At 33.1% G+C, this 144,179-nt stretch overlaps 2 protein-coding genes and 1 long non-coding RNA gene across 6 annotated transcripts; 2 read left to right on the plus strand and 1 right to left on the minus strand.

The window, feature by feature from the left end:
- The first annotated feature begins 17,819 nt into the window (after positions 1-17,819).
- On the plus strand, positions 17,820-36,229 carry LOC139520010 (melanotransferrin-like). Its single transcript, XM_071312376.1, has 14 exons — positions 17,820-17,962; positions 23,994-24,132; positions 25,314-25,444; positions 25,676-25,798; positions 26,237-26,395; positions 27,316-27,491; positions 28,247-28,559; positions 29,198-29,444; positions 29,956-30,071; positions 30,589-30,705; positions 31,288-31,461; positions 32,203-32,397; positions 33,270-33,345; positions 34,084-36,229. Exons 1-14 carry the CDS (start codon positions 17,902-17,904, stop codon positions 34,331-34,333), a joined length of 2,277 nt encoding a protein of 758 aa, XP_071168477.1. The 5' UTR covers positions 17,820-17,901; the 3' UTR covers positions 34,334-36,229.
- A 3,261-nt stretch (positions 36,230-39,490) lies between these two features.
- Positions 39,491-108,472, minus strand: LOC139520011 (uncharacterized). Of its 4 annotated transcripts, none has more exons than XM_071312378.1 (17): positions 108,389-108,472; positions 98,280-98,403; positions 96,574-96,656; positions 84,012-84,088; positions 78,405-78,447; positions 69,941-70,066; positions 63,726-63,818; positions 57,633-57,726; positions 55,063-55,319; positions 51,496-51,661; positions 48,081-48,251; positions 47,493-47,600; positions 45,523-45,763; positions 45,013-45,203; positions 44,513-44,623; positions 43,227-43,415; positions 39,491-42,561 (listed from the first exon to the last, which is right to left on the minus strand). In XM_071312378.1, exons 7-17 carry the CDS (start codon positions 63,726-63,728, stop codon positions 42,521-42,523), a joined length of 1,572 nt encoding a protein of 523 aa, XP_071168479.1. In that variant the 5' UTR covers positions 63,729-63,818; positions 69,941-70,066; positions 78,405-78,447; positions 84,012-84,088; positions 96,574-96,656; positions 98,280-98,403; positions 108,389-108,472; the 3' UTR covers positions 39,491-42,520. The 4 variants fall into 4 exon arrangements, with proteins under 4 accessions (XP_071168479.1, XP_071168481.1, XP_071168480.1 ...); XM_071312380.1 differs by lacking the exon at positions 78,405-78,447 and adding an exon at positions 91,961-92,063 and having other exon boundaries at positions 63,320-63,818; XM_071312379.1 differs by lacking the exon at positions 78,405-78,447 and having other exon boundaries at positions 98,325-98,403.
- A 9,790-nt stretch (positions 108,473-118,262) lies between these two features.
- LOC139518477 (uncharacterized) lies at positions 118,263-120,006 on the plus strand. The gene is made up of 2 exons (XR_011663366.1): positions 118,263-118,657; positions 119,561-120,006. It is a non-coding gene; the product is annotated as an uncharacterized lncRNA (long non-coding RNA).
- Positions 120,007-144,179: the final 24,173 nt, after the last annotated feature.

Below are 144,179 nucleotides of genomic sequence, written 5' to 3' on the forward strand. Positions count from 1 at the left end.
GCGAAACAAATTAGATAAACATCTCGACAGTATCGAACAAAAGATACTACATGATTTGGATGAAGTAGAAAAGGGATTAAGCTCAGAGATTCAACATATTCATACTAAGCTTCTCGATCACACAAAAGACATAGAAGAACTAGAAAGGAATGTGTCAACCATTAAGAAATATGCATCTGACCTACAGATTTTTGTTGGAATGAAAAAGGTAGAGATGGATATAGAACATGCAGAAAAGTTGATAGTATCATTGCTGGAAGATGGAAGTCTACAACAAGTTGATATAAACTTTAAAGAGGAACACAAGTATCCGAGATATTATCCATCGCCGGATATGGAAAGATATCCCGCATTACCAGTTCCCCTACAGTTACCATAAAGACTGAGAAAAATAAACAAGCCCAATACTTGGTAGCCCCTTCCATCGCAACGAAAACTATTGATGATATCAACCTTTCTTCATATAAAAAGCTTAATATCCCTATGGTAAATAAAACAAGTCAGTTCACAGGGTGTATAGTCACACCTTCCGGTAAGATTGTTCTTGTGGACTGGAATCATGGTCATGTATTCATCCTAAACGGAAATGGGTCATTAAAATGTAAAACAAAAGCATCAACTCAGCCTGTAGATGTCACTTGTATTGATGACAATACGATTGCAATTACCCATAACTATGGTCAGTTACTAATAGACATAATAGATATATCTTCTAATCAAGTAGAGAAATCAATCGAAACATTAAATGCGTATTGTGGAATAACAAATGAACAAGGAAGGTTCATATATTGTGGCAGAGGGAGAGGTATTCAGTCTGTATTTTTTTCTGGAGATGAGGATTCCACTGTGGTGAAACAACCAACGTTGTATAATTGGAACTATGTTACAGCCTCTGGAGGTAAACTTTATCATTCTAATCCTAAAACTGACACGGTCACGTGTTACACAATCACAGGAGAGAAAGTTTGGGAATACAACGAAAAATCATTTCTGAAGAATATACGTGGTGTTACTACAGACAAGGATGCCAATGTTTATGTTGCATCCTATGGAAATAACAGTGTCGTCGTTATATCATCAGATGGAAAACACGCTAGATGTCTTATAGGGAAAGATGATGGTTTAAATGAGCCGTTTGGTATTTACCTCGACAAAACCAGAAACAATCTGCTAATATCCTGTTATAATGGAGACGTTCATATGTATAAGGTGTCATGAGAAAACTTACACTCTTTCAAGTTCTTAACATTAATTGTGTGCTTTCTTGTCTTCATACCTGTTGTTAATTTCTTGTGGAGGTCATACAAATATACCAAAAGCTTATATTGATAATACAAATTTGAGAAATTAATTTTAACGTAGATACAAGTATCTTGTTTTAGGGAGGGAAAAAATCCTGCTTTCTAAAGAATCACTCTGATTCAAACCAAAAAATCTCTGAAACTGACTTTATCAAGATGCTTGATTTCTTGATTGATTACATATTTTTTTTTACGTTTGTAGGACGTGTTTTCAACAGACTGCCGGCATTATAATGGAAACCAATTGTGCACCTCTTATTGTCGACTTGTTTCTTTATCATTATGAGGCTGACTTCATACAGGAACTTCTTAGGAAGAACGATAAGAAGTTTGCAATATCCTTTAACTCTACTTTCCGCTATATAGATGATGTTCTCTAACTAGATAATTCAAAATTTGTTGAATAAGATAAACTCATCTATCTCATTGAATTAGAGATAAAGGATACAACAAATACAGTTAAGTCTACCTCATATCTTGACATACCACTAGAAATTGACAATGAGGGTCGGTTGAAAACAAAACTTGACGATAAAAGAGATGATCTTAGCTTCCCAATTTTGAACTTTCCATTTCTATGTAGCAACATTCCAGCAGCGCCTACATTCGCAGTATATATATCTCCCAATTGATGCGATATTCCCAGGCTTGTGTTTCCTATCATAATTTCATCGATAGAGGGTTGCTGCTCACAAGGAAGCTTTTAAACCAAGAGTTCCAAATGGTGAAGTTGAAAAAACCCTTCGTAAATGTATCGGACGCCTTCACGAGTTAGTTAACCGTTATATAATTACTGATTTACAGATGATATCGGATATGTTCCTTACGTACAACCCACTTCCCTTTTCACCCCGAATGTGACCTATCGAATTAGACTATTTAACGGGTTTGTAATAGCATGAGCAACACGACGGATGCCACATGATTAGTATGATCTGCTTGTTACCCTTCCGAAGCACCTGAGATTACCCCCAGTTTTTGGAGGGGTTCGTGTTGCTTAGTCTTTAGTTTTCTATGTTGTGTCTTTTGTATTATTATGTGTCTATTTGTCTTTTTAGTTTTTAGCCATGGCGTTGTCAGTTATTTTTTTATCTATGAGTTTGACTGTCCCTCTGGTATCTTCCGGCCCTCTTTTATTTTAGAATTTAAAATCGTTTTATTCATGTTTTACTTTATAACCAGTAAGATAAACAAATTTTTTTTTCTGAAGACACATGTATAACTGCACGACAAGCAACGTGTTTGGCCAGTGAACACGCATTTCTTACATTACATATGACAAGTATGCCCCCGCCGTAGCAGAGGGGGGCATCAAGTTTCACCCTTGTCCGTCTGTACGTCCCAAAATTGGTTTCCGTTCTCTATCTTGACATCAATATTAAAATCTCCCATAATAATAGTTTCCTTATCTTCAGTCTCAACTTTTAACAACATGGTTTCAAACGTAGTAACCCAGTCAGTATGGCTGTTATGTGGTCTATATGCATAACCTAGTAAAATGGGCTTTCGATGAACATACATAATAAGATATATCCACATTGACTCAATTTCTTGCATTTTCAAATCCTCTCCTCTAAGCGTATTTATTTGTTTTGAAGTATAAATTAAAAGCCCAGAACCCCGTCCCGCACATTTACCAATTCTGTTTTTTTCTATGTAAATTGTACCTTAGAATATTGATTTCTTTATTGTTGACACTATTTGACAAAAATGTTTCACTCAAACATAAAATTTGCGCGTTTGATTTGGATTCCGAAATTTAGTATTGTATTTCAGCAAATTTTGGTAAAATATGGTTTATTTTAAAAGTGACAAATGTTAAGATATTTATGTGGGAATATAAAAGGACTTATCTGGGTATTATATATATAATTTACAAAAAAATAACACTATAAACCATTTTAAGTTTCAATGTGTGGTAAAATTTTGGAACATATTTTAACAAAAAACACTCGAAAAAACTCATACAAATTAAAGAACCTTTGTTTACACGCTCACATATACCACACGCACCACATTTTCACTTGGTAAACAAAATCTCAACAGGTTCCTACGTTCAAAGAGGGTGGTAAAGGGGGTGCTTGCACCAAAAAAACGTGAAAGAAGACATAATTTCACGTTAAACGTGAAATAATTTCTATAATGAACGTTGCACGAAAAATAAAAACTTTAATTTGAATCTTTTGTGACTGAGTCACTGCCTTCTTGTATATATTAACTCTTTGTGGTATTCCCGATATAGTATACACATTTATGATATAATTTACGGCTTTTAAAAAAGTATTTCTTGACGATCGCTGCCTAGTGTTTGAATTTTATTTGAAAAATACCGAGCACGCAAAATAAGACTTTGAAAATCACGATACACGTAAAATTAAATAAGCAGAACACGATGAACGAGGCACCCGTCTTGCACAACTGAACGTCAAACAAAAAAGTAAAAGACACGTTGAATGTGAAATAAAAAACGGCGATCACGTTGCACGAAAATAACCCTTTACCATCCTCTTCAAATACTCAGAACTCTTACAAAAAACAACCAATGACAATTTCTTGAGAATATCCTCATCTACATATTAGCCTGCCCCCATTGATAACTATACCGTTACCATGATCTGGTTTTGTGAATTTATGTAGATCGATGTAGTGGTTTCGGCCAAGCAGTTCGACGATGACAAACTGTTGGAATATAGAAATAAGATGATGTGCTATGATTGCCAATCAGATAACTCTGTATAAGAGAACAAATGACACAGAACTTTGCTGTAATAGGATATTAAGTTCAAAATTTTTCAAAGGGGCATAACTTGTATCATAACTTAGCTTTTTGTCCATATGCATATCTACATATCATCATCTACAAATGTTCATGAAATTCTGGTGTGTGGTATTAAACTATAAAAGATCAACAACAAAACAATAAAAACGAGAAAAGAAATGCAAAATTGATCTACAGTGACGATTAAACACTTTAGAGAAGTACTGTGAAAAGTGGAATACGACTATAAACATGGACAAATCAAATATTGTTGTATTCAAAAATGGAGGTAAACTGTCTAAAAACGAGTAGTGGTAAATAAAAAAAGAACCTTTAAAAGTTGTCAGTTCTAATAAGTATTTAGGAATATATTTTTATAGATTGAAATGGACTTACTGTTTCAAAATATATTAAGAACGCAGTGTGAAAAAGCTCATGAACATAATAAAACATTGTATATATGTGCAAACTTGTAACTAAAGATATAAATCTGGGATTTAAATTATATGACTATGGTTATTCCAATTCTTTAGTACTGTGAAGAATTAATTAAAGATTAAAATAATTCAAGAAATAATGTGTGGAATAAAACCGGCCGCATATATGGTAAATGTTTTGCCCATTGTTGAAGGTTGTACGGTTACCTTTAGATGCTACCAACGTTGTTTGTACAATTGAGTTGTCTCATAGGCGATCATTCCGCAACTCCTTAAAACTAAATAATTCAAGAAATCTTAAGTTGAATAAAATCGGCCGCAGGGAAAAAACAGTAAACGAGGTCTGGCAAGACGATGCAAACCCCCGGCATCTTTAATATTGGCAAGTAACAGAAGTAACAAAAGTTCCTCTAAGGAAAATTAAAGTGAACGAGGAGCACGACCCCACACTGACGCTAGGCCATAACTTGAATAACGCTTCCTCGGTACTCGGAGGACAAAATTCAAAACTGGTAACAGTGATGAACCGGCCGCTCTGGTAAACAAGAGAAAGCTGTGTGTACCACAGGAGAATATTAACATATGGTCTAACGTAGAGTTATAGGGTTATGACCCCCCTGTCATCTTGCCAGATCCCGCCCCTGCACTAATACTGCGATAACTGTTTTCTTAAAGATGATACTAACAAACAATGAAAATTATCATAATGCATTAAAAAGAAATCCTTTTTTGGAAACGCACACATCTATATGTGTATACAGTTGAATTCCGCTAGAAATTAAAGTTTTCTCCTTTCTTAGTAGGCCTAAACGTCCACCTTCAAGACATCAGCAGATTATAAGATGCGTAAAACTACTAGCACTGTCTGTTTGAAATCAGTATCAAGTATTTATATAAAATGTTCCATTCTCAATTTAAAAGCATTCGGAAAAACGTAAAATTGCAATAACAGTTCACGATATATAACTGGACACAACCACTGCAATGTTATGTTATTCTAGACGAGTCGAAAAGTTCATCCTCTACAATAATTGCCATACTCCATTTAGTCCGAGTCTCCAGCTGGATCTATTTCCGGTCTTCCTCAACTCACTAGGCAATGCCATATACCTGAAAATCATTAAAAAACAACAGCAGAAAAAATAATCCAAAATAGGAGATTGTCGGTTAGGTGGGTGGGATTGAACAAGCTTCCCCATCTTCGCTAGCCAAGGGTTACGATCCACTCCCGGAGAGAGCGGGAGTGAATCGTAACCCTTGGCTAGCGAAGATGAAGCTTCCCGTTCAAACGTTAGAAAATTTGGAAGTGACGTCACAATACGCTAAAGTCACGTGACATACACGGTCAACTTAGTTCAGAATGCAAAGATAAAAAAAAAGGGGGGGGACTCGAAAATAAATACGGAATTATAACTTTATCAGTAAACCAATAACATTATTATGTGGTACAAATAAAGTGAAAGACATTGACACTGTTACAAAACAAATTTTGTAAATGGTTACTATGATTCTACTATGAATGGACCAAAAGAATTATAATCATATAGCCCCGGGCAAGAGGTGAATGTGGCCGTCATGAACTATATGTAAATTATGTGTGTAAACCTATAAAATATTTTCTTTGATGATAGAAGACTACCAAAATAATGCTACTGTATGATGTTAAAAATGAACGAACATTGACGTATAAATTTGGACTCTAAATTTTAAAAAGGGAAAGTCTAGGTTTGCATGGGAGATACAAAATTCAAACTGATTATGTATTTATTCAAACTGAGACTTAAAGATGTAAACTTGAAAACTTGGTCAGCTTACATTGGGAATTCATCAAAATGGGCAGTTTTACTCAAAAGTTAAGGATTATATTTGTATAAATGAAAAAATACAGAAACTGTCATATAACCTTAGATATGTTTTTGTACAATAAACTTGATTTGATTTGACTTGATTTGAAAAGAAAAATATGATAGTTCTCGTATGGACACATGAAAAATGTCCTGACATCTTAGATGATCTATCGTTCAGGTGACCTCAGTGTAATAAACTTGAAGAAGTTCTCAACATTGGTTTTAACCATCTATAAAAATGTCCACTCGTAAATTGAGTTCACATGATAGAAATCGATTGTGAAGACGAAAATATTTTTGAAACTGTTAGTCTATCTGTTAGAATTTGTGACAAGTCATTGTCGGAGAGGAGAACAGGGAAGAGATATGTGCCATTAAAGACAAACAATCAACGTCAACGTTTATTATGTCCAAATGTCTGGAATTCGAGGAAACTTTTGAATTCTGATCAAGTCAATTACACGATTGTATTTTATTCCATTCTGTGGTATATGTGTGTACTGCTTTTTTTCTTCTTGAGCATAAGTCAGAATCCTCCAAGTATAGTATGAATTTCTGTAAGTAGACCTACGTACTGAAAATAAAAACATTTCATTTAATTTAGATGGTAATATTTAACATACACTATAACAATATATCATTTTACCAGACCACGGTTTGCGGAAGTAGTCAAGAAGACAATATTATGTTTTTCAAGGGTTGACAGGATACACGTGATCGTTGTTAGTTTCAACTTCAATATTATTATGCAAGCAGATGTAATAAACAATGATTTCATACATTATTTTTTTTGGTTTACACTTTATATAGGGCTTTATTTATGATCTTATTCCAGAGTGCACAATTCTTATTCTACATATTTCACCTGTATCAAAATTAGGAAATCTGTTTGGTCGTCCCATTTTGTTGTAGGGATGTTTAGATTAAGTGTCGAGTTAATATGTATATTATTTTGTGTTGTCTGCGAGAAACAAATCATTTTTCTGATCTAGTAACTAAATTCAAAACCAATATAGATAATGTTAACATATATATTTTATTGAACTGTGTAATTTAATCGGAATGCGAATGACAACATGCACCTACAATTCTTTTGTGTGTTTCCCGTTTCGGTAACACATGACATTTGCGCGGGAACTTCTTACATAAACATCGTTTTTGGATTATTGAAACATGTGAAATGTACTGTAACAGTTATTGATTTTTGGAGGTAATGTGATATTATTTATTATTCAATAGTACATAATTTTACGTCAGGTTTGTACACATTAAGTCTCTGTTCAGTGGCGGATCTAGGGGAGGGGGGATTCCGGAGGTTGAACCTCCCTTTTTTGCATTAGAACCGAAAAACACCAGTGGCAGATCTAGCCATTTTGAAAGGGGGGTCCAACCATGTCCCCATTCAAATGCATTGATCACCCCACAAAAGGGGCGATTCCAACCGGGAACCCTCCTGCTGGATCTGCCGCTGCACACTACTCGGACCTATAATTTTTTAATGAGTGATGCGAAAAAACTCAATTTACATTAGGTCCCCCTTTTTGAAAAATTACTAAATCCGCCTCTGCTTATCCTGGGTGAGGTCCCCCTTTTAAAAAATGGTTGGATCTGTCTCAGTTACTCTAATCTAAACTGAAACACATCAGGGGCGGATCCATCCATTTTGTGAAAAGGGGGGGTCCAACCATGTGCCCATTCAAATGCATTGATCACCCCAAAAAAGGGGCGGTTCCAACTGAAAACCACCCCTATATCAGCCACTGCACATTACTTGGACGTATGATAGTTCGTTACATGTAATTACTTAAGTATGCGAAAACAACTCAATTTACTAATAAACTTCCTTATTAAAGAAACTTTATATAAAAGTAAACATGTTCATTGGGGGTCTCATTGGGGGGTTCCGATCCCGGATTCGCTTACTGTTTTGTCAGATTCCCGTATCCCGCTTACACTATGCATGTAAGCAATTTTCACTTTTTTTGTCATTTCCCGGGTCCCGCAAGACCTCATTTCCCGTTTTCACGACACAATAATTTGACTTTCACGTGTCACGCTTACCAAAAATCGGCAATCCCGCTTCACGCTTAGACCCCAATGAGACCCACTTCATTATATTTTGCTGTGTGAAATTGCTTATGCGGGAAAGACCCATTACAACCCGACCATAGAGGAGACAACAGCTGAAGGCCACCAATGGGTCTTCAATGCAGCGAGAAGCTCCCACACCTGGAGGCGTCACAACAAACCTGTTCTAGAAATAATTTGTGAATGAAATTGGTAAATACAGTTATTCTTGATCTTCATACAATTTAAGGGCATTTCCAAATAGTCCTAAATATAATGCTTTATGCATCTGAAAAGGGTTAAAATAACACTGAAAAATCATCGTTTTTCCTCTAGCATAGTTTGTACAAATGTACGTGCAGTATAGGTGTATTTTAAAGGCACAACAGTGAAGCCGCCGTATAATACTTCAAGCAAACCGATTTACTTTTTGAAGTTTAATTACTATACTATACATAAAAATATTAATTTTCACGAACCATTTAGGCACGGAAATTCCAAAATATGGCATCAGTAAGGAGAGTTGTACAAATAATGTGAATACACACAACCCCCATCCAATTCATCTTTAACTAATAAGTATTCATCATTTTCTATTTTATATGTACTAACAATATTCCATTTTTCTATAATTTGGATTAAAATGTGCAAAAATCTGAGTTAGAATAGGTCATGTAGGTAAAATGCCCCAAATAAACATTCCCTGATTGGTAGAAGCACTGTGGCGTCGATGTAAAGCATAGCAAGCCTCGATTTAAAGCACACGCTTCACAGGAATAATTAAGGAGAGTTTTACAAATAATGTGAATACACAGACCCTCAATCCAATTTATGTATTGCTAAAAATAATCAAGTGTTCATCATTTTCTGGTTTGATTCTGCTGACAACATTCTATTTTTTCTATAATTCCATTTGAAATATGTGAAACCCCGCAATGAAAATAGATGGCCTCAATGATGTAAAAGCAACCCAAAAAATTTCCGTTAATATGTTAACATCTTGAACCTCGACCCTGGGTTCAAAGGTTTAATAAACCGATTCACAAATAGAGATATCCTTTCGCTCAAGTGAAGTATACAGGCAACTTCGAATTCGTTAACAGAAATATATACTCACTTTATCAGTAATATATTGTCATGCTTCTGCATATCCACGTTTTTTTGTATGCTGAACTTCAGTCAAATTCAATTCTATACAAACTTTATTACGTAAAGCAATAGGAGTAAGAATATCTTTTGCGCCAATTTAACCGTGACCAGCATCATTGTCAGTATCAAAATTGTTTATCGTAATCATTGTGAAATTTCACTGACATAGGGTTTATTAATATGAGTAATTTTGGTAAGGCCGTAGTTTTTTTATTTTTATTTTTACGAACCCTCCTACCCTAATTTTTGCCAAATAGGAAAAAAAATAAAATTAAAAATGTTGATTTTTATTTTTTTTTCTCCTCCGACCCAGTGTTTTTCATGCAAAAAAAAATAATTTTTAGTTCATAACTGCATGAAAGAATCTAAATTTATGCTCTTGGTGATTTAGTAAGTTGTTGCACATTGATTTTCAATTCAAACCTTGTCAAGAAAAAAAAAATAGTTGTTACACTAGTAGAAAATCTCCTGGTGAAATAAAAAAAATAATTTTGATATTGACGGTTGGTATTAAAAAAAAATCAGCAGCAGCAGCAGTTTTTTTTTTCTTTTTTTTTTCGTCCTCCTACCCATTGGTTTTGTCAAAAAATTTCGTAAAACTAAAAATATAATAACTATGACCTAAGTATGGCTTATTTATGTTAAAGTTCTCCAGATGTGCTTCTCTAGACATCTTTGATGGTCAGTTTAATCCCATTTATCTCAATATTATCCCTGATGACAGAAACATCAACCCGACCTATATGTGTCAAAAGTGAAAATCTAATCTATTTGATGAACTAATTTCTTCTAAAACTGTACATGCATTATTTCTGTATTATTTTATAACCAATCACATTTGCGTTGCATGATAATGGGTACTGTTCGAGCGAACTGTCTAGTGTACTGCAAGATCGATGCAAATTGTGACGTCAGTGAGTGATCACGTGACATTATTATTTGTAAACAAACCAGCTCCTCATGTAACACGTGTCTCAGTCTGAACTATACATTCAAAGTGCAATCAATCTTTCAATCGCTATTTTATGATATTTTTGTGTCTGTTTTTTGGTTTGCATATCAGTAGTCGAAGTAAACTCAAGGTTATTATATAAAATTATTTGTCTCTTTTCGTCTGTAGTACATGCGTTTGAGGTCCGGTTTAATTTGTCACATGAAATCTCTAGTCTAAAAAAAGCTAGTGATAGAACCTTAACCAGATAAGCAACTGTCATGACTGTCTAGGGCCAAGTAAGGAAGGTGAAAAAAAAACCAGTATTGGTACTATTACGCAGAACCATAAACAGATGCATAGACAGACCCAGGGGGTGGCAGTGGCGGATCCAGAACTTTTCATAAGGTGGGGCCCGCTCCAGTCATGCTTCAGTGATTCCCTATATAATCAACAAAATTTTTCCAACGAAAAGGGGGGGAGGGGTCTGCCCCCTAGATCCTCCTATTGGTGGAAAAAATTTAGTTGATTATATAGGAAATCATCAAAGCTTGACAGGAGTGGGCAGCCCTTTGGAAAGTCAGAGGCCACCCCTTTATGAAAAGTGCTGAATTGCCACTGAGATTTGCAGGTTTTCTTTGTAAAGATACCTTAAAATATCAACAACTCTGACTGAGTACACAATTTGATTCATTTTAGCTCATTAGCTGGGCTCACTCGCTAAAAATATTCATTGCTGATTACATTGTATCTATACATGTGTGTGAGGAGTAGTTAGCTTAAATATAGCTAAATTTGGAAAATTTGAAAATGACTTAGGGAATGAAGATGTAGTAAAGACCGAATATCAGTTTTGGTCTTATATATGTAGTACTTTAAAATTTTAGTCTTACATGTATATATGTGTACAAATATATCACCGTTTCAGTGGCAATGGTAAATAGACACTGAAAAGTCTTGGATATAAACATTTTATAGTTTTGAATGTTTCTTCATCAGTTGACTTAAATTAGGTGGAGCCAGGAGGTGTGTTCTTATTTCCAACAGAGGAGCGCTCAACCTATATCAATTTGTGCATGAAGCAAATTGATAGTTGCTAGATACTGAATGATTATACCACAAGAAAGTTTTAACCTGTGCATACTTAAAATACGAAAAAAAAAACTTGTCTTTTTCAGGACTTCTGATCCAACCATGTAGTATGGCATTTTATTGAGATATGGTTTTGGTCAATGGATGTTCATGAAGAACCTGCAGTACAAAGTATATCACTGGATTTAGCTCTTTGTCTAAGTGTATTATTAAAGTACTTTGCTTTGAGCTCAGTTCATTGTTATGCAATTCATTCTTTGTGAAATAAAGATTTGACAGACAACTCTCATGTACAAGGATTTGTCAAAGTAGTATCACCTCTTTCTTCAATGTAAGTAATAGGGAGATAAAAAGCATACATAGGCGGATCCAGAGGGAGGCCCTGGAGGGCCCGGGCCCCCCTTTCGTGGGAAAAATTTGGTTGATTATATAGGGAATCACTGAAGCATGACTGGAGCGGCCCCCCCCTTAGGTCAGTCAGCGGGCCGCCCTTAGGAAAAGTTCTGGATCCGCCACTGGCATATATCGATTTGAACCAAACATTATATGTCCTTTGACCAAATTTTATAAAAAGAACAAATTTACCCGACAATGCTACTCCCGCTACTAGCAATATGATGCTAGGTTGTTTTAATACATCTGTACTGCCTACTGATGACTTGGTCCTGAGTGTAAATGGTCATTCGATTATGTTTAAAAAAAATTGTAAGGCCTATCTGGCCTAATTGATTTCTAAAACTATGTTTCATTGTACATGTTCAACATTTTTCATTCAATTGTTTATTTCTAATAAATTTGTGTGAATTAACATTGCAACAGTAAATGTTAATTACTACACTTTCATACCACAACAAATACTGTATTTGTGGTACATGTATCACTTATATTTGTATCTATATATATAACAAACAAAAATGAAAAGAGAAAATTTTGCAATACCTTTTGAATACTTTAACTTTTTAGATATTTAGACATATATTAAGACTAATTAAGTAGATGTTGATAATATCCACTTGACATGCTTGAAATTCTATTAGATTACTTTTGGAGCAGTTTTGAGTCTTTGAAGCATGCTCAAAAAAGTTCTTTTGGTGAAATCGTTTTTATATTTGTAAATTTTTTTTTGCTTCGACCAGCTTTGGAGGAAATATTATCAAAGAATTGATAAAAATCAGCACAGAAGTTTACTTCCTATCTCATCTAGCCCCTAGCATCTTGTCAGGCATTGTCATTACTAAAAACCAATAAATGTATTGTAATCTGAGGAACAATTTGACCTTTTAATAATTTTTTTTACTAATGATACTGACGATCCTCCACAAAGTAATATAAATAGAACCATACAAATAGTAAGCAAATACATATAAAAAAAGATGTGGTATGATTGCCAACGAGATAATTCTCCACAAGAGACCAAAATGACACAGAAATTAACAACTACAGGTCACCGTAAGGCCATCAACAATGAGCAAAGCCAATTCCGCATAATCATCTATAAAAGGCCCTGAAATGACAATGTAAAACAATTTAAACGGGAAGACACAGCCTTATTTATGTACAAAAAATAAATGAAAACGAATATATGTAACACATAAACAAACGACAACCACTGAATTACAGGCTCCTTATATCATGTTCTCAAATCTAGATATCATCTCCCATTTAGTAAAAAAAAACACATGAAAATATGAACCTAGAAAAATGTATTATGTGTTGCTCTCCTAGCTACAAAATGTATCCAAAATCAAAGATGTGGAACATATTCTATCATAATCATTTGGTAACTAATGCAATTAATGTCTCTTCCATGCCCGTCTTGAACATAAAAACTAAATAATAAATAAACAACACTCCTAATGCTCAGATTGTTTGTCATCGTGCAACACAACTAATAACACCATATAGGAAAAACATAGAACTCATTTTGTCATGAGACACTGTCAAACATCCAAACATACTATCCACACTCATATGTGTCCACACTTGTATTTAAGATAAAAGATATAATTAATCCGACATTATTTTTCGTTAAAAAAAGGTTAAGCCTTACATTCTTTTATTCCAAAACACAGAGTAAACCAATTTTCAGCCAGGCATGGGGTAATCGTAATCAGCTGTAATCGATTATATTTTGCAATGTAATCAGTAATCATGCCATTTCTTATTACAAGTAATCGTAATGTAATCAATTACATTGCAAAAAACAGGTGTAATCGTGATTACTTTTAGATTACTTTAAGATTACATGCATATGATTACTTGCTGATTACAAATCTTGTATATATATGAAAATAGTTTTGATAGACAAAGTATTCACAATGATGTGACCTTGTTTAATGTGATAAATTGTATCGTCTATATAACAAATTTGTATAACCAAGTGTTTTATTTTGTTAACAGTTTACTAAAGGAAATTGCCTCTCCATTATTTCGTTGTGAGATTGAGTTCTTATGATAAAAGAATAATGCCTTGAAAGCATTCTTTTTCCTTGATTGAAATTTTCTGATATTAACTCCAATTTCATATAAGTTTACCCTATTTTTACATAACTATATTGAAATTCAAATGCAGAAAACATTTAGTTCCAATTTGACTTTGATGGTCGACATAAATATATGAGCCTACTTAATTCAAAATGGAAGTTTAAACCAGATTTCATTTATTGAAAATTGAAACAAAAATGTTTTCCATAAATTCGTGTATAATATGTGCTATCTAATTTTCTATTACCTTCTTTAATAACTTCTTTATAAACTTTGAGTCTTACAGCGCATCAGTATAAACAAGTACATATACAGTTTATACATATGGCATAATATTACAAACTATATGCATAGTGAACAATAGGTGACGTCAGAAGTTTCATCAATACAAAATATTTTTTAATACAATAAACTGTTTCTTAATTTAAAGAGAAATTTATGTATATACTTTCCTAAGTTACAAAGCTGTTTTGTGTTTTCACCTGACAATAATTCTATTAATTATTAATTAGATCAAGTTTAAAAAAATGTCAAACAAATAATGACAATCAACCACTTTTAACTTTATTGATACTGGTATTAAGACAATAAAATTTTAATACCCAAGCTCACCTATTGTTTGTTAAAAAAAATGGAAGTAGTGATTAACACCTGTAAAAACATTAATGAATGTGTCAATTATGTCCCAACAGACAATAAAACCATACTTAATTATTTTTTCCTTATTTGTTAACTAGGCAGTTGGTTAAAATTTGTAAAAAAAAAAGTTATATCGTTTACATAGAGAAAGGACAATTGTTTATAGCTATTTTATCAAATTACACATGTTTCACTGTACTTGTCTATAAATTCTTTTAAATAATATGAATAAATTAAGGCTTTTAAAAAAATCACCAAAACTAGCTTTTTTGTGAGGATAAAATGTTATAAAAAAAACCTTTGATATTGCGATATACAATGTAATCATAAGTAATCTAAAGTAATCATGATTACTTTAAAGAAAAGTAATCTAATGTAATCGATTGCATATGAAATAGGGTGTAATTGTAATGTAATCGATTACATTTTATTAGCAAAGTAATTGTAATTTAATCGATTACATTTTAAAGTAATCAACCCCATCCCTGTTTTCAGACACATAATCTATCAATGCAATGTCGAAGGAAATGCATACATGGAATCTAAATGTGCTTAGATATACAGACACTTTACAAAAAATCTTATTATGTCATTGAAAACGACATTTTGAGACTAAATTCATTTTTATATGTCCAGGATTTTTCTAGTGCGTTTGTGATTTTTCGAGTTATTTAACTAATTACATACAGCATAACATGTTATGTGTTAGCGTCTTCAGGTTTCAAAACAATAAAAATTCGTAAGGGTTCCGCCTACTTTTGCTGTTAATCGCAGGCGCAACAAAAATGAGGAAATAAGTTCATAAAAATCTTCCTCTTGATACTGTCTTTTGATTGTAAGAAGCTTCTGTCCAAGTTTGGTAAAAATCCAGGATAGTTTATGAATATAATAATTGTTTTTACAGACTGTATGTTATGTTAACTAAAAGAAAAACCATTTATAAGTAAAATACAGAAAAAAAACAGGATTTGTTTTTGTAAAACTTACTTCAGGATACTATTTTAGGGTCATAAACCAGCTTCTGTCCAAGTTTGGTAAGAATACAGGACAGTTTAAGAAAGGTATTAAAATTCCAAAAAAATTAACCACAGAGTGAATATTTATGGACGACGCCGACGACGACGACGGAATGTAGGATCACTACACTATGTCTCGCTTTTTCGACAAAATTCGAAAGCTCGACAAAAAAGGGTTCAAAGTAAGTGATTTTTATCGAACGAAACCATTTGCATTCATCAGTTTGATAATCGTGTACAACACTTACATTTTATAAACAAGTATTGTCATTTGTATATATCAGTGTTGTTTTTCACATCTTATAAATTACATGTACAGTATATATTCGTGATGTCAACAATATGATATTTATATATATATATATAAGTGTAGACAATTTAGATTGATACACACATAAATATAGTGTATTAAGCTGATGAAATATTCATTTAATTGTTAATTATTTATGAAATTAAATTCAAATTGACAATGGGTATAAAACGGGTCGGATTAAATGTGTGTGTGTGATTTTTTATTAATGGAAATATCATTTGTGGGGGGCGGGGTAGTGCTCCGTTTTAGTACAATATTATTAGTTACATAGTGTGCTAGTGACCTAATACGGTATATATGTGGATTTTACTGACCCCATATTTACCGTATTACATCATTAACACACTATGTAACGAATTTATCTTACCGACTATCTTAACCTGTAAAATTTAGACTTGTAATCTATCAAAATGAGCAAGCCAGTGAGTCGAATACTGTTTGCATTAAGAAACTACTTCCATTGATCCTACAAGAACACTAGCCAACGATAACAACTTGTATACATTGTGAAAAAGAAGTGAAATTACTTGGTGTAAAAATTGACTATCAACTTAAGTTTGATGCCCATATTACTAACATTTGTAAAAAGGCATCAAGACAATTACATGTACTTAAACGTATTGGTAAACATTTAACAAAATTAGGTAGACTTACTATATATCATTCATTTATTATGTCAAATTTTAATTATTGTCCTGCAATATGGCACTTCTGTGGTGATCGTAATACCAGAAAAATAGAGAAAATACAGGAGCTAAGACTTATATATGAAGACTATTGTAACAACTGTTAATTAAATCAAAATTACCAAGTTTAGAAATCAGAAGAATTAGAATGATAGCAATAGAGGTATATAAAATTATTAATAAACAATGTCCATTATATCTACATGAACTTATTGAAATTAGAAATGACATTTCTAATTTCAATAAGTTCATGTAGATATAATGGACATTGATTATGTAATTACTCTTTTAGAAATAACAACATAGCAGATGTTCCCAGGGTAAGGACAAATATACACATGGGCTACACTCACTCAGACTATGCAGGAGCTAAACTCTGGAACGAACTGCCAAATAAGATGAGGGAAGAAATGCCATTGGGTCAGTTTAAAAGTTTGGTTGGTAATTGGGAGGTCAGTTAGTGTCGGTGTTCCTCCTGCAGATCTCAATGAGCTGTAGATCAGTTTATTCATTTAACTTGTCACACTCTGGCTTTTAAATTATTTGGCATAATTTTTTATTTGTGTTCTTAATGCTTGAACTACTTTTAGTGCTTTATAATAGCTATTGCATGAATGTTAGTATATCTGCATTATATGTTTGCTTATATGCTTTAATTGTGCTTATTAATAATTGCTGTGCTTCAGTGATAACATTATTTATTTTGCATGATGTGCTTTATGTTTTATGTGTTTTATGTATTGTGCTTGTCTTATATGTATGTCGGATAAAAGCTCTACAGAGCTTATGTTGTATTGTTATATGTATAACCGACTTCAAATAAATGTTTTATTTATTTATGCTATATGCTGTAGTTTTGTTGGTTCTAATGGGTCTTACAGTACTTCAGTACTTTGATTAAAATAGACTGATACTTTTCCACAGATTGTGAGATTTAAACCAGTAAAATCCATATTAATACGCTAAACATAAAATTCTATTTGTTCTAATGAGTATCACTGTTAAATCGTCTTCAGTTAATTCGAAATTGTCCATGATGATATTTTAGAACTATAAATGAGAGAAAAAAAAGTTTCTATCAATTTTTTGCACTATATTCTTGCGCGCATTACAGGTAAAAACCGATTAACCGATTACGGAAGTTGACAAACACTGCAAATGGCACCTAAATACAAGTGACAATGTTAAGAAATCTGTTGTTATTTGTTTTGATTCAGACTGTTCTTGGACAGTCCACTGTGTGTAAGTAAAATGTCGTCGTATATACTTTCAGGTTATTCGGTTAAAACATCAGCGAAACACATTGATTGCAAAGTTACCTGAAATGTATACACCTGTACCTGGGTTGTGATTCATAACTTTCAAAAATATTTTCCAGTTCAAAATATGTTATCATAATTTACTAAAAAATACTTTTTATTAACAGTCAAAGTTTCTTGTGGCTAATTTAAGGGAATTACTACACCTGGAATATTAAAGTGTAATTTAGATGTACCAGAGACATATAATACATAGAGATTAATACATGGCCTTTTCCATATCAGCCTGGGTATCATCCCGAGACCCCCATATCAGCCCGAGACGGAGTCGAGGTGCTGATATGGGTCGAGGGATGATACCCAGGCTGATATGGAAAAGGCCATGTATTGATCGCTTTATCATATACTTTCGACAATAGTTTTAAGTAAGGCAAATAAACAAATGCAATAACTAAAACAGTCAAAAACTTTATAAAGAAGTTAAATTATAAATCAAATATACTATAATTGTCCAACAACAGCATCACTACCTTCGTATATATTTTTGGTAACATTTCCTATAGAGCATTTTGAAACATTGAACAGTTGGAAGAGTTTTATAATCATTATTACTCCATGTTTGTTGTACTATAAAATGATTCATAATTGTCAATGGCATGTGTAACCAAGTACTTAACTATTCCCACAAAAGTTCCCGTAATTTTGACGTCGTCATAAAAAATATCTGACGTCACAATGGAAAACGTTAAACAACCGATACCGCAAACACCGGAAGTAACTTGCACGAGAGGCACTATTATGGGTTTTGTGCACGAGATGCCCCTGATATGGGTTATCAGCCCGGGTGGGAAATTATGGCTTGTGTACTTCCGCTCATTACACATATGCAAAAGCTATCATATCAATGCTAAGTATATGATAAAATGTATTATGTGTCTCTGGATGTACCAAAACATTAGAACTAAAGCAGGTTATGCTGAAAAGAAGAAGTACCTTTGAAATCTGATAACAAATATTTATAGATGCTAATGTAGATATTGAAGTTAAATCTAACTCACACTATAATGTTGTATTGAATGAAAAAATGCATTCTGTGGGTCTAATTGGGGTCTAAGCACGGTATCAGGTCTGTTCGCGCCCAATACACTTTCGCACCCTACATGTTTGCACCCAATTTAAAATCAAGTTCCAGTTGAATAATTAGAAAATCATGATTGTTTTAAATTACCTTGATGTAAATACTGCATGTATTTAGCTTCGTATGAGTTAAACATTGAAAATTTAAAATGAAAAACACAAAAGATAATTGTTTTTGGAAAATGACGCAGTCATTGTTCCATAACTGCCGACCTGAACTTCATTACATTTCTCTGCCTACCGCGCTTGGTTTCGTATTTCCTATTTTCCATACAAACTGGAATCTGCTTGTGTTATCATTATGCATCATTGTGTAGTATTAATTCAGCCAGGACCCAGTTTACACTGGTTTTTGCTTGTATTCCACTACACTCGAACAAAGTGTTGTAGTTTGACGGGAACCAGTTTTAAAATTTGTAAACTACAAAACGTAATCGGTTATTGTTCATTCCGTTTTGGTGTTTCATACCGACTTATATGGTTTGAATAAGCTTAAGACCCTTCAAACATTAATGTGATAGGTATATTAAAGATTGTTTTACAAAAGGATTGAACTGTTTTACTTTCAAAGTCGTACTATAGGGATATCTGTCATATACGGATTTCCACTCTCACCGGTTAATTTCTTCTTTTACACGTGCTTTGGAAACTTCCTGTTTAATCGCAAGTTTTAAAATTGTTTTTGAGTGAATTAAACTTATTTTAACAATCATGAAGCGTTCCAGAATCATTTTAAAGCAGTTTCTTCTTCTCTTTGATGATGGAAAATAGGTTTTCTCAAGAAAATACCGCAAACGATCGCAGAGGAATTGAAACGTACAAGTCAAGTCGGCACCTGGTTAAATTGGCATCTAGTCAAATCGGCACCTATTCGACGTCAATTCGGCATCCAATAATATTTGTTATAATATTTTCTATTCAATAAATTAATTACTGTTACCAAGTACATAGTGAATATGTTGTTGTGTATTTTGGTAAACCACGAAACGAAAGTGAATATGTAGTGTATAAAGGTAAACAACGAAGCCCTTACAAAAGCTGTTGTTTTAACAATTAGACAATTTGTGTAATTGTAAAAACAAGTCAATTATTAAAATAAAATGGAAAACTATGAGTCCCTTTCAATAAATCAAACTTTCATGCCAAATAATTAGCAAATTTAAGGTGTTTGTCTTTCAGTAAAGTTTAAACAGCATTAAACCAACAATCCTGTAAAATGCTCAACTGGTTGAAATAATGCAGAAAAATACACAATATCTCATGTAGACGTCTGGCAAGGCTATTTTATTATTTTTCTGGGACGCCTTCATACGACGTTCGTAGGAAGGCGTCCCAGAAAAAAAATTAACATAGCCTTGCGGTTATAGGAAGGTGTTCCAGAATAAAATTAAAAAGCCTTGCCAGACGTAATAATTATTTGGACTATTCATATATATATATCATTAAAAATACACCAAAAAAGTCATTAGTTGAGAAAAATAAATATATACAAAATGTACATGAACACCCAAAAATGTGAAAGTTAGTATTTAACTCTTTTTGCTTATATACTGAAAAAAATTCTGGCAACCCCTTTCTTATTTTTACCCTATTGCGTAAAATACTGTTAAAAATATATATTTAACATGGGTGACGAATTGACTATATCAGGTTTCGATTTTAACCAGGTGCTGATTTGTCCAGGTGCCAATTTAACTAGGTGCCAGTTTGACTAGAATTCTTTGACAAATGTTTGAAACTATCTGAGTTTCATTAGACCTTTGATAGCAGTAACAAAAAGATTATTTACTTAATATTTTGTGGGAGAAGGGGGTTCAGACTGTGTGGTATCAGGTCTGTTTGTGCCCAATACATTTTCGCACCCTACACGTTCGCACATTCACACTCTACTCATTCGCGCCCAATTTTAATTCAAATTCAAGTTGAATAATTGGAAAATCATGGTTGTTGTTTTAAATTGCTTTGGTGTAAATACTGAATGTATTTATAGCTTGGTATGAGTAAAACATTGAAGATTTAAAAGGAAAAAACACAAAAGATAATTGTTTTTAACAGCTTGGTCCCATTGATCTGAAACAACGAAACAATAAAACATAGCAATCCACTAATATAACCAAAACATGATAAAATTTATTCAACACGCAGAAACAAACATAGTCAGAATCTCACTTCATTTTGAAACAAGTCAATGAAACAAGTTATAGCAATACACTAACCAAAACATGATTAAGAGTTATTCAACACAAAATAAAACGTTGACAAAATACCACTTTATTTAGAAAGGATTATTATTATTTTTAGCAATACCTTATCCAAAACATGATTAAGATTTATTCAACACAAAAAAAAATTGCTGTCTCACTTTATTTTGAGACAATGACAACAATTATACTTATAAGAAAACACTTGCTTACAGAGTTATTAAACACAAAACCAATTAAGATTGGGTGCGAACAATGTAGGGTGTGAAAGTGACAGGGGTGAAAATGAGTGGGCGCAAACGTGAATGGAAGCGAACGGACCCAGATTCAGACTATGTATGATTGAGAAATATACAAGCCATTCTACGGTATTTATTTGTACAATTCAGCTAGTCTTGACCTATTCATTTGTCTTAAAAAACCAGCCAGTTGTCACCTTCACTTCACACACACACACATATACGAATATCAATTATATGCTCACGATACTGTACATGTTGCATTGTTAAACTAATTACGGTATGTGAAAATCAAGACTTGCATAAAAACTATCCCAATATTAGAGACAGTGGCGTCATTTTTCTTCAGAGCTTTCAGCTCTTTGATTTAACAGATTGGCCCCTTTTATCTGAAATTATTAAATAAAAAATTATAGCAATACACTAACCAAATTTGATTAATATTTAAGATTTATTCCACCCAAAAATCCCGGTCGTCAGAATCTCACTTTATTTAGAAACAATGATTAAAAATATTTTAACAATACACTATCCAAAACATGATTAAGATTTATTCATCACAAAAAACATGTTGTCTCACTTTATTTTGAGACAATGACAACAAATATACTAATAGGAATACACTTGCCAAAACTTGGTTATAAAGTTATCAAACACAAAACCAATAAAAATTGGGCGCGAACGTGTAGGGTGCAAAAGTTAAAGGGCGCGAACAGACCCGGATTCTTTTTAAATGTGACACATGAAAGTCAACAATTTAGCGTGAAAACAGGAAACGAAGTTGGGCAGAACATGGGAAATCACATTCGCTATTATGGCAACAATAAGCGGGATCAGAACCCCCTTTTAAATTTCAAAATTTTCTGTATTTTTCACAACAGAAGGTATTTATCTCCCTATTTTTTAAATTCGCTAGTTATATCAAACAAACAAACTGAAAAAAAAAGAATACACTGTCAGTGTTTATGAAAATCTTCCTCAAACAACTGTTTCAAATTGATATTTACTAATAGTGCTGCGATAATTAACGGGTATATTTATGGCAAAAGGTAATGAAATTCTGGTAAAAGTCTCAAAGATTTGACTTTGCATAATTGGTTATAATATAACTATCAAATTTATTACATGTTTTGTACATTGTATTTGTATCTACAATGTACATGTATGCAACACACACCAATGTGCCACATGTACATGTAACTGTAGAATAAATATTTTCACATGTGAAATCTTTTAATGATGTCTGAAAACTTTGATTGAAATGTAGGAAATTAATGACATTTGTATTTTCAAAACAATTTTGTTTTCTTTCTTTGCTTACCAGTTGCAGCTACAGGTATGTGTCCAGACAAACATCCCTATTTGACTTCACAATGTTTTCAACCTCTTAATCTTAAAATGTTTTAACTTATTGTATTTCTTGACATTGCACTGTTTATAAATTATAATAAATGATTTTTCAACAGTTGCATGTGCTTTTGTGGTACAATGTAATTCGATCATTGTCTCAGATTTATATAGTGTAATGTATACATGTATGTTCCAGACCATATGAGTATCTGGACCATACGTATACTTGTATGTATGCGGAATGTATGAGTATACACGTTTGCTACAGTACAGTAGCTGACAATACATGTTATCGGATCATATGGGTTAAATTTAAACAAACTTTAACAATTATCACAATCTTTATTTTTGTTGTTGTGTAATTTTCACATTTATTTTTACTTGATCATGCATGTTCTGTGAGAGTTAATTCCCTTTTCTTCTCCACTCCTGTTGTAATTATTTCACATCACTCAAATCACATTGTAACATTTTATGCATATTTTAATTTTATATAAGTTTTTAAAAGTAAAAGATTAACAAAAGTTCATGTACAGGCAACACCTAATGACCTATATTATTGAACCTTTAAACTTTTAAAACAGGATATTTTGTATTGTTTACCAATTTTGAGTTCTGGGACTTTATAACTACTAGTCATTCTGCTTGACCAATTATATTTACAAAACTAAATTTTATGGATTTTGATGTCAAATTTATCTATTAGAACTGTAAAAAAAAGACATATTTGAAAGTGGTGCATATAAACAAATATTCATATTTGGAAAAATAGAAAGATGTGCTACAAATGTACATTAAGAATTTCTGGTATAGTATATTTTCTACAACAATATGCTTATATTTTTTTCAATTTGGTATTCAGGTTATGTCATGATTTTAAAGTCTTTAATATGTGCCTTCTTTTTATCTTTTTACAAAATCAAAGTAAAGAATCTAGTTATTTTCTACTAGTTGGATCCAGGATATACATGTAAGGTCATCAACACTGAATTCTTGGAAGAACATGCATGCACACTTAAACAACCACTCATGAGGTTTCAGACTTAAGATAAGCCAAATTAATTGTAAATCTTTATATTTTTTGCAGTTTTAAGGTGGTGCGTGTCGACTGATGCGGAGAAGGCAAAATGTGAAAATTTCCAGAACATTCTCAAGAGTACAACCATAAAAAATGCAGACATTAACAAAGTCATTCCTGGTTTTTCATGTGTGGTTGGGTTTGACACGTAAGTTTTACAGAGTTAGAACAGTTCAATCTTTGTAGTGTAGACTCTTGACTTCACTAAATCATTTATTGTCAAATTTTAAAAGTCAATTTATGTTGACGGAGTCTTTCAGTATGCTACATGTATATGTTTAGAGGCCAGCTGAAGCCTGCCTTTGGGTGCAGGATTTTCTCGCTGTCTTGAACACCCATTGGTGGCCTTCTGCTGTTTTCTGCTATATGGTTGGTTGTTGTCTCTTTGACACATTCCCTATCTCTCTTAGCAATTTCATGTAGTGATTCAGTTAGATAAAAATCACAATTGCTGGTGAATTTTCACTGAATGTTAGTACCTTTTGTGTACTGTATATGATCATATGTTTGAAGTTAAGTAATATGCATGTAACAATTGTTCCTTCGGGCCAGGTGAGCTTTTCTCATCACTTGGCGTCCTTCGTCGTTAACTTTTACAAAAATCTTCTCCTCTGAAACTGCTGGGCCAAATTTAACCAAACATGACCAAAATCATTATTAGGGTATCTTGTTTAAAAATTGTGTCCGGTGACTCGGCCAACCAACCAAGATGGCCGCCATGGCTAAAAATAGAACATAGGGGTAAAATGCAGTTTTTGGCTTATAACTTAAAAACCAAAGCATTTAGAGCAAATCTGACATGGGGTAAAATTGTTAATCAGGTCAAGATCTATCTGCCCTGAAAGTTTGAGATGAATCAGACAACCCGTTGATAGGTTGCTGCCCCTGAATTGGTAATTTTAAGGAAATTTTGCTGTTTTTGGTTATTATCTTGAATATTATTATAGATAGAGATAAACTGTAAACATCAATAATGTTAAGCAAAGTAAGATTTACAAATAAGTCAACATGACGGAAATGGTCAATTTACCCTAAGGAGTTATTGTCCTTTATAGTCAATTTTTAACAATTTTCATAAAATTTGTAAATTTTAACTAACATTTTCCACAAATTATATTGCAAAGCTTCATCATTGTCATTTAGGCATTTAAGGCTGTAGAATGTTAATAACAAAAAATGTACCCATATTGGCCATAATGCAACAACTTATTTTGTATCACTCATTCTGAATAAAGATTTTAAAATTGAATAGAAATGTTAATTTATGTGTATCACAGAATGTTTATCAACCATCAATCAATGTATTCATTATTTTATCTATCTTAACAGATTTGAATGCATGAAGATGATCCAGGATGGGAATGCTGACATGATGGCGTTAGATACAGGGCAAGGTTATTTTGCTGGGCGATATCATAATATGCAGCCTATAGTAGCAGAAAAATATGCAGCAACTGCAGGTATTTATCAAGTTTCTGCATAGTTAATATGTCCCTTATTAATTAACTGCCTATACAACACAAATCTTCATAAGCATTGCAAAAAACAGGTCCATTAAAATCTGAACTATATATAAAACCTTTACCCGCACTCTTTTTAATCATTCTCCCATATGCATTTACAAGAGAAAATAATAACAAGGGATTTTGGTATTCATTCATGATTTATAATACTTTAAATCTTTTATTCAGGTGATGATGGTATGAACTATTATTCAGTAGCAGTTGTTCGTAGAAATAGTATTTATGGAAGTGGTGCAGGTACTGGCACACAATTAGGGAATGGATTGTTAGGCAGTAACGCTTGTTTTCCAGGTAAGCTCTGATAAGATTTGGGTACATTTCAAAATAGCCCATTTCAGCATCTTAACCCTGTATACCCTATATATAAGGAGTATACTTCTAAAACCACAAAATCTATTTATCAAAACCAAAACAAAATATGTTTTTGGTTTTGTACATGTTTGGAAATCTTATAAACTCACTGGCAGTAAAAATATGAGATTTCATGATTTTGAGCAATCAGATTGATTTCTTTTGATAAAAGTATGGTTTGTAGTCAGAAAATGTACCTTTTTCTAATGAAAATCAAATATGTAGAAAAAATTGTTTTATTACCGATAATTTCAAGAAACTATATAACATTTTTAAAAATTACACCAAACACAACAATTTATTGACATGATTATTGCAGTAAAAGGGGGCAGGGCTTTATTTTAATATAAAATATAATTGTGCTATTCTCTGTTATAGGTATTGGAACAGCAGCAGGATGGCTATACCCTATCAGTGTAATGTTACAGAATGGTGATATCAAAGTAACAGAATGTAATGCTGTGGTCAAGGCTGTAACAGATTTCTTCCATAACATGTGTTTACCTGGTGCCCTTACATCTTTCTATAATCCATTTGGTAGGTATTGCTTACTTTCAGCTGTTGTCTGGTTGTCCAACTAATTTGAATTCAACCAGTACAAAAATAAAACCCCAGATTCCATGTGCACCACTATGTTGGTAATTTATGAGATCGATAAGATAAAAGCATTCATCCTTCAAAACCCAAATTTATGGTTGAAGTCGCGTATGAATGCTTTGCTAAAACTTTTTTAGCTTTGTCATATTTATATTTATTGGCATTATCATTTTAGAATCTAGTCAGTCTGCTTTAACTCAACTCTACATTGCATTGAAATTTTATTTGTGAGCGCTGTTAATACATTTGTTCCAAAATGATGTTCTTCCACCTATTGGGTTATCTTCATTGTTTGAAGAAGAAAAATCTTGAGTCATATTTTGAAATAAATATTTGAGTTACATTCACTTATGGCAAACTATCAACATCATACCAATAAAGAGATGTGACAATTGCCAATGAAACAACTATTCATTTTTTAAATGACAAAGGACCAATATTGGAACAATTGATCATATTATGAATAGTAAATAGGGAATAAAATATTAGGATTTATATAAACTCAATGAATTCTGTGATCTTTCCAGTTTGGATTCCTTTTATGAAAAATATTGCAGGTCACTGTGACCCAAACATTCAAAGTACATCACAAAATTTTCTTCATTTTCTATATTTCCTCTAAAAAATGTAAGTTTGTAAGAAATTGAAAGTTCTCACGAAGTTATATTTTATTTCCTTGCAGCAAATAATAAATTTTACTTCAGAGTCCAATGCATATAATTTATAAACTCATAAAAAAAATATATAATAAAAAAAACAGCCAGTTAGACAGAACTGTGTCTTGTGATTTTCTTTGTATTATGTGTAGTCTTGAGTTACTGATTTACCAATTGCAATCTTTTGAAATTTTGATGTTTCAGGTAACAATCCAACAGAGATTTGTCAGCTATGTAAAGGAACATCTGGTACTAAATGTTCTACAAAAGATCCCAGTGCTGGATATGATGGTGCTTTCCGATGTCTACAGAATGGTGATGGAGATGTAGCTTTCCTTCGTCATGATACGCTGATACATTTGACAAATAATGCTTCCTCTGTTAGTAAATTAAAAAAAATGAATTCAAATTTAGTTTATTAATTGGATTTTTTCACTTTTAAATGGCATGTTATTTGTTAGTACTGGAAATTACTACCGATAAACTTGTGCAAGTGCCTACTAAGATACTGATGGGATTGTAAATTTGATAAGAAAAGATTTGTTACGGTCATATTATCGTATTTATTCTTACTGCAATATATCTTTTTTCATCTCAAGTTTATTACCATATAATTTTGAATCATTATATTGAAAGGACAAGTATTTTACAGTACAGAAAAATTCATGTGAAGTTTTCATTTCAATACTTTATTTATTTTAATCAGCATGAATGTAAAATGTAAAACTGTTTCTTCTAAAAACACATGTCAACAATACCTGTCACAAAGAAATATAGGTTATTTATTAGATGTCTGTTAGTTTCCTTTCCGAAAAGAAAGAAAATTGACAGTACAGTATAATGTAAACAGCAGAATTTGTCAACAGTCATGATACAAAGCATTATATTGGTTGCTGTCTCGCGATAGATTTTTGTAAAATACGCAAATTTTGTTTATTGATACAGAAAAAAGGCTTCGATTCTTCCTGACTAATTTGTATAATTTGCAGTTTAATTATTATATAGCAACACTGGCAAAGAGTTACTTGAGGAAGCTTATGAGACAATCAACAGGTGCCCTATTTAAAAGTAAATATGTAATGATTTTGTTATTGGAATATTCAAATTTTAATTTTAATCTGTTCTCGTATTGCAGGAATTTGTCTTATTATGTCCTAATGGTGGGACAAGAGACATTCAAGACTACAAGAACTGTAATTATGGAAGCATTCCAGCAAACACTATCATGACATCAGCATTACAAGACGTAAAAACTAGAGCTGCTTATAAACAGTTTCTCCTGCAAGCATCAGAATGGTTTGGAGTAGGAAAACCATACGTTAGCTTATTCAACATGTTTAGTTCTGATGCATGGCTTGGATATGGAGGACAAAGAAACTTACTGTTTACAGATACAACACAGGAACTAGTAGATGTAGGAGATAGAGATACATATTACAAATGGGTTGGTGAGTAAATAGTTATCAAAAGTACCAGGATTATAATTTAGTACGCCAGACACACGTTTCGTCTACACAAGACTCATCACTGACGCTCATATCAAAATATTTATAAAACCAAACAAGTACAAATTTGAAGAGCATTGAGGATCCAAAATTCCAAAAAGTTGTAATTTGAATTTAGGTTTGGAGTGCAGGTCATACATATAGATTATAGAATATATAACTAGAAAAAAATGTAGGAACCACATGAGCAATAAAAATATCATTTGTTCACAAAAAAAACAGACAAATCCATGTATAAACAATAAAAGTAAAAAAGTGAAAGCATTCATTGAATAATTCTCAAATTAAAGCTGTTTTGTTTGACCTGCCAGAATCTGAGCTATTGGTCAAAGGGTACTAATGGTGTATATGAGATCACTCACAGTCTATGTTTTGTGTAATTCCTGTTTCCTGAAAAAAAAAAATGCCATTTGTGTGTGTAATGTAAGGGAATCCTAAATATATGAAGGAAGTAAAAAGATAGTTGCAAAAATCATAAAAACTGTTTAACCAGCATTAATAACAACTTTTAAAATGTCATCTTTGTGTATGTATGATTTTAACGTATATTGCAATTTATTTGATTCTGTTTATTACTCTAGATGCCAAGTTTTATGACAATGTTGAAAAGTTGAACCAATGCCCATTGAACTATGCTAAATGGTGTGTGATCTCTGGTGGAGAGAAATCTAAATGTGAGAACATGATGATGGCATTTGGAGCTAAGGACTTGAAGCCAAAGCTGGATTGTGTATTGGGTAAAAGTGCTGACCATTGTATGCAGCTGATTGCTGATGGAGATGCAGATATGATGACATTAGATTCTGGAGATGTTTATTTAGCCGGAGAGTATGTATATTCAAGATGATTTTTGGTTTAAAATCATACACATTTACATGCTTGAATTTGGCAATTTATACTTTGGTTTTTGAGTTTGATGTTACTGACATGCAAGATTTTTGACATTTTTTCCTTTGGCTTTATTAAGTATTATCATAGTTTCGTATTATTTTAGAACTGTAAATTGGATTGTAAAATATTTTTTACGTTCTCTAGCTTAAGTTTATCTCAACCAAATGTTATGAAACTTATTACTTATTTCCATGATAACCAAAAAACCGAGATCAAGTATGGTAGCGTCACTTATACCGTGCTTCAGTTATGTCCCTTTATGTTAAATGTAATTTGAAGTATAGTTGTTTTCATAAAGTATCTCTGTTTTGTGGCATTTTGAATAACAATAAACAACCTAAAAAAAATTCGACCACAATATTACACACAAAAAAAACAACAACGTGGGTTTATATCAGGTATGAAGCAGATATTTTAAAAGACATATTTGACTTGTTTGTACTTTTAGAAAATATGGTTTAAAACCAATAGCAGCAGAGGATTATGGAAATATGGAAGCCTCCTTTTATGTCGTGGCTGCAGCCTGGAAGAGAAATCCTACCATGACATTGTTTAACCTTAAAGGTATGTACTCATGTGTATACTAAAATAATGAATAATTGTAGAAAAAATATTGCTTGACAACATTATAATGAGGTGTATTTTGTAGGTTGATGAAACTGATATAGTGCTATCATTATTTTGATTAGTTGATGAAATTATGAAAATAAGATTATTTTGAGAATTTTGATATTTGAACTTGGAATATTTTAAAGTTTGCTTCAACAGTATAGAGATTTCAAGAAGAACAAATTGTTAAGCTAAAGAAACAGTGAAACATGTTAACAATGTAAAACCTCCTTTCAGTGATTTAAAAGAATTTTGTTTGAGATGTAGATTATTTTAATTTTCTATTTTATAGACAAGAGAGTGTGTATGGCAGGAATGGGAAGAGGTGATGGGTGGATTGTTCCTGTCAGTATATTTATAATGTAATGTTTTCTATTTGTAGACAAGAGAGCGTGTATGGCAGGAATGGGAAGAGGTGATGGGTGGATTGTTCCTGTCAGTATATTTATAATGTAATGTTTTCTATTTGTAGACAAGAGAGCGTGTATGGCAGGAATGGGAAGAGGTGATGGGTGGATTGTTCCTGTCAGTATATTTATAGAAACAGAACAGTTTGTTCCACAGTACTGTAGTATATTTGAAAATATTGGTATGTATCCTAGTAGTACAAAATACTTGATATTCTATCTTAAAAGATTTGTGATTTAGATTAATAAAATAAATGATCTTTCCTAATTATTTTAAGAAGTCAGTTGATGCACTTTTCAGATGAACATGTAAAATTCCATGTTGAATTGAATTTGCATTAAAATATTATGGTACATTTAGTGAGTATGTCACATTCAACAGAAATGATGAAGATTTTACTAAACTTGTTAATTATTAGACTGGCTGAGCATTTACAATACAACTATCAAAATTGGATAAATTCCATTAGCAATTTAATAGATAAAGTTGTATGTTATATTTTATGTCTCTATTTGGGTGATAAGAAACTCAAGAGTATAATAAAAAATATGTAAAACTGAATAGAACTCATTTGAATTCATGTAGAATTGGGAGAAAGTGTTTTCTTTGTTTTCTTAAATCTGTTATTTCATAATGCAATGATGCTGAATATACAGATTTTGATGACAGATAAAAAAGCATTTCATCAAACAAATATCTAAAAAAATACTTAATTGTAAGTTTATGATTGCAAAAATTTGAAATACTTTGATTTCTCTTCCAGGTCAGCTGTTTATTAGAACTTGCATACCAGGAGCACTGGATTCTGAGTACAATCCTAACCAGTATCCTATAAGTTTATGTGAAGGATGTGCTGCTGGTGGCTACAAGAAATGTCAGAGGAATCAGATAGAACAGTATTATGGTGCCACAGGAGCTTTCCGCTGTCTGGTTGAAAGTATGTATCAAGTTTTATGTTACAAAATTAGTTAAGAATTTTAGTAAACCTGAGGTTTTTAGGCCTGTTTGTACTTTAGATACATAGACAGCTGTTAAGATTCAGGATTGGATTTGTGGTATATCAAGAATTTTTGGGCAGAAGGGTTCTGTTTTAGAATAGAGACAAGAATGCTGTAATATAGCAAGTAAATATAAGAATAAGATGAGATATGATCGCAAATGAGACAACTGTCCACTAGAGACAAGATGAAGTAGAAGTTAATGGATTGTTTCATGTCCATACTAAAAGAACAATTTGATTTGATGGTTCAAAGTTCTGCTCACAATGTCGGGATTTCAGGAAAACTTTATCAGATTAAAATAAGTGGCATACACATGTTACTTTGAAAAAAAAAAAGTTTATTTTCCTCAAATTCATTAATCTTAAAGAGATGAAACATTTAAAGTCAGTTGCAGAGGACAAGTCTTACATGGTTATGAAAATGCAGAAATTACATAGTACAGTGTAACTCGCTTAATCTGACACCTGAGTATTTCAACATCCTGTTTTAATCGGCACATTTTCATGGGCCCAAAATATGCCTATCCTTTCAGAAAAAACCTAAGTATTCCAACACCCTGCTTAATCGAACATTTTTTTCTGGTCCCCCAATGTCAGATTAGGCAATTTACACTGTATAGTAAGAATTTAATATCACTTTGTAATTACAATTGTAAATAATGTTATTATTATTATTAGATGGAGGAGATGTAGCGTTTGTGAGACATTTGACAGTAAGGGACAATACTGATGCACGTAACCATGCCATCTGGGCCAGAAACAGAAGATCTGATGATTACGAACTGATGTGTAAAGATGGAACACGTAAACCTATTGATGAATGGAGAACTTGTCACCTTGGTAAACTGCCATCTAATGCTGTCGTTACAGGAAGTATGTTATTTTATTGCTATTTTGTGACTTTTTCCTTTGATCTTATTTTGTGATATTTTTCATATCATGCTACTCGCTTGAGATGGAAAATTGTCGCTAGAAACTAAGCAGGCACCTGGCATTGCTAACGAAATTGACATGAAATTGACACGTCGTCATATGTAAAATAGCGATAAACAGATTATCATAGGTCATCTCAACTCGTTTGCCTTTCTCGCTTTCGCCGTCTTTAAGTGAGAAAATCAATCTCGTTGAGATGATCAACGATAATCTATAAATATCTAATGTTATTTGTTAAATTGATATTGATTGGATGATATATAGATTTCACTAGTCAAAACAAGAAAAAATCTCATTTCACCACTTTCACCAGATTAGTTGTGAATTTCAAATAGACCATCTTTAAGCAATGAGTAAGGGGCATTATTAAATAAATCTTATTTTTTATCACTTATTACAGAGGTTTATGTTAACTTTTTGAGTGGAAATTTTTATGATATACAACACCTAAAAATACAGAAAAAAAAACCCAGTATGGATGGTTTTGTCTTCTTTCAAAATTAAAATGTATTCTTTTCTATAATTTTTTTACCCAGCCATATTTCAAGTTTTTAATGGTTTAAATATTGTGCATATGAAAAACAAAATTTATGCAAAAAATTAACAAGAAAGGTTGAATTAGAAAAAAATACTCAAATGCATACTCCTCATATGGAATTTGAAGATTATTGCTCTATATAAATTGAAGAAATAGATTTCCTAAATGAGTTAGTTGAAAATAATGTTGCCCAAAAATTTGCCATAGTTTCAAAAGTTGAAAGTTAAAATGTTTCTTTATATGACATTTCTATAATTTTACTCTTTAAATTCAGAACACAAGTCAGAGGAGGATGTAAACATTTATTGGCAGCTGTTGAATTATGGACAGCAGTTTTTCTCCTCAGATACGTAAGTGTTTATTGCATTTTACTGGGAAGTTAATATGAAATATTATTTGATTTGATAAAAAGCTATCATAGCATTATGATAATAGTAGACTTTCAATATTATCATTGCATCCCTAAGAAAAGTATATTGTCTACACAATAAGGGAGAAAAAAATAAAAGGGGATAGATTACTTTATTTTAGTCAAATTTTTTTGCCAAAAAAATTTCTGTACATTGGTCTCCAGTTATACATTTTATAAGAAATCAGACAGTTGCAAATTTTTAAAGGGGAGATAATAAAGAAATTACTGACTTTTGATGAAATAAATATGTGGTTTTATTCTTATGCTTTGGAAATTTTTCTAACGTCAATAATACCACATATTTTCTGAGACCGTAATTGTTTTGTTCCACATTTTGAGAGGCTTCAGAGCGAGAGAGATGTAATTGTAATGACAACTATTTACCAAAACCAATTGTACATCAAACAATTTTAACATTATTATGCACATAAAAGCAAGCCACGTTTTGTGCAGTGAATATACCTTTTCCAAATATTAACATGCTTATTTATTCAAAATCTGATTCATATAGAAAAACCCACTAAAGTTCTATCAATATGGATAACTAAGAAAAAGACTTCTAGTGGTCAAATTATTTTGAATAATTTTGCTCATCATATGTCAAACATATCTGCTGAATTAGCTTTACCTAATATGTGAATATAATTATTAATTTTTTGTTTTTATTAATTCTCAGTGAGGGAGATTTCCACATGTTTGACTCTGGTACCTGGTACAACGATCTCATGTTTACAGATGATACTGTTCGACTTATTAGGGTACCTGATAGTCGTAACACTTTCTCATCCTACCTCGGCCGTGACTTCATAGTACAAGCAGAAAGGTTACAGAAATTTACATGTGTCGCAGTAGGAAGTGCACCAAAGACAAGTCTAATTCCTGTGTATCTGATTACGGTTATTAGCATAATAAGAATCTTTGTATGATTGACATGTCCGGTCACTGAAATCAACGTCATTTGTAAAATATCATAAAAACAGGATGTATATATTGTAATCTTCCGCAATCTGTTTGGGAAATAACTATGCATATTTAGAAGCTGTTTTAAACCTGTATTTATATACAATATCTTTTCTATGTTTGTGCATTGAGTATAGATGAATAAATGATTAGTTGCACAGTTAATGCACAATTGTTTTGTTATTATGATGAATCTACATTTCTTTTAGATGACCAGAATTGAAAAATATAAAACCCATGAATGTCTTGTATTATCTTGGAAAGAACAAATTTTAATATCAATCATTTATCATCTTTAAGATGCAAAATTTTAAAAAGCAAAATTTTTTATTGTTGATTAATTTTTTTAAAGAATCTTTGTTGTAATATTAAGCAATTTTTATAAAAAGAAATGTATATAGTTTCTACTGTAAAATTTGTAGATAATTTGTATGTACTTGTATAAACTATGTGTTGTCCCCTTTATGTAAATGTCTGAAAAAATTCTGTTCTCATTTATTCATATTTTCCATAATTCTTCCAAAATATAGTAAAAGATTTGCCTATCAGAAAACTCACACAACTCTGTAATATACAGTTAAAAGTCATTTGTATGATAAAATTCCTATTTTTTTTGTGAAGCCTAGTTTCATCTTTCATGAAATATTTAACATGTAAACACCACAGACATTAATGTTACAATAAATGTTTTCTCAGTTTCAATGTTCTATGTTAAATGGTTATTTGTACACACGTTTTAATAATGATATTTTGTCCCTGAAGCTTTTTATAATCTATAAACAATTATAAGAATATGTAAAAACCAATTATGTAAGTAAGAGTGTGGATAAATTAAATAAATAAGACAGAATTAAAGTAAGACAACTCCAAGCACACAAGGAACTAATTTGTAAATAAGACTGTATATATATATAACTGTATTATCTTCATCAATAATATATCAAGATGTGCCATGTATGTATCTATGTATATCAGAACAGTGAATGGTTGTGAGTGATATGGTCAAATTTTATTACATTGTTACTGTATAGAAGTTCTATTCTTCATAATGGGTTGTGTTAAACTGATATCATAAATGTAGCCTTTGTTTTTAGCTTACACATTGAAGTTTTTGATGTTTTTTATGGAGAAGAGAGATTTGAAAAAAGTGCCTGCATTGTTAAAGAAGCTATCATTAAAATATAATGAAATCCAGTTGAAAATAGAACACACTTATCTACTAGCTAACACATTCCCCCATTTATTTCTTTTTGAATATATAAATACTAATTTCTGATAATGGTAATGTAAATCCTGACAAGTGTATATCATTCCCAAATATTTACTAACTTTTTACTGGATTCTATCTACAATATTATAAAATTTAAATATTATTTAACATATTTAAAAAAATCAAAAAATTGCCATCTCAAAATGGACTCATAAAAAGGTTGTTTTCCATTATAAGAGTTGAATAAAACTATGTGTCATATTTTTAATCATAAAGAATTTTTCTTTGAATTATATTACATTTTATTTTGTCGTGAGGAAAATTAAGACCACAAAATTAACTTGGATATAAGTAGTCAACATTTTATAATGAATCAGTAGGAAATTTTTTTTTAAGCATTTATTTTAGCACTCATTTTATATTTCTCAAATTCCAATAGTGATTTTAAATGGTTGTGTGATTAGAATATATCAAGTTTCCATTCCATTTATATTCATAATTGTATGTACATTTCTGAGCATATCAAATTTACTTGGACATATTTTATATAATATTTTTGTATTGAAACTTTACAATTTTTCATATCATCATAGTGTTTAGAAGAAATGATTACATTAATTTCATTCCATAATTAAATAAAGAATAAACAAGGTACTTGTGTTATAATATCACCACTTACTCTGTGTCAGATAACCATCTGGAATTTTTGGCCCAATTGCTTCTGTGACCTTGACATATGACCTTAGTGACTGTTAAAGAAGTCTTCTTCATCCCATAGTTCATTACAAACAAAATTTTTATAGCACTTGATCATTTGATTAAAAAAGGAATTTGCTAGAAATATAATATTTGCTCATCTATAAGTCTATCAATAGCTGCTTTGAGCTTGACCTTTCACCTAGTGACCTCAAATCAATTAGGTTCTTCTTCACTACTTTGGGCCTTATCAAAGTAAGTTAGTTTAAGATATTGTATCTGACACATACTATTTATACCCCAGCTTTAAAAAAAAAAGGAGCTTGACATTACCTGGGGAAAGCCGAAACAAAGACTAAAGATAGAGCTGGATGACAAAAACTTGTGGTGACCTTATGCTCTGCCAGGAGCAAACAGGATAGATAGATAGATTTAAAAATGTTGGGGGTATACTGTTTTACCTCTGTTGTCCATCTTTCAGTCCGTCCCATGAATATTTTTTGTCACATTTTTCTCAGGAACTACATTACAAGGATTTGTGAAATTTTATTTCAGGGTTTACATAAGTCAGCTATACCTTGTAATGGGTTTTCAGATTCATCACTCAACAACTTTCTGTTGGCAAAACACTTACATCATTGTACACATGACATCCAAGTTGAAAATTTTCGTCATATATTTATCATGAACAACATTACAAGGATGAAATTTGTTTTCAGAGTTAACATAAGTCTGCTATACAGTGTGATGAGTTTTCAGATTCATCACTCAACGACTTTCTGTTTACCGTCAAGTTTTTGGCCGGGGGTATCATCATTTAGCAGTAGTTCACAGTTTCACTTGTTTGTCCTGAAACACTAAATTGATAAATCTTTTAAACAAAATTGATGTTATATGCCCAATTTGAGACAGGTATTTCTATCCAGAAGCTGCAATGTAAACTTTGTAATAAGCTTTATAGTTTCGAAGGTAAAAGACCTGGATTCTTCATACATTGTATTCAGCAACTAAATGATGCAAAGTTTCTGTCCGTCATATATCCATTGTCCTTGGCCTCAATTTTATGATTCAGTATTTTGTCAGGTGAAATATGTTGCAAAGTTTCTGTCTGTCATATATCCATTATTAACCTCATTTTCATGGTTCAGTCAGTGGCTGCTTGTCATATTTGGTATATTTGTTCCTTGCAACATTTACATGTTCATCAGACAGGTTTCACATGTCCTCAACCTCACTTCATGGATCAGTGACCAAATTTAAAATTACATAATTAAGAGTATTTCTTAGTCACTATAAGCAGTAGGTCACCAAATGTGGTGAATGGAATGATTGTAATGGGTACTTGTCAGTCTTACAGGTATATTATCTGACTTGGACTTCATTTTAATGGTTCAGAGGTCAATATGATGTTTTTCTATAATGGTGTTTTTCAATTACCATAAACAGTAGGCCAACAATATTTGGTGTAATGAATAATTACAAGATATACAGGTATGACCTCATATTTTTCTATTTCAACACAAAATCAATGGATAGTAATTTAGTAAAGCAGGCCTGACATTTCAGTGTGCGCATTGTTGAAATAGATTTGTGTGTATGAAATATAGTCAATATGGTTTGGATATTTAGATACAGGAAGATGTGGTGTGAGTGCCAATGAGACAACTCTCCATCCAAAAAACAATTTTAAAAAAGTAAACCATTATAGGTCAATGTACGGCCTTCAACACGGTTGCATTAATTGCTTTTCATATCAATGCAAATAGTTCTGCAGCCATATAAAGCTGTACAAATGATGATCCATGCAGTGATTAGTTAGTACACATGATCAGAACTGGACAAACATAGTTAATTAGGTCTATATTCTAGCTCATGGTTTATATGACCTACTGTCATTACTTGACCTCTGTATTTGCAATTTGCAACAACAAGCAGTATTTTCAATGACTTGATATTATTTAAATCGAACTGATCAGTTGCAATACTAACACATTAGACTTGCATTTCCAAGGTGAAGAACAAGATGTCTGTAGAAAAAACTGCTTTATTATAGTATTACAATGAACTTTCACTTTCACTTTCAGTTAATATTAATAACGTTACTTACCATTGTAAGTAACATTGCGACATTTAAATCTTTACAACCCGATTTTGTACTTCAGCAGGTTTTTATGTATTGTTTTTATCCTGATGACGGTGCCCTAGGCACTGAAACATGTCGATCAATAAATTTCTGCAGCAGTCCCTAAAGTGTTGTTGTTATAAGACTCTCTACATATATGATAATTGTCAGTAATACAAGTTGTTTTTCATTTCTTTGAGCATTTGATTTTGCCATTTGTTAAGGCACTTTCCCTTTTAAATTTACCATGGTGTTCAGTATTTTTGATATTTTACATTTTGGAATACATGAATGGAACAGTAGGAATATGTGAAAGAATGTTGGTACAAATTTATGGTTTCGACAGTTCCATTAAATATCCAGCCTCAAAATGTCAGTAATTCATTAATTTGATATTAAATTGTTTAAAAACTGTTTAAATATTCATGACTTCATCAAAGGAAGCTAGTTGTATCTTTTGTTACACTGCTATATGGCCAATTTATTTTTTGCTTTTTTACTTATCAAGGATGGTTTCACAGAATTTTCATCTATTTGTTAGGTTTTATTTGCTTATACCTTTATAATATAGACCAAGCCATTAATGGTTCATTGTTCAAGTTTTGATCCTGTTGGTTTTCTCTTATGAATTGGTTGATATTTTGTCATCATGGTATTATGTTTCCTCTTTGTTGAAGGCATACTTTGACCTGTGTTGTTCACATCCTTGTCTTTTTGTTTTTGATGGATATTTTTTTCATTGGCAATCTTAACACTTTTCCTTACGTTTTGAGGATGAAGAACAGCAATAAAAGTTTTGTGGCTTTACTTTTTTAAATACATATTGTGATTTTGAGTCTTAAATCCATTCTTTTCCATCAGTTAGAAGCTAAAGATAAAATTTGTGTATTATGAGGAGATTTTGCAATAGACTTGCAACCATAAGATATCAGATTTCATTTCTTGGATGATAAGAACTTTTTTTTGTCATCTCAACTATTTTTTCTGTCCTGATCTATTAATAATTAACAAGAGAAGCTTTTGATTTCTAAATAATCCATATTCTTATGTCACAAAGACAGCAATGACCAAGGATAAAAGAAAAGAAAAATAATATCAAAGTAACATTGTGTTTTATTGTAACCACTGGCTTTTTTCTCATAAAAATATATAACAATTGTCAACATATATAAACACATGTAGAAATCTATACAACAAATGCATTATTAATTGGGACTAACATTTTATTTTACAACAAATAATTTGACAATGATCTTAATGAATTAACAGTTATTTTAGAAGATAACTGTTATTGATATGTTTTATAGTAACAAATATAACAGTGTAGTTATTTGTACATATTATTGCTTATGTTTAGAGAAGCAATGAAGGAAGCAAACACCTTTTATATATATTTTCATCATCAGTTAGTCCTGAAACCAGAGTTACAAAACTATTTTGATATTGGTATTACAAACGAAAGTGAACCAACACCTGGTGAGTCTGTAGTACGGTAGAGTCCATAAAGTGGATACCCGAGGTTTTTTTTTTATATTGGTATTATGGGAACAGAGGGATTGTAATAACTCTCATCATAGAAATTCAAATAAAAATCATACTTTCTCGTGATTATGTGGAAAAGTTCCGTAAAAGTATTATAAAGTAAAATTCTAAGGTATTTTCTATTGTAACATCAGTTCTGAATAGATTTCACATACAAAAAAACAAAATTTAGATGCAGATAATAAATTTCATTTAAATATTATTCACTAAAGAATAGCACTCACAAATTTCAATTTGAATTTACTATGGATGAATGTCTTGAACTTCAATATGAGAAAGCATGAAATAGGTTACTGTGATATTGCTTCAACATACTGGAAATCCATTTTAGAGTGCCAATTTCTCGTTAACATGTATGTTAAAATGTAGAAGATTCTGGTAATTATATTTTCTTCTATGATTTTTCCACTGGTACTTTACTACAAACAGAAATCCATTTAATAGGAAAAAAAATGCATGTTTAAAATCAAATTTGAACAATATTTTAATAAAAAAAACATTATTTGAAATACAAGTAAGATGGTATAACAAGGTTTTAAAATTTTGAATCAATGAAAACATTTTTACTTTAAAATGATACATTGTGTACCATAAGACAATATCATGAAAACTTTCTTCATTTTAATAAAAAGTCCCTGAAAGGAAATTCCATTTCTACATCAGTGCTAATTACAGTAAATATCTAGTCCAATCATTTTCAATTTACAATAATATTGCACTAGTCAGTTAAAAATCAAGAAATCTAGCCTTTTTATGAACTTTCAGCTTGAAGGAAGATCATTGTATCCTGAAACAGGAAGATTTTATATCAAGACGCTGTTAAAAGCTCTTTATATTGCTTAAAATATAGACAAAACATAAAAAAGTATGGCTAAACTGAAAAATCTTTTTGCAGATTTTACATGTTTCTGAAAGTCTATTAATTCTATCGTGTAACATAACAACCTTAAAACTATTGAGGTAGTTCCGCTTGAGCATTACAATCCTACGGTCTAATAAAAATGTGCTTGTAACTTGAATCCATTAATCAAGTATATTATGCAATCTTTGAAAAAAGTAAAGAATTTTTTTTGCTTATTCAAGCAAAAAAAAACAAAACTTCTAACAATTATCAGTGTTTTACCATAAACACAATATTTTTCTAGGCCATTCAACATTTCAATGTATCCAAAAATTCCATTTGAAAAAAAATATTTATAACTAATTATCAATCTGATTTCTACTATTTGTTTAGTTAGAATTTTTTTGCTTTAATAACTTATAGACTTTTAGATTTGTCACTTTCTTTTCAGTTTTGATAACATTTTTGGGAAAACAATTTGGCACAAACAATATTTCAGTAAAACTAAATGAACACTCAAAATATTTTACAAATGCAGATTCCAGAATTACATACATTTGTACATGTGGTGTTTAAATAAGTGTATTTACAAATTTACAAATTTACTTACATAACAAATAAAATACAAAAAATGTTTATATACAAATGAATGATATTAACAATGTAATGAAAAAATAATATAAACAACATCTATAACAAATTCTATAATGACACAACAAATTTTATTTCCTGGACTTTCAAGTGCAGTGTTACCTAGTAGACATAATAAAAAACTGATAAATACTTTTTAATTTCTTCACTTATTATAAGGAGATGAATTAGACAGTTACAGGGGATTAAAAAAACCCTGTATTGCAGTTTTCAGTAAAGAGGTACCGGTAATTACTATGCTTATTATTGGTAAAGTTTTACATTTACTACCCTTGTTCAAATTTCACAGTTTCTACAATGATACTATTTATTTGTATATTTTATTTATTAAGTTTTTGCGAAATATACAAGCTCTTTCTCTCTACTCTTGGAAAATAATTATGCTTATCATGCCTTATTAATATTGGTTACTTGGATGTATTCCGAACCATTCCTTAAACAGAATAAGTACTTCTAAATACGATTAAAAAAGACAGTCACATTGGATTTCACAACCAGCTGCTGTCGTATCATTTACCAACAAAACTAACAATATGGAAAGCTGTACAACAATTTTCAGGACATCATAATATCATTTCAATCAAAAGTGGTATAAGAAAATATTAGAATTATGTATCCAAAGTGATACAAATATTTGTCGTTACCAATGTTATAGGTTTTGTGGTTAAAAGCAAAAAAAATACCAAAAGTCATATTAATGATTGAAATCGCCATAAAGCATGTTATACTTGAAGTAACATATTTTACTTGTAGTACTTCATTATAAATCACTACATTGTAGTATGGTTTATGGCAAGTATTTAAATATTGACAATATATGGTGCTTCTCTTCTTTTTTTTGGTATAATGATTTTTTTGTAATCTCACTAAAAAATAATGTTCTAGTTTTGAATCCAAATCTGGTCTATATTAGCTTCTGTACAGCTGTATCTGTAGTTTTGTTCAGTCATTTTCTGTAGAACTGTATGGCACCCTTGGGTCATGGCACCAACACAAGTTTATTATGCATTAATTCATTCAATGTTTTTACAATCACAGAATATCATCACAACTTGGCAGTGTTTGGAATTTGTGTTTCAGTTTGGAAGTTGTCATCGCTCTGTTCTATTTAATTTTGATAAAACCGTTGATTCTAAAAAAGAAATAAATTTAAATAAAATTAACAACCAAACAAACAAAAAACCCACAGAATAGTATAGTTGTATATTAATTAAAACAATGTTATTCAATTGACAGATAAGTAATCTCTTTCTATACAATAATGTCTATTTTGTATATCTTGAGTTGCACAGTATCGGTGTTATTAAAGTTAACCATACATCTTCTTTCATTTACATTTCAGAAAAAAATGCTGTATATAGTAGTTACACTTTATTTAAGTGAGCAGATAATTTTTCTTTCTTTCTGTTTTCTTTCAATTATTCAAAAACTGTTGCATTATCTGCAAGATCTAAGAAAACTTTAGTTCAAGTCTTCATTAATCATTTGAATACTATGAAACTAAACGCATCATGAAATCACAGAAGCTGCATTATCTTGCCAAATTATGTACAGTACTAGGAGCAGAACAGTAATTTTGTGAAAATAAGGTAATTAAAAACAAAACACTAATTTAATCAGGGAACTTTCTTTAAAAAAATTGCAAACAAACATTCAGCTATTATCTCCAAGCATTATTATATATGGATGTAAAAGATTAGAAAACTATTGGATTTTGGACCTATACAAAATGATGCACAGCGGCAGAGCAATAAAGAGAAAAATAGTGTTTTTCCGATGAAGTTATTTTCAACTTACTTCGTTGGCAATGTTTTCCATCAAACCCTGAAGAACATCGACACTTGTGCTTCACACATCGGCCTCCATTAAGACATGTCTGTTTACAAACTTTTCTATGACAGTTTTTACCAGTAAAACCATCCTTACACTGACAAATTCCTGGCTTTATGCATTCTCCAAAATCTCCACATCCATATCTACATATAGCTGAATAAAAAAAGAGATATTTTTAATGATTTAGTGTCCTTAGTGTCATGTTGCTGTGTATCGGTCCGAGTACACAGTTATTTCATAGTGCATTTCCCTTAGACAATAAATGGAAATAAAAAAAATCCCACCTGCCCTTTCTCCATAATATTTTTACAGTGTGTTGTACTACTTTTGGGACAAATTATATCAAAATTATAGAAAACTTCATCAGCTCTAACTCAAAATATGGACAATTTTATGTGAAAGGGGTCTTGAAATCTTTTGACAGCTTCCAAAATGCTAATTTTTTACCTTTTTCAACTGGACCAAATCACTACTTTACATTATAATTCATGAATCAAATTTTTTTACAGTGTATTTTATCCCCTTCTTGCTACTTGAGGCATAAAACATAAATAAATAAATTTGGAAGGGGTATAAAAAAATAAGTAACACACTGTCCACACTAGGGACTATATTTTCGTGGACAACGAAAATCAAGGGGTGATAACTGTGTACTGTGTACCTACTGTTTATAACTTATCTAAATATTTATATGTGTTTTTTTTAAATTATAATAGAAGGAGTGAGTATGACATTATCAAGCTTACTTTCCTCAAGTGGGAAACTGTGTAAGAGGGAAAATACCTGAAATCACAGGATAAACTGATAATCAGATTTTCTGCTTATAAGTATGAGCTGCTCAACACAATGTGATTTTTTGTTTTTGATTAGAAATAAAATTAATTATCGTTATTTTAGGAATTTTCCCTGTGATCTTGCTGACTGATAATTTCCTTTCTCAGCAGAGTAAAGTGATATGAAAATTATTGCTAGATACAAAAGGAACATGTGCCATTGTCAAGGAAATTAACAACGTCTTTATAAGTAAAATAGCAATAAAAAGATTATCATCGGTCATCTCAACTCTATTGCTTTTCTCACTTTCGCCGTAAAAGCTCAAGCGAGAAAATCCATCTCGTTGAGATGACCAATGATGATCTATAAATCACAAGCCTGTTGTATCAATATAAAATTTCTTTTTCAAACTCTTGGATAAAAAAATGATATAAATAAATCTTAGTTTTAATAAATCAAAGCTAGTATTTACTTACGTATTTGACAAACAGCTCCTTTGTAGCCACTGGGACATTGACAATAGTTATGTGCCATACATTTACCACCATTCAAACATTTAGAAGAACATACAGCTGATGGCTTCTTCTCTGGAAAAATAAAACAATTGGAAATTAATTAACTTAGAATAAATATTCACAATTTATAATTCTTCATGACTAAAAAATCAAGATGACAAACGTTGCCATTAAGTTATCAATCAAAGTAAATTTCAGGTTTTATTTGCAATTTTTATTTCATACTGTATATAATTTAAGGTTATTATTAAGTAAAATGAAAACAACGAAGCATATTTAAAAAAAAATCTCCCTTAAATTTCTTCAGTACATATACACCAAAACTCAAATTTAAATTTACATAAAATAGAATGTATGTTGTTCTGTAACTGGGAGTGACTATTATTTATCACAATTTAACTAACAAGAAATTATAACTGACAATGCAAAAAGCATGATTATTCTAATCAGAATTTACTTACTAGATTTTCTAGTTTTCCTTTTACAGCACAGAACTCCAGAAGTAACACCTTCTTTATAGAAACAACCCGATGAAGATTCTGACTTTTTAAAAACATCAACTCTTCCTGTAGCTAAACATGATTGTCTTTTCCGTTGGTATCTTAATTTACCACAATTCCTACCAAAACCTGCCATATTTCTTTCTCTACATCTGAAAAATAAAAAAATAAATAAATAATTGAGTGAAACTTACAAAAAACAAGGATACAAATTTATGGAATTCTTAAGTTCTTTTTATAAATTTTATCTTAACCTTCTGTACTGTAATGGTTTCAAATTCTTAAATTTTCATGTAGAGAAAAAAGAAAATAAGAAGGAGATAAAAAGAGGATAAACCCTTCTTGAGTCAAAAACTGACTTAATAGTATTAAAAGCAAAGGAACCTGATATACAAATCACTCTTCTATTAAAAACAAAAATTAAAAAAATACTTTTACGTATACACTGAATATTGAACAGAAGCAACTTACTTTTTACATTGTCCTTTCCTCATTGCAGCATTATAAGCATAACATCCCTGTAAATCTAACATATCTAGCCATGTTAACCCATGTAAAACCTCTCTGTCTGTAGGATTACATACTTTCCAACCTTTCTTACAGAGTGATTTCCCCTTCCTAACATGTCCTTCCCACTTCCCAGAACAAGCATGTACGTCTCTGTGTAAATCTAGCCCTTCTGTTGTCCCATCTTTACAACCTGAACTGTATTCTATAAAACAATAAAAGAACACTCAAATTCTACACAAGCTTGCTCATTACCATAGAAACAGGAGGAGGGTACCCGTACAGAAATTGCTAACAAAAGCACATAAGTTTCACATGTGAAGCACATGAGATGCAAGTAAGAATTATATGCAAATCAGGTTGCTCGTATGTGCAGTTTGGTAGTTCATATGTGCCCACAAAAATCTAACATAATGCTCACATGTGCAATTCAAACCTCAGGTGAGCTTTTATCATCCATGTTAGTTTTATGTTAGTTTTGTACCTTGAAAAGTTTTTCCATTCTTCTAACCATTTAAAACTAACCTACATCATTGCTCATATGAGCTTTTTCAAAATGACATGCTCAGTCATGTACTTCCTGTAAATTCAAATTCATGAAAAGCATGCAATAATTGGAGGGAGATGGATATGAAAAATATTAAGTCCTACATTGTTCTATTTGAAGAAAATAACATTGTTGAAATCTGATAAAACCAGTGTGGCTGTGGTTAATTATTTGTAAGTTATATCATTTCTATTTCATTATGTTCATTTTTGTGTCAGATTTTGAAATATATTACAATTTTAAGTCCTTTATGGGAATATTATATATGCAGGTTGCTTCAAAATTAGTACTACATGTATGAAGACCAAATGATATGAAAATCATAATTAACTGACAATAATTAAATAATAACTCTTTTAACATGATGTATCAGTTATTTTATTTTCAACTGAATTATATATTTAAGATTTTCATTTAAATTTGAAAACTATTCCTATTTTGAAGCAGCCATTTTGTTTTGGTCAACTATAATATTCATGTGTGCAACTGCTCATATGAGCAATCTAATAAAATGCGCATGTGAAACAAAAGCTCATATGAGCAGTTGCACGTAAGGTTTTTAACATGCAAATTAGGTTAGTTTCATATGTGCAATTTTTTTGCTCACAAAATGCTCACCTAATTTGCATGTTAAAAAACTCGTGTGCAATCATGTTAGTTTCTAACGTGAGCATCATATGTGCAACTTATGTGCAACATGTTAGCACTTTTTGGTAAGGGTATAGAATGAAATTCAAAACAGTGTAGCTGTGGCCATTGATTGACACATTAAAATCATCCATTGACTGGGACAATTTAGGTGAACGTTTGTAACGATCAATGCTCACTATGTACTTTTTAAAGACACTTAAACTATGGGGTGACCAAAGGTTCTCAACACCTAAATAAAGTAATTCGAAAAATTAATCAGAAATAACACGATATTTTGATTTATATCAATTATATAAATCAAAACACAAAGGTTATTCCTGATTAATTTTTCGAATTATTTTATAATTAAAGGCGTTAAGAAACCTTTGGTGACCCCACAGTTTAAATGTCTATCGTAGGTACGTTGTGAACAGTGGTCGTTACAGACAAACGTTCACGTAAATTGTCCCAGTCAATGGATGATTTTAATGTGTCAATCAATGGCCACAGCTACACTGTTTTGAATTTCATTCTATATCTATATCTTCTTAATAGCAGTCATTTTTTATTAAAACTCTCATATTAAACATCTATAGAATTTTAAAATATGCTTGTTGTATTCAAATTAACAAATGTCTACAATATAATAATGTATGCCTATTTTTGTCATTGCTTTATTTTGGTAAAATCTGAAGAATGTTTGTAAATAAACAGTTGTCTCCCCTACAACAGTAAACCAGCAGAAATAATGCCTTACCTCTAACTATGACTTGGGAGCTAGCCATATCCATTCCTTCTGTATTGATGACTTCACAACTATATAATCCTGTATCCGATTTCTTGGCTAGTGTAACTAATAAGTCACCTACAAGTGTATTATAAAATAAATGATAAAATATATCTGTAAAAATAAATTAAAAAAAAAAAAACATGTTAAGATCCTATTTTTTTCTTAAATAGAAAAGCTTTCCAAATTTTCAGAATTATGCACATAAATGCAATTTAAATTCGTTTTTTCTCTCTATAATTTCAAGTATTGATGTACATTTATTGAATACAGGTCCTTTGATTTTAGTTGAAAATGATCGAGTCCTTTGAATAAAGTTGAAAAATTATTGAACATTTTATGTAGAACTGGAAAACTTTTCTTGTTTTAGAGATTTTTTTGTTTACATTCAAAACTAAAATATAGAAGATTTCACTGCACAGTTGTATTTTTTGATAGTCATTGCTAATAATCTTAAGAGAACATACATTTCCCACTTATTGTGACTAATAAATGTTTATGGTCTTCGGACCACTTGGATCTCCCCCTTTTTTCCTGCTGCAGGTCAGTTTTACTTACCTGAAGGTAATGTTTGTATTCTGTTGTTTGTGACCGGAATCTGAGTACCGTCCTTATACCATTGTACTCTAGGAGCAGGCGAGCCAGTAGCTTGACAGGTTAACAGGAAAATTAAACCAGTATTTACTTCTATTTTTGATTTTGGTTTTACAACTATCTTGGGTTTTCTGCCTAAAAGTACAAAGAAAAATAGTTAGAGAAGCTGTTTTAAAACAATATTTTAGCTATGTCAGAGATCTTGTTGAAGATTTTATAATCAAACTCTGTTTTACTAATTTGTTGATTTAGATATTTATTTCAATAAGTACAAAATAAATATAGAAATTAAAACACAATTTTTTTACAAACAAATTATGCTAGTCATGAGTATAACTCAATATTTTGCAACTAAAACTTGAGATTAGAAATATCAAATCTGTAAAAATCCTTGATTCTGATAAAGATCTCTATAAATAATTTTCTAGTTCAAATCATTATAGATTTAATTAATAGTTTGTATTGAAAATTGTGTTGATGATAATTGGGTAAATTGGCCAAGATTAATGGGCCGACCTAGACCTGGTCAGTTTGATTTATTACTATAGGTAAAACAAGTCAACACATTCTTCAATAGACTTAGAGAGTGGGAAAATGTGTGATTGATATATTTTATGCAAGATAGACAAAATGTGTTCATAGACGAAGAAAGACTTGCAATACATTTTATTCAACCCAACATAAAGATGATGTGATTTTGACATTTATAATTAAAATTACTGTAACCTTGAATTACAACATGTAACCTTGGTTCATAGGATAATCACAAACTAATGCTTTAATAATGAGTATGACAGTACTTTGATATAAGAAGACAGCATAAAAGATATGTTTTTACATAATTTCAGCCCAGTCTTTCCATGTGACTGTGATTTTCCAAATTGACCCAGACATATCTCTAAATGGCAATTTCATGATAATGATTGGTGATCTAGATTGAGAATGATAATAAAAGGAAATGAAAAGTACTGAGGAGGAACTGCGTCTTCCTCTAACAAGTACAAACAAGCTGGGACGTGCTATATTGTTATTACATTAGTATAAAAATGTAGTAGTTGATTACCAATGACGCACTGATCCACCAGAGACAAACAAACAGGGTGTAAACAACTTAGTGTCTATTATTCTTTCTTCTTTAAAAGTTCAACAACATGCCTCAATATTCAAATCTTCTAATGAAACTTGACAAAGTTTTGGTGCAGAACATACACAATGGTATTATTCATAATACAGCTGAATTTTACAGGCCCTTTGGAGCCTCCTGTTCAAATTAATATGGCACCTAAGAATACTAAACCATGAATTATGTAAAAAAATCATTTTGAAAGACTTGAAAATAATAAGGTTTAAAGCAGATATTAATATGAAATATTGCAAACAATACAATTTCATAACTTTAATTGATTGCATGCTCTCTATAAAAATTCAGTTTTTATTTATGGTATACGGATACATATATACTGCCAACTGTTTATGAGTATTTCATTATAATTTATCTACAAGTATATCTTATACAGATATTATTAGGCTGATAGCTTTAGATAGAGAATTAAAACTGTTTGACAACTGCTGATTTTGACTTAACAATAACTGCTATTTATGACTGAACATCCTATTTGTCAATTGCAACAAACAAATCATTAATGCCAAACAAAAAGGTTTGCCAACAATAACAAAAGTTGTCATCTAACAATCAATTACTCTAATAGAAATCACTAAGGTAATATACAATAATTGCCAAGGTACAAGCTACTGTCATATGTTTAAGACAAAAAAAAAAGAAAAAAAGTTAATAACCTGTCTGCAAAAACAGCAGACAGAAAAGTATTTAGCTCCAATCTTTTTTACAGAGTGGTATGCAAAAAAACACTTGAAATGATATTAATTGATGAGGATACTACAGTATAGTTAATCTAAAGTTAGTAAACTCAAATTAATTACATGTGATTTATATAAACATATTACAAGCAATAACATGTTATTATGGCAGAAAACTACATCATTCATTGGCACCCTACTGCTAGGTATTAATAGGAAATATGTCATCAGTTGCAGTTATTCAGGTAGTTCAGATAATTTGATAACCAGAAAAAAAACCATGTTTGCCTTTCTTAAGGAAACAGGCAGACATGGATAATATATGTCCCTTTAAAACAAAATCAGCTTCAATCAAAGTTTTATAATACTTATGAAACGGGCAGACATGGATAATATATGTCCCTTTAAAACAAAATCAGCTTCAATCAAAGTTTTATAAATAGATCAGTACTTCTTCCAAGATTTTACGTATAAACAAGTCAAGGTTTTGCATAGGAGTAAGATAAACTAGAGAAAATTTCATGTAGTAAGTTTTCATAGGAAACCATGTCCCAATGCACGATCATCTATTCAATGTTAAGTCATCCACACAATTTGGGTCAAAACCCTAATTTGGTAATTTTTTTCTAAAAAGTAAGAATAATAATGAGTATGGGTATTAAGTTTCAAATGTTAAACAACCACAACTAAAAATTTAACATTATACAGGACAAACAGACTGACAGACCAGAAATCAAAATATGCCCTGTTATTGTAGGTGGGGCATAAAAATCTTTTTTTCATAATGACTGTCAGACTGTTTATAATAGAACCAAATACTAGTAATAATTACATGAGATACTTGTATTTTTTCTAGATGAAACTTTATCATAAATAATAAAATGTAAGATATTCCTCTGCATAACTTAAACCTATCAAAATCTTTTTTTCAATATTTACAGTTTCTCTCAAAACTTATAATACAAGTAATTTATTAACATGGAAGTTCAAAGAAGTAAATCTGTCATTCCATTAGTGGGTGTATTATGTGTATTTATAAAACTATGTAAATATGAACATAGCTAACATTTTAATTTATTAGTAGTTTATGGTCAACTTTACTTCACATGATCCTGAACAAAAGATTTATTTGATTGCACTAAAAAAAATAACTGGACAAATTCTTGAATCAGTTCCGGCCAATTTAAAGGAACAATTTACACAGTATTATCATGTTTGTCATGCAATTATTATGTTTACATAGATAAAACATCAGATGTTGACAGGAAGGAATGAAAATTGTCCTCATAAGAATGTATGGGCTATTTTAAGATTAATCTTTCAGAAGACACCACTTCTTATGCACAAAATTATAACCTTCCGTTAATGAATTGAGTTATGATGAAAAAAAAATTATTGATAAAATCTCTGTTGAAGCTGATAAATGTATTTTAGTTATACATGTATACACAGAAGACAACAACACTACAAGAGTAAATATATCTCCATCTGGACAGTACATGTAGTAGACTGTGGTCATTGATGACACTTCAGATGCTTTTGAAAAGTCTTTACTACTTACTTGGGAGTTTACAGCATACAACACCATGTATGTTAGGTTTATAATGACAAGCTTGCTGGAAATGTGAGTCTACACAACAACTAGAATCTATTCGTCCTCCACGAATGCAGGATGTTTGACCAAAGTTCTGATGTGGACATCCTCTACCAATACCAGCCATGTCATCCTACAAGTACAAGTCAAATTTTTTATAAGCCTGCATTTTAGTTTATGCATTTGATGAAAAGAAATATGCTAGAAACAGACCTTTTCCAAAATTGGGAATAAACCAATTATAGAACTCCTGAATCCTGATTAGATAAATGATGAAAGTATATATGGCTAGATATGTCAGTCAGAAGGTCAGTGGATGGATAAGCTCAAGTTATGGTCTCGAATGATTTGATATAAAACCATGAACTTCTTTTTCATTTATGTCTTATTCTAATGTTCTACCATTTCTAAATGCAAAATACACCTAAAGTGTCCTTTATTAGATATTGCTTTCTTTAAAATTTGGTAAGGTCAAATATTTTTATTTTGTTTTTCTATTAATTTTTTTCATTATCGTCCATCATCTAATTTCATAGATATGTTGTTCAAGACATAACATAATACTAATTTGAAATGACTATTACAGAGTGAATAACACCTAGATTTGTTGTATATATTTTATGTGTGTTGATCTAGCAGTCATTATCACTTATTCAAAAATGTTAACTTCACTGATAGAAAGGTATAATCATGATCATAATCACTCAAAAAGATAATTTCATTTCATTTTTTATCTATCTTTTCACAAAAATGTACTATATTCCTAAATTACAAGAAAACACATCTGCTTGGTCAAAACATCACAGGATTTTTCTGAATAAACTTTCAGAAAAAAATGCACTTAACATATCCCTCCTGGTGTGATATCTTTGTCCTCATTATATAGAGGTGAATGTTCATAGGTTGTATTTATTCTTTTGAAAATATCGTAGGTCAATTATAACATTGTTTTATTATAAAAATGCAGGTAATGTGCAACAACATTGTTTTGTTAATGAGTTACTGATACTTCCTGTCGTTAGTGGCTGTTTAATTAATGAAAGCATGAAGATTTGTAAGACTGGGTTCTATCAAAATGGTTATACAGCAATGCAAAGAATCTTGTAAATAAAGGTTTACCTTGTGGGTGTTAAACAAGGTAATGATTAAAAGTGCATCAGGTTTAATTTTTTCCTAGTTTTTCCACATAGCTTAACAATGTGTTCAGATGTTTTAGGCAAGCAATGACTAAACAGATATGTATATTGAGAACTTCTGAAGATTGAGATTTTACACATTAAAAATCTTCCGATTTTCTTCTGAAAAATACCTTTTATTTCCCATTAAACATATGCACTTGACATAATTTTTTATTTAACTTAAAAAACCAGAGAATTGGACTTTTATTAACTGATACAGTTCTTTACTTAATACAGTACACACTAAAAGTAAATTATGAAGTAGTCTATTATACAGATTGACTTTGCAGTAAAAATGTCTCTGCATGTCTTACATAACTGTGAAATGAACAGTAACATTCATCTGACAAACAGCAACTCAGAGTAATAAAATATCTATTTTCAAATCCATTGTGCAAAAATTACTTGGTGGATGATTTTGTAATGGTAAATCCTTTCATTCTTTTCATGTGGTTCCCCATTTTTATTTTAAGACTTATACGGGTGTAAAATCATCCTTTAAGTTTCACCCAAGCACTAAGTTCGCTTTTCGATAACGATCATGAATTTCTTTTCCTCTGCATTTATCATTGTTGAGCGTGGCGAAACTTTTTAAATGTCTTTTATAGTTAACAATGTTATGTGAATTATGATTCCTACAAAGTTCAACAATTAATATTTATTGAAAATTTAAATCAACTATTAAACATTTTCCTTTTAAATTTATTCATTTGAGCATACTTTATGTATGTTACATTACCGTAACATTAAATAATCAAACAGGTTCTTTATCGTTATAAAGAATATTTTTAACTTTTTCATTCCACAAAGCAGGTTGAGCATTTTATTATAGTCACAACTGTAAAATTATCAATCATTTCATAATATTAGGATTATGATCCTCAGTGTTATTTAAAGAAAATAAATTATTCAATTAATAAATCGAAAGATGCCACACAGATGGTTTTAATTTTCAAAACATATAAAGTTATAATGAACTGAATCTATTTACAAAACATAATAAAGAACTTTCATTAAAGTAAAATCAATTCCTATAAAAATTTCATTGCATAATTATTGTACTACAACATTATAAATATGCCTTTGGTTGTTTAGTAAAGAAATCTTCCTTTTTATATAATATTTCATCTATTACATCATTTACCACACTTGCAAGGTAGGGTGAAACTTCATTATCATATAATTATTTCACAAATCAATATTCTCAACTCAAATTAAAAATACATTCCCTGGATTGGAGAAGCATTAATTTTGGTTATAAAAGTCAAATGCCTAAGTATAAAAGAGATTTTTTATTTTTTTTAGATTTTAGCCATTCTGTGCAGCGATTGTGATTGCCAATTAAAAATAAAACAAACTTTTGATTGAAAGAATTAAATTCACCAATTTACAAATATTACAAAAATTCCTTCTCCGATCTTGTGAATTAACAAACATGATAAGAAAGTCATGTGAAAAGTTGGAATGAATTCTACAAATATTTGCAAATTCATTGCAAGGTGTGAAGATGACCTTACATCTTTATGATGGCTATCTTCTGTTTAAAACATGTTGATGTCTTTGTTGAAAAGTTTATCATAGTTAATCAGCAGTTAATCTTGAATGGATACCTGAACCTCATCCTTCATAGACTTTAACTAGCGAACCCATGACACCCCAGATAGAACAGTAGCTAATTAGTACTTAGTCCACATAATTTAAATAAACTATATATTGTTACTTTGTACTTTGGTATGTATGTAGAAGTACATATAGTTGTTTACTTGAAAAAAATGCAAATTCATAAGCAACTTTGCAAAACATTTTCTGTGCTAATTTGAAAAGTTCTATGGGAATTATTTACCTGTTCGATTTTCACACTGTTAGTAATTAGCTTTTGATAACTTGTGAATTTGAGAGACAAAAAAAACCAAAATTATAATTATAAAATTTCAAAGTTAATGAGGTGAAACTATTAATTCATTGCTTTACTATTTCTTTCATTAATAAAATATATGCTGATTCAAATATTTTTAACATGGAATAAATAATTTCCCATATTTCGATTATCTCTGTTTATTGTAGCACAGTTTGATTCTCAAACTATTTAATTTCTGTTTCTATGTTCTAAATCTTAGGGTAAAATCATTCTCTGGTAAGAGGAGATTTCTACCAAGCATTTATATGACCTTTTACTTATACATGTATATAATACAAGTAGTTGATGAAAATCAATTTAATAGGAAAGCTATACACATTTTTCGAACTTTTGAAGTGAGACAAAAAATTCAGGTCAAGTTTGGAATGAAGTATTCTGTGAATATAAGATTTTTTGAGAAAAAAAACTTTATAATGCAATAGATTTAGGTATACCAACCTGACCATAATCTTCAGCACATTTCTGACATTTGCCACCATCTTGTGCAGCATTCATACTGTAACATCCCTCGACAGATATTGCTTCCTCCCACGATATGGTTCCAAGCAAATCTGTGTCTTCATATGAACACACTTTCCATCCAGCAGCACATAAATGACTACTGTTGTTTATATGTCCTTTCCATTGTCCTTGACACGTCACAATGTTGTCATGTCCATATAGTCCTATTCTTGATCCATCAGCACATCCAGAGTCTGAAAGTCAACATAAGAATGAAAATATCTACCTAGGCAGAAAAAACATACAAAGGTTTTCGAATATCTAGTCAAATCCAACATAGTATTTTATGAAGTGTATTGCATGAGATAACAATTGACTTTGATGATAACAAATTGAACTGTGAGCATTATAACAATACACCAGTAATGAGAATTTGGTAAATTGATGAGAAAGTGTGCATGAAAATCTATACCAAATTTCAAGATCTGATTTTTGCTGAAAAAATATTCATTCATGGCCATTATGTGTAAGAATATATAAATGCAAAACAGTAAACATGAATTTGATTACAGATGAAGGTGAAAATGCATCCCAAGGTATAGCATGCTCACATAAAGCTTGTTATACATGTACCAAATTTCAGAAATTTCTTATTCTCATTTCTGGAGATAAATGTGATGAAAATCTAATATTATGTATAAATATTTTCAGAAACAGGAAGTTGATGAACAATACAATAAAGCTTGATTTCAAATTTCAGGAAGCCCAGGTTCAGTAGTTCCTGGTAAAAATTTGAGGTAAATTTCAGGAAATGGTCTGATGGAAGACAACTGGAAGGACAGACAGAATGTTAAACAGTATATAAAAATCTTCTTTGAAGCAGGGGTACAAACTTTAGTTTTATGGAAAAAAAATATAAAATTATCTTATTTGTCTTCAGTCCTAAGATTATGTAAAAAAAAACTATGAGATACAGTTAAAAGCAAACCAGATCATGCGACATGGATGTGAAAATATACTCAATTTCCAATGACAATGTTGTGTGTACAACTTCAATAATATTATCAGAAAAAATAAAAGGGTAGCATATTGTCAGCACACTCATCTTTAAACTAGACTATGTGTTTAAAGGATCCTTAAAAAGCAGGTAAGGAGTAATGTAACAGATAGATTATTCATTCTAACTGACTGGTACCCTTACTAAAATGACCAAATGCTTTAGTTTGAATTGAAGACATGAGCCGAGGAATGTGAAGTTAGTGACGACTGCCAACAGCCTTCAATAAAGGCAATTAACTAAGTACTATCAAATGTAAATCAATTCCTTTAATATCAAGAATACTTTAATCAGCTGACTTGAGCACACTAATCTTGAAGGCTTAGATTTGAGCCCTCTATAATTACCCCCTTACCTATAGTTTAAGTATGGGGAATCTCCACAGCTGGCTATCAGTTTATTCCAAGCTAACTTGAGTCATTATATAAATTGTCAAATTGTGTACAAACATTGCTTCCGTAACCGAAGGGCATTAACAAAAACTATAGTAAACTTTTTCAAGGAAAAAAAAAAGTTTTTTAGTGTTAAAATAACACATTTACAATACAAGATGTGTCTGACATTCTTATTTCTTCTAAACAACATATGTATGATTTCTTACAAGATTTATCACTTTTTTACATTAAAAATTGTTTAGTTTTGTTTGACATTTGAACCAGAAAGGTGTGTTTGATAGGTAAATAGCATCCACAGTAGGCAACAAAACTCTGTTTAGCTTCAAGGTGTGAGTTGCTGCACTATCAGTCATAATCAGTTATGACATATTTTGACACCTCACCACTTAACTAAAACAATCATACATTTTAAGATAAAATGTCATACAAGTAGATTATCTATGATGACTAGGATGAATTTCAAATTTACAGAAAAGTGGCTCCATAAATTTACATAGATACAAGTGTCAAAATTCACAGACAAAATACTGCAAATGGCCAGAATGTTTTGTATGTCTTACAATCAGGACAATAAATTGTAAAAAATGGTTTTAGACTTATGCATATATAATTGCTGTCTTGGAAAATGTGCAAAATTGCTGAAAGTAGCCAACTTTCTCTTCTATCACATTTGAATATTTAACAGTTTGGCAGTACAAAAGTGTTAAAAATAAATAATCTATAGTAATTTTTTTCATTGAACAAAGAATAATTTTTCATGTTCTTCACACATTTTCTTAGATAATAAAATATGTATGTATGGCATATTTTTCAGTACATGTGTGGTACATCAAATCTAAATAACTAAATAATTCCATTATTTAACAACAGACCACCAGCAGAATTAGTAAATAAAACTGATTTTTATATTTTTTAGTCTCCTTTACATCCCAGGTATGTTTAATTCATCAACACTTTAAAATCTCAATGCATACTATGATGTACCATGAAGTAATGTATCATTGAACGTCACTCAAATTTCTAACATATGACAATTTGAAATTTTTCTTCGTTGAGGGCAAAAAACTTGATTGTTCGATTAATTGGAGAAAATTCCACTGATTTTTGTAACTTACCTTGGACAGCTATGTGGTTGTATGAGTTGACATTAGCACTAAGTATAACACAGATGATAGAGATTATAATCCATAGGTCAGTATACATTTTAATCTGAAACAAAGAGCAACCTTTTGTTAGCTTATAGTTGTTTTAAGTTAAATTTTTATTCATTGGTCAAAAGTCTACTGGTCATCAGATAAAGTTGAAATATTACGCCTCCTGAACAACTTTTTTACTGAATGAAATGCCAAATTTAAATTTAATATCAGATATAAATATTCTAAATTGACTTGTCAAGTCACGACTAAAACCTTGCAACTTCTTACTTTACAGATTGTTTTATACTACAAATATTTTTCTAGACATTCATTATATATCTCTGTTCAATGACACTTTAACCTTTTCTATTAGCTTCTACCATTGACAAAACTCTGTTCTCAATCATTTAAATCCTATTCCTTGTTTTTACTGTTCATCCTTAAGCTAATAGGCAGATACAAATATTTCATCTAACAATCTCTAACATAGTAAATTAGCAGTGTCGTCATTTTACACATGAAAATGATTTGTAAAAAGATACCTGCATTTTTGGTGATGTTTGTAAAATCTCAAACACAAATACAATGGAATAACTTGATTTAATTTGAGTAATTGAATACAAATAATAGCTTGAAAGTATGATAGGTGACTATTATGTTTGTCATTTTGGTTATCAAGCAGATGCCTAGATAAAACACACAATTTTATCCATTTATTGTCTATGACCTTTAAATCATGCAAGCCATAAATAAGATAAGTATTTTCCACAAAGATAACAACAAAAAACTTCAGAAAATATATGATACTAAAAAAGTGAATATACAGCACTTTCATTTTCTTCACACTCAAAATTTGAGGCAATTTCTAAAATAGCAAATAATTAATGAACTTCTGGGAAAACTGTTTCTGTCATTCTTATAGATTTACCCCCTCATTGCCCTGATAACTACCAGTAATTTAGATAGATAAATAACTAGTTATAATTAGAATAATTCAATATTGGAACTATTTTAGAATTATATTTGAATACACTGTATATTTGTACTCGGCCAACACAAACTCATTAACATGAAGAAGATTCAATATTATAAAAAGTGAGAAGCGGAGAGAAGCTCCCAAGAAGAATCTCAATACTGAATGGTGAACAATCAACACAAATTACAGGTTGTGAACACATAACTAACATCACCTTTAGACCTTTATAGCCACAAAAATAACTCTTTATTTGAACAATTTAATAAGGACAAGCAACAGACCACCTTAAACTAATCGGTATTCTAACTAAACTATAATTGAAACATAGATTTGTTAAGGATTATAGGATCTTTAAAATATCATTTTTTCGCTGACAGTTTGACGATAATACCCCCACTATCTATTTAAGAACACCTTTAGTCAAATAAAGTTTTTATTGTAAAACTACAAATTAAGCTCAATGTATAGGTAAAAAACAGCTGTATTTTTCTTGTCAATTCACACTACATATAGTAAATGAATGTCAGTTTGGATTTTTAGAATATTTGAATTTAAATATCTTGTAATCTAAAAAATAACTTCAGCTATTAGTTATGATAGCCATGATATAGCAATCAAAAGAATATTTCAAGGATATATATGCATATTCCAAGTCAGCCATTTTCATTCAATATAAATTAGAATGAAACACTTGGACTTATTTTGAGACTGGAGATAAAAGAGTGAACATATTCTATTATCTATTGGCAAGTAAAGCCCCAAAAGTAAATACCCAAAATCTTCTCAAGTCATAAATTACGATACTTTGAAAACATTATAAATTATCACTAAATATCAACATTTGAAAATTTGGAATTATATATATGATGAACATCAATACAATTATTTTTTCAAGCCTATAAAATCAAATCTGCTATCATAGGTATTTTTAACAATATGATTAAGTTGGAAAAAGTGAAAGAGATTTGAGAAAGATTAGTGATGGTCTAAGGGGGTCAGGGGGTTGGACTCCCCCCTCCCCCCATTTTTTTGGACAATCAATGCATTTGATTAAACACAAAATAACATAAGATGGAAATTTGAGAAATCATGAATAAAATGCATTCTAAAAGAAGCACATGGCAACTAGCTATAATATGGGATTGCTATTAGAAAAGAAATTCAAAGCAGAAGTTTTTCTGTTGTTGTGTAGATGTGGTTGTAAGTTTGCTGGTTTAGTGTCAAATCTCTTTAACACCTTTTTGATTCTATACAAATATAAAAACACTAAAGTTCATTTTTATCAAAATTATGAATAAATAACATGATAAACTCATGAAATGGTCATTAAATGAAATAAAATGACAGGAGAAATGGTTAACAAACAATTTCTACAAGATACTAAGTTACACTTGAAATGTGAAAACAGATTTAATATTGTTGACCAGAGTCTCATTAAACTCAATTTCAAAAGGAAAGTTAAGACACAAAGATTTTAAACTTTTAAAACTGAAAAACAAGAGTAAACAAATTAAATACACATAAAATGACAAATGTATTTGTTAAGATATCATCAGATCTTTAAGATCAAAGGGGAGACAATCCACAAAAAGCTCGACTTATCATGATCTTATGTAAGCTAATTAAAATTTAATCACTTTAAAGAGTTATTTTCCTGTTTTGTATAATGATTGTAACTTGTATATCACTATATCATATATCTGTGAAATATTATTTACCTATCAAATGCACATCAAGATCTTTTTAATACTATAACAAAGAATGCATGAAGAAATTTTAGATCAATGAAGAAGTGTTATCAAATTGATCTGTTTATACAGTAGAAACTTGTAATAATGCAATACTCTTGAAATGTTATAATGGTTGAGAAGAAAGGGAAGACAAAAATGTTGCTTATCAGACTTTGCCTATGAAATAAATTAAAGTTTAGAAGATTGAAAAATCTTACAATTTTGACAAATTAGTCTGTAGTTTCAAGTAGAAAACAGCTTCCTCAAAGTATAAGAATTATCAAAGCCAGTGTAAGGTTTTGGTTTTGTGAAAGACTGGCAGAAAAAGAAACGTAGAAAACACTTTTCAAATACTGGCTTCTGATTGAGATATAAACATCAATACTATAAGACATTGTATTTGTAACAATATTAACCTTTCTTGTGTTGACAAATTTACTTCAGAGGGGTCAGTTTAATCAAATTACTAGCAAGAAGTTGTTACATACTCCAGTAAAGTAGCTGGATACAAGAAACATAAGTTTATTGGTAAGATCAAATTTAAAATTGCCCAATCTGGGAAAGAGAGATAGAGAGAGAGAGGTTCCTAAATAACTAGTATACAATCTACAACTAATAGACTAGTAAAATAATTTGATGACCAAGGCCCATAGAAAATGTTCCATGAAATTGGCTTTACTGTTCTGCTAAAGGTTTTACTATACTGAAAAACAGAAATTCTGAAAGAAGAGATACCAAAGTTAAACTACAAAAAATATCAAATTTGGTAGTGAAATTTAGAATATGCTTTCATCATTTTCATTTGTCTTGAAAGAAGATATGGAAATAAAACTGCCAAAAGTGTAGTTTATCATTATACAGAATTCTGTCAACTGATCCAAGGGATATGTTATACAAACTTTGTAAAACAAAATGTGTCACCATGACGTTCTTACACAAATGTGTTAAACATGGATGTTTCGAATATCAAAAACAAAAAATTCTAATATTAAATTAAGCAATTATATCAAAGAAGTTAGGTATCTGATGCCATACTACTACACACCTCCCCCCTCATTTTATATGATATACAAACTCATACAACTATTAAATTACAACAGCAAGGTATAAAATGGTTGACTGAGACAGTCTGATACAAAAAGTCTATCCAATTTCTTGTGCAATCCGAACATGTATGAAAACATACATAGATCCAAGAGATGCACTTCAAGTTCTCAGCTACAGATGGTATTATATACCTTTTGGTGCAGGGAAATTCTAAAAGTTCCTTCCTTTATATGTTTAAATGTAACACCCCATAGATATTACTTTAATATTTAAAGGTAGTACATGTATAAGTAAAAATATACAAACTACTAAAGTATTCAATGAACATTTTTTTATTTAAAACTCAGCAAATGGCTCTTTTTTTTATTCTAAAGAAAACCTTGCATGTCATGCATTTTGTCTTTAAAATGTGCATCAATCCTATGCTATAGAGGTTTCATACTGAGTTTTCTTTCAAATTCTCTAAACAAAATAAATAGACTGTTTTCTAAACTTTTATCATGAATTACTAGGGAAATAAATAAACAGGCCTAGAAAGCAGTTATCAAATTAATCTGTGAAATTTTCTTATTCAATTCTGTCCTTGTATAATTTTTCAACACTCAAAGTCTTACACCTTGGTGACAGAAAGATATGAATATCTCTTTAAGTGTGAAGAATGCATTTTGATTGCTTTTTTCATAAGTGTCATGTTTTTAAAATTTCACTTTGAAATATGAGTCTTCCATAAAAATTAACATCTATGATAAAAAATTTACCAATAATTTTTAATTTTCATATTCATAACATCTTTCATGAGCCAGATTTATTCAAGAAGACGACAATAGCTATGTCCTTTTAACTCCCTCTTAACAAATTTGTACAGACTGATTCTGAATACAAAACAAGTGTTAACTAAATATCTGTACCTAGAAACCCATCCATATATATAGCATCAAGTTGAATTAACACTTAACCTTTCATATAAGGGCATGTTATTTTCTACTTGATATAAATATAAAATACCACCTTCTTTTAAAATGATATAACCATTTGTTATTTTATACTAACTTTCGACAGGTGCAGATTAAAGACTATAGGTGCAGTGGATGCATTATTGATGCATATTTACCTATCAATTACAACCACCCTCTATAATTATTTTTAACCAATTCAGTGCAACATTACTTATTGAATGCAGAACAATTAAACTGTATATTTTACTACACCGTACTGCTTCACATCAAAAAGAAATCAATTTACATGTGAAACTATATTTATTTTGTCACTGCTGCATTTTTAAAGTTACGTTTAATTTCATTTAAAGGAGGAATTTGAAAATAAATTGGTTTAATGATACACAAAAGCTCTCTAACTGCACAATACCATGCTTGCTGGCATTCACAAGCTTTTATTATTCACATGAAATATAGTTTTTTTTGTGATTTAATAAAACTCGAAAATACTTTCAATATGATTACAATGTTCAAAACCAAAATTCTTTTCTTAATTTTTGCTCTCCATTTTTTATTCAAATTGCCAATAAATGAACTTAAATTTCAAAAAAATATGTCAAAAATAGATAAAGCAAATTTAGAATTTAAGAAATTTGCCAAAATTACTGTAATTTTAGTATTAAAATTTAGGTTTGATAATGTTAACTTCTCATTCTGTTAACCATGAATTAAAAAAATTCTGATTGAGAGTTTATCAGAAAGATAAGCAAATGATATATATATTTTAAAATGTAAACATGTAAAACTTTGCTTTCATCTTTTACATTAATATTATAGCAGGATAAGAATGGCACCTGGATAAAATTCTTCAATCTTGGGAAACAAAATTCTAAATATCAAAATCTTTAAACAGACTTTTCCACAAATAAATCATTTTCTTCCCTCTTATATTTTGAAAAAGAATAAATAGAGACTTACCTATTGGATAAATTAACATTAAGTCCAACTGAAAGCTTGAGTTAAAGTAATTCCTAAATTAAAAGTTATCACTAATAATCAGTTAAGTTTAATCTATTAAGCCTGTATATATCCATGCACATCAAAATGCTATGATCTGTTCTGAAGATGTGAAACTATTTTCAGCTCTGTCATGTAATAAAATAATAAGTACTCCTTAGTAGTTAATATTCCACACTTAAAGTGTTGACAAGTGGATATATCATTAACACTAAAGCAGATTTTTCATTGGCTAAGAGACGTTTTTTAAAGGTACCCAATTGTTTGGAGCTATAAGTAGTGTCTACCTGCGGTTTTATGAATGACGAGTCAACAAACTTAATTGAGCTGATAACTATCGGACAGATAAAGCCTGGAGTCTACATACCATCAAGATGTGTTTATCTATTTACTGCAGATTCCACGACTAAAATAGTCTGCCATTGAAAAACAATCTTCTTCTTTGGATGTTTTCTCTATCCTTCAAATACATGAAAAATGGACAAAAGTTGAAATTGAAAAATTAGTCAAGCAAACAAAAAAGTTATTGAATGAAGATTTTGGATATTTCCTATGAATGCTTCAATTGACGAGTCACTTAAGACTACTGGAGCCACATTTTACAATGAATGAAGGTTACTCAGATCAAGAAATTATTTTGTTTTTCACACATGCGGGTAGGAAGGGACTCTACCAAAAATATTTTGATCGGATAACAAGTTCACCTTTTTTATCATGTATGATCAGTTTGTTTGAAAATGAGCCACAAATGATATCTTTTTAATAAAGTATTTCATTCCATTTAAACAGATTTTCATCTGATTCTCTGAAAAAAAACATGTAACATGGAAATATAAACTTGAAAATTGGAAGTTTTCATATGATAGTATCACCTTAATACTGTAAAAGTTCAAATGATATCAGAGTGGTTTTAATCAAACTGTTACACTATTAAACTAGGTTATAATGGATAGAAATTTCTAGTTCAGAAAAAAAAATTCATCAAAAATACATTTCTGATGATATTCACATGATAGGTTATCATTATTACAACTGTTACTGGTGTAATTTTTATTCTATTTCTCACAAGAAACCTTTGTCTGGATAAAATCAAGATTGGAACATTTTACTCAAGAGATATAGATAGTCTATGAATTTTCCTTATTTCCACATAATTATTACATAAAAATTATAATACAATTGTTTATGAAATAATCAAAGTAAACCTTACTCAGGTTCATAAGTGTTTTTTGTTTTTTTATATAGATTATACCTTTGGTTTTCCAGATTGAATGGTTTTATACTAGTCCTTTTTGGGGTCTTTTATAGCTTGCTGTTTGGTGTGAGCCAATGCTCCGTGTTTAAGACCGTACTTTGACCTATAATGGTTTACATTAACAAATTGTGACTTTGATGGAGAGTTGTCTCATTGGCATTCATACCACATCTCCTTATATCTCCTTTATGTCTCATTCATACCACATCTCCTTATATCTCCTTTATGTCTCATTCATACCACATCTCCTTATATCTCCTTTATGTCTCATTCATATGTAAATTTTCTTACATTATTCACTTAGATCAGTGCAAAAAATGCATGAAACGACTGAAAACCAGGATAGGAGAGGGTTGAATGCCCAAAAACATGTTTAACCCTGTCATATCCTTCATATCTCTACCTTAAACTAGGAACCTTTTATCACATGGGTTTTGTTTTTTTGGTTGCTGTCTGTCATTTTTTGCTCTTTCGTAGTATTAATCATGTCAGGTTTTTTTCACATTTAGTCATTCTTATTGGCCTTTAATAGCTTATTAAATGGTATGGGTTTTGCTCATTGTTGAAGGCTGTATAGCGACATCAAATGTTTCCCATTGTTATTAATTGGTCTTTAATTGATAGTTGTTTTATTAGGAAGTATAATGGAATTGCAATCAGACAGTTTTGGTTTTAACAGACCTGTGTTCATTAGCCATTAAAACACTAAGGTGGTCCTCAAGGATTTCACCACTCAATAAATTTTGTGCTTATTCCAAAAAAAATATTCTTCTTTTTTTACGAAATCCTTAAATAAAAAAATAGGTTTTAGTTTGAAAGAATTTTTTTCTCTAGATATACGAACAAATCAATGTATTCAAATATCTCTTGACCATGTTGACTAGACATTTCAAATAAAAAAAATGTAAATCTTTTTTCATGTCAAAAGTATAATTTTGGGTACAAAACCTAACTGTTTAAAACTCCAATAAAGGTTAAAAAGCTTAATGTCATATCCTTGCAATAATTGCTGTGTCACTTATATAATTCTTTACATAATTATAATCAATGAAATCAGATAACCAATTATAACTTTGTGTGTTACAACCACAAACCTATCTTAATTTTAACAGGTGCTTCCGTGCAAGGTGTTTACAGTCAGTATATATTGTGTCTAAAAACCCTATTTCCACATCATATATAAAACAAGGAATTCATAGTCCGTTCAAGTCTCATCATTTTAACAGGTGCTTCTGTGCAAGGTGTTTACAGTCAGTATATATTGTGTCTGAAAACCCTATTTCCACATCATATATAAAACAAGGAATTCATAGTTCGTTCAAGTCTCTTAATTTTAACAGGTGCTTCTGTGCAAGGTGTTTACAGTCAGTATATTATTGGGTCTGAAAACCCTATTTTCACATCATATATAAAACAAGGAATTCATAGCCCGTTCAAGTCTCTTCATTTTAACAGGTGCTTCTGTGCAAGGTGTTTAATAACAGTCAGTATATATTTTGTCTAAAAACCCTATTTCCACATCATATATAAAACAAGGAATTCATAGTTCGTTCAAGTCTCTTCATTTTAACAGGTGCTTCTGTGCAAGGTGTTTACAGTCAGTATGTATTGTGTCTGAAAACCCTATTTCCACATCATATATAAAACAAGGAATTCATAGTCCGTTCAAGTCTCTTCATTTTAACAGATGCTTCTATGCAAGGTGTTTACAGTCAGTATAAATTGTGTCTGAAAACCCTATTTCCACATCATATATAAAACAAGGAATTCATAGTCCGTTCAAGTCTCTTCATTTTAACAGGTGCTTCTGTGCAAGGTGTTTACAGTCAGTATATATTGTGTCTGAAAACCCTATTTACACATCATATATAAAACAAGGAATTCATAGTCCGTTCAAGTCTCTTCATTTTAACAGGTGCTTCTGTGCAAGGTGTTTACAGTCAGTATATATTGTGTCTGAAAACCCTATTTCCACATCATATATAAAACAAGGAATTCATAGTCCGTTCAAGTCATGTTGAAAACATGTATGTTTATAAAATGTTCACACTGTATTTGAATAACACACTATCTCTTATCGTGGTTTTTATGGGATGTTTAAGTCTCAGTTTTAGATAGAATGCGAATCTTCCATCATCTCTCTTAGCATGCTTAGTCTTGCTACTGTCACTTTTGAATTATCATATCCAAATACAATCAGAAGATTAAAATTTAAATATTCCTTGAAGTTTTTTCTCTATTCTTACAATAGACACATTGACATTGGTATACTGTTGCATTATGGGAAACATGCGTTTAATGCATATGGTGCTTGAACTCCTGTCATTATTCAAGTTACTTTTGGATTTATCTGCACTTTCAGATTTTCTGATTAAATGAGTTTATGTAAAAAGTCATTTTATGTATACTTTTATGATGTTGATATGGCACATTAAAAGAAACTGCAGATTTGAAAATGTGATTATATCAACATATTATTTTATCATTTATGTTAAAAAATAAGAAAATGTATGACATTTGGAATTCAATTGTATACGCAAATACCATTTAATAACTTTGAAAGTGTTTAATAAATATTTGGCACATTCATAAGCAGTAAAAAAAAAATTGAATTTTACAAGTTCAGTTGCTCAGTAATTCTTGTATCACAGCTTTGAGATGTAAGCAGACATTATCAGCTATGTCACAATGTTTGAGGAGAAGTTGTCCAGCTTCCTTTTTTTCAAGTGTAAAACTGTCTTAGAGAGAGGGAAAAGACCAGTAAAAGAAAGATAAACAGATTAATGAGTTTTCTACCTATAGCTGCGACGCCACAATGTGAAGCTTTTGAGCTGGATTGCTGCACTCACTCACCTAAAAAGGTTCCCATTGTAGCTCACAACTGATATTTCACGAAATCATATGTAGAAAAAAGGATAACCAATGCATCTATGTAAAAAATTAACTGATTGTTAGTAGCTCCATGTGACATCTGAATTCATTCACAACTTGTCCCGCAATCAGATCACTGAAGCACAATTTAGAAATCGACTTATCACACAGACCCTTTGTCTATAGTTTTGAAAAATGTATAATGTAAACCTAGAGGTAGTTTGTGTTGTTGGGTTGATGTTTCCCTAAACTGTAGTAAAGATTGATTGATTGGTGTTCAACCCTACTTTCGGCACTAAAGGCTATACACATGGTGGTCAGTATTTACTGGTGGAGGAAGCTGGAGTGCTTGGAGAGAACCATTGGCAGGAAAACTGACAATCCTAGTCAATTACACAGCTACTTTTGCATAGGTACTATTTCTGTACTAAAAATATTTAGTGATATTTTATTACTTTAAGGTGGTACCCAACACTTTCACTAAAATTAATTTGGCTCGTTTAATTTTCACAAAATTTTGACAAAGTATTTACTTTGACCCTTTAACCAAAATATATAAATTTAAAAATTTTTGAACCAACCGTTTTGCCAGAAAAATTACACTGGTTATATAGCAATTTTACAAACACCAATTTTGATCATTGAGAAGCTTAATATTCCTTTTACAACACAACGTAATTAAAACGTTTAGCTGACTTGTAGTGTTAGGTACCACCTTAAATATATTGTAATTTTTAGGTACTGTATTTTACAGTACTTGATTTGTACAACATATTTTTGGGACAGAAATAATACCAATAGTGATCACAATATTCCATGTTTGAAGATCATAGCTGAAAAAGATTTGAAAAAGACAAACTTTCAAAATGCTGAATATGTAATGGTGTAACCAAAAATGTGCAGTACATAAATTTTGGGATACATCCTTTAGGGACTTGGGACCTCTGGATTTCATGTTTTTAAGCCTGGGATTTCGGGATCAGGACCCTCCTACCCCTCCTCATAGATACAACAATGACCAACACATGGTCCATATAAGCACAGTGAATTAATGTGTTCACACTCCTCCCCATTATTACATATTTATTTGCAATTTTTCATATGCAATTGGATAGTAATGATAAGTAAATATTGTAAAAAATAAGACACCTGCTTATATCATGATGTATTAACTCTATATATATATCTACCCCCGAAAAAAATGCAAAGATACCGGAAAAACTTTGCCTGACTAGTAACATATAATTTTAAGCGAAGATAGAGTTACTTTTATGGAATGTATCAAAAACCACATGTTCATGCCTGAAAAATTTTGTCGATTAGAACGTAACATATATACGATCTCCAAAACAATCATGTTATTAAAAGATACATCTAGTGTTTGTAGCAACTTTTGTTTCAGTTTTGTTATACAGATGTTTTGACATGAAAAAAGTAAATTAAAAGGATTGAATGATATAGAAGGGTAAAATATCTGAGGTCATGTAAAAAAGGCGGTAATACAGTCTACAAAATCTGATTTAAGATGATAGAAGTAAAAAGTACAATGCTCAAACTGACCTTTACATTATCTAACTTCCAAATGAGTTCATAATGCAGTGGTATAAATCAAAGTCAATGTAATTCTTGAATTTGAATTTCCAGGTGTGCAAACATAGCTCATTTTGACATGTCTATAATTTGAATTATGCCTCTAAAATTTCAGCAACAAGTCATATGTAAAAGGAGTTGATCTCCTTATTTTATATTGTAACCACAATAAATAAACTCTTTATTTGTATTTTGCAATATTAATAAGCTGGAGAAATGAAAACTTTAACAATATGTTTTTATTGTTAAATTATATGCATTTATCATGACTAAAAATTAATTTTTGAAATATGAATTCATGACAAAGCAGTTCATAGCATAACTTCATAAAAATTTAAGTACTCAGTTACAATATTAAGGAAACACCCTGCAATTTGGAAAAAATGTACAAATTTATTTTAAATGTGTTTCTGAACATAACAATATAACATAATAAAAGCTTTATACAATAAGTTAAAATAAAAAGTTTAAACCCAGTTACAAACTTAGGGATCCACCCGATAATTTTGATAAATTGACTAGTCCACATGAAATTCCTTTTACAAATATTTAACAATTAAATTTGGACACCCTGGTCAAAACATTTTGGGTGGAACAAATATAGGTATAAGTACAAATATATTAATCTTGAAAATGACACTTCCCATAATAAGTATCAAGGCTTGATTAATGAGCCACCCGCATCAATCAAGACAAATTATCAAAAGAATTTCTCAAATCAGGTGAGATTTTTGTCTCTACAAATAGTAAAACTAGATCCAACTTTCGTCATTGCCAAATATTTGAAAAGAAAATTATTAATCATGCCCTTGAATTATAAAAAATGAATAAGAAAACAACAGTTTGGTACAAAAGACAAGACTTACTTATGACTTTTTACCTGAACAGGTGGTAAATAAACTCGTTAAGGTGTTGATTTCACAGGAACAAACAAATGAAATTTGTAAATAGTGACAACAATCAGGTTTCATCTGACAAAGGTCATCGTCAAACTGAAAAAGAAAACGATGACTTGAAAAATATCTTATCTTAATGTGAAATATGAAAATTGATTCTACAGCAAAACTTTTTAAAGGATCTATTTATGTGTTATATAAATAGTTCAATATACAATGCAAAATCATTTAATCGTAGGCTGATTATACGTCAAATGCATGTTCTTTGGACTGATTTTTTTTTCAATATTTCCGTTAGTAAAAGGTCTTATTAGAAATGTGATGACTTTAAAGAAATGCAATAGTACATCTAAAGTAAGACTACAAGTTTATAATAAGCAAGTCAAGGTCTATTTGTCAAATTCATAATGAAATGAGTACAGTATCGCATCAAAAAAAAAAGAAGACAAAATGTAAACTAAAGATTTTTCAAAGATACAAAAATGTAAAAGTTTATAGCATGAAAAGTGTCCAACCATAATTAGAAAGGAAATAATACAGTGACCTATACAGACAGATTAGAAAGGAAATACTACAGTGACATATACAGACAGATTAGAAGGGAAATACTACAGTGACATATACACACAGATTAGAAGGGAAATACTAGTGACATATATAGACAGATTAGAAAGGAAATACTACAGTGACCTATACAGACAGATTAGAAAGGAAATTCTACAGTGACCTCCTATACAGACAGGTTAGAAGGGAAATACTACAGTGACATATACAGACAGACAAGAAGGGAAATACTACAGTGACATCCAATACAGACAGATTAGAAATTAGAAGGGAAATACTACAGTGACATCCAATACAGACAGATTAGAAATTAGAAGGGAAATACTATAATGACCTATAGACAGACAGTTTAGAAGGGAAATACTACAGTGACCTCCTATACAGACAGATAAGAGGTAAAATACTACAGTGACATATAGACAGATTAGAAGGGAAATACAGTGACCTATACAGAAAGATTAGAAGGTGAATACTACAGTGACCTCCTATACAGAGATAAGAATGGAAATAATACAGTGACCTCCTATACAGAGATAAGAATGGAAATACTACAGTGACAGTCCTATACAGACAGATAAGAGGTGAAATACTACAGTGACCACCTATACAGACATATTAGAAGGGAAATACTACAGTGACCTATACACACACATTAGAGGTAAAATACTTCAGTGACCTATATAGACTGATCAGAACTGAAATGCTGCAATGATAAAAGGTATAATACTGCTTTCAACTCCTGTTTGATAAGTGGTGATTTGCTGCAGTGACCTGCATTAACTTATCAAGTAACATGCTACAGTCACCTATAAAGACAGCTTTGTACTGATTAGTGATGATGTGTCTACAGTGACTTGCAAATACAGTATTGGAAATTATATGATACCTTAATGTATCTAGACACATTAGAGTTGGTATGCTGCACTGACATATACTGAGACAGATCAGAAGCTACCTTACTGTATCTAGACACATTAGAGTTGATATGCTGCACTGATCTATACTGAGACAGATCAGAAGCTACCTTACTGTATCTTAAGACACATTAGAGTTGGTATGCTGCACTGACCTATACTGAGACAGATCAGAAGCTACCTTACTGTATCTAGACACATTAGAGTTGGTATGCTGCACTGACCTATACTGAGACAGATCAGAAGCTACCTTACTGTATCTTAAGACACATTAGAGTTGGTATGCTGCACTGACCTATACTGAGACAGATCAGAAGCTACCTTACTGTATCTAGACACATTAGAGTTGATATGCTGCACTGATCTATACTGAGACAGATCAGAAGCTACCTTACTGTATCTTAAGACACATTAGAGTTGGTATGCTGCACTGACATATACTGAGACAGATCAGAAGCTACCTTACTGTATCTAGACACATTAGAGTTGATATGCTGCACTGATCTATACTGAGACAGATCAGAAGCTACCTTACTGTATCTTAAGACACATTAGAGTTGGTATGCTGCACTGACCTATACTGAGACAGATCAGAAGCTACCTTACTGTATCTAGACACATTAGAGTTGGTATGCTGCACTGACCTATACTGAGACAGATCAGAAGCTACCTTACTGTATCTTAAGACACATTAGAGTTGGTATGCTGCACTGACCTATACTGAGACAGATCAGAAGCTACCTTACTGTATCTAGACACATTAGAGTTGATATGCTGCACTGATCTATACTGAGACAGATCAGAAGCTACCTTACTGTATCTTAAGACACATTAGAGTTGGTATGCTGCACTGATCTATACTGAGACAGATCAGAAGTTACCTTACTGTATCTTAAGACACATTAGAGTTGGTATGCTGCACTGACCTATACTGAGACAGATCAGAAGCTACCTTACTGTATCTTAAGACACATTAGAGTTGGTATGCTGCACTGACCTATACTGAGACAGATCAGAAGCTACCTTACTGTATCTTAAGACACATTAGAGTTGGTATGCTGCACTGACCTATACTGAGACAGATCAGAAGCTACCTTACTGTATCTTAAGACACATTAGAGTTGGTATGCTGCACTGGCCTATACTGAGACAGATCAGAAGCAAATATAATGAAGGGAGAGTAGTGATACAAATTTTTTTAACAATTATATTTGAGGAAAAAATAGTTCCAACTGCAGAATCTTCATCTGGGTGATATGAACCGATGTGATGTAGACACAAAGACTTTGCTGTAATAAATGGGCCTTCTTTTACTTTTAGGGTCCCTATACTTTAGTTAGGGTTCAATCATGGTTATGGTTAGGTTTAGGGATTTTCTAGGTTAAGGGTTAGGGTTAGGGGTAGTGTTAAATTTAAGTATGGGTTAGGGTAAGATTTGGGGTTAGGGATAGTTTAGTTTAGCTCTATATTAAATGAGACCCCTAAGGTAAAAGAAGGCTATAACATATACACATCAGAAATCCCCAGAATTTCTTCATTTTTTTAACATTTTATCAATATAAAAGATCATAAAATCATTGACATATTCAGCATGCAAATTACACCAACCCATGAATTAAAAAAAAATAACAATAGATAAAAAGAATACACCATACATCATGATCATGGTCATAAAGAATTTCTATATCATGTTTTTATCATTGTAAATATTTTTCTATGTTTGTTTAGTTATGGTATATGAAGATAATTCAATTCTAACCTATATGTGTCTTGTTTATAGAAATATTTAACCTATCACAAATATCCCGCTGACTTCTATCAACAAAATAAAGTTTTCCAAATTTTTCTATGGACTCAAGTTTACCTAAGTAATTGAAAAACTATACAACCTTTCAGGCCACAGTAATTTGGGAAATTGATATTCATATTCATAATAATATTTTAAATTGAAAATACTAAATTGTAGTGGCTATTAAATTGTTAAAAGTAAAAAAACTGGTTTCAATTAGAAAGTAAACAGATTTTAACTAGGAATAAACATACAAACAAAACTTTAATGTCTTCACCATTTTCTCTACTTTTACTGTTGAAATTAAACTGTCAATATTTAATCTAATCTATACACTTTTCCTAGCTTATTCAATTAAGTCATTTGGCAAACTAGAGAGTTAAAGGTTTTGAATATTTTCAAATATATCATTTTACTTCTTCCCTAGTTGAAGAGTACTTTAAATTTTTTCGATGATTTCCCTAGCTTTCATGGCAATCGAGGCTCAGTAGTATAATGACTGTAGTATATGTAGAGTCAACCAAGAAAACTCCATCTTCTCTAGCCAAGGGTTACGATCCACTCCTGTTCTCTTCAACGTGAGTGGATTGTAACCCTTGGCCAGCATAGATGAGAAAACTCCTACATACTTTCAATTCAATCAAACTTAAAATATATCAGTATAGTCACAGATTTCTCCAATCCTATATTATTATTACATGCAAAGATCACATCTGAATTTACCATTATAGTTTTATCTTTTTATTATAAAAGGTTAATTCTACATGTAGATTAAGATATTTTCTGATGAGGTGCAATAAATGTTTATTTTCTTTGTGATGTAAACATAGCAGCAACTGGCATATGTCATCTCAATTCAAAACTAGAGAACAGTAAGAAAATGTAAGAAGATTTGGACAATTTGGACTGTATTAAATTTAATGCATTTAAATTGAAAATAATAAAACCTGCAGAATAAAGCATTGAATTTATGGACTTAATAAAACATCGCAGGTTTGGTTTTAAACATTTTCTTTACATTGGTGTCATGGAATGGTGGCAAATACAGTTAATCTTCTCATTGGGGGAAAATAATTTTGTATGACATAAGTGCTATCTTGACTTAAAAACAAAATGTTTCTGGAATTTAGTGCCTTTTTTGTTGTTGTTTCTTAAAACATATTAGTTGCAATAAATGACTTTTTACTTTTAATTAAGTAGAACAAAAACCATTATCCTTGTCAGGAAACTGCAAAAATAGTTTCATTATGGAAAATTGTGTCATTTATATATGAGCCAATATGGGTAAGGTTGTGGTTGTTCTTTCCTCATATGAAAAATAGATAATTGTTGGTTCTAAGTTTTAACAGTAATATGAAAAAAATAGATAATTGTTGGTTCTATGTTTTAACTGCAATATTTCTTCCTTCAAGCCCCAATATATGGCACTGTGAAACCTAGTTAAGAAAATTCCACATATGTATGCTCATCCAGTAAAATATCATCTGTTTATTCTGTCTTTCATTCGTTGATATAAGATCTTACTCATACTTTCATTCATTAGTAATGTCGGCCTATAAAGGAACTTGCTTGTGCTGTGGGCAATGGTTCCAGCAAGTGCAAATAAAGAGCAATCTTGGACTAATGATGTGGGTGAACTTTGTCTTTTTGTTATTTTGTGTACTTGTGTTTGATGGATTTGTGTTGTTATGTTAATAATGTCAAATCAGATTAATGGTTTTTCTTAAGTCTTTGGTGCATTAACAATATAATAGATATAGGAAGATGTGGTATTAGTGCCAATGAGACAACTCTCCATCCAAGTAACAATTTATAAAAGTAAAACATTAATTAATAACCTTATAAAGCCTGGAAAGCTAAGCATTTAATGAAAATAATTATTCTTTTATCCTATAGCTCTATCAAATAAAATTGAGAATGGAAATGGGGAATGTGTCAAAGAGACAACAACCCAACCATAGAAAAAACAACAGCAGAAGGTCACCAACAGGTCTTCAATGTAGCGAGAAATTCCCTCACCCGGAGGCGTCCTTCAGCTGGCCCCTCAACAAATATATACTAGTTCAGTGATAATGAAAAGCCTTCCTAAAAACAAATTGATATGTATACCTTTTTTTTAAAATAAATAACAGCTTTGTTTTATTCAAGATATATGCAAATTATGTCTTTGTTGCAGAGTGAAATATAACATGAACTGGACATAAAACATACAAAATGCCTGCCCTATCTGCAGACATAAAACTAGCTGCAATAATAATAACTGACAACTAGTTAATCAACCAATTAACTATAGGTAAATAAAACATGACCTCAGAAAATTTATTTGATTGGGGTGTTGATGATAACTTGCTTCAAAACAAGTTTCTGTCAGGCCTATTCAAACAATAAAAAAAGGTCTTTATTTCATACCAAAACAAGAGACTATAAGTCCTTAATTTAAGTTTTTAATTCACAATATAATAATTTCAATGTTGTATGTTTTGCCACCTTTTAGTTAGCATACAATTGTTTATATACATACATTTATATTTTGTTTCATTACGTCAGTGAGTGTGCTTTTCAACAGAGACAAAATAATTGTGTAAATGGTGACTTTATTATTATAAACCTGGACAGAGTTTTTTTGGTGCATTTTATTGGAATTATTAGTAAACAAGAATGTGTCAATAGTACACGAATGCCCCACTCGCACTATCATTTTCTATGTTCAGTGGACCGTGAAATTGGGGTCAAAACTTTAATTTGGAATTAAAATTAGAAAGATCATATCATAGGGAACATGTGTACTAAGTTTCAAGTTGATGTAACTTTAACTTCATCAAAAACTACCTTGACCAAAAACTTTAACCTGAACTTCACACTATTATTTTCTATGTTCAGTGGACTGTGAAATTGGGGTCAAAACTATAATTTGGCATTAAAATTAGAAAGATCATATCATGGGGAACAAGTGTACTAAGTTTCAAGTTGATTGGACTTCAACTTCTTCAAAAGCTACCTTGACCAAAAACTTTAACCTGAAGCGGACGGACGAACGGAGGCACAGACCAGAAAACATAATGCCCCTCTACTATCGTAGTTGGGGCATAAAAAGTTATTTTTACAGATTTTATTGACGTGTGCTCAGTCTTCACACTGACTCTTTGGTAAATTTTGTCATTAAGGGGGTAGTGACTCCTATAGTCCTATATGAATCATTCCACAAATCTCAGTTTATTTCACCTATTTGTAGATCTTATCTTGCTGATCATTTTTTATGCTTTAAGTTTCTTTCTATCTCTTATTAGAATCAATCTACAAAATCAGTAAAATTCACCTATTTGTAAAATTTTATTTTCTGATCATTATTGCTTCTTACCATCTGATAATAGACAAAAACACAAAAATGGGTAAAAATTAGCATTCAAGTGCATAACTCCTATTTAAGTTTGTTATGAAATTTCTGTGCTGGAATTATTTTAAATTGATTATTATGATTTTGATGATCTTAGTTCTTTAGTGTCTCTCTTGCCATTATACTATTGAAAAAAATGCAAAAAATACAAAAAAAAAGTAAAAAAATATTTTGTCAATTACTTAGTAAGGACAATTACTCTCTTTAAAGGCGTCAGTTGTCAATACTAAATACCTTGACTTATTTGTAGATTTTATTAAGCTGAAAATTTTTCCTGGTTATAGTTTCTCTTGTATGATCATATATTACATGTATTATAAGATCTTGAAAATGATCGGAAATATCTGTTCAATATCTGCCTTTGACAAAGAAATTTTTAAATTTCTACAGTAAAAGTGCTTTACAAAAGGAATGGTAATTAGCAATCAAAAATGCATTTTTTAACGATGCACAAAAATAAACATATGCTAACAGCAAAAAAATCCTCTTAAGAATATGTATAAAATTATCAACCATTTCTGAAGTGTATAGCATCAACTACCCCCATGTTCAAAGCTATGTTTACTTTTACAAAATCTGAACAATAGATTTGACTAAATCACTAAATACACAAGGTATGAAACGGATTAAGGATCAAAGAAATGCATAATCATACATCCCAAAATATCTTTTTTATAATAAACACTAAAAGTAAATATTTTACAACCAAAGCAAAGATTTCCTTTTCATGGACCCTCCCATCTAAGCTACAGTTACATTAAAATTTGTAGTTTGTTTAAACTCCCACCTGGTCTGAACAAAAGATCTGTGATTAAACACAGGAGACTGAAAAATATCTAGTAACCAATGTTTAGGTCAATAACTTTTACCCCCTTTGTAAAACATCTAATTAAAATTGAAATATAGTTATGATTAATGTTGCCTATTCAAACTTGTTAGAATATGTGAATTTTTATGAAAGTTTGATTAATATTAAGTTCAAACTTAGTATTGTAAATTCTTTTCCAACAATGTTGTTATTTGCCATTTCTTGACTTGATTCTAGAATGGAAATAATATAACAAAATTTACTTGTACAAAAGAGCAAATATATCGATAAAAGAAACCCATAACAAAATTGAATAAAAAAGCAAAACATGATTTTTGTTTTTTTTAAATATTGCATGAGGTTCCTGAAGTTTAGTGCAAAGCTAAAGCTTAAACTTGTAGCAGGGTTGTGTTGCAATTCTCTCAGTACACTGAATTCAGCTGTTTTTGATTTTTTTATTGAAAGTTCGAAAGTTAGGCAGAAATTGTCATAACCTCCATCTATTAATTTTTCAATCTAAAATCGTTCATGCTGGTTGATGATCCATTGTGCTAAATATTATTGAGAGACCAAACTAAAGTAGTCTTCAAAAGTTTGAATCTCCTTGTTTAATGAAGCATTTAATTTTTATATTCCAGTAATATCCCATATATCTGTTGGTACGTGGAAAATCAGTGAAATGATGTGGACTTTTTCCTATTAAGAACTGTCAAAATCGAATATGAATTTAATAAATGAGTCTAAATAGCTATTATCATCTCATTTGATTTTTTATTTTCTAATGAATTCTTTTTGTTAGAACAGGAAATACTAATCCATGAAAGCTTTACCTCAATCCCTTATATAAACTCTAAATCAAGTGTTGTATGATGGCCTCCGCTGAGTTTCGCTGCTAGAATTATGGTTATGGCAGAGTGCTTCATGAATATAAAACATCTAATAAAGATTTACACAAATATATTTACCTTTTTTGTAAACTTAAAGCAGGGAGTTTATCTATGTCTTTCACTGCAAAAAAAAAGTGAATGAAAGGAAAACTGCAGTACGTCATAAACTCAAATCCACTTGTATGTTTTGCATTCAATTATAGTTTGGTTATGGCTTTAATCTTTTATGTGAATATTAAATGTTCATCCAACTATGCCCACAAATTTGGTTTTAATTCAATTTACATCAGCGGATAGCATCTTTTTGATATTATCATGCAACTATCTATTCAGCAAAGTAAATGAAAATTTATTTCAAGTTATTATAAAATAAACCACAAAAATGATTAATGTTTCATATACAAAATTTATCACTTTCCTCCCTTTTTTGGCACAAGAAAGAAAGGTTGAAAAGTTCTTTACTTTATACGTATTATACCTACTTTGAAATCAGTAAGGAAAATTCATATTCATATAGAGATGAAGTTTAATATTAACCTCTGGCATACACATAATTCATTTTAAATATATCTTTTAAAAATTGTGCTATTATGACAAACAGAAATAACTACCTATTTAAAATTGAACGTGTAATATACCACCAACTCAATTTGCACATCCGGTTGCATAAGAAAAAGGGTTTGATTCTACAATTCACTAAAAAAAATTGAGTCATAAACATATATCTTATTGTTTCGAAGCACCATAATTTTTTTTATTTTTTTTTTATATTGTGGAAACTTTAGGTTACATAGTTACTAAAGCTTGTACACAGGAAAAAAAGGGGTGAACTTTGGATTGGTTAACTTCCAGTGATGGTTATTTGCTTATATGCAATGAAATGTTGTGTGAAATTTAGTCTATAGTACTGGACAGGATAAAACTTTACTCATGCCAAGTATTTATTTGAAACAAACAAAAAATCTGTACAATTCTTTGAAAAATGCATATTAACAAATGCTATTAAATAGAGGAAATAAATGATGGTTTAAACCTGAATACATGAAAATATCTTTTTCTTATATATTGATATCACTTTTCTGGAATCTCTTTTAATGTTCATATTTCTTTAAACTTTTTATTATATCTACATTTCATTTCTTCTGTTCCGCGACTAGGTTTCCATTTTTACAGATTACTTTTCAGCAAATCTCATCTTAAAAAACTGAGCAACAAAAATGAATAATTTCAGCAAACCATGTCTAAAACACAGTAATAGAAAGTATATAAACTAAATAGTACAATCATTTACTGATAAATAGTATTGAATGTATTGGAAAAATCAACTGTGGCAATGAAATACCATCTTATTTGAGTCATCAACACTTACCTATCTCTTGTAGACAATTCATTCAACCACTCATTATCAAATTTCCATAAATTTGAGAAATAACTTTTTAAATAACTGAATTACACTAGTAAGATCCCAGTGACCATTAAAAATGCCACCAGTCAATAATAAGACCTATCACATGTAACAATTTAATTATCACCCTGTGTATAGGGCTGACATTACCATCTGCCCAAATCAATAGCTAAGTAAGAAGGGTGTTATCTAATATTTATAGATGCTTATTTCATTAACCTCCCTTGACCAGTTAATTGTTATGTATTGGCCACACTTCTTATATCTTTTATACTATTAAGCTATTTTAGCAGAATAAAGCATGTTAAAAGTTGTACTCTAAACATATTTACACTTTTGGTATTTAGCTGGATCTTGCCTCCGAATGACCTTAGATCTACTCCGAATCACCTTTTGACGTCAAGCAACAATCACTTTTAAATTGTGACGTCAAATAATTTAAATTATGATGTCAAAGTTTACGGGAACCTGTGTGATTTTACGTAATGGCGGACAAACTTGCATACAAGTGTAAATACGTCTATTAAACCATAGTTTGTGATACAAGATGAAGGTATTTTGTATATGTCTTCTGCAGTATACCACTAGACTTTTGTTCAGTTACCAGTAATTGGTACCTCCTAATAATAAGGTGACAGACTCTATGTTTCCAAAGTGATGTCTTGTATAAATTGTAACTTCTGTCATAATGTTAAAATGAGTAAACTCTTAATAGTAGAAAAAGGTATTGTCTAAGGTAGTTATTATTAATTTAAAATGATTCTGTCATTGGAGAATATAGGTAAAAGATGTGGAGTATACATAAATCAGACAGCAACCCAATGAATGAAATAATAATCAAAAGACAAATAAAAGGCAACATACTTTCTAAAACAATACAGGTACCTATAAAATATATGTTGGGCTTTAAATTATCCCAAGTCTATAAATGTTGTAGAAAAATTAAACAGAATCATTCAACTATACACAATCAACACCCTTTAATGTAGAGAATAAGTCAGCATTTTACTAATTTTCAGAAGACTACATCTTGATTCAATGTTTATTTAAAAAAGAAAAGAACTCCAGTAAAACAAGTAGAGGTACCAGTAACAAATTAGAAATGTGATTGTTATGATAATATAGAGAATGGAAATGGGGAATGTGTAAAAGAGACAACAACCTGACCATAGAACAGACAACAGCAGAAGGTCACCAACATGATGTATACATTCAATTGTATCTGAGTCAAGATTCAGCTTTTCTCTCCCTTTAACCTCACAAGGGCTAATATACATACTTATAAAAAAGAAAATGGGGTGTGATTGCCATGGAGAAAACTTTTCACAAGAGACCAGATGACACAGAAGTTAACAACTATAGACCACCGTATGTTTTGCATTTCTGACAGCAATCTATCCAAGTACAGAACACATAAATTATTAGTTATGAAATAATCAGTATGACGAAAAACATTATACAAAGCAAATCTGGTACAAAAAAATAGTATGTCCGAGATAAAACAACTGTTTTAACAAATTGCAGCAACTTATTGCAGAATTTTTGTTTCCTCATAACAGGTGGTAGATTTTTCCACTAATTGCCTACATCTGTGTAAATCTATTACAAAAATTGGCACTTGTGATCTAACATAATTTATAGTTTTTAGATGAGTTCAAACAAATTACATCTTTAATACTAATTCAGGTAATTACACCTTTCTTGTTTCCTGATACTTACATTTTTATGGATTAATTACAAATGATCTAACAAATTTGTCTAACTTAATTACTGGTATTGAAATATATAATAAAGTTGGTGTAATTTTTGATTAAACTGATGAAATTCTGAATACCTACTAAAAATAGTGTTTAATACTCTATACTAAGATGGAAACAATACATTCAAATTCTTGAGTTACCATGATATTTCCACAGCATAAAACTTCGAACTGTTTTATATTAACTGGTCTCTTATGGTTTACTGAAGTACTGCCATGAAGGAGCAAAGGCAAAACTGCAAATTATTTACATACACATTGTGTTAACACTAAGACAGTCATATTCATAAACTCTTTTGAAGATACATACAAAAGAAATGAATCGTATCTAGCATCCTTGTCATAATCAGTTAGGACTCCCTCCCGACCCCCTAAACAACAAAAAGAAAGAACAGGATTTAACTTTTATTTTTACTTACATGAACTTATAATATTGATATCATCATACACAAAACACCTAGAACTCACTCACTCAGATACGTCCTACAAGTTCTTTTTCTCTCTCAAGACTGTCCATAAAGATTCCATGTGAACTTTTTAAACCTTTGTTTTTAAAGACGAACACTGAAGGTGATAGAAAAGAAGATATAAATGAGATGTATTCAATGCAACCATTTATGTACATGATCAAGTTTTTACAGTTTTGAATCATACCGGCCTATACTTTTTTCCTCTGGCAGATTTCAATGAAACACCTTAGACAATAAAATAATTAAATCATCATGAAGTAATGATCAAATATCCTATCTAACCACAGCAATTTGTCTACCACAAGGCAAGGACAACACCTTATTCTGTATAAATCTTTTAAAATCAGGTTCATCAAGTTAGATCTGAGTGTTTGTATTGAAAATACAAAGAAAATAACTAATCAAACAAAATGAAATAAAGTAAGAAAATAGAGAAACTCTTAAAGCTAATGTAAAATTGACAAAAACCATTCAAGAAAACCAAAAAATTAAACTAAGTCTGTGTTAGGCTACGTAGGTCTGAAATTATGATTTGTCAAAGGCCACAACACATTTCATGCCCTCAATTCTTGACTCATATTTTAAATGCTAACATCAGTAACCATTTTACAGTTTATTTAAAACAGACTTTATACATAAATGCTATTGTTTTATTTTCGTTTTATTTTCAAAACATTGCCTTCATACATCCATATCCTGAAGAGATCTCAGACTAAAAGCTGTATAATTTGGCACTCAGTTTACAAACATTGCCAAAAAATCACTTTAAGCTGGACAAAAAATTTACAATAATAATATAAACTGTACCCATTAACCATAAAAATATTTATTCATACAGTTTCAAAAGTTCAAAATTTAAATATCTTGTCATAACATTATAAAAGTGCCGATTGACCAGACAATGCCAGAACGTATTTTGATTATAGAGGCATTAATAACTTCACTAATTTCCAATAAAACTGCACCTAAAGTAGTAACAAGTCAGTAGTCAGTCAGTCTGTACTACAGGAAAGGTTTAGTGTCCATGTATATATAGGCTCCACATGATGATCATACAATATATTTACTGAAGACAAAATTCCTGAATATTTTTATCGTATAAATACTGTTTTTACAATTTGATTTTTATCTTCTCTTGTTTTTGTGAAACATGAAAATTGTATATATTGTTTACTGAAGGTTTTAAAATGTAATGATATGTAATGATCCTTTTTCATCTTTTAAAAAAAAAAACTTGATAAGGAATTTCTTAAAATATTTATACAGAATAAAATTTATGACTCAGAGCCTCAGAGCCTGTAAAATGCTACCAGCCCCCTGTCTAAGTATCAATCCAAAATAAATAATTTGACAAGGTTCTTGTCTAACTTACTAGTATTGTTTTAAGGACACCTACTCATTAACTGTATAATAGGATGATTTGTCAGTCAAGGTGTGAGTGATAATATCCTCAAGTCTTATGTAAAGTGCATGTATTTCCTGGGAGGTTTCTCTTCACACATATTTACAAAAGAGATAGTATATGTAATTAGTCATTATCAGAGGCAGTAAGAAGTTAACTACACTGTATAAATCGTAATTTTTGAAGAACCAATATTATATTCAACTGGTATTTTATTTATCTGAAAATGTAAATATTCCAAAATCTGTTGGCTTTTTTGGCTTATCCTTTAATGCCTAAGCCAATAAAGTTGGAATAAACCAATCTTTACTTTTCACTCAATTTTAATAAAAACATCCCAAGAAAAAACATCAATTGAATCCCTTAATATAAACATGATTTCTGTTGAAGATATTTTCAGCCAAAAAAATCCTAAGAATATGCTTTCTGGTGGCATGATAATGCCAGGTGCTTTAAACGGATATTTATAACTTCACACTCGGACTCTTAAAGAACACACATGACCAATACTGCACTGGATTTTAATTAATCAAATCCTCCCCTAATTTTAAAGGTGTGGGTGGCCACAGTAGGTGATAATTGTTAACAAGATTCTAGACAAGTTAAAAAATGTTTCTGTACAAGAGATCAACAGTTTGTAGCAGTTTACCTGTTGTTTTGTAATGATTTCATCAATCATTGGCCAGGTCTTGAGTAGAAATATAAGTCTGGTCATTTGTCTACTGTCTAAAACAAAGAAAAGATCAAATTTATACCACTAATTATAAAATCCTAGGTATGCAATCTAAAATGTATGAGTATCGCCTGGCATTACTCTTCAAAACAAACTATTCAATGTATTTGGGAAATTTCTTGTGCAATTTGTTTTCTCTTGCAACTGTAATTAAAAAGATATATGTCAAAACAAACAGTTGGCCACAAGAAAGGTAAAAAAACTCCACAAAAGAATTTACTTACTTATTCTTTGAAAAATCTTTTAGGTTTATCTAATTTATATATACACTTCAAATATGTTGAATACAAAATGCAAGATCGAGAAGATTTTCACTACTGCATATCTATTTAATAGTCTTCAAAATTCTAGGGAATACCCTGACTATGAGGATAGGTGAAGCAAGGAATCTTGGAAGATGAAAGGGGATTTATCAAGAAACTATTCTTTGACAGGCCTGGTACTTATGTATAAAATAAATACAACTACTTATAATTTCTGTCATGTTGACATATTCTGAGATTAAATTGTCTTTCAAGGGCAATAACTCCTATAAAGAAATGGATGAATATTGGTCATTCAAGGACAAAAATTCCTAAAAGGAGTGATTAACTGACAATTTCGGCTACAGGTGCCAATTATTTGAAGATCTTCTGCTGTTCATTCTATCTACTACGGTTTTCTCAAAAAACTCAAAATTTGAGAAAAAAAATTTGTTTGTTTCACCCTCAGCTGCCACTATATGTAATGCTAAAATTGAAAGAAAAAAATTGTTTTCGACTTGTGGCGAAAAAAATAGATTGTTTTTCGCCGCAGGCGAAAAAAAAATTTGTCCAGAAAAAAAAAACATAGCCCCCCCCCAGAAAATCAAATGGTTGCCGCCTAAGCAGTTGACAATTTCAAACAATTACAGTTATTCATACACTTATTGTAGATACTAGGATTACAATTTTGTAAGCCAGACCTGCAAATTATATGCCTCTACAAAAAGACTCCATCAGTGGCACTGGAATCAAAAAAGATAAAAAGGGCAAATAAAGTATGAAGTTGAAGAGCATAATAAATCAAAGATAATAGCCAAATTGCATGAAATTGGTGAAAGTAAAAACATTGAGGGGCAATAACTTGTTTAAGGAGTAACCGGACAGTAGTTTCGGTCAAGTAGGACAGGAGCTAGATCTTGACATTCATATTATTTTTGTCATCATTAATTGTTAAACATAATGAAAACAGTTAATATTCTCATGTCTTAAACATTTGTAATATATTTCTATTTGATTTTTCTTACATGTATGTGTTTGTTTGACTATTTGTAAATTGTTTGTTTGTTATAACATGTATATTACATTGTATTTCATGAGGGCCTCAGGGAAGATTAGTGTTACAGCTAACTGTGTAACCCTCTTTAAATAAAGAATTATTATTATTATTATTATATTCTAGTTACCATGACAACACCTTTCCCCTACTATAATACATATGTTTGTTAGATCTTTTCTTTACTGCAATGACTGGGGAAACATAAGTTTTTAAGTTTTAGACTACTAAAACAGATCTACCCAGTTGTCAATCTAACTTGCATCTGAGGGTCATCCGTTGATTAGAAAGTTATGCAGAAACTATCTAATAGGAAAATCTTGTTAAACGTAATAATCTTATCTTTTATAATCATGATAAATAGATACTTGACGGGGCTATTTATTTCATCTGATATTTCAACAATTTCATGAATAACTGTATTATAATAGATGTTGTAAATCTTCCTCCTTTTCATTGTCCCTCCCTACTGATTGTCAGTTATTTATGTGATGCCATAACAGCTTCCTCTTAAAACATATTATGAAAAATTACATGCTATGTAGGTTATTTTCAGAAGAATTTAACTGAATGTTATTGTTTGCAATATCATTAATATACCTAAACAGTTTGTACTGAAACTACTGCAACTGCCAACCTCTCAGGGGGAAAATAATTGGGAGGAAAAGAGCAGTCTAGAGAAATAAAAAATAATTAGTTGACAGCTACTAATCAATAGACAATAAAATAAGACCAAAATAGTCCATACAAAACAAAATAAAATATGAAAATTGAGCAATACAAACACTACCAATGAAATAATTTGATTGCAAGAAGACAGTTAAAAATCAAAATTTAGTGAAATTGTTCTTCAAAATCATTTTTTAACAATTAAGGATGTTGGCTCGTCTTCCGTTTTTAGTTTTTGCCATATATTCAGAAAGAATCCTCTGGTTTTATCCATGTGTTCGTCAAAAAATGTGCCCGCTACTTTTCTTTTCATAATTGTTTTACATATAGTTTAAAAAGTCATATTTGAAAATAATATAAAATCCTTGTAAAATTTTCATTCTTTTTGAAAGAAATAATGTGCCCAATGTTAAAGTCTAGAAAAAATCATTACCCTCAAATTTTCAATGACTTATATCTCATGTATCTCAAAAACAAGCAAAGGAACTCTTTATTTCTGCTTTTCTAGTTCCTTTATTTACATACTATCAATTTGAAACAGTTAAGGTTTTGAAACCGACTAAGCTAACAACCTTAAACAAGGTTTCTTTTATTGCCATTTAACAAAGTCATCATGTATAATACATTAGTTTCTTATTACTTGGTCATGTTGGTCCTATGATTTTAGTGGAAAGATTTGACAAGTAAGAACCACTTACTGTTTTAGTAAAAGTGACCTTGACCTTAGACCAAATGACTTCAAAGTTAATAGAGATCTTTGTCTTAATAATCAGAAAACATCCAGATGCCACTACCCTACAAACATTTTTGTCTACTTTTAGTAGGTTTGACCTTGACCTTCAACAAAGTGACCTCAAAATCAATCTTTTTCTCATTATAAATTATATGCAACCATGCCTCAAATTAGGTTGCAATCCCATTCATATACTTTTCTTAACACAATGAGCAAACATACCATATACCAGGTGTGGTTATCCAAATAGTCATCACAAGTGAGAAATTTAGGTGAAAAAAATAAGATTTTATTTAGCAGTTGATGAACCCTGAAAATAAGATCAAGGACATATGATCCACAGAAACTTTGTAACACTAGTATTCAAGGTATGAAGCATCAAGGTCGTCTACCTTGAAAATATAAAGCTTAATACAAATATTTTACACTGTTCTTGCAATCACTGTCAGATAAAGAATTAAGAGTGAAACAGGGAATGTGGCAAAGAAACAACAACCAATCCAAAGAGCAGGCCACCAATGGGTCTTCAACACAGGGAGAAAATCCAGGTGGGCATCACGTAGCTAAACAAAAATGTATACTAGTTCAGAAAAATGGATGCCAAACTAAACATTAAAACATATAAACCAAAATTAAAAAAAAACACTAAAAAAGGCTAGAGATTCCTAACTCGGGACAGGCACAAAAATGCTGTGGGGTTAAACATGTTGGTTAGTTCTGAATCCTCCTCTATTCCTCTAGTCAATGTAATAAAGAAACACACAGCATATTCAAAATAAGTTTGAAAAAAGTCTGAGTTTGGTGTTAGAATAGGTACCTGAAGAAACTTTTAGCCAAATGACAATGATCAACACAACATTAATAAACAAAGGACTATACTAGCAGTTACTGACATTTCAGTTCCAATTAATGTAAAATGATTAAAAGATCATGTCTTCATCTTCTCACATTTCTACCACTTCAGTTGCAGGAGAGACAAAAATGGAAACTTCAAGACAGAGAGATGATGGACAACAAATATAAATAAAGGGAACAAAGGCCTTCAAAGTTGCCCTCATTTTACATGGATGAAGTTCCTTGTCCTAAGTAGGTTGATGCTCTGCTTAAATATCTTGATACATTGCCGCCTATCTGTAACAACTGAATTTAGATACAAGTTGAACATCTCATTTATTAAGATTTGAATACCTTTGGATTGTAATGACAAAATCTGACACTGTATCACAATAAATCTTTCAACAAAGGTTATAGGCCTTAACTTTATAATGACAAGGGACTCACTACTCTTCAATTTATGTAAGTACATGCAATAGTAAACTACTTATATCAACAATGTAATGTCTCTTTCATTGCAATATAACACGTCTTATTTCAACACCATAATAGCTTTCTTACCTCAAATGTATTATCTAAATGAAATGAATAACATATGTTTGAATTTGTAATAAATATTAAATCACATTTATAAATGAGCCAGTGTTTGCTTTATTTGGTTTTTGTTGGTTTGTACATCAAGTGCAATGTAAAATTGAGAATGGAAATGGGGAATGTGCCAAAGAGACAACAGCAGAAGGTCACCAACAGGTCTTCAATGCAACAAGAAATTCTCGCAGCCAGAGGCGTCCTTTAGCTTGCCCCTAAACAAATATATACTAGTTCAGTGATAATGAACACCATACTAAACTCCAAATTGTACAAAAGAAACTAAAAGTTAAAATAATACAAGACTAACAAAGGCCAGAAGCTCCTGACTTGGGACAGGCGCAAAAATGTGGTGGGGTTAAACATGTTTGTGAGATCTCAACCCTCCCCCTATACCTCTAGCCAATGCAGAAAAGTAAACGCATAACAATAATTTGCTTGTAGAATTTTAAACTTGATGTAATTTTAGAAACTGATTCACATAATTCAAATGTTGTTAGTATATCCCTCATATGAAATTAGAATTTCCATTCAAATAATATCCAATATTTTACAATTCTGACATTGAATCATTTGCAGGTGCAGTCAGGTCCAAGTTAAAATTCATTAAGACAAATTAATAAAGTAAATCTTATAAGACACCATTTAGAAAAAGGACAATAGCCATCAACAGAAAGGCCAAACATACTGAAACTTATACAAAATGTAGGACCTAAAACTACCCATTCCACATGTAATCATATAAATATTAGCTAAAAATTACAGGAAACTGCAATAATCAATGGCAATAGAATAAAATTAGTTTTCAAAAATTTGTTTTGAAGTCAAATGGTCATATCTAAGAAAAAGAAATAGGCCATCATGCCATCTGAAAAGTTCTATTAAAAGTACACATTTTTTTTCTCAGTCAAAGTGTTGTAACAAAGGGGACAAAAAGAAAATCCATTTGAGTACATGTATATACCAAATAGAGGTTCTAAAGAGCCTGTGTCGCTCACCTCAGTTTTTGTACATATTGAACAGAGGACACTCTCTGTCATTGTAGGCACAATAGACATTACAACAACAAAATTTCTCTCTATCTTCTTTTGTTTTTGCTCACAACACAAAAGATGGTAAAAAAAATCATTTATGGGCAATATCTCTTTTGCCATTCATTTTTATCTTATAAGGTAAAACGCAAAAAAAAGCTAGCAATATTTGTCCAATATTTGTCATTATAGGGCAAGATCTATAAGAAGTCCTCATACAGTTTAGGCCTAAATTGACAATTGGTAGACATTCTGAACCTGTAAGATTTTCTCTTTTGGTATGTTAGTTTCGTAGAAGGAGATTTTGTAAAAGTTGCCAGTTGAAGACAACGAACACCAAGTGATGAGAAAATCTCACATTGACTTTTTGAGCAAAACTTACAAAGGCAGTCGTTTAATCCCATTTTGTCTATTGAGATCTGTTTTTTTCAGTTCTATTTATAGTAATGTTCTTAGGCAGGAAAATGATATACAACCTAAATTGTTAATGATGATTGTGTGAAAGGATTGTTTTAACTTGTTCACTTCTTTAGGCATTTCAGCATTGTTAAGACATATGATCAATTCAAAGTATAGAGTAAACCTTCTATATCCAATTTTAAAATGATTATCCCATCATAATATTTTCTAGTAATCTAGCAAAATTGCAATTGCCTTTGTTTCATTATTTTGAGAACCTATAATTCTATTATCACCATAATGAAAACCAAACATTTTTTTTTAGTAGCGACTACTAGCTGGAGACACAGGAGTTTTTTTTTACTGTTCATATTTTTATTGCTAATAAACTAGTTGCAACTCATTGTTTCATTGCAGTTGCCTCCTCCACCCCACCCTACATAAACAAAATAAATGCATTTTTTAACTTCAAGAAAACATATTATTGTTAAGAAAATGTTACAAGATACTGTTTCAATAATAACTGCAAACTAATACAACATATAGACCAATAAAAAAGTACAGTACAAATTACCTTATGGAAGCAAAATAATGCAACGGAACTTCCATCAATTTAGATAATAGACTAAATTAGTTGCTCAGAATAATTTATTCCACTACACTGCATACTTTTCTAACAATTTGCTGGTCACAATTATATCCCCTGTTTGAAAATCTATCAATAAAGGTCAATCAAGTAAAGAAGAAAATTGGTTTGGAGTTTGATTTCTGTTTTATGTGTATTTAATAAGGCAAACATTTGAGCTGACCAAATGACCATGATATAAACTAGACATAACTGCTGAGAGACAAATAACAGAAGCAATTTCACTGCCTCATAATAACATTTTCATGTTGATGTTCACTTGGGAAAGATCAAACACTCTTTTTAGTGTAAAGCAAAGACCATCAAATTATTATACAAAACAAGGATTCGGGATTTTAAATGAGCTTACTGAATTTAAAAAAAGATTTGAAACAGGCCTAGGAAAGATTATATAAAAAAGAAGATGTGGTATGATTGCCAATGAGACAACTATCCACAAAAGACCAAATTGACACAGACATTAACAACTATAGGTCACCGTACAGCCTTTAACAATGAGCAAAGCCCATACCGCATAGTCATGTTAATAGTTTTTTATACATGTATTGTATTTAAGAAGCCTGACCCATCACATATCATCTATAATAGTAGGTTTTTATAATCATCATCATATTATATATAGTCCTAATTTAGCAATTTTAGTGTATAAAGATCCAAAAACTATAATTATACCAGTAGATCTTTATGATTTAACCATACATGTACTTATTTATCATTACTAAAGAGTTGAACCACCCTACTGTTTTTTTCTCAAGTTAAATGAAGCATTAACAGCAGCTGTTGTAAGTTTCAAAATCTATCTTCTCCTCTTCATCTAAACAATGTGCTGATCTATTGTTTAACACACAATGTGTTAATGTCTGCTACAATACCTTAGTAAGTGGTTAATTAACTGTTCCACAACAAACATATGTCTTCCTACATTATATCATTACCTGCATATGCTCATTAACTGAAAAATACAGATAACTTTTTATCCAAATTCATAAAAAAAATCAGTACTTGGTGAAGAGCCCATGGTTTAATTTTTTTTAATTGTAAGGATTATTTTTTTGGTTTTCTTATGCAAAAAGATTCTTAAAGTTGTCTCAATCTTCTGACTAAATTTCAATGCCATTATATCAATAAAGAATCAACAAGATATTGTCAAAATGACTGCAAATATATAAAAGAAGATGTGGTATGATTGCCAATAACACAACTCTCAACAAAAGACCAAAATGACACAGAAAATAACAACTTTAGGTCACTGTACAGCCTTCAACAATGAGCAAAGCCCATATCGAATAGTCAGCTTTAAAAGGCCCCGAAATGACAATGTAAAACAATTCAAACAAGAAATCTAATGGCCTAATTTATGTACAAAAATAGAACGAAAAACAAATATGTAACACATTAACAAATGACAACCACTGAATTACAGGCTCCTGACTTGGGACAGGCACATTCCCGATTTAATTACATTTATAAGTGTCATTGTTGCAGTAATGAAGGAACATAACTCCCGAACTGCATTAGATGAAATCATTTATATAGAACTTTACTTCAAATTTGTCTTCAGCAATACCATATCAAAAATTTGATAACAATTGGTAGAACAGTTTTCAGCTTACGGATTATTATAGACTCAATGCTAACCAGAATAATCCAGTCACTATATTTCACTTACTTCGATTGCTACATTCCTCTGTAGGACTATGACTAAGGGGGCACAGTAACTATTTGAGTTAAGACAGCAGGCTTAGTATTCACTAAATCAAGGACCATAACTCCTGAATGCAAAAGTGAACATTGTCAGTATTGAACTCAACCTCAATTTTGTTATCAGTATTAAACATATCAAAATTTATTAAATCATTGGTTGAAATATACACAAGTTATTGCACAGACTGATGCATTCAGCCTAGCTACATGTTTGTCCCCTGTACAACCAAAAATCAATAACCAGTATTTTTATTTTGAAAACCTGGCTTATAAAAATAACATGAAAAACTGAACGTCTTGTAATTGCTTAGTTATGAACATTTGTCAAAACATTTCACTTCAGGCTCATGTAGTTCTGATTAATTTGTTTTATTAATAAATGGTACAGGGCAATTAAAAAAAAAGATTATCTATTTTAATCATCAATCACATCTGCAGAAATACATAAATTAAAAGAACATAGTAGAATATAAAAACTTTCCTTTGGGTCTTATCACTTTAGATTTTTAATCATGACTAATGTCTTCAGAGGGTAATTTGTGGATTATTTTTAGGAATAAACAAATACCTTAGAAATGTTATGAATGAATGTGATAAAAACAATAAATCTGTATGAACTAACTGTATCCTTGTGGGATTTTATTCATTACAATTATTGGTTTGATGAATTTCTATTACAAAAAAGATGAAAAAAATACCGCTGTTAAAACTGTTTGATGCTATGTAAAGCATAAAGATATAGAAACCTCAGATTTCATTCCCATGTCCTCTCAACTCATTCTGAAATCAGCAGGTTATATCAATAATTTCTGTTTTTTTCTATTCTTTCAAATCCGTCAATGCGTAAAGTTTTATCTAGAAATTTACTTAGAAGGGAATTTGGCAGGCTGCGATTCGATAAAATACAAAACCAAACATCCAAACTGAAAACCCTATAGTACAAACCAGCTCACTTATGAACGGAAGTATATAGTAAGCCATTCTTCTAAACCGTCAGCTCTGTTTTGGCGATAGACTTATAAAATATATAGCTGTTCAAATATTTAATAACATCTTATTTCGACTTCCGCCAATGATGACTTCTTTCACGTACTGACTTTGACAAACAAAAGTACAATAACATAGGAACTCAGTTACATTTTTATCACTAGATTGATTGTTGGTGTTTTAACGCCACTCTTGAGCACCATATTTGGGCTATTTTGTGGAGGCCAGTTTTTATTGGTGGAGGAAGCCACAGTCCCCCGAGGAAAACTACAAACCTTCGATGGAAAAACTGACAATCCTAGCCAAATAAGATTGGAGTCCATTGGGGTTTTCGAACTCAAAACCTAAGTGTTGACTGGCTAGTGATTAAAGTAGTAGAACTACTTAGACCACTTGGCCTACGAGGCCCTGTCACTAGAGTCTAGGCCAACATAACGAAAGGCTTTCTCAATATCTCTCAATATTTTTACGACAAGCTCATTAAATTGTTAAATCCATTCACAGCTTTTCTAGACTCAATTCAGAATCAAATCTACCATTGAGGACCATATTTTGACCTAAAGGTGTCCTGTAATTTTTTTCTGTCATTGGGTTGTTGTCACATCAAAATGCCCCAAAAAATTATATTACTTATATTAAACAAAACACATTTGTCCTTTTACTTATTTCAAGCATTTAAAGAAATTGATTAACAGATTGTGTCACTCCACAGGTACCCGTTATGCTATCTTTTAACCCAATACCCAGTTGAAACTATTATTTATCTGATGTCAAACTTCCCCATCTATCCCACCATGCACCAGACAGTAATTAAATCATCCACAGTACGACACGAGACAAAATTAATTGTCATAATCTAATAGTTGATATATAGATGTCCCAAGATGATCTTTCCTTCCTATAAAACTTTTCAAAATTTTGATGAAGAGATGGGTGCATAAGAAATCTTAAATGATACCATCAATGTGCCTTTGTCCTGGCATTTTTTATTTCGGATAATAAAATAGATGACATCACAGAATTTAAGATTATCTTTTTTACACCTCTACAGTCAATCTTTTAAGTATCAAATGCCCTGTTTGATTTATTGTATTAATTTTTCTTTCATTCATATTAAATTGCTCTGTTGCACTTTCATTCACAGAATACTGGCAAAAACTTTAAAAAGTGTTCCTTTTAAATAATTTAATATCAAATGAAAACACATTATTTTACACATTATCATTTTTATATTACAACAAAAAATTAATGAAATGACGTAGTTCATGCAATTTCTCATTTCAAGTATAATGAAATTACAGCAGTATCTTTTTTCTAGAAACCTTATACTATACATTATGTCATTATTGAAATGCATTTTCATGATACATTTATCATAATACTAACAATTAATATTTTTAGGCCTACATTTGGTAAATAAAAAAATATTTCCTTTTTTAATGATTCCTTGAATTTTATAAAATGGAAACTTAACAGATTTCTAGCAAGTACAGAATTCCAAAGTAAAGACCAAACTATATATATTCATATTTGATAAAGGATTCATAAAGTCATACATCACTTCATCTTTAAAGTAAGTACATACCATTTAAACCGTTCAGTCCGTTTGTCCCAATGAATTATATTTTTTGATAATTAAAGATGAAGATCAAGAGCTTATGAATGTCCTGCAGAGATTTCACTCACCTTCAACAATGGGTAGACACCTCTGGCGACAACTTTCACGCTTAAGGCTGACGAGATCAATTCACCTTGCTAAGACTTTTTATACAAAACTATAAACAGTGACAATTATAAGCGATAAATTAAGAAAAACATGTCAAGAACCCTGCCCAGACCTTTGTCCAAGAAATCTCGTCCTGAGGAGTCTTGATGCAAACCTTCATAACTTAACCTGTTACAAACTACTTTAATTCTTTCATACTATGCCTGATTAACCAAATTAATCTTGTCCAATAAAGACCAACTCTGTTCATTTCGCACCTTTCTGTTTGGTCGAATATGACTTTATTGTCATGTCTTTTTCATTCCTAAATAAAGGCTTATTTCACTACAGGATGAAAACTTAATCAGCCTTCAAAAAGACATCTTTATATTTTTGGTTAATTTGTTCTATTGTTCAATTAGGGGCTTAGAATGACCAGTTTAAAAGAAAATATTTCATAAATTCTAAATAGTAGCGTGATTAATTATTGTAATCTACATCATAATGCCTGTCTATGCATACTAAAAAAGTTCTTATTAATCTGAACTATATCAAATCACATGTTTACACAAACATAATTCTTTTCTTTTTGTTCTTCTGGTCTTTCAAGGTTGCAACCCCTATCATTTAAATAATGAAAAAAAAATTGATTTTCACTCTACAAAATTATTTTAGAATTTTCCTCAATTACTTGTAAAAACAAATGACTAATATGAGAATTGTGTTGCATTATTTGAATATAATCATGCAAATTTATCATCAGAGAAGATACCAGCAGCAACGATTGGAGACGGTGCAACACAGTTTTACATGAAAGGAACAAAACATCAACTGGTCTCATTTTTCTTTGCTTTAAAATTAGCACAATGCCATGAAAAATAATTGGAACAGGTTTACAAAGCATTTATGGAAAATCATTCTCATTCTAACAGAATGAGAAGGGATAGTAAAAATTTCAGTATCAAAGCTATGCAAAAGCAAAAGTCATTCATGAGAAAAACAAACAGGTTTGGTCATTTACATGTTAAATCTATCAACTTTGGCACAATTAAAATATCAGTTGTGTTAAAAAAAATAATTCTATACAACACAGAATTTGGATCTGAATTATATTGCAAGCAAAGAATATTATAGAGTCAGTGTAGTTTTTACATGATCAAGACACCCAATATCACTAGATAATGAATGAATATTTTCTAAGTACTATATATATAATTGCATATCTATAAAGTGTTGTTTTAAGTATTCCTTCTAATTGCTCAAAACATATCTACCAATAGCTTTCTGTATATCACTGAACTTTTTATAACATAAAAGTTTGAAGCACTCTCTATTACCTGTCTTTGATTTAAAAGTATGATCGAAATATAAATGCCTCTTGTTTTACCAGTAGTTATCATTACAACACATTTCAAATAAATACAACAGGCTGTCACCACTTTAAGAAAATAAGGTTAAAAATTGAAAGTGTTTTGTATCTTTTAAAGACATGCAAACAATGTAAATCTGTTAAATCGCACAGAGAAATCTATACAGGAGATATTTGATTATACACAAATCAGTGACCTTGTCCTTAACATATCTGTAATTAACACTTAATTGATTTCAAAGATTTCAGGTGCAAAGTGTCATTAACAGGTATGACAAATTGACAAGGTGATTTAAACCAAACCAAATGGCAATACTAGAGGTCCAAAAAAACATGAGGTTGCAAAAAGGGAAAATATTTTTCTAGAATTTTGACTACCAGTATGAATAAATATAAAAATAAGAAGATGCCTAATTCCACTTTGCAATGTTAAAGCTCTTTGTTAAATGCAAGTTTGTTTTAAAAGTGTAAACTTTTATAATGATAAAAAAGTAGACAAATAAATCAATTATATTACCTTTTGATTCTATGGTTTACTCTGGTCTTAATTACATTACAACTAACTTCCCATCTTTTCTCTATTTCATCTTTTGCATCACCCTGAAATAGAAATATAAAGGGATAAAATTGGAACAATAAAAGTATACTTAAAATCAGAAAACATTATAATATCAAGAAAGGGCAGATTCATTTTTATTTCTAATTAAAAATGGGCAATACATGATGTAAATATGGATATTTGAGATACAATTGTGGTTGACTTGAATGCTACAAAGAATGAATGACATGTGACCAAATACAAACATGAAAATTAACAACATGTATGTAGTGGCAAACAATAGTTAAATTTTACATACAGAATACAAGTATTTCAAACATCTCAATCATTTGAAAATTTGACATATCATTATTTGCCAACTCAGAAATAACCAATTTCAGGGACATTTTCTTTTGTGTTTTCATATCAATTAATGACAAGATGCAAAGTTTGATTAAAGTGAGATGAGAAATTGCAAGTCATAAACTTATGAAACACATCAAAAGATCATACAGAACCCTCTTTCTAAAAGAACCCTCAAATGTATACTTGCATTCTTTTCTATTGTTACACCAGTCAATTATAATATTTACAACTTGACAAACAAGACAGCAATTATAGATACTCTTCTAAATAGAGTTATCCACCCCTTACCAAAATCATTGTCTTAAGGTGAAAGTATTGACAGGTGTGTAAACGGATTCCCTCCACTTAGGAGGTGTTGGGGTTGAGACACTGTTCTCGTATAGAATATCTCCTGCAGAGCAATATAGTTTACAGGGGGTCCAAAATACAATACTCAAATCAAAAAGTATGTAACTGCATTTCATTGTGCAGTTATCAATATATTGATTTTCACACGAAGGAAATAAAAGAAAGCCTAAATGGAATATTTTTCTTTGTGATTGTCTTTTTGTCTTGGCGGGGCATTAAGTGAAATATATCTGATAGTAGAGTATTTAAAGTATTGCATAGCATTTAATAAATAAAATAATCGGAAAAAAACAGATAATAATATGAAACATTTTGTATTTGTATCAACTGCGGTGAAAAAAGCCAAGTCATTGAACTAGTAATAATACGAAGTGTAATATAAACCACAAAAATATTTCAAATTTGTTGTACCTTAGGCCTTGTTATGAATAATTTGATCAAAAGGATATGAGGGGTATCCGTTTAATAAGACAAACTACCCAAACAAATTCATGAATTTTAACCGCTAGTTTGTCATTTTTTTTCTAACTGAAAGTTATTAGATCCTTTTTTTACTGATTAAAACTGCAAAGGAGGAGGCATATTAAATATTCCCTGAAATTGCATAACAGAAAAAAATATTCAAGCCTTTCATAATTATGATTATTTTATGATTATTTTATCTCTAAATGATTGAGTTTCTCAAATTAGGAGACTTTAATTTAGGAATGTCACTTGAGATTTAACTATGACCAATTGACTCATACCCGTAGCCAGGAGGGTTTGGAGGTTTGTAAGAACCCCTCCTTGAAAACAATTATGCACTGTTAAAGTCAACGTTTTGTTTGAATTGTGACTGTTAAAGTTGAGTTTGCGAGCCCAACTTCTCCTTTATGGCTTGTATGGTTGCATTTGAGAGCAAAGTTCACAATTTGAAATTGAATAATTTTTTTTCTTCAAATGGTGATATTATAAAGGAAAATACTCAGTACTTTGAATCAACAGATTTATCCATCTAATATAATCCAATTGCCTACACCATGGTACATGGTACTGATGTCTTCTAACTAGCAATACTTCTTAGCGACAGGTACCTTTAACAGCAGTGCTTAGATTCTGAAATAAAATAATAGGACAATTTACAGATATTTATTGTTTTGTGTCATGGCATCAAGCACTTAAAGCCTAGACTTGCATTAGTAATAAACATTCAACAGACTTTTTAAATTGCTTGTACAATTATTTCAGATTGTAGAGTTTTTCTGACATAAACTTTTGACCAAATCAATAAATGATTATAGCAATTAAACTTATTATTTGGCAATAAAGGGTTAGCTTAAGCTTAATCAAAGTATAAGATAATCAAACAATGTTAAATAAAATTACTGCATTTCCTGTATTTTCAACTAATTAAATGCTGTTATGCATAAAGGCAATAAGGTTTGAATAGACACAAAGAATGTCATTTCTGGACATAAATAAGGCAAGAGCTGTTAGAGACACAAATGATATTTAATCCCAATGCCTGTATCTATTCCTATTGTCAACTATCCTCATTCTCCTAACACTGTATCTTGAGCAAACCCCTTAATATTGAGCTGTAAACTCAGTCGTTTATATAAACAAAGTTGACACAGTCATTGTATATCTTCATAAACTAACTGTATCATTTCAGTTTCCTCTGTATTTTAATGCTTATTAATAAAATGATGGTCAATATGACTCAATTTTATTACACTCTTATAAGTGATCATACATACAGCAATCATATTCATACATATAAAGATAAGGAGATTTGGTATGATACCAAATGAGACAATAATTCACCAGAGTTCAACTAATGAGGATGTAAACAGTTATAGCCATAAAAGGTCTTTACATAGCCTTAAACAATGGACAAAACCCCTACAGTACAGTCAGCTATAAAAATCCAGGCAATTCAAAGGAGAAAACTTAAAGCCTATAGTTTATAACAAAACAATTTACAAAAAACAATACAGCTACACAACCATTCAATTATAGGATCCTAAACTAGAGGCTCCAAGGAGCATGTGCCACTCACATGATATTTTTATTTACAATTGATGCATGAAATATCGTTAATACTTTTGCTCTAGTTTTAGCGATACAAGTCAAAAACTGCATTTTTCTTCTATGTTCTATTTTTAGCCATGTCTCCCATGTTGGTTGGCAGGCAGGGTCATTGGACACATTTTTATAATCTAAATACCCTAATTCGTATTTGTGTCCAAGTTTGATTAGGTTTGGCTCAGTTGTTTCAGGAGAAGACTTTTGTAAAAGATTACAAAATTTTACGAAAAATTGTTTAATTTGACTTTAAAGGGGAATTACTTCTGATGGGGTCAATTGACCATTTTGGTCATGTTGACTTATTTATAGATCTTACTTTTATGAACATAATTGATGTTTATAAATTATCTCTATCTATAATAATATTCAAAATAATAACCAAAAACAACAAAATTTCCTTTGCATTACTAATTCAGGATGATCAGCAGCAACCCAACAACAGTTTGTCTGATTCCTCTGAAAATGCCCGGACAAATATATCCTAATCTGATAAACATTTGTACCAATGTCAGATTTGCTCTAAATGCTTTGGTTTAAGAGAATATAAGCCAAAATCTACATTTCATCCCTATGTTCTATTTTTAGCCATGACGGCCATCTTGGTTATTTGGCGTGGTCATCAGACACATTTTCAAAACATATTGACAGTGGCAGATCCATCACTTTCCCTAAGGGGGGGCCCGCTGACTGACCTAAGGGGGGACCCGCTCCAGTCATGCTTCAATGATTCCCAATATATTTAACCAAATTTTTCCCACGAAAGGGGGGGGGGGCTCCAGCCCCCCCCCCCCCCTGGATCTGCCTATGATTGATAGTGCTGTTCTGAGTGAATCAGTCTATCTTACCTCACTTATAAATGTATATGATACAGCAACTATTATAGAGAAGACATTCAGTGAGATATCTCTTACTAATGTTACCCTCACAATCACTGTCAACAGAAAGTTGATGTCAGAGAGCTGAGATATCTCTTTCTAATGTTACCCTCACAATCACTGTCAACAGAAAGTTGATCTCAGAGAGCTGAGATATCTCATACTAATGTTACCCTCACAATCACTGTCAACAGAAAGTTGATGTCAGAGAGCTGAGATATCTCATACTAATGTTACCCTCACAATGTACAAATGTATTACACAGTATTATCATGCTCACAAGAAGCTTGGTACAAATTTTCAGGAAGCTTTGATTTGTAGTTTCCGAGAAAAATTTGTTGAAAGTTTCTAGGTTCAAGGGTATCAGAATTGCTTTAAAAAAAAATATTCAGATGTAAGTATAGATTTTATCCATTTCTCACTTATTAGCTATATGGAGATTGATAATTATATTTTATTGTGAGGTCTGCAGCTCTGAAGTTTCATTAAACAGACATCATACTTTGATATAAATCACAACAAATCTTCATTAAAATCTGAATTTTATAAAACTATATCATATAACCCATCTATATAATATAATACAAAGGGAGAAAAAAGTCACAATTTACATATATATCAAGTCAAGATCATCTGAAGGGGAAAAATTCTTAATTTCATCACTGCTCCAAGATCTTCAAACGTCTCATAAATTGTGGTCAACCCAGCAGTCTGCTTAATGAAGAATATTTGTCCAGAGATCTATTTCATGTGATAGCATCTTTATATGTCATGATGTGTCAAATCATTGGGGGCACCATAGCTCAAAACATATTTTTTTTCATACAAAGGTGAAAATCAGATAAATGTTTCAATTACTATTAAAAGGGCTTGTAAACAGAAAGATTTTGTGAGGTGTTCTTATCTGGTTTACATTTTTTCACACATGATAATTTCAAACATACAAGCAATAATTGTAGAATTTTGAAGAAATATTTAAAAAATATTTCATGGGCAAAAAAATTATGAAGATGTCTAACTGTATTTATAGCAAAAATATAATTCAATGATTTCTTATTCAATTAGAGAAATCATCCTGAGCATTTGCAATTGGAAAAGTTGTGCAAAATATGTATGCCATGAGTTAAAACTAAACCATTGCTGATTCTATTTCTATTGAGAAAAGGAGAATCATGAATAAAGTGCATTTTATACTCTTTAAGTGATATCAATTTGGATCTTGCATTTAGCATTACAAGATTGATCAACAACAAAAAAGTGTGGCATAAATATATGATACAGATCTCAGTACAGATGACATGGTTCTGGAATACTGGAAACCATCATCTGATATGCTGGAGATATTACCCACAAACATTGGTATGATGCATAAAATTGCCAAATTTCATTCAGATTTTATCTTTTGAAAATCAAATGAACTTGAAATAAATTGAGGTTTTTCTTTCCTAATTTAAAGGCACGTGTTCCATTGAAAAGATTGGTTGTATCTGATTTAATAGAGATCTTCCCAAACACCATCTCAATATGGCTGCTTTGTCTTCCATTGGTGACTTTTTTTGTGCCTTAAAAACCATGAAAAGTCTTCCTCTTCATAATTACAGATACTTAGTCTATGGCTAAAAACAATGTCTAGAAAATGAAAAACTATTCATTATATCTTTATGAGTTCCAAAATGTTGCAGCCTGGCTAATAAATAAAAAGACCTATAATTTCATGTCAAGTATGTTATATCAAAGCAGTCTGAACCAAAACGTTTTCATCTACTAGTCCAGATATTTTTAAAATATCAAAAACTTGTCCCTATTGAAAATTTTGAAAATTTTAACTAGTCCGAATCATTATTTACTGATCTGGGGCATTGGACTAGTGACAAGCTGCCAAAGCAGCATTTTACGCTAGTCTGGTGTTTTAATATAAAAAAACATGATCTGCATTTTGTTTGGCGATTGGTATTTCATCTTTTTTCCATTTAATACTTTATAACCATAGTTCTTACAACTCATGTGTACTTACTTTTCGGTGTCTCGACCTATGGACTTTTAAATATTTCATATTACAGTAATTTTTGTTATGTTAGGCATATATGAAAAATAAACAGGTCACTTTGTGGTTGATATGACCAATGATAAGTATAATCCTAATAAGAACTCTTAAGGAGTGATTCAAACTGTTTAAACCTCTTATATAGTCATTATGACATTGTGAAATAACATATCCAGGGACAAATTTGTATAACATGTAAATCAGAAGAAACATAAAAGGAACATTTGGTAAAAGTAGCTAAATAATATAAATTACTAATATAAAGGTGTTAAGTGGTTCTGGACAATGGTCAATATAACCTTGGTCAGCTCTTGATTAAAGGAATTGGCCACTTAGTTGCTCTTCAGTATAGTAATATTTCACAGATGAAATAATATGGTCTCTCAAGTAGACAGATCAAAAGTAAAGAAGATCGTCCAATACTTCAGTCTATACTAATCCAGCAAGTCCATTTATCAGTAAATCACAGATAAATAAAAGAAAAAGTATCTGGATGCAGTCTCATAATTCCAAGGAGCTCCTGCATGAACCACAGACTTTAAACCTCAATAGATCTTATTGATATTTGGGAATCTAGGACACTTAAATTCTTAATGTCATAAAACCACCACTTTTCTTTGTGGCGTCAGTTTTCTATTGTGGTCAAAATTTTATAGGTACCTTTGTCATGTCCAATAATCCACAGAAATAGTGATATTAGAGGTTAAATTTATGTTGACAACAGAAGTATGAGAATATAAAATTTATATCATTCAATTCACTATTGAAATTTCAAATTTAGCAAGATATAAAAAAGGATCATTTCACCACAAAACATATGGAAATGTAAAGTTTAAAAATAATTTCATCAAGACAAATCAGGATACTGGTAAACAATTGCTTTAACATTATTTTCAAATTCATATAAATATATAATGCTGAGATGACAAAGCTGTAATGATATCTTAAATTCCAACAAATGCAGAAAGTTTTTGGTAAACCAATCCAAGCTTACACAATTCATGGTACAATACGTAAAAAAAACTTACTTAAACCTGACAGGTAATGTTCAGTGACTTTGGAACAACAAACAAGTAAACTATCAAAATCACAAGTGAGCTATCTTTTATCAATTCCCAACAATGATGTAAATTAAAATCTTGACAATTTATCACTGGACATAGATGTAATACATGTACTGGGTATTACATCTATGGTCTTGAGAAGGTGCATTATTTGTGAAATATTAACTTAAATCAAATCTTCTTCTGATATTTGTAAGACATGTGAATGAACAGACAGGTGGACAAACAGTTAACAGTATGCCATCATAGGTCTCAATGATGAGCATAAAAAGTGACAAGGGCTGCATGAACTATCTAATTTCTGTTACTGAAGTAAATTTGAAATGAATGCACACTTGTATAGATTAATCTTTCATTCCCCCTACTTTCTGATTTCCCCCAAGTTATCGTTCATGTAATAAAATTAAATTCTCTTTTGAAATATAAATGATTTTCACATTAAGATTTTGACGATAATTCATTTTCAATCCTCAAACTAATTCAAATATTTAGATAATCTTTTTCACTCAAAAGGTGTAATAAATACATATTGTCTCTAAAATTTGAACAGATCATGATTGGTGATAAAGAAAGTCGAATAAATACACACTTCTGCCGAGATATTATCTGGGGATAAGAATCATAATCCTCAAGAAGGTGTTGAACATTTAATCCACAGAAAGTGGATTTTAGAACAAATACCTCAAGTAATCAGGCATAAATGTATTAAAAATGTTGACAAAATATATCTAACAATCTGAACAATGTATGAAGTAAGATATTTATATGAACAGCTAGGTTAAGTCAATTTTTAAAGACTTAAGTATAGGATTTAAATTTCAATTGTAAACTGATCCCTTTGATGGCTCACGCATGAAATTGAAGACAAATTTTTATGGCATTTCACCAGGAATTTTTGTTCCGTCCTGACTTTTTAAACCTTTGAATTTTTTTTATTCTTCTGGTCAAAGACCAACAAATTTCTGTCCAGTAACTATTATAGCACCGTCAGGTAAATCTGATAATATCTTCCCATATAGGGAAGGGGAATAAATTACCTATAGTATGCAAGTCATGCAACACCCTTTGTTTTACATAAAACTGACAGAAATAGAAGTAAAACAAGGAATAAATGAAAAAACCTTCAAGATCAATAATCACAACAGGTGCAGGTATCAGGAATTTTGAAAAGAGCAAGTTGGGGCGGGGGTCAAGTCTGAAATTTTACAAGTAAAATTTTTACTGGGGATGGGAGTCATTCAATTTTTTTCCATGCAGGGCCGTAACTAGCCTCTTTTACTAGTGAGGCAAAATATATTTTTTGGCGTTGGGTCTGGGGGCCGCTCAAGCCCTGAAGCTCTGATAAAAATAACGCAAAATTGTGCATTCTGAGCGTTTCCCAGACTCTTTCTTGCACTGAAACCGATTAATTGATTATTAGATTTTTTTTTTCAACAATATTCTGGTCCCAAAACAAAAACATAGATTCATTGTAATTTAAGACTTTTAGGTTCTAGAGACAACATTTAAAGTCGGATATGTAGGATAAAGCAAAAATCATAATTCTCATAATTATTTATACTGGATCTCTCTGTCTGTTCTCATCTTGTATTGTGCTTAGACTTTGGTGATTTTTTATGACTAGATTTAAATATAGTGAAAGTGCAGTATTATACTTTAAGTACTAGTACTGCTCAGACTATAGTCATAAAGTTGGACAATAAATGAACAAAAGACAAACCCGGGACACAGAAGTACAAACAATAGACCATCAACTCTGAAAACTAAAAGGAAAATAGAAACATGGATAACGAAAAACATGCATGGGAGCCACCAGAGAGTGAAGAGAACTTGCTTCTTGTAAGACAATTCGTGAAAACAATTTGATATGAAGGCAATCTTTTGTTTCATTTTTTTTTTTTTTTTTTTTGAAATTTCTAACATGAGGCATTTGCCTCAATGTAGTTACGGCCCTGCCATGGAACTATATTGTTATCCAACTGACCAGGTCTTTCTTTTTATCAATAAAATTGTTAGTGTTTAAAAAATTTAATTTTTCTTTAGTTTTTCTGTAAACTGCAGCTGTATTCAATTTTAGGTGAGGTCAGTAGGTTACCTTCTAAATGCATAATCCTTAGAAGTATTTCTTTTGTATAAACTAAGCTATTAATTATCAATTTTATCAATTTTTAAAAATATGATCAAAGTATCATTTCATCAATATTTGATCTGAACTGACCCAGTAATTACAGAGTAAGAACCCTTTGTTAAAGCACCATTTGACAAAAACTTTAGAAATTGTATCATGTTAATCTATCAGTTATGTATTATTATAAAATTTAGAAAGGTTTCAGTGTATAGAAACAATTTTCATTCATAAATGGGGGAAAAAAATGGTTTCACTCGATCATACATGTGGATTTACTGTATTAGCATTTTGTTCATCTTATTTTGCTATTCACTTTTATTGTTTATTGTTTTCAAAATGCTAAAATAGGTTTATATTAAACTTAGCAATCTTTTTATTATTGCAAAACTTGCATTAGGATAGGTTCTGCAACAAAATAAAACTTGTATAGCTTTATTTATAACTAATATAATTTTGTCTATCAAATGGTCAAGAATCATAATAATAAATGCATGCACCAAATTTCTAAATATCTTGTACTGAAGGCATCAAATAATTATTTCTGCCATATGCAATAATTCTATAGATAAAAGAAAATATATGCTAAAATAAAAAAATAAATCATCCTTTAAAGATTAAAACTCCTTCATGGAATCAATTTATGATGTCAGTCATATTGACATTTTTGTAGATCTTGCATTGCTAATCATTTTTCTGTATGAAATTAATATTCCGTACCAAAGATATGCTCTGTGGTGGTGGTAATTAAATGATGGGTAATTAACTGATATCACTTTACATGTAAGTTACACTATTGTTCAGATCATATTTATATATCTCAATCAATATGATCACATGGATATCCCCCACATTTTTTGCATTCAATGTTCGTTTGACACAAACAATTAAACACATTACAAAGAAAATTAAAAAAGAGCTCAAATATTTCAATTAAATATTTTTAAATAAATAAAATGATATAGACACCATCTAATTTAAAAATAATTATAACAAGAAATTTCATTAGTCATGTTAAATTTGTCACCTCCAGTTAAATCAATAGCATCCATCACAAAGTATACTACATTTCTTTCTATAACATGTTGTCATCAATTATTAATATTTTTTTATAAATTTTTTATACCCTAATTACTTAAAATTAGTAATTTGATCTAGAGTAAATATTTATATAGTGCAACCATTTGAGTAAATGATTATCTATGTACATGGACCAACTTTCTGGATATTCATATCTATACTAGATACAAAAGCCATTTATCTAAGAAAGTCTTGCTGTTCTTCATCTAATAGTAAATACTGGTAATTCCTAAGTTTATTCATAGGTTTGTAACTCATTTATAATGGCATTGTCTACTATCAAGTCATGGGAAAATCTTTTCTCCTTCATTGGGAATTTTCATATTCAAAAAATTATAAGAATGAATATGGTTGCAAAAGTTAAACAGATTTTTTTTAACATCTGTGGTGCTAAAGCTTAAAACCCATAACAGTAACAAATCTTGATATTTTAATACAAAAAGTTGAAAGAATAAGTTGATTTGCAGTAATATAATTCAATATAAATATCTCCCATTAAAAAAATTGAGAAATATTGAAATTTGATTCTGATTGAAGTTTTTTTTGCTCAATTTTGATTCAATTCAGCATTAAATAGCACAAAGTCAGAAAGGATCAGTGAAAAGGAGCAGGTTCGTTATGGGCTGTTTTTGGCCTAAAATACCAACTAAATCTAATGAAAGATTTTTGGCATTTCTATTAAAACACTAAGTGTCTACTCACAAAGTTTATAAAAAAAATGTTTGACTGATTTGGTCATTAAAGATGCTCAAATTCAAACTTTAAAATGAAAAATCTCTCAAATATGCCATAAAACATCACTTTTCACATGTTTTTTTTTGGGGTCTAAAATGCAAGTGGTCGCATTCATGTTCACTCTCAACCTTTATATATGTTATGTATCACCACCAAATACAACAGATATTCCATTTAAGACAAAAACTGTATTAAATGCTCAAATTGTGAAGATTCAGTAATATTGCATGAATTTATAATGTTATTACCTTATGCCTGTGCATTGTATTGTCAAAAACAGCTCATATTTATGAAACACAAGTATTTTACTTTCCAATAAATAGCTAATTCTAATGCAACAACGTTTGTAACGTTCATTTTGATTGGATAACGTCACTTTCTTACATATTGACAATTGATGCTATGGGACGTACACGCAAGCGCAGACGGCATATGACAGATTTAAATACATGTTTTAACGTTGTTTTCTGTCAGTTTCATTAGAATGGAGATAACAATATTGTACTTTAAGCTCCGACGGCATCAATTTGGGATTTGATGGTCGCAAATACCCTTTTACTGTCTCCACTAACGCGTCGCCAGTAAACTTAATTTGCGACCATCAAATCCCCAATTGATGCCGTCGGAGCTTAAAATACAATACAGTTATCTCCTAAAAGTTTACATATTAAAGTAATTATAAAAATGCTATATTTTGGAGCTTAAGTCCTACCAGGCCTTCTCCTTTATGATTGACATTTCAACAAGAAAATACTGTGTATACATTTTTTTATGTTTCTGTAAATCAAACAAAACATACTATACAGAAAGATAGGCCTTTGTCTAATGATCCTTTAAAACTTCATTAAAACAGAATGTTGCAACATTATCAAGAAGATACTGTGAAAAGGTCAAAATTTATAACAGCTAATGGGAGATAACTCCATTTTATCTGGTAATATGTCTTAACAGAACTCATATATTTTTCAGTTTGGAAATAAAACTATACTCAAGTCAATCAAATTTGTCTAAAATGCCAACAACACCTGGTTTAATCTCAAATTAACACAAAAGCTACTTTTACAAGGTGTAAGATGAAATAACATACCTGTATAAAATATTGCCAAGCCATGATAACAACATCACTACATTCTGCTGTTGAGCTATTCCTCTGAGTACCGGTACACATATTCTGAAAGCAAGATAAAAAAAACAACTCGTTTATTTTTTTCTTTTATTAATGTTAATTTAAACTGAAAAAAATAATTCATAACTTAATGTTTCACAAATTTGAAAGTGATATTTCATATACTAACAGTAGACATTACAATGGATTACTTTTTATCCAATGTTCAAAATCTCAATGAACTATTTGAACACATGCCAGTTATAATAACTAGAGGCTCCCTTATAGCTTGAATTGCTCACCAGGCGTTTTAACATATTTTCATCTTTTTTAAGATAATACAAATAGGATACAAAAAGGTAAAATCACAAAAATACTGAACTCAGTTCTTACCATAGGTTGATGTTCGGACCCTAGGTATATCTACAATATTAGAATATCTAAAAGTATATTTACAATCTTTCAATACAACTAAATCATGTAAGCATGGTGGTGACAATTTATATAAAATTTTAAAACACTCAAAAGCCATGTTACGCATACGTCTTATTTTCAGTGATGGAACCTTTTCTCGTAAAAGTAGTTCATCATATGAACTAACATAGTCTTCATATATAAATCTTAAAGCCCTTTCCTGATTTTTTTCCAATTTGGTGGTGTAAAAAAGCCATGCCAAAGGACAAAAATTAAAATTAGATAAAATAAATGTGTGGAAAATGGTCAATTTATTCAATTTAGTAAGGTAGCAGCCAATGCGCTTTAAAACATTCAGTTGTTGGGATGCTTTACGACAAATATTTTTAATGTGGTGATTAAAATTTTAAAGTTGATAGTCAATATCAATACCTAAAAGTTTGACAATCTCATCACAGGATATTTTTGCTGACTGTATATTTATTAAAAACAGGCTTTTATGTAAATGTTTTATTTCCAACTGCAATGGCTTGGAATTTGTCAGGATTTGCCTGCGTACAATTAAATCTAAACCAGTCAATTAAAACAGCACTTTCTCTTTTAAGTGTACATAATAAATTTTCAAAATTGTTGTCTGCATATGACAGAGTATCATCGGCATAATTATACAGGGTACCATGTTCAATAAAATAGAATATGTCATTTATAAAAAAATTAAATAATAGGGACCCCAGGATTGAGCCTTGGGTATCCCTTTCTGGATGTCAGCCCAACTGCTGAGTACTCCCTGAAGTTTGATTTGTTGCCTACTATCTGTAAGATAATTTTGAAGTAATTCAAAAAGATGGACATTGGCCTCGATTCTATAGATTGATTGTAAAGTGATCAAATTTTGGAAAAATGATTTTAATCGTTTTTTCTTTGTGTTTTTTTTTTAATAGCCTTGAATCAGAATGATTAATGTGGTGTATCTTGTTGCGTTGTTCTACATTGGTGATTTTCGTTGCATCCTTTCTTGTATAATGCCAATGGAAAGAAAACATATATATACAAGAAATCTAATGGGAAAATGGTGTATGGACGGACAACAACCGTCGGTAAGGATTCATGGGAAGTAGAATAGAAATTTGAAAACACTTTATTTTAATAAAAAAAATTGAGAAAATCACTCACTAAACAAAGCCTTTCTTGCTCGATTACAATACTGAAGTCAGCTTTTTTTTTTTTGGTTTTAACGTCGAAAACGCATAACACTCCTGGACTTTCAAATCAATAATAATGACTGATTGATGTGAAAAAAGAGGCGGAAAATTAGAATCCTACATGGATGTACGACTTTGCACAGTGCTCTTATCTTTTAGTGTAGTTAGTTGTAGTCATGTCCTAGGGTTTTCAAACTCAAATTTTCCACACTGCTTTAAATAGCATGCCGCTTCGTTCTTTTCTGAAAATTCAATCCCTCAGGTTATTCAATCCCTCTCAACTTGAGAGTCTCAAGTATAGCCATGAATTTTATTTCATAAGATTACAATTGAAAATGGTGTCACTCGTTCAGTATGCTGTTTTACTATAGTTGAAAAACTTAAAAAGATAGGTGAAATATACTAAAGGGACATTCAAACTCACAAGTGGAAAATAAACTGACAATACCATGATAAAAAAAAGACAAAAATGACAGAAAGACTAAAAGACAAACAGACAAACAATACTTAGTCTACACAAAACACAACATAAAAACTAAAGGCTGATCAACGAGAATCCGACCAAAATTGGGGGCCATCTCAGTGGCTCCGGAAAGATAAACAGATCCAGCTTCACATGTGACGCCTATCAACATAGACATGGATTTATATTCGTTCACACTGGAGGAAAGTTGAAATTTGAAATTTACTTTTATTTTTATTGGTAGTTTTTAAAGATTTGGATGCTATGTCAAGACAAATGAAATCCCATTCTTCTCTGTTCTTTTTTTTTACAGAAATAATACTTTCATTTACACTTCGCATCTGAACGTTTAGATGTTTCTACTGGCCAAACCGGTAATATTCGAGATATCAGTGATATCATTTATTTAAACAGGTGGAAACCCGGTTGAAATAGAACAAAAGAATCAAAGCTCTTTGTTAGAGAAGGCGATAAATTATTACTATGGTAACACAAATTTTTAAAAGGTAATAATTACATTAGATGTATGTTTCATTATAATACTCTATTCTGATTGGCTAACAGCACAACACGTGTTATTCCTTAAGCAATTGCATTACTCAATAAAACTTTTCATTCATGATAATACTTGGTCCCACAAAAAAGGGCACAGGTGAATTAAATAAAAAAAACATAAAATACGTGTTTTCATGATCATAGCTAAAAAATGTAATTATAAGTATTGAATGCTTCTTTTTCTAACTTCATAGGGTTGTAAAAGCGTTGACCGTGCGCACATTTTTAGAATGATTTACAAAATGTACTTCGGTCAACGCTTTTACAACCAAATGATTATCCATCAAGGTATTTATTACATTACAAATTTGCATTAAATAATGATGGAAAGGTTATAAATATTAGTCGCAACAGGTTTTCTTTCCAGTTCTGTAAAAATTCAAAAAAAATTCCCTTGACCAATGCAGACAATTAGCATAACCTTCACACCAAAATTTTATCATTTTTCTGGAATGGAATTTTCATTTCCCTCAAAATACCTTCAATATTTAAATGCTCATAACTTTTTTATTAGTGCAAGTTTTTGGAAAAACTAAAGTGTTTGTTAAAGTAGAAACATTCATGAAATTAAATCAATAATAAAATTTTCCAAAAGAAGAACACATCATTGTGTAATCAAGGTTACTTTTCTAAATTCATTTCAAATCACATAAATTCCTACCCAGAATATTTGAGAAAAATCAATGAAAAATTAAAAACTCAACCTAGTTTTCAGAATTGCATCCTTGGCTGTCATTATTAAACATTACTATCCTACAAATGGACGAAAAAGACAAGTTGTTACTACAAGAGATCTTGAGAATGAAGCTTAGCGAAGATGCAATTAGTAGCCTAGTATGAAGCTTTATGTACAACACCATCAACAACATGAACAAGAATGAAGCTGTGCACAGGTCTTTGAGTGTGAATTTACCTAAGAATGTATGTAATCTTCTCAAGAGGCATGGAGGCCAGATGGGCATCTGGAATTCACAGAAACAACAACATGCCAGGAACCTCAGCAAAGCATGGACAAACAGTTTACCTACAAGCAAGACTATGGAAAAAAACTAAAGTTAAACATAGATGTCTTACACAGAGTGGGGAAAAAATAGTGGAACATAGAGAGGCCAAGCTAAAAAGTAAAGAGCAAGATGTTTACAGAAAAGGACAGTTGGACCCAGTACCTGCCTTTCTTAGCCATAGTACTAACTGCAAGAGACAACTACCACCAGCACCATAGATGAGACAGTAACCCAGTAACTCATGCAACCAAAGGTCCTTTTAAGGACCACCCAAATCCTTCAAAAAGATATGTGAAATTGCCATTTGGTGTTTACACCAATTAAATAAAGTAAACATTTAATTTAATATTACTTAGGGGCAGTTTTTTCTTGTAATTTTGCTCAATATTTTGGAATAAGTCCTTTAAATGAAATATTTCTTATCAGAATGAGTAGGAATTTGCCCAAAACAGAAAAATTATGAGCCCCTGATTTGAGATTTGCCGCAAAAGTTTCAACAAATAAACTTTACAACCCCAAAATATGGTAAAATAGGCATCACAAATTATTTTTCAATCATTTACTATAAATTAACAATAAAATATCATTGCATTTCAAATTTTAAGCAAATGGTGCAAATCAGGGGACCAAAACGTCCATAAATTTGTCCTATAAAGGCCGGAGAACACAGTTATTTTCCCTTAATTGTCTATCAAAACATAATGACAATTAAAAAAAATTCACCTGCTCTTTTCCGATAAGGTTTGGTGTGCATAAAGTTTGACTTTTATCCCAAAACATACCAAAAATTCAGAAAACTCTACAAATGTAGCTGCTCATTTTCAAACATAAGGACACCGGTATTGATAAAGCCAGAGAGCTTCCGAGAAGGGGAAATTCCACCTTTATTTTCGATTAGGGAGCTACCATTTGATTTTTATGGGGGGGGCTAGGATGAAATTTGAAAAAAATAGGCAGGACAGGAGTTTTGAGTAAAAAAAAAAGGCAGGATGAGAAACTTGTTAAAAAAAAAAAGGCAGGATGACAATTTGTGTAAAAAAAGTCAGGATAAACTAGTAAAAAAAAAGGCAGGACCGAATAGAGTAAAAAATAACAAGAGGCTCTCAAGAGCCTGAATCGCTCACCTTAATTCTTTTGGTTAAATCTCTCATCAATGATTATTTTGGCTTTTCAATTTATTTAAATGTTTTTTGGATCGTCCTATTTTCTTCAAAAGCCAAAAAAAATAATCATTTTCTCCTATGTTCTATTTTAGCCATAGGAGCTATGTTTCTTGACATACAAGGAAATAAAATATAAAATTTATACTAGATACTCTGAAACTCATTTAGCCTAAGTTTGGCAGAAATTGATACAGCAGTTTCAAAGGAGAAGATTTTTTAAAGTAAGTCAACATGATGAACAAATTGTGAAAAAAGTCTTTAAAGGGCAATAACTCCTTAAGTGGTCAATTGACAATTTTGGTCAATTGACTTAATTGAAGATCTTACTTTGCTGAACATTATTGCTGTTTACAGTTTATTTCTATCTATAATTATATTCAAGATAATAAACAAAAACAGCAAAATTTCCTTAAAATTATCAATTCAGGGGCAGCAACCCAACAACAGGTTGTCTGATTCATCTGAAAATTTCAGGGCAGATAGATCTTGACCTGATAAACAATATTACCCACGTCAGATTTGCTCTAAATGCTTTGGTTTTTGAGTTATAAGCCAAAAACTGCATTTGACCCCTATGTTCTATTTTTAGCAATGGCGACCATGTTTGTTGATAGATCATAACTTCGGATACAATTTACAAACTAGATACCCTAAAGAACATTCAGTTAAAGTTTGGAAGTATTTGGCCCAGTAGTTTCAGAGGAGAAGATTTTTGTAAAAGATTACTAAGATTTACGAAAATTGGTTAAAAATTGACTATAAAGGGCAATAACTCCTAAAGGGGTCAACTGACCATTTCCGTCATGTTGACTTATTTGTAAATCTTACTTTGCTGAACATTATTCCTGTTTACAGTTTATCTCTATCTATAAGAATATTCAAGATAATAACCAAAAACAGCAAAATTTCCTTAAAATTACCAATTCAGGGGCAGCAACCCAACAACGGGTTGTCTGATTCATCTGAAAATTTCAGGGCAGATAGATCTTGACCTGATAAACAATATTACCCCATGTCAGATATGCTCTAAATGCTTTGGTTTTTGAGTTATAAGCCAAAAACTGCATTTGACCCCTATGTTCTATTTTTAGCAATGGCGACCATGTTTGTTGATAGATCAAATTTCGGATACAATTTATAAATTAGATACCCTAAGGAACATTCAGTTAAAGTTTGAAAGTATTTGGCCCAGTAGTTTCAGAGGAGAAGATTCTTGAAATAGTTTACGACGACAGACGACGACAGACGACAGACGACAGACGACAGACGACGGACGACGACGGACGCCAAGTGATGGCATAAGCTCACTTGTCCCTTCGGGACAGGTGAGCTAAAAAGGCAGGACAGAGATTACAACTAAAAAAAAGCAGGACAAAATTTTTCATCCTAGCCCCCCCCCCCCCCCATAAAAATCAAATGGTAGCTCCCTTAGGGCAAGGTTCCGGTGCAAAAAGTTGGCATGCATGTGTCCGAACACATGGACACAACGAATTACAAATATTGAAGTCTTATCTTTCACCTAAGGCAACAACCATTTTCTTATCTGGGGGGGGGGGGGGGGGGGGGGGCGGGGGCTGGGATTTTTATTATGTTCATAAATTTTTTTTTCAGAACCTTCCTCCGATAATTTTTTTTCTATGAGAAGGAAAGCAAAAAAAAATTTCCTATAATGTGGAACAGAAATACATTTATTTTGTTGGTAATAGGATCAACTTCAAACAGTATGACATGGGAATGTAAAGGTCAAAAGGGTTTGCTTTACATTGGCATTTCTACTGGCCAAACAGTTACGGTAGAGGTCAACAGGGCTTGCTCTGCCTAATTTTGTTATTTACACTAATGTTTTGAGTTGAAAGATATGTTATTTTTCTGGCGGTATTTATTCCCCACCTTTGCAATTGTTGTCATTTATTCAGTTTTGTTTGATGACATAATTGTCCATCACTGTCAGTTATATAATGCTTTATGATATTCTGAATAAATGACCTTTTTCACAAATCTTGAGTTAGATATTCTGCAAATGAACTCGCATCCTTGGTTTCCATTTTCATGTCTTTATTTGGACAGGAAGAAAAGTTTAGCTGACAAAAAATAAGTTTTATTATAATAAAAACATTTTTGGCAGTAAATTTTTATACACTAAATTTTAGCTTTATGGGCTACTGTTTCAACTTGTGTAGGTTTTATTTCTTATCAATGGTGTAATAAGAAACCGAAAATTTCCATGCTCTTTGTCTAGGAATTATGCAAGTTTTCGATTACAGGCAGTCAAGGTCAGCATGGTCATGGCATGATCAGGGTCAATACTAATTATCATTGGCCACAAATATTTTAATTGACCAATGAGGTTAAAGTGCATGCTAACTTTCAACAAGCGTCAAGTTGCGCCCGCATTATCGCAATTGCACTGTGAGTAGCTCCAAATTATAAACATCCACTGTTTCCAACCATGGAATCCTCAATCTGCATCGCGCCCTGCTAGAAAAAAAGAAAAGGCGCAATTAGACATACACAAAGGTCTTAACAGAAAACATACCTGGGAATCCTCAATCTGTGTCGCGCCCTGCTAGAAAAAAAGAAAAGGCGCAATTAGACATACACAAAGGTCTTAACAGAAAACATACCTGGGAATCCTCAATCTGCGTCGCGCCCTGCAAAAAAAAAAAGGCCACACGACCTAAAGGAAAAAAAAAGAAACCATTAGACATACACAAAGGTCTTAACAGAAAACATACCTGGGAATCCTCAATCTGCGTCGCGCCCTGCTAGAAAAAAAGAAAAGGTGCAATTAGACATACACAAAGGTCTTAACAGAAAACATACCTGGGAATCCTCAATCTGCGTCGCGCCCTGCTAGAAAAAAAGAAAAGGCGCAATTAGACATACACAAAGGTCTTAACAGAAAACATACCTGGGAATCCTCAATCTGCGTCGCGCCCTGCTAGAAAAAAAGAAAAGGCGGAATTAGACATACACAAAGGTCTTAACAGAAAACATACCTGGGAATCCTCAATCTGCGTCGCGCCCTGCTAGAAAAAAAGAAAAGGCGCAATTAGACATACACAAAGGTCTTAACAGAAAACATACCTGGGAATCCTCAATCTGTGTCGCGCCCTGCTAGAAAAAAAGAAAAGGCGCAATTAGACATACACAAAGGTCTTAACAGAAAACATACCTGGGAATCCTCAATCTGCATCGCGCCCTGCTAGAAAAAAAGAAAAGGCGCAATTAGACATACACAAAGGTCTTAACAGAAAACATACCTGGGAATCCTCAATCTGCGTCGCGCCCTGCAAATAAAAAAAAAAGGCCACACGACCTAAAGGAAAAAAAAAGAAACCATTAGACATACACAAAGGTCTTAACAGAAAACATACCTGGGAATCCTCAATCTGCGTCGCGCCCTGCTAGAAAAAAAGAAAAGGCGCAATTAGACATACACAAAGGTCTTAACAGAAAACATACCTGGGAATCCTCAATCTGCGTCGCGCCCTGCTAGAAAAAAAGAAAAGGCGCAATTAGACATACACAAAGGTCTTAACAGAAAACATACCTGGGAATCCTCAATCTGCGTCGCGCCCTGCTAGAAAAAAAGAAAAGGCGCAATTAGACATACACAAAGGTCTTAACAGAAAACATACCTGGGAATCCTCAATCTGCGTCGCGCCCTGCAAAAAAAAAAAAGGCCACACGACCTAAAGGAAAAAAAAAGAAACCATTAGACATACACAAAGGTCTTAACAGAAAACATACCTGGGAATCCTCAATCTGCGTCGCGCCCTGCTAGAAAAAAAGAAAAGGCGCAATTAGACATACACAAAGGTCTTAACAGAAAACATACCTGGGAATCCTCAATCTGCGTCGCGCCCTGCTAGAAAAAAAGAAAAGGCGCAATTAGACATACACAAAGGTCTTAACAGAAAACATACCTGGGAATCCTCAATCTGCGTCGCGCCCTGCTAGAAAAAAAAAAAGGCGCAATTAGACATACACAAAGGTCTTAACAGAAAACATACCTGGGAATCCTCAATCTGCGTCGCGCCCTGCTAGAAAAAAAGAAAAGACGCAATTAGACATACACAAAGGTCTTAACAGAAAACATACCTGGGAATCCTCAATCTGCGTCGCGCCCTGCTAGAAAAAAAGAAAAGGCGCAATTAGACATGCACAAAGGTCTTAACAGAAAACATACCTGGGAATCCTCAATCTGCGTCGCGCCCTGCTAGAAAAAAAGAAAAGGCGCAATTAGACATACACAAAGGTCTTAACAGAAAACATACCTGGGAATCCTTAATCTGCGTCGCGCCCTGCTAGAAAACAAGAAAAGGCGCAATTAGACATACACAAAGGTCTTAACAGAAAACATACCTGGGAATCCTCAATCTGCGTCGCGCCCTGCAAAAAAAAAAAGGCCACACGACCTAAAGGAAAAAAAAAGAAACCATTAGACATACACAAAGGTCTTAACAGAAAACATACCTGGGAATCCTCAATCTGCGTCGCGCCCTGCTAGAAAAAAAGAAAAGGCGCAATTAGACATACACAAAGGTCTTAACAGAAAACATACCTGGGAATCCTCAATCTGCGTCGCGCCCTGCTAGAAAAAAAGAAAAGGCGTAATTAGACATACACAAAGGTCTTAACAGAAAACATACCTGGGAATCCTCAATCTGCGTCACTCCCTGCTAGAAAAAAAAGAAGGTGCAATTAGACATACACAAAGGTCTTAACAGAAAACATACCTGGGAATCCTCAATCTGCGTCGCGCCCTGCTAGAAAAAAAGAAAAGACGCAATTAGACATACACAAAGGTCTTAACAGAAAACATACCTGGGAATCCTCAATCTGCGTCGCGCCCTGCTAGAAAAAAAGAAAAGGCGCAATTAGACATGCACAAAGGTCTTAACAGAAAACATACCTGGGAATCCTCAATCTGCTTCGCGCCCTGCTAGAAAAAAAGAAAAGGCGCAATTAGACATACACAAAGGTCTTAACAGAAAACATACCTGGGAATCCTTAATCTGCTTTGCGCCCTGCTAGAAAACAAGAAAAGGCGCAATTAGACATACACAAAGGTCTTAACAGAAAACATACCTGGGAATCCTCAATCTGCGTCGCACCCTGCAAAAAAAAAAAGGCCACACGACCTAAAGGAAAAAAAAAGAAACCATTAGACATACACAAAGGTCTTAACAGAAAACATACCTGGGAATCCTCAATCTGCGTCGCGCCCTGCTAGAAAAAAAGAAAAGGCGCAATTAGACATACACAAAGGTCTTAACAGAAAACATACCTGGGAATCCTCAATCTGCGTCGCGCCCTGCTAGAAAAAAAGAAAAGGCGCAATTAGACATGCACAAAGGTCTTAACAAAAAACATACCCGGGAATCCTCAATCTGCGTCGCGCCCTGCTAGAAAAAAAGAAAAGACGCAATTAGACATACACAAAGGTCTTAACAGAAAACATACCTGGGAATCCTCAATCTGCGTCGCGCCCTGCTAGAAAAAAAGAAAAGGCGCAATTAGACATACACAAAGGTCTTAACAGAAAACATACCTGGGAATCCTTAATCTGCGTCGCGCCCTGCTAGAAAACAAGAAAAGGCGCAATTAGACATACACAAAGGTCTTAACAGAAAACATATCTGGGAATCCTCAATCTGCGTCGCGCCCTGCAAAAAAAAAAAGGCCACACGACCTAAAGGAAAAAAAAAGAAACCATTAGACATACACAAAGGTCTTAACAGAAAACATACCTGGGAATCCTCAATCTGCGTCGCGCCCTGCTAGAAAAAAAGAAAAGGCGCAATTAGACATACACAAAGGTCTTAACAGAAAACATACCTGGGAATCCTCAATCTGCGTCGCGCCCTGCTAGAAAAAAAGAAAAGGCGCAATTAGACATACACAAAGGTCTTAACAGAAAACATACCTGGGAATCCTCAATCTGCGTCGCGCCCTGCTAGAAAAAAAGAAAAGGCGCAATTAGACATACACAAAGGTCTTAACAGAAAACATACCTGGGAATCCTCAATCTGCGTCGCACCCTGCTAGAAAAAAAGAAAAGGCGCAATTAGACATACTCAAAGGTCTTAACAGAAAACATACCTGGGAATCCTCAATCTGCGTCGCGCCCTGCTAGAAAAAAAGAAAAGGCGCAATTAGACATACACAAAGGTCTTAACAGAAAACATACCTGGGAATCCTCAATCTGCGTCGCGCCCTGCTAGAAAAAAAGAAAAGGCGCAATTAGACATACACAAAGGTCTTAACAGAAAACATACCTGGGAATCCTCAATCCCCGTCGCGCCCTGCTAGAAAAAAAGAAAAGGCACAATTAGACATACACAAAGGTCTTAACAGAAAACATACCTGGGAATCCTCAATCTGCGTCGCGCCCTGCTAGAAAAAAAGAAAAGCACAATTAGACATACACAAAGGTCTTAACAGAAAACATACCTGGGAATCCTCAATCTGCGTCGCGCCCTGCTAGAAAAAAAGAAAAGGCGCAATTAGACATACACAAAGGTCTTAACAGAAAACATACCTGGGAATCCTCAATCTGCGTCGCGCCCTGCTAGAAAAAAAGAAAAGGCGCAATTAGACATACACAAAGGTCTTAACAGAAAACATACCTGGGAATCCTCAATCTGCGTCGCGCCCTGCTAGAAAAAAAGAAAAGCACAATTAGACATACACAAAGGTCTTAACAGAAAACATACCTGGGAATCCTCAATCTGCGTCGCGCCCTGCAAAAAAAAAAAAGGCCACACGACCTAAAGGAAAAAAAAAGAAACCATTAGACATACACAAAGGTCTTAACAGAAAACATACCTGGGAATCCTCAATCTGCGTCGCGCCCTGCTAGAAAAAAAGAAAAGGCGCAATTAGACATACACAAAGGTCTTAACAGAAAACATACCTGGGAATCCTCAATCTGCGTCGCGCCCTGCTAGAAAAAAAGAAAAGGCGCAATTAGACATACACAAAGGTCTTAACAGAAAACATACCTGGGAATCCTCAATCTGCGTCGCGCCCTGCTAGAAAAAAAGAAAAGGCGCAATTAGACATACACAAAGGTCTTAACAGAAAACATACCTGGGAATCCTCAATCTGCGTCGCGCCCTGCTAGAAAAAAAGAAAAGGCGCAATTAGACATACACAAAGGTCTTAACAGAAAACATACCTGGGAATCCTCAATCTGCGTCGCGCCCTGCTAGAAAAAAAGAAAAGGCGCAATTAGACATACTCAAAGGTCTTAACAGAAAACATACCTGGGAATCCTCAATCTGCGTCGCGCCCTGCTAGAAAAAAAGAAAAGGCGCAATTAGACATACACAAAGGTCTTAACAGAAAACATACCTGGGAATCCTCAATCTGCGTCGCGCCCTGCTAGAAAAAAAGAAAAGGCCCAATTAGACATACACAAAGGTCTTAACAGAAAACATACCTGGGAATCCTCAATCCCCGTCGCGCCCTGCTAGAAAAAAAGAAAAGGCACAATTAGACATACACAAAGGTCTTAACAGAAAACATACCTGGGAATCCTCAATCTGCGTCGCGCCCTGCTAGAAAAAAAGAAAAGCACAATTAGACATACACAAAGGTCTTAACAGAAAACATACCTGGGAATCCTCAATCTGCGTCGCGCCCTGCTAGAAAAAAAGAAAAGGCGCAATTAGACATACACAAAGGTCTTAACAGAAAACATACCTGGGAATCCTCAATCTGCGTCGCGCCCTGCTAGAAAAAAAGAAAAGGCGCAATTAGACATACACAAAGGTCTTAACAGAAAACATACCTGGGAATCCTCAATCTGCGTCGCGCCCTGCTAGAAAAAAAGAAAAGGCGCAATTAGACATACACAAAGGTCTTAACAGAAAACATACCTGGGAATCCTCAATCCCCGTCGCGCCCTGCTAGAAAAAAAGAAAAGGCACAATTAGACATACACAAAGGTCTTAACAGAAAACATACCTGGGAATCCTCAATCTGCGTCGCGCCCTGCTAGAAAAAAAGAAAAGCACAATTAGACATACACAAAGGTCTTAACAGAAAACATACCTGGGAATCCTCAATCTGCGTCGCGCCCTGCTAGAAAAAAAGAAAAGGCGCAATTAGACATACACAAAGGTCTTAACAGAAAACATACCTGGGAATCCTCAATCCCCGTCGCGCCCTGCTAGAAAAAAAGAAAAGGCACAATTAGACATACACAAAGGTCTTAACAGAAAACATACCTGGGAATCCTCAATCTGCGTCGCGCCCTGCTAGAAAAAAAGAAAAGCACAATTAGACATACACAAAGGTCTTAACAGAAAACATACCTGGGAATCCTCAATCTGCGTCGCGCCCTGCTAGAAAAAAAGAAAAGGCGCAATTAGACATACACAAAGGTCTTAACAGAAAACATACCTGGGAATCCTCAATCTGCGTCGCGCCCTGCTAGAAAAAAAGAAAAGGCGCAATTAGACATACACAAAGGTCTTAACAGAAAACATACCTGGGAATCCTCAATCTGCGTCGTGCCCTGCTAGAAAAAAAGAAAAGGCGCAATTAGACATACACAAAGGTCTTAACAGAAAACATACCTGGGAATCCTCAATCTGCGTCGCGCCCTGCTAGAAAAAAAGAAAAGGCGCAATTAGACATACACAAAGGTCTTAACAGAAAACATACCTGGGAATCCTCAATCTGCGTCGCGCCCTGCTAGAAAAAAAGAAAAGGCGCAATTAGACATACACAAAGGTCTTAACATAAAACATACCTGGGAATCCTCAATCTGCGTCGCGCCCTGCTAGAAAAAAGAAAAGGCGCAATTAGACATACACAAAGGTCTTAACAGAAAACATACCTGGGAATCCTCAATCTGCGTCGCGCCCTGCTAGAAAAAAAGAAAAGGCGCAATTAGACATACACAAAGGTCTTAACAGAAAACATACCTGGGAATCCTCAATCTGCGTCGCGCCCTGCTAGAAAAAAAGAAAAGGCGCAATTAGACATACACAAAGGTCTTAACAGAAAACATACCTGGGAATCCTCAATCTGCGTCGCGCCCTGCTAGAAAAAAAGAAAAGGTGCAATTAGACATACACAAATGTCTTAACAGAAAACATACCTGGGAATCCTCAATCTGCATCGCGCCCTGCAAAAAAAAAAAAGGCCACACGACCTAAAGGAAAAAAAAAGAAACCATTAGACATACACAAAGGTCTTAACAGAAAACATACCTGGGAATCCTCAATCTGTGTCGCGCCCTGCTAGAAAAAAAGAAAAGGCGCAATTAGACATACACAAAGGTCTTAACAGAAAACATACCTGGGAATCCTCAATCTGCGTCGCGCCCTGCTAGAAAAAAAGAAAAGGCGCAATTAGACATACACAAAGGTCTTAACAGAAAACATACCTGGGAATCCTCAATCTGCGTCGCGCCCTGCTAGAAAAAAAGAAAAGGCGCAATTAGACATACACAAAGGTCTTAACAGAAAACATACCTGGGAATCCTCAATCTGCGTCGCGCCCTGCTAGAAAAAAAGAAAAGGCGCAATTAGACATACACAAATGTCTTAACAGAAAACATACATGTGAATCCTCAATCTGCGTCGCGCCCTGCAAAAAAAAAAAAGGCCACACGACCTAAAGGAAAAAAAAAGAAACCATTAGACATACACAAAGGTCTTAACAGAAAACATACCTGGGAATCCTCAATCTGCGTCGCGCCCTGCTAGAAAAAAAGAAAAGGCGCAATTAGACATACACAAAGGTCTTAACAGAAAACATACCTGGGAATCCTTAATCTGCGTCGCGCCCTGCTAGAAAACAAGAAAAGGCGCAATTAGACATACACAAAGGTCTTAACAGAAAACATATCTGGGAATCCTCAATCTGCGTCGCGCCCTGCAAAAAAAAAAAGGCCACACGACCTAAAGGAAAAAAAAAGAAACCATTAGACATACACAAAGGTCTTAACAGAAAACATACCTGGGAATCCTCAATCTGCGTCGCGCCCTGCTAGAAAAAAAGAAAAGGCGCAATTAGACATACACAAAGGTCTTAACAGAAAACATACCTGGGAATCCTCAATCTGCGTCGCACCCTGCTAGAAAAAAAGAAAAGGCGCAATTAGACATACTCAAAGGTCTTAACAGAAAACATACCTGGGAATCCTCAATCTGCGTCGCGCCCTGCTAGAAAAAAAGAAAAGGCGCAATTAGACATACACAAAGGTCTTAACAGAAAACATACCTGGGAATCCTCAATCTGCGTCGCGCCCTGCTAGAAAAAAAGAAAAGGCGCAATTAGACATACACAAAGGTCTTAACAGAAAACATACCTGGGAATCCTCAATCCCCGTCGCGCCCTGCTAGAAAAAAAGAAAAGGCACAATTAGACATACACAAAGGTCTTAACAGAAAACATACCTGGGAATCCTCAATCTGCGTCGCGCCCTGCTAGAAAAAAAGAAAAGCACAATTAGACATACACAAAGGTCTTAACAGAAAACATACCTGGGAATCCTCAATCTGCGTCGCGCCCTGCTAGAAAAAAAGAAAAGGCGCAATTAGACATACACAAAGGTCTTAACAGAAAACATACCTGGGAATCCTCAATCTGCGTCGCGCCCTGCTAGAAAAAAAGAAAAGGCGCAATTAGACATACACAAAGGTCTTAACAGAAAACATACCTGGGAATCCTCAATCTGCGTCGCGCCCTGCTAGAAAAAAAGAAAAGGCGCAATTAGACATACACAAAGGTCTTAACAGAAAACATACCTGGGAATCCTCAATCTGCGTCGCGCCCTGCTAGAAAAAAAGAAAAGGCACAATTAGACATACACAAAGGTCTTAACAGATAACATACCTGGGAATCCTCAATCTGCGTCGCGCCCTGCAAAAAAAAAAAGGCCACACGACCTAAAGGAAAAAAAAAGAAACCATTAGACATACACAAAGGTCTTAACAGAAAACATACCTGGGAATCCTCAATCTGCGTCGCGCCCTGCTAGAAAAAAAGAAAAGGCGCAATTAGACATACACAAAGGTCTTAACAGAAAACATACCTGGGAATCCTCAATCTGCGTCGCGCCCTGCTAGAAAAAAAGAAAAGGCGCAATTAGACATACACAAAGGTCTTAACAGAAAACATACCTGGGAATCCTCAATCTGCGTCGCGCCCTGCTAGAAAAAAAGAAAAGGCGCAATTAGACATACACAAAGGTCTTAACAGAAAACATACCTGGGAATCCTCAATCTGCGTCGCGCCCTGCTAGAAAAAAAGAAAAGGCGCAATTAGACATACACAAAGGTCTTAACAGAAATATACCTGGGAATCCTCAATCTGCATCGCGCCCTGCTAGAAAAAAAGAAAAGGCGCAATTAGACATACACAAAGGTCTTAACAGAAAACATACCTGGGAATCCTCAATCTGCGTCGCGCCCTGCTAGAAAAAAAGAAAAGGCGCAATTAGACATACACAAAGGTCTTAACAGAAAACATACCTGGGAATCCTCAATCTGCGTCGCGCCCTGCTAGAAAAAAAGAAAAGGCGCAATTAGACATACACAAAGGTCTTAACAGAAAACACACCTGGGAATCCTCAATCTGCGTCGCGCCCTGCTAGAAAAAAAGAAAAGGCGCAATTAGACATACACAAAGGTCTTAACAGAAAACATACCTGGGAATCCTCAATCTGCGTCGCGCCCTGCTAGAAAAAAAGAAAAGGCGCAATTAGACATACACAAAGGTCTTAACAGAAAACATACCTGGGAATCCTCAATCTGCGTCGCGCCCTGCTAGAAAAAAAGAAAAGGCGCAATTAGACATACACAAAGGTCTTAACAGAAAACATACCTGGAAATCCTCAATCTGCGTCGCGCCCTGCAAAAAAAAAAGGCCACACGACCTAAAGGAAAAAAAAAGAAACCATTAGACATACACAAAGGTCTTAACAGAAAACATACCTGGGAATCCTCAATCTGCGTCGCGCCCTGCTAGAAAAAAAGAAAAGGCGCAATTAGACATACACAAAGGTCTTAACAGAAAACATACCTGGGAATCCTCAATCTGCGTCGCGCCCTGCTAGAAAAAAAGAAAAGGCGCAATTAGACATACACAAAGGTCTTAACAGAAAACATACCTGGGAATCCTCAATCTGCGTCGCGCCCTGCTAGAAAAAAAGAAAAGGCGCAATTAGACATACACAAAGGTCTTAACAGAAAACATACCTGGGAATCCTCAATCTGCGTCGCGCCCTGCTAGAAAAAAAGAAAAGGCGCAATTAGACATACACAAAGGTCTTAACAGAAAACATACCTGGGAATCCTCAATCTGCGTCGCGCCCTGCTAGAAAAAAAGAAAAGGCGCAATTAGACATACTCAAAGGTCTTAACAGAAAACATACCTGGGAATCCTCAATCTGCGTCGCGCCCTGCTAGAAAAAAAGAAAAGGCGCAATTAGACATACACAAAGGTCTTAACAGAAAACATACCTGGGAATCCTCAATCTGCGTCGCGCCCTGCTAGAAAAAAAGAAAAGGCCCAATTAGACATACACAAAGGTCTTAACAGAAAACATACCTGGGAATCCTCAATCCCCGTCGCGCCCTGCTAGAAAAAAAGAAAAGGCACAATTAGACATACACAAAGGTCTTAACAGAAAACATACCTGGGAATCCTCAATCTGCGTCGCGCCCTGCTAGAAAAAAAGAAAAGCACAATTAGACATACACAAAGGTCTTAACAGTAAACATACCTGGGAATCCTCAATCTGCGTCGCGCCCTGCTAGAAAAAAAGAAAAGCACAATTAACAGAAAACATACCTGGGAATCCTCAATCTGCGTCGCGCCCTGCAAAAAAAAAAAAAGGCCACACGACCTAAAGGAAAAAAAAAGAAACAATTAGACATACACAAAGGTCTTAACAGAAAACATACCTGGGAATCCTCAATCTGCGTCGCGCCCTGCTAGAAAAAAAAGAAAAGGCGCAATTAGACATACACAAAGGTCTTAACAGAAAACATACCTGGGAATCCTCAATCTGCGTCGCGCCCTGCAAAAAAAAAAAGGCCACACGACCTGAAGGAAAAAAAAAGAAACCATTAGACATACACAAAGGTCTTAACAGAAAACATACCTGGGAATCCTCAATCTGTGTCGCGCCCTGCTAGAAAAAAAGAAAAGGCGCAATTAGACATACACAAAGGTCTTAACAGAAAACATACCTGGGAATCCTCAATCTGCTTCGCGCCCTGGTAGAAAAAAAGAAATGGCGCAATTAGACATACACAAAGGTCTTAACAGAAAACATACCTGGGAATCCTCAATCTGCGTCGCGCCCTGCTAGAAAAAAAGAAAAGGCGCAATTAGACATACACAAAGGTCTTAACAGAAAACATACCTGGGAATCCTCAATCTGCGTCGCGCCCTGCTAGAAAAAAAGAAAAGGCGCAATTAGACATACACAAAGGTCTTAACAGAAAACATACCTGGGAATCCTTAATCTGCGTTGCGCCCTGCTAGAAAAAAAAGAAAAGGCGCAATTAGACATACTCAAAGGTCTTAACAGAAAACATACCTGGGAATCCTCAATCTGCGTCGCGCCCTGCTAGAAAAAAAGAAAAGGCGCAATTAGACATACACAAAGGTCTTAACAGAAAACATACCTGGGAATCCTCAATCTGCGTCGCGCCCTGCTAGAAAAAAAGAAAAGGCGCAATTAGACATACACAAAGGTCTTAACAGAAAACATACCTGGGAATCCTCAATCTGCGTCGCGCCCTGCTAGAAAAAAAGACAAGGCGCAATCAGACATACACAAATGTCTTAACAGAAAACATACATGGGAATCCTCAATCTGCGTCGCGCCCTGCAAAAAAAAAAAAGGCGCAATTAGACATACACAAAGGTCTTAACAGAAAACATACCTGGGAATCCTCAATCTGCGTAGCGCCCTGCTAGAAAAAAAGAAAAGGCGCAATTAGACATACACAAAGGTCTTAACAGAAAACATACCTGGGAATCCTCAATCTGCGTCGCGCCCTGCTAGAAAAAAAAGAAAAGGCGCAATTAGACATACACAAAGGTCTTAACAGAAAACATACCTGGAAATCCTCAATCTGCGTCGCGCCCTGCAAAAAAAAAAAGGCCACACGACCTAAAGAAAAAAAAAGAAACCATTAGACATACACAAAGGTCTTAACAGAAAACATACCTGGGAATCCTCAATCTGCGTCGCGCCCTGCTAGAAAAAAAGAAAAGGCGCAATTAGACATACACAAAGGTCTTAACAGAAAACATACCTGGGAATCCTCAATCTGCGTCGCGCCCTGCTAGAAAAAAAGAAAAGGCGCAATTAGACATACACAAAGGTCTTAACAGAAAACATACCTGGAAATCCTCAATCTGCGTCGCGCCCTGCAAAAAAAAAAAGGCCACACGACCTAAAGGAAAAAAAAAGAAACCATTAGACATACACAAAGGTCTTAACAGAAAACATACCTGGGAATCCTCAATCTGCGTCGCGCCCTGCTAGAAAAAAAGAAAAGGCGCAATTAGACATACACAAAGGTCTTAACAGAAAACATACCTGGGAATCCTCAATCTGCGTCGCGCCCTGCTAGAAAAAAAGAAAAGGCGCAATTAGACATACACAAAGGTCTTAACAGAAAACATACCTGGGAATCCTCAATCTGCGTCGCGCCCTGCAAAAAAAAAAAGGCCACACGACCTAAAGGAAAAAAAAAGAAACCATTAGACATACACAAAGGTCTTAACAGAAAACATACCTGGGAATCCTCAATCTGCGTCGCGCCCTGCTAGAAAAAAAGAAAAGGCGCAATTAGACATACACAAAGGTCTTAACAGAAAACATACCTGGGAATCCTCAATCTGCGTCGCGCCCTGCTAGAAAAAAAGAAAAGGCGCAATTAGACATACACAAAGGTCTTAACAGAAAACATACCTGGGAATCCTCAATCTGCGTCGCGCCCTGCTAGAAAAAAGAAAAGGCGCAATTAGACATACACAAAGGTCTTAACAGAAAACATACCTGGCAATCCTCAATCTGCATCGCGCCCTGCTAGAAAAAAAGAAAAGGCGCAATTAGACATACACAAAGGTCTTAACAGAAAACATACCTGGGAATCCTCAATCTGCGTCGCGCCCTGCTAGAAAAAAAGAAAAGGCGCAATTAGACATACACAAAGGTCTTAACAGAAAACATACCTGGAAATCCTCAATCTGCGTCGCGCCCTGCAAAAAAAAAAAGGCCACACGACCTAAAGGAAAAAAAAAGAAACCATTAGACATACACAAAGGTCTTAACAGAAAACATACCTGGGAATCCTCAATCTGCGTCGCGCCCTGCTAGAAAAAAAGAAAAGGCGCAATTAGACATACACAAAGGTCTTAACAGAAAACATACCTGGGAATCCTCAATCTGCGTCGCGCCCTGCTAGAAAAAAAGAAAAGGCGCAATTAGACATACACAAAGGTCTTAACAGAAAACATACCTGGGAATCCTCAATCTGCGTCGCGCCCTGCAAAAAAAAAAAGGCCACACGACCTAAAGGAAAAAAAAAGAAACCATTAGACATACACAAAGGTCTTAACAGAAAACATACCTGGGAATCCTCAATCTGCGTCGCGCCCTGCTAGAAAAAAAGAAAAGGCGCAATTAGACATACACAAAGGTCTTAACAGAAAACATACCTGGGAATCCTCAATCTGCGTCGCGCCCTGCAAAAAAAAAAAGGCCACACGACCTAAAGGAAAAAAAAAGAAACCATTAGACATACACAAAGGTCTTAACAGAAAACATACCTGGGAATCCTCAATCTGCGTCGCGCCCTGCTAGAAAAAAAGAAAAGGCGCAATTAGACATACACAAAGGTCTTAACAGAAAACATACCTGGGAATCCTCAATCTGCGTCGCGCCCTGCTAGAAAAAAAGAAAAGGCGCAATTAGACATACACAAATGTCTTCACAGAAAACATACCTGGGAATCCTCAATCTGCGTCGCGCCCTGCAAAAAAAAAAAAGGCCACACGACCTAAAGGGAAAAAAAAGAAACCATTAGACATACACAAAGGTCTTAACAGAAAACATACCTGGGAATCCTCAATCTGTGTCGCGCCCTGCTAGAAAAAAAGAAAAGGCGCAATTAGACATACACAAAGGTCTTAACAGAAAACATACCTGGGAATCCTCAATCTGCGTCGCGCCCTGCTAGAAAAAAAGAAAAGGCGCAATTAGACATACACAAAGGTCTTAACAGAAAACATACCTGGGAATCCTCAATCTGCGTCGCGCCCTGCTAGAAAAAAAGAAAAGGCGCAATTAGACATACACAAATGTCTTAACAGAAAACATACCTGGGAATCCTCAATCTGCGTTGCGCCCTGCAAAAAAAAAAAAGGCCACACAACCTAAAGGAAAAAAAAAGAAACCATTAGACATACACAAAGGTCTTAACAGAAAACATACCTGGGAATCCTCAATCTGCGTCGCGCCCTGCTAGAAAAAAAGAAAAGGCGCAATTAGACATACACAAAGGTCTTAACAGAAAACATACCTGGGAATCCTCAATCTGCGTCGCGCCCTGCTAGAAAAAAAGAAAAGGCGCAATTAGACATACACAAAGGTCTTAACAGAAAACATACCTGGGAATCCTCAATCTGCGTTGCGCCCTGCTAGAAAAAAAGAAAAGGCGCAATTAGACATACACAAAGGTCTTAACAGAAAACATACCTGGGAATCCTCAATCTGCGTCGCGCCCTGCTAGAAAAAAAGAAAAGGCGCAATTAGACATACACAAATGTCTTAACAGAAAACATACCTGGGAATCCTCAATCTGCGTCGCGCCCTGCAAAAAAAAAAGGCCACACGACCTAAAGGAAAAAAAAAGAAACCATTAGACATACACAAAGGTCTTAACAGAAAACATACCTGGGAATCCTCAATCTGTGTCGCGCCCTGCTAGAAAAAAAGAAAAGGCGCAATTAGACATACACAAAGGTCTTAACAGAAAACATACCTGGGAATCCTCAATCTGCGTCGCGCCCTGCTAGAAAAAAAGAAAAGGCGCAATTAGACATACACAAAGGTCTTAACAGAAAACATACCTGGGAATCCTCAATCTGCGTAGCGCCCTGCTAGAAAAAAAGAAAAGGCGCAATTAGACATACACAAAGGTCTTAACAGAAAACATACCTGGGAATCCTCAATCTGCGTCGCGCCCTGCTAGAAAAAAAGAAATGGCGCAATTAGACATACACAAAGGTCTTAACAGAAAACATACCTGGGAATCCTCAATCTGCGTCGCGCCCTGCTAGAAAAAAAGAAATGGCGCAATTAGACATACACAAAGGTCTTAACAGAAAACATACCTGGGAATCCTCAATCTGCGTCGCGCCCTGCTAGAAAAAAAGAAAAGGCGCAATTAGACATACACAAAGGTCTTAACAGAAAACATACCTGGGAATCCTCAATCTGCGTCGCGCCCTGCTAGAAAAAAAGACAAGGCGCAATTAGACATACACAAATGTCTTAACAGAAAACATACCTGGGAATCCTCAATCTGCGTCGCTCCCTGCAAAAAAAAAAAAGGCCACACGACCTAAAGGAAAAAAAAAGAAACCATTAGACATACACAAAGTTCTTAACAGAAAACATACCTGGGAATCCTCAATCTGTGTCGCGCCCTGCTAGAAAAAAAGAAAAGGCGCAATTAGACATACACAAAGGTCTTAACAGAAAACATACCTGGGAATCCTCAATCTGCGTCGCGCCCTGCTAGAAAAAAAGAAAAGGCGCAATTAGACATACACAAAGGTCTTAACAGAAAACATACCTGGGAATCCTCAATCTGCGTCGCGCCCTGCTAGAAAAAAAGAAAAGGCGCAATTAGACATACACAAAGGTCTTAACAGAAAACATACCTGGGAATCCTCAATCTGCGTCGCGCCCTGCTAGAAAAAAAGAAAAGGCGCAATTAGACATACACAAAGGTCTTAACAGAAAACATACCTGGGAATCCTCAATCTGCGTCGGGCCCTGCTAGAAAAAAAGAAAAGGCGCAATTAGACATACACAAAGGTCTTAACAGATAACATACCTGGGAATCCTCAATCTGCGTCGCGCCCTGCAAAAAAAAAAAAAGGCCACACGACCTAAAGGAAAAAAAAAGAAACAATTAGACATACACAAAGGTCTTAACAGAAAACATACCTGGGAATCCTCAATCTGCGTCGCGCCCTGCTAGAAAAAAAGAAAAGGCGCAATTAGACATACACAAAGGTCTTAACAGAAAACATACCTGGGAATCCTCAATCTGCGTCGCGCCCTGCTAGAAAAAAAGAAAAGGCGCAATTAGACATACACAAAGGTCTTAACAGAAAACATACCTGGGAATCCTCAATCTGCGTCGCGCCCTGCTAGAAAAAAAGAAAAGGCGCAATTAGACATACACAAAGGTCTTAACAGAAAACATACCTGGGAATCCTCAATCTGCGTTGCGCCCTGCTAGAAAAAAAGAAAAGGCGCAATTAGACATACACAAAGGTCTTAACAGAAAACATACCTGGGAATCCTCAATCTGCGTCGCGCCCTGCAAAAAAAAAAAGGCCACACGACCTAAAGGAAAAAAAAAGAAACAATTAGACATACACAAAGGTCTTAACAGAAAACATACCTGGGAATCCTCAATCTGCGTCGCGCCCTGCTAGAAAAAAAGAAAAGGCGCAATTAGACATACACAAAGGTCTTAACAGAAAACATACCTGGGAATCCTCAATCTGCGTCGCGCCCTGCAAAAAAAAAAAAAGGCCACACGACCTAAAGGAAAAAAAAAGAAACAATTAGACATACACAAAGGTCTTAACAGAAAACATACCTGGGAATCCTCAATCTGCGTCGCGCCCTGCTAGAAAAAAAAGAAAAGGCGCAATTAGACATACACAAAGGTCTTAACAGAAAACATACCTGGGAATCCTCAATCTGCGTCGCGCCCTGCAAAAAAAAAAAGGCCACACGACCTGAAGGAAAAAAAAAGAAACCATTAGACATACACAAAGGTCTTAACAGAAAACATACCTGGGAATCCTCAATCTGTGTCGCGCCCTGCTAGAAAAAAAGAAAAGGCGCAATTAGACATACACAAAGGTCTTAACAGAAAACATACCTGGGAATCCTCAATCTGCTTCGCGCCCTGGTAGAAAAAAAGAAATGGCGCAATTAGACATACACAAAGGTCTTAACAGAAAACATACCTGGGAATCCTCAATCTGCGTCGCGCCCTGCTAGAAAAAAAGAAAAGGCGCAATTAGACATACACAAAGGTCTTAACAGAAAACATACCTGGGAATCCTCAATCTGCGTCGCGCCCTGCTAGAAAAAAAGAAAAGGCGCAATTAGACATACACAAAGGTCTTAACAGAAAACATACCTGGGAATCCTTAATCTGCGTTGCGCCCTGCTAGAAAAAAAAGAAAAGGCGCAATTAGACATACTCAAAGGTCTTAACAGAAAACATACCTGGGAATCCTCAATCTGCGTCGCGCCCTGCTAGAAAAAAAGAAAAGGCGCAATTAGACATACACAAAGGTCTTAACAGAAAACATACCTGGGAATCCTCAATCTGCGTCGCGCCCTGCTAGAAAAAAAGAAAAGGCGCAATTAGACATACACAAAGGTCTTAACAGAAAACATACCTGGGAATCCTCAATCTGCGTCGCGCCCTGCTAGAAAAAAAGACAAGGCGCAATCAGACATACACAAATGTCTTAACAGAAAACATACCTGGGAATCCTCAATCTGCGTCGCGCCCTGCAAAAAAAAAAAGGCCACACGACCTAAAGGAAAAAAAAAGAAACCATTAGACATACACAAAGTTCTTAACAGAAAACATACCTGGGAATCCTCAATCTGTGTCGCGCCCTGCTAGAAAAAAAGAAAAGGCGCAATTAGACATACACAAAGGTCTTAACAGAAAACATACCTGGGAATCCTCAATCTGCGTCGCGCCCTGCTAGAAAAAAAGAAAAGGCGCAATTAGACATACACAAAGGTCTTAACAGAAAACATACCTGGGAATCCTCAATCTGCGTCGCGCCCTGCTAGAAAAAAAGAAAAGGCGCAATTAGACATACACAAAGGTCTTAACATAAAACATACCTGGGAATCCTCAATCTGCGTCGCGCCCTGCTAGAAAAAAAGAAAAGGCGCAATTAGACATACACAAAGGTCTTAACAGAAAACATACCTGGGAATCCTCAATCTGCGTCGCGCCCTGCTAGAAAAAAAGAAAAGGCGCAATTAGACATACACAAAGGTCTTAACAGAAAACATACCTGGGAATCCTCAATCTGCGTCGCGCCCTGCTAGAAAAAAAGAAAAGGCGCAATTAGACATACACAAAGGTCTTAACAGAAAACATACCTGGGAATCCTCAATCTGCGTCGCGCCCTGCTAGAAAAAAAGAAAAGGCGCAATTAGACATACACAAATGTCTTCACAGAAAACATACCTGGGAATCCTCAATCTGCGTCGCGCCCTGCAAAAAAAAAAAAGGCCACACGACCTAAAGGGAAAAAAAAGAAACCATTAGACATACACAAAGGTCTTAACAGAAAACATACCTGGGAATCCTCAATCTGTGTCGCGCCCTGCTAGAAAAAAAGAAAAGGCGCAATTAGACATACACAAAGGTCTTAACAGAAAACATACCTGGGAATCCTCAATCTGCGTCGCGCCCTGCTAGAAAAAAAGAAAAGGCGCAATTAGACATACACAAAGGTCTTAACAGAAAACATACCTGGGAATCCTCAATCTGCGTCGCGCCCTGCTAGAAAAAAAGAAAAGGCGCAATTAGACATACACAAATGTCTTAACAGAAAACATACCTGGGAATCCTCAATCTGCGTTGCGCCCTGCAAAAAAAAAAAAGGCCACACAACCTAAAGGAAAAAAAAAGAAACCATTAGACATACACAAAGGTCTTAACAGAAAACATACCTGGGAATCCTCAATCTGCGTCGCGCCCTGCTAGAAAAAAAGAAAAGGCGCAATTAGACATACACAAAGGTCTTAACAGAAAACATACCTGGGAATCCTCAATCTGCGTCGCGCCCTGCTAGAAAAAAAGAAAAGGCGCAATTAGACATACACAAAGGTCTTAACAGAAAACATACCTGGGAATCCTCAATCTGCGTTGCGCCCTGCTAGAAAAAAAGAAAAGGCGCAATTAGACATACACAAAGGTCTTAACAGAAAACATACCTGGGAATCCTCAATCTGCGTCGCGCCCTGCTAGAAAAAAAGAAAAGGCGCAATTAGACATACACAAATGTCTTAACAGAAAACATACCTGGGAATCCTCAATCTGCGTCGCGCCCTGCAAAAAAAAAAGGCCACACGACCTAAAGGAAAAAAAAAGAAACCATTAGACATACACAAAGGTCTTAACAGAAAACATACCTGGGAATCCTCAATCTGTGTCGCGCCCTGCTAGAAAAAAAGAAAAGGCGCAATTAGACATACACAAAGGTCTTAACAGAAAACATACCTGGGAATCCTCAATCTGCGTCGCGCCCTGCTAGAAAAAAAGAAAAGGCGCAATTAGACATACACAAAGGTCTTAACAGAAAACATACCTGGGAATCCTCAATCTGCGTAGCGCCCTGCTAGAAAAAAAGAAAAGGCGCAATTAGACATACACAAAGGTCTTAACAGAAAACATACCTGGGAATCCTCAATCTGCGTCGCGCCCTGCTAGAAAAAAAGAAATGGCGCAATTAGACATACACAAAGGTCTTAACAGAAAACATACCTGGGAATCCTCAATCTGCGTCGCGCCCTGCTAGAAAAAAAGAAAAGGCGCAATTAGACATACACAAAGGTCTTAACAGAAAACATACCTGGGAATCCTCAATCTGCGTCGCGCCCTGCTAGAAAAAAAGACAAGGCGCAATTAGACATACACAAATGTCTTAACAGAAAACATACCTGGGAATCCTCAATCTGCGTCGCTCCCTGCAAAAAAAAAAAAGGCCACACGACCTAAAGGAAAAAAAAAGAAACCATTAGACATACACAAAGTTCTTAACAGAAAACATACCTGGGAATCCTCAATCTGTGTCGCGCCCTGCTAGAAAAAAAGAAAAGGCGCAATTAGACATACACAAAGGTCTTAACAGAAAACATACCTGGGAATCCTCAATCTGCGTCGCGCCCTGCTAGAAAAAAAGAAAAGGCGCAATTAGACATACACAAAGGTCTTAACAGAAAACATACCTGGGAATCCTCAATCTGCGTCGCGCCCTGCTAGAAAAAAAGAAAAGGCGCAATTAGACATACACAAAGGTCTTAACAGAAAACATACCTGGGAATCCTCAATCTGCGTCGCGCCCTGCTAGAAAAAAAGAAAAGGCGCAATTAGACATACACAAAGGTCTTAACAGAAAACATACCTGGGAATCCTCAATCTGCGTCGGGCCCTGCTAGAAAAAAAGAAAAGGCGCAATTAGACATACACAAAGGTCTTAACAGAAAACATACCTGGGAATCCTCAATCTGCGTCGCGCCCTGCAAAAAAAAAAAAAGGCCACACGACCTAAAGGAAAAAAAAAGAAACAATTAGACATACACAAAGGTCTTAACAGAAAACATACCTGGGAATCCTCAATCTGCGTCGCGCCCTGCTAGAAAAAAAGAAAAGGCGCAATTAGACATACACAAAGGTCTTAACAGAAAACATACCTGGGAATCCTCAATCTGCGTCGCGCCCTGCTAGAAAAAAAGAAAAGGCGCAATTAGACATACACAAAGGTCTTAACAGAAAACATACCTGGGAATCCTCAATCTGCGTCGCGCCCTGCTAGAAAAAAAGAAAAGGCGCAATTAGACATACACAAAGGTCTTAACAGAAAACATACCTGGGAATCCTCAATCTGCGTTGCGCCCTGCTAGAAAAAAAGAAAAGGCGCAATTAGACATACACAAAGGTCTTAACAGAAAACATACCTGGCAATCCTCAATCTGCGTCGCGCCCTGCAAAAAAAAAAAAAGGCCACACGACCTAAAGGAAAAAAAAAGAAACAATTAGACATACACAAAGGTCTTAACAGAAAACATACCTGGGAATCCTCAATCTGCGTCGCGCCCTGCTAGAAAAAAAGAAAAGGCGCAATTAGACATACACAAAGGTCTTAACAGAAAACATACCTGGGAATCCTCAATCTGCGTCGCGCCCTGCAAAAAAAAAAAAAGGCCACACGACCTAAAGGAAAAAAAAAGAAACAATTAGACATACACAAAGGTCTTAACAGAAAACATACCTGGGAATCCTCAATCTGCGTCGCGCCCTGCTAGAAAAAAAAGAAAAGGCGCAATTAGACATACACAAAGGTCTTAACAGAAAACATACCTGGGAATCCTCAATCTGCGTCGCGCCCTGCAAAAAAAAAAAGGCCACACGACCTGAAGGAAAAAAAAAGAAACCATTAGACATACACAAAGGTCTTAACAGAAAACATACCTGGGAATCCTCAATCTGTGTCGCGCCCTGCTAGAAAAAAAGAAAAGGCGCAATTAGACATACACAAAGGTCTTAACAGAAAACATACCTGGGAATCCTCAATCTGCTTCGCGCCCTGGTAGAAAAAAAGAAATGGCGCAATTAGACATACACAAAGGTCTTAACAGAAAACATACCTGGGAATCCTCAATCTGCGTCGCGCCCTGCTAGAAAAAAAGAAAAGGCGGAATTAGACATACACAAAGGTCTTAACAGAAAACATACCTGGGAATCCTCAATCTGCGTCGAGCCCTGCTAGAAAAAAAGAAAAGGCGCAATTAGACATACACAAAGGTCTTAACAGAAAACATACCTGGGAATCCTTAATCTGCGTTGCGCCCTGCTAGAAAAAAAAGAAAAGGCGCAATTAGACATACTCAAAGGTCTTAACAGAAAACATACCTGGGAATCCTCAATCTGCGTCGCGCCCTGCTAGAAAAAAAGAAAAGGCGCAATTAGACATACACAAAGGTCTTAACAGAAAACATACCTGGGAATCCTCAATCTGCGTCGCGCCCTGCTAGAAAAAAAGAAAAGGCGCAATTAGACATACACAAAGGTCTTAACAGAAAACATACCTGGGAATCCTCAATCTGCGTCGCGCCCTGCTAGAAAAAAAGACAAGGCGCAATTAGACATACACAAATGTCTTAACAGAAAACATACCTGGGAATCCTCAATCTGCGTCGCGCCCTGCAAAAAAAAAAAAGGCCACACGACCTAAAGGAAAAAAAAAGAAACCATTAGACATACACAAAGTTCTTAACAGAAAACATACCTGGGAATCCTCAATCTGTGTCGCGCCCTGCTAGAAAAAAAGAAAAGGCGCAATTAGACATACACAAAGGTCTTAACAGAAAACATACCTGGGAATCCTCAATCTGCGTCGCGCCCTGCTAGAAAAAAAGAAAAGGCGCAATTAGACATACACAAAGGTCTTAACAGAAAACATACCTGGGAATCCTCAATCTGCGTCGCGCCCTGCTAGAAAAAAAGAAAAGGCGCAATTAGACATACACAAAGGTCTTAACAGAAAACATACCTGGGAATCCTCAATCTGCGTCGCGCCCTGCTAGAAAAAAAGAAAAGACGCAATTAGACATACACAAAGGTCTTAACAGAAAACATACCTGGGAATCCTCAATCTGCGTCGCGCCCTGCTAGAAAAAAAGAAAAGGCGCAATTAGACATACACAAAGGTCTTAACAGAAAACATACATGGGAATCCTCAATCTGCGTCGCGCCCTGCTAGAAAAAAAGAAAAGGCGCAATTAGACATACACAAAGGTCTTAACAGAAAACATACCTGGGAATCCTCAATCTGCGTCGCGCCCTGCTAGAAAAAAAGAAAAGGTGCAATTAGACATACACAAAGGTCTTAACAGAAAACATACCTGGGAATCCTCAATCTGCGTCGCGCCCTGCTAGAAAAAAAGAAAAGGCGCAATTAGACATACACAAAGGTCTTAACAGAAAACATACCTGGGAATCCTCAATCTGCGTCGCGCCCTGCTAGAAAAAAAGAAAAGGCGCAATTAGACATACACAAAGGTCTTAACAGAAAACATACCTGGGAATCCTCAATCTGCGTTGCGCCCTGCTAGAAAAAAAGAAAAGGCGCAATTAGACATACACAAAGGTCTTAACAGAAAACATACCTGGGAATCCTCAATCTGCGTCGCGCCCTGCAAAAAAAAAAAAGGCCACACGACCTAAAGGAAAAAAAAAGAAACAATTAGACATACACAAAGGTCTTAACAGAAAACATACCTGGGAATCCTCAATCTGCGTCGCGCCCTGCTAGAAAAAAAGAAAAGGCGCAATTAGACATACACAAAGGTCTTAACAGAAAACATACCTGGGAATCCTCAATCTGCGTCGCGCCCTGCAAAAAAAAAAAAAGGCCACACGACCTAAAGGAAAAAAAAAGAAACAATTAGACATACACAAAGGTCTTAACAGAAAACATACCTGGGAATCCTCAATCTGCGTCGCGCCCTGCTAGAAAAAAAAGAAAAGGCGCAATTAGACATACACAAAGGTCTTAACAGAAAACATACCTGGGAATCCTCAATCTGCGTCGCGCCCTGCTAGAAAAAAAGAAAAGGCGCAATTAGACATACACAAAGGTCTTAACAGAAAACATACCTGGGAATCCTCAATCTGCGTCGCGCCCTGCAAGAGAAAAAGAAAAGGTTCAATTAGGCATACACAAAGGTCTTAACAGAAAACATACCTGGGAATCCTCAATCTGCGTCGCGCCCTGCAAAAAAAAAAAGGCCACACGACCTGAAGGAAAAAAAAAGAAACCATTAGACATACACAAAGGTCTTAACAGAAAACATACCTGGGAATCCTCAATCTGTGTCGCGCCCTGCTAGAAAAAAAGAAAAGGCGCAATTAGACATACACAAAGGTCTTAACAGAAAACATACCTGGGAATCCTCAATCTGCTTCGCGCCCTGGTAGAAAAAAAGAAATGGCGCAATTAGACATACACAAAGGTCTTAACAGAAAACATACCTGGGAATCCTCAATCTGCGTCGCGCCCTGCTAGAAAAAAAGAAAAGGCGCAATTAGACATACACAAAGGTCTTAACAGAAAACATACCTGGGAATCCTCAATCTGCGTCGCGCCCTGCTAGAAAAAAAGAAAAGGCGCAATTAGACATACACAAAGGTCTTAACAGAAAACATACCTGGGAATCCTCAATCTGCGTCGCGCCCTGCTAGAAAAAAAAGAAAAGGCGCAATTAGACATACTCAAAGGTCTTAACAGAAAACATACCTGGGAATCCTCAATCTGCGTCGCGCTCTGCTAGAAAAAAAGAAAAGGCGCAATTAGACATACACAAAGGTCTTAACAGAAAACATACCTGGGAATCCTCAATCTGCGTCGCGCCCTGCTAGAAAAAAAGAAAAGGCGCAATTAGACATACACAAAGGTCTTAACAGAAAACATACCTGGGAATCCTCAATCTGCGTCGCGCCCTGCTAGAAAAAAAGACAAGGCGCAATTAGACATACACAAATGTCTTAACAGAAAACATACCTGGGAATCCTCAATCTGCGTCGCGCCCTGCAAAAAAAAAAAAGGCCACACGACCTAAAGGAAAAAAAAAGAAACCATTAGACATACACAAAGTTCTTAACAGAAAACATACCTGGGAATCCTCAATCTGCGTCGCGCCCTGCTAGAAAAAAAGAAAAGGCGCAATTAGACATACACAAAGGTCTTAACAGAAAACATACCTGGGAATCCTCAATCTGCGTCGCGCCCTGCAAAAAAAAAAAAAGGCCACACGACCTAAAGGAAAAAAAAAGAAACAATTAGACATACACAAAGGTCTTAACAGAAAACATACCTGGGAATCCTCAATCTGCGTCGCGCCCTGCTAGAAAAAAAAGAAAAGGCGCAATTAGACATACACAAAGGTCTTAACAGAAAACATACCTGGGAATCCTCAATCTGCGTCGCGCCCTGCTAGAAAAAAAGAAAAGGCGCAATTAGACATACACAAAGGTCTTAACAGAAAACATACCTGGGAATCCTCAATCTGCGTCGCGCCCTGCAAGAGAAAAAGAAAAGGTTCAATTAGGCATACACAAAGGTCTTAACAGAAAACATACCTGGGAATCCTCAATCTGCGTCGCGCCCTGCAAAAAAAAAAAGGCCACACGACCTGAAGGAAAAAAAAAGAAACCATTAGACATACACAAAGGTCTTAACAGAAAACATACCTGGGAATCCTCAATCTGTGTCGCGCCCTGCTAGAAAAAAAGAAAAGGCGCAATTAGACATACACAAAGGTCTTAACAGAAAACATACCTGGGAATCCTCAATCTGCTTCGCGCCCTGGTAGAAAAAAAGAAATGGCGCAATTAGACATACACAAAGGTCTTAACAGAAAACATACCTGGGAATCCTCAATCTGCGTCGCGCCCTGCTAGAAAAAAAGAAAAGGCGCAATTAGACATACACAAAGGTCTTAACAGAAAACATACCTGGGAATCCTCAATCTGCGTCGCGCCCTGCTAGAAAAAAAGAAAAGGCGCAATTAGACATACACAAAGGTCTTAACAGAAAACATACCTGGGAATCCTCAATCTGCGTCGCGCCCTGCTAGAAAAAAAAGAAAAGGCGCAATTAGACATACTCAAAGGTCTTAACAGAAAACATACCTGGGAATCCTCAATCTGCGTCGCGCTCTGCTAGAAAAAAAGAAAAGGCGCAATTAGACATACACAAAGGTCTTAACAGAAAACATACCTGGGAATCCTCAATCTGCGTCGCGCCCTGCTAGAAAAAAAGAAAAGGCGCAATTAGACATACACAAAGGTCTTAACAGAAAACATACCTGGGAATCCTCAATCTGCGTCGCGCCCTGCTAGAAAAAAAGACAAGGCGCAATTAGACATACACAAATGTCTTAACAGAAAACATACCTGGGAATCCTCAATCTGCGTCGCGCCCTGCAAAAAAAAAAAAGGCCACACGACCTAAAGGAAAAAAAAAGAAACCATTAGACATACACAAAGTTCTTAACAGAAAACATACCTGGGAATCCTCAATCTGCGTCGCGCCCTGCTAGAAAAAAAGAAAAGGCGCAATTAGACATACACAAAGGTCTTAACAGAAAACATACCTGGGAATCCTCAATCTGCGTCGCGCCCTGCTAGAAAAAAAGAAAAGGCGCAATTAGACATACACAAAGGTCTTAACAGAAAACATACCTGGGAATCCTCAATCTGCGTCGCGCCCTGCTAGAAAAAAAGAAAAGGCGCAATTAGACATACACAAAGGTCTTAACAGAAAACATACCTGGGAATCCTCAATCTGCGTCGCACCCTGCTAGAAAAAAAGAAAAGGCGCAATTAGACATACACAAAGGTCTTAACAGAAAACATACCTGGGAATCCTCAATCTGCGTCGCGCCCTGCTAGAAAAAAAAAAGGCACAATTAGACATACACAAAGGTCTTAACAGAAAACATACCTGGGAATCCTCAATCTGCGTCGCGCCCTGCAAAAAAAAAAAGGCCACACGACCTAAAGGAAAAAAAAAGAAACCATTAGACATACACAAAGGTCTTAACAGAAAACATACCTGGGAATCCTCAATCTGCGTCGCGCCCTGCTAGAAAAAAAGAAAAGGCGCAATTAGACATACACAAAGGTCTTAACAGAAAACATACCTGGGAATCCTCAATCTGCGTTGCGCCCTGCAAAAAAAAAAAAGGCCACACGACCTAAAGGAAAAAAAAAGAAACCATTAGACATACACAAAGGTCTTAACAGAAAACATACCTGGGAATCCTCAATCTGCGTCGCGCCCTGCTAGAAAAAAAGAAAAGGCGCAATTAGACATACACAAAGGTCTTAACAGAAAACATACCTGGGAATCCTCAATCTGCGTCGCGCCCTGCTAGAAAAAAAGAAAATGCGCAATTAGACATACACAAAGGTCTTAACAGAAAACATACCTGGGAATCCTCAATCTGCGTCGCGCCCTGCTAGAAAAAAAGAAAAGGCGCAATTAGACATACACAAAGGTCTTAACAGAAAACATACCTGGGAATCCTCAATCTGCGTCGCGCCCTGCTAGAAAAAAAGAAAAGGCGCAATTAGACATACACAAAGGTCTTAACAGAAAACATACCTGGGAATCCTCAATCTGCGTCGCGCCCTGCTAGAAAAAAAGAAAAGGCGCAATTAGACATACACAAAGGTCTTAACAGAAAACATACCTGGGAATCCTCAATCTGCGTCGCGCCCTGCTAGAAAAAAAGAAAAGGCGCAATTAGACATACACAAAGGTCTTAACAGAAAACATACCTGGGAATCCTCAATCTGCGTCGCGCCCTGCTAGAAAAAAAGAAAAGGCGCAATTAGACATACACAAAGGTCTTAACAGAAAACATACCTGGGAATCCTCAATCTGCGTCGCGCCCTGCTAGAAAAAAAGAAAAGGCGCAATTAGACATACACAAAGGTCTTAACAGAAAACATACCTGGGAATCCTTAATCTGCGTCGCGCCCTGCTAGAAAAAAAGAAAAGGCGCAATTAGACATACACAATGGTCTTAACAGAAAACATACCTGGGAATCCTCAATCTGCGTCGCGCCCTGCTAGAAAAAAAGAAAAGGCGCAATTAGACATACACAAAGGTCTTAACAGAAAACATACCTGGGAATCCTCAATCTGCGTTGCGCCCTGCTAGAAAAAAAAGAAAAGGCGCAATTAGACATACTCAAAGGTCTTAACAGAAAACATACCTGGGAATCCTCAATCTGCGTCGCGCCCTGCTAGAAAAAAAGAAAAGGCGCAATTAGACATACACAAAGGTCTTAACAGAAAACATACCTGGGAATCCTCAATCTGCGTCGTGCCCTGCTAGAAAAAAAGAAAAGGCGCAATTAGACATACACAAAGGTCTTAACAAAAAACATACCTGGGAATCCTCAATCCCCGTCGCGCCCTGCTAGAAAAAAAGAAAAGGCGCAATAAGACATACACAAAGGTCTTAACAGAAAACATACCTGGGAATCCTCAATCTGCGTCGCGCCCTGCTAGAAAAAAAGAAAAGGCGCAATTAGACATACACAAAGGTCTTAACAGAAAACATACCTGGGAATCCTCAATCTGCGTCGCGCCCTGCTAGAAAAAAAGAAAAGGCGCAATTAGACATACACAAAGGTCTTAACAGAAAACATACCTGGGAATCCTCAATCTGCGTCGCGCCCTGCAAAAAAAAAAAAAGGCCACACGACCTAAAGGAAAAAAAAAGAAACCATTAGACATACACAAAGGTCTGAACAGAAAACATACCTGGGAATCCTCAATCTGCGTCGCGCCCTGCTAGAAAAAAAGAAAAGGTGCAATTAGACATACACAAAGGTCTTAACAGAAAACATACCTGGGAATCCTCAATCTGCGTCGCGCCCTGCTAGAAAAAAAGAAAAGGCGCAATTAGACATACACAAAGGTCTTAACAGAAAACATACCTGGGAATCCTCAATCTGCGTCGCGCCCTGCTAGAAAAAAAGAAAAGGCGCAATTAGACATACACAAAGGTCTTAACAGAAAACATACCTGGGAATCCTCAATCTGCGTCGCTTCCTGCTAGAAAAAAAGAAAAGGCGCAATTAGACATACTCAAAGGTCTTAACAGAAAACATACCTGGGAATCCTCAATCTGCGTCGCGCCCTGCTAGAAAAAAAGAAAAGGCGCAATTAGACATACACAAAGGTCTTAACAGAAAACATACCTGGGAATCCTCAATCTGCGTCGCGCCCTGCTAGAAAAAAAGAAAAGGCGCAATTAGACATACACAAAGGTCTTAACAGAAAACATACCTGGGAATCCTCAATCTGCGTCGCTTCCTGCTAGAAAAAAAGAAA

Source organism: Mytilus edulis, chromosome 4 (assembly GCF_963676685.1).
Source record: "Mytilus edulis chromosome 4, xbMytEdul2.2, whole genome shotgun sequence".
Taxonomy (NCBI): Eukaryota; Metazoa; Mollusca; class Bivalvia; order Mytilida; family Mytilidae; genus Mytilus; species Mytilus edulis.

Excerpts from the sequence above, each read along its gene's own strand:
- LOC139520010 (XM_071312376.1), top strand. The coding sequence starts at position 17,902 with ATGTTAAGAAATCTGTTGTTATTTGTTTTGATTCAGACTGTTCTTGGA. Across the intron at positions 27,492-28,246 it reads TGACAAATAATGCTTCCTCT|GAATTTGTCTTATTATGTCC; the intron begins GTTAGTAAATTA and ends CTCGTATTGCAG. Across the intron at positions 30,706-31,287 it reads TAGTATATTTGAAAATATTG|GTCAGCTGTTTATTAGAACT; the intron begins GTATGTATCCTA and ends TTTCTCTTCCAG.
- LOC139520011 (XM_071312379.1), bottom strand. Across the intron at positions 51,662-55,062 it reads GTGCTGAAGATTATGGTCAG|GATGACATGGCTGGTATTGG; the intron begins GTTGGTATACCT and ends TTGTACTTGTAG. Across the intron at positions 44,624-45,012 it reads AAGGAAAACTAGAAAATCTA|AGAAGAAGCCATCAGCTGTA; the intron begins GTAAGTAAATTC and ends TTATTTTTCCAG.